At 36.3% G+C, this 144179-nt stretch overlaps 2 protein-coding genes and 2 long non-coding RNA genes across 9 annotated transcripts in view; 2 read left to right on the top strand and 2 right to left on the bottom strand.

Annotated features, from left to right (window-relative positions):
- Positions 1 to 915, top strand: part of LOC126816033 (uncharacterized) — a 20765-nt gene extending 19850 nt beyond the window's left edge. The window contains exon 3 of the long non-coding RNA XR_007678185.2: positions 1 to 915. This exon is cut by the window's left edge and continues 85 nt beyond it. This is a non-coding gene — a long non-coding RNA (uncharacterized LOC126816033).
- Positions 916 to 23749: 22834 nt separating this feature from the next.
- Positions 23750 to 55001, top strand: LOC126816031 (uncharacterized). Its single transcript, XR_007678184.2, has 4 exons — positions 23750 to 24065; positions 45395 to 45499; positions 52123 to 52183; positions 54146 to 55001. It is a non-coding gene; the product is annotated as an uncharacterized LOC126816031 (long non-coding RNA).
- Positions 55002 to 55942: 941 nt separating this feature from the next.
- LOC126816024 (glucose transporter type 1) lies at positions 55943 to 103056 on the bottom strand. 2 transcript variants are annotated; one of them, XM_050542158.1, is made up of 13 exons: positions 102953 to 103056; positions 91713 to 91801; positions 85562 to 85657; positions 84847 to 85007; positions 83768 to 83892; positions 82425 to 82595; positions 79066 to 79173; positions 75994 to 76082; positions 73939 to 74037; positions 68217 to 68429; positions 64200 to 64275; positions 63015 to 63142; positions 55943 to 61320 (listed from the first exon to the last, which is right to left on the bottom strand). In XM_050542158.1, exons 2-13 carry the CDS (start codon positions 91773 to 91775, stop codon positions 61114 to 61116), a joined length of 1536 nt encoding a protein of 511 aa, XP_050398115.1. In that variant the 5' UTR covers positions 91776 to 91801; positions 102953 to 103056; the 3' UTR covers positions 55943 to 61113. The 2 variants fall into 2 exon arrangements, with proteins under 2 accessions (XP_050398115.1, XP_050398116.1); XM_050542159.2 differs by having other exon boundaries at positions 85562 to 85629; positions 102953 to 102972.
- A 1961-nt stretch (positions 103057 to 105017) lies between these two features.
- Positions 105018 to 133380, bottom strand: LOC126816021 (NADPH oxidase 5). 5 transcript variants are annotated; one of them, XM_050542155.2, is made up of 15 exons: positions 133209 to 133380; positions 123341 to 124056; positions 121633 to 121788; positions 118878 to 119028; positions 117134 to 117344; positions 116463 to 116860; positions 115103 to 115278; positions 112279 to 112470; positions 111321 to 111453; positions 110427 to 110546; positions 109826 to 109890; positions 108835 to 108900; positions 107338 to 107547; positions 106072 to 106341; positions 105018 to 105811 (listed from the first exon to the last, which is right to left on the bottom strand). In XM_050542155.2, exons 3-15 carry the CDS (start codon positions 121693 to 121695, stop codon positions 105680 to 105682), a joined length of 2187 nt encoding a protein of 728 aa, XP_050398112.1. In that variant the 5' UTR covers positions 121696 to 121788; positions 123341 to 124056; positions 133209 to 133380; the 3' UTR covers positions 105018 to 105679. The 5 variants fall into 5 exon arrangements, with proteins under 5 accessions (XP_050398112.1, XP_050398107.1, XP_050398111.1 ...); XM_050542150.2 differs by having other exon boundaries at positions 121633 to 121744; XM_050542154.2 differs by lacking the exon at positions 133209 to 133380 and adding an exon at positions 126918 to 126968 and having other exon boundaries at positions 121633 to 121744.
- Between the last annotated feature and the right edge of the window lie 10799 nt (positions 133381 to 144179).

Below are 144179 nucleotides of genomic sequence, written 5' to 3'. Positions count from 1 at the left end.
GAGGATTACTCATTGTTTTCATAGCAGACAGAGTTAGACAGAAATCTACTAATCCATATTAAATATGGTTATTAAGTTGATTTTATTTCCTAATTTTGTCCAGACCATTGCTACACGAAACGTCAGGAAACGTCTTTCAAAAATACTAAAACCCGATTGTGTCATCATTCTGTACCAAACACCAAACCCAATGGACATAATAAACTGATTGTGCGTAACTTTGGTATGTTATATTTTAACATTCCATGGCACCTTGCTCACAAGTTAGGAAGATCATCTTTATTTACCAAATCTCACCAAATTTTGACGTAGAAAGAAAGTGAGACAAACACAGGGACACAGCACACAATATCACACTGTACTATCAATTTAAGTGAATGAATAAGTTGTTTGAATGTACAGGTTTTTTTGTAACATTTAAAATATTGTATCGTTTTAAATATTCCACAGTTTAATAATATTTGGGGTAGCACAATGTAAAATATCTAGGATAAATATTAATTGCTCTGGAATTGGTTATTAGTAACTTTTTTAAAATCAGTCTTTATTTAGAATCCCCCAATTTCAAACGTACTAGAAGTGTTCGTAAACATATTTATCACGAATAAGAAAAATATGTATTCATTTGAGTATTAATATATTATCCACTGGCACTGTAACCATTTCATTCGGATAAATCTCAGATTTCTTAACAGCTCTTTACGAACTCCATATACGCCTCTGGGCATTAATCACTAAAGGAATTTACACTTTTTTAATTTATATGTCATAACACGAAAGCCAGTTCTTAATATTACATGTTTCATGCATTGTGCCTTGAATCTAGATAGCAGTTGCTATGGCTCACATTTCGTTAAATGTTTCACTTGTTAGCGAAGTAATTTTAAAGAATTAAAGGCAATGATCTCGTCATAACTGTTGTTTAATTTTGTTGTTTATTTACAATTTTTCGGTAGTTGCAAAAGCTCAAGAGCGAGTAGGAACGTTTTTGCTGCCACTATTTTCTTGGTGAAAGTCGCCGAGGTCGTGCCTTTTGAGATGCAGTGGACTCTTAAGGGTCATCCATACTCCATTGAGTCGATTCCGACCATTCATACTTTATTGAGTTCATTCCAAAGACGCCTGAGCTCAACTGTGGTTGTCTTCTTTATGATACTATCGCTAGCATAAAAAAATTCTACTTCCGGCGGACGAACTTGGGCATTCAAACCAGCAATATCCAGTTATCGCCAATTACCGCTTACTACTGTTATGACTATGTACGTGAAGGAAGATTGTATATCCCTTAGAGATAAACAACTCTTTAACGCAGACATAATCAGCTCTGGGAAACTCGGCTAAAAGATAACCATTTTCATCTTAAGAGATCGAAATACGTACATTACACATATTACATGTTCGAGCGACATAATTCTAACACCTAGTAATGCTAATATTTTTACTTCAATGCATGTAATTTCTTACTTGCATATAGTAAATTGATTATTTAGTAAAAATGCTTATTTAAATGAATTGGCCTATTGCTAAAATATAATATTGCAGCTAGAATTTGTATTTAGTTCTTTTAATTTATTGTCATATTTTTTATATTAAAGCATAATTCTACCCCCATTATGGTAACAGATGGTAGTGCTTGAAATTATATGGTGGCTGATAGTGGCCATGTAAACTTTCACCGTTATCATAACCCGATAAGAAGATATAGAAAATAATTCGGGGATAAGGCCTCCAGTAGAAACGCACATCCAGCGGTATAAACACAAAAGTGCAACAGTCACAACTGGAATTCGGTTCCCTAGAATGAAACTCTGATGGGCGTAAGAACAATTTTCAGGAGAAGTTCTGAGTAAATGTACGTTATTGTTAATACGGATTCAAGAAATATGGAATACACAATATTTATCTTGCATCGGCATTGTTAAAATACATTTTTAAAAAGTATCATTTATTACCGTAATGAGAGTAGGAATTTGTCGTTTCTATCACGTCTTGCAGCCTTTTCGAACTAAACAGCTACCTTAAAATCTGCTTATATATATAAAAAAGGGACGACATTACAACACAAGTAATACTGGAAATAAAACCAAACAACACATAGGTAGGCCTATTGGCATTTTACAATTATAAATTTACCATGTAAATATATGAGCACAGGACTGGTTATGCCGTCAATTACGCTCCATACTAAGGCTTCTAATCATGTAGCTTTGCAAGTCCAAGGACTGCAGCTGTCCCATTAAGAAACTTGATAATGGGAGATCCTCCGTTAATGCCCCGTATATGTACACTATATACACAATTTTGAACAAGTAATTTTTTTTTTACCAAATCACATATCAGTCCTTTCAGTGTTTCGAATGATTGCTGCGTATAAAAATGCTGATCTTTCACCGGATTCCATAGATCGGCAAAAAAATACACGGATTACGGAATGACACGATGTTACTAAATCCCACCTTTTTTAATATAAAATTTGTACACTCGCATGTTAATGTGGCCACCATATTATATCGCCGTCGCCATGTTTGTCCGTCTGTCGACACTTTCTTGGACTCACTCTAAAAAGCCAAGTTCTGGACTGATTTTCATAAAATGTCAAGACAAGTTAATATCAAGAAATATCAAGTTTAACGTCCTACCTTTCTGTAAATGAAATGAGGTTTAATGTCCTACTGTTCGACTGGGCTAATGAAGACCACGTGCTACGACCTACTTGTATATCGAATTGCAACTATCAAGGGATCTTTAACGTGCACGCCAATGTGTACAGGGGACCTCGGTTTTCGTCCCATGCTGACGACTAGACAGCTGTGTCAGGCCCTCCGCCCTGCACTGCTGACAAGGAGAAACCATGCCGGAAAATCCCGATGAACTTTCTCGGTAAACACCGGGATCGAACCGGTGACCTCCAGACTAGCGAGCCAGTGTCTTACTCACTTGGCCACCGTGACTTTCTACCTTTCTCTACCGACTGAGCTAATGAAGACGGACATACGCCATACAATGTGCTATAAAATTTCGCCCGGGCAGCGTCGCTAGGGCCTGCTAGAATTCCAACTGTCAAGGGTTCTTTTAAGTACAAGGCTATGGCTCCCGTCCCATCCGAACGACTAAACACTGTCCGAGATGATCTAGTGGATGTTAAACCTCATTCCTGTCTCTCACTCCCTTGTCACCCCTCCGTCCTGCACCACTGGCAAGGAGACACCGCACCCTAAAAGATAAATATACATTACGAGTTCAATTCTTAAACGATTTTCATCAAATTTTCAGGATTGGTTATCACTGAGATGACGATGGGCCTAATTATTGCCTCTGATTAACCTTCATCGGATTTTCACAAAGTGGTCAGTGATAAAGTGCCCGAGCTGAAAAAATCGCGAAAACTATTTACAGTTATGGAACTATATCTATATATACAAGGGCGTGGATTTGTCCCCCCCTTTCCGCCCCCCTAAATCCACGCCCATGTATATATATACTAAACAGCAAAAAAAAAAAAAAAAAAAAACCAAAAAAAAAAAACATCAGTACGATTTCAAAATCAGAGAGGCACTTTAATCAAATCATTCTAGAAAACGACTTACTAAATGGATCAAAGCAATTGTTTGTGAACAGAAAGTTGACACATTAGTGATTAATTCATCACAAATCCAAGACATTACGAGAAGGTTTAGAGTCTGTACACAGTCTTTACATCAGTATATGGTGTGTCCACCGCGAGTATCAATAACAGCAGCGCAGCGTCTGTATATGGAGTGGACCAGACGATTGATAAAGGCCATTCGCAGCTGGAACCACACTCTCAGAAAAGCCTGGCGCAATCCATCGGCTGTGTTTGTTCTCGGTACGACGTTATTAAGTCTCCTCTGAATTTCACCCCAAAATGTTCAATCGGGTGTAAGCCCGGACTAAGGGCTGGCCAGTGCATAAGCCATAACGTTGACACCGTTCTGCTGTAGAAAGTCCCGATGATGTGCGAAATATGGTATGACATGGGGTCTGAGAGCTTGATCGATGTAGCGCACTGCTGTGATGCGGCCTCCTCTCCCTGGACCAAGATTTTGGAACACCACAGGACCCACTCTCTGGTTCAGGCCGATCCCACTCCAAACCATTATGCTTGAACCTCCCCATGAGTCTCGTTCCATGACACATTGGTCAGAATAACGCTAGCCACGTCGACGCCATATTCTGGTCCTGCCATCTGCAGTTGATACGCAATACCGACTCTCATCTATGAACAGAACAGTTCTCCATTGCCTGTGTCGCCAGTTCTGGTGTAGTTGGGCAAACTGTAGACATTCACGTCGATGGCGAGGGATTAGGAACTGTCCACGGTGAGGTCTACGGCAATGGATGTTCTCTCTGGTGAGACGTCGGCGCACTGTATCGGTACTGATGGGTCTTCCGTGTGTTCCCACTGTCTGACGTGCTGTCTCATATGCGTGTGTGAAGGGATTCTGCACGTGCTGTCGCACAACTTGGCGGTCTTGTCGCCTTGTGGTAACCCTTGGTCTACCAGTTCTGGGGCGATCATCCGTGGTGTTGGTGGCCGGAAAGCGTTGCTGAAGCCTGAAGATGGTCCGAACATTGATCTGGAAGTGATTGGCAAGGACTTGGGTAGTGTGGCCAGCGTCGAGTCTTCCAAGCGCCTGGTTCCTCTGATCTGTCGTGAGTCGTGGCATGCTGTTGACGTTGTAGTGTGAATGATTCAACCAGCTATGGGGTGCATTTTATAGGGCTGGTCGAGGTGACGGCAAGTGCAGCATGAGTTACATGAAAATCACGGAGAACACATTACCATCACAGAAGTCAGGTTTCGTTTTTGAGAACATTTCCTAGGTTCAATTCTGTGTTTCGGAAGGAGCCTATTTGCTGAGGTAAAGTTGGAGATGTGATCACAAATATACAATAAAAACATTTGGCAAGTTTTATGCAATGCGTCTATACAGATTAACATACCAACCTGACGTTTCTTTTGCTGCTTAGTATAGAACAACCCTAGGTGATCCTCATTATTAAGTATCAAGAAAATGTACCTACTTGCTGTATTTCCCAAGATATATCCATTTGAATGTCCGTTAAAACAGACTGATTTTGTGTCCGGGTGGCCGACATATTTGTTTTGGGTTTTCAGTGTAAACGTTTTGTATATAGAAAACGGCGCATTTTTAACAAATTTTACCGGTAAACAAGTTAACCTGAGTAGACACTGTGGATGTGTTTAGTTTTGTATTAAAGGGAGATAACAACAATTCTGTCTCCTTTGATTTCAATGCATTGCATTTCTTGACCTATAACAGTTTTTGAACAAATGAAATGGGGTTTAACGCCCTACTGTTCTGCTCCGACTGATCTGTGCTATGAGGTAAATTTTGTCCACACAGCGGACATAAAGCCTACTCTTATTTAGAATTTCAACTGTCAAGGGCTCTTTTACGTGCAAGCCAATATGTACACTGGACCACAGTTTATCGTACCACCCGAACGACTATACGTTGTCCCTTGCCAGTTTCTCCGCCCTGCATCACCGACAAGGGGAAAAAAGACTGAAATTCTCGATGAACTTTCTTGGTCATCACCGGGATCGAACATCTTTATATCTACAACATCTCACGGACAACTGATAGAATTATTGATGGGAGTTGACAGTTTCGATTAGTTTTTTCTTTCTTTGGCTAAGCATTCTATAAGAAGTGACGACTTCCCTAAACCATGTCTCTCCACGTTCTGTCCCTTCCGCCATAAAATCAGATAGAGCCTGGTAGAAAATGTAAATTCAAACACTATTCTTCGATTCTAGATCAAAAAGTCAACAAAAATTGTATGCGAAGGGGGTGAAAAGAGAGAAAAGGGGGGATTGCTATAAATAAAGAAACTGCATTTCTAATCTTAATCCATACGTAAAGCGAATTCTTTTGGGCTTAATGCTACTTTCCTTATTGAATGGCTATTTCCTTATTGAATGGCTATTGTTTTAGACTTCGGCGATCATATTTGGGCATATAATTATGATTCGAGAATCAGTGGAGTCTATTCTTTATGTTAACAGATATCATCTGATCTAAACCCTTTGAAGAGGGTTGATCGACTCATTTTCTCCATATAGGCGCCTCTTTACCTGTTGACACTGTCACATAAAATCGTTTTTATTCACCAAATCTTGAGCTGACAATTCGCCATCAATTATATACCAACAAAAATATCAGGGAAGAAAGAACAATAACTAGAAAGGATTTATCTATATGGTGTGATCAACAAAGGAAAACCATTGGTTGGTTTAAGCTAACATGCACATTTGTATCCGTATACTGACCAAAGTATCCACTGGCACTACTTTCCTCTTATGAATGAACAAACAAGTTCCAAACATACCATACAAACAAGTACTGTGGGTTAAAAAAGATATGCCATAACTTGACATAGGCAAAAGATTTCAGGTTGAGGACCACCCAACCCCCCCCCCCCCATCCCAAGAAATTTTGGAAAATTTGACGATTGCAAACGCGTTTTCCTGCTATTCCAGCCCGTGAATATAGCAACTTCAAAGTGGTCTATTATAGCCTAATTTAGGCATCTTCAATAGAATGCTTGGTTTCCCTTTTACTCTATACATCTCAATCATCGCGTATACCAAGTCTCGCGTTTTCGAGCAGAAATGTCTACCCGTGATAATCGAGTTGCAAAGTTCAAGGTTCGTTCTATGTCAAGGTTGCCGTGGAGGTCGCCATGTTTAATTTGAGTGGGTTTGTGTCACAACCCCGTTCACATGTCTGCGTTAAAGGGAGATAACATAGCTATAAGTTCGGAAATTGCAGACCAGTCTAACAACGTCTATATGTTGTAAAACTCGCGATCGTTGGTTCAGGAACATGAATTCCAATCAACCAATCAATCACCGGGAAAGTGTTTTCAAAATTTAATTGTCGGAAACGCGTTTTCCTGCTATTTCAGCACATGAATACAGTAACTTCAATGTGGCCCAATATAGCCTACTGTAGGTGGCTGACCCGAATCCCAAGCACTCAGTCAATCGTCGCGGGGTATGGGAGCCTCGCTTCCATGGAGAAAATTTTAAAAATGTAATCTCCGCAAATGCGTTTTTCTGCTATTCTAGCCCGTGAGTTCAGCAACTCTTAAAGTTGTCCAATGGTTTTGTAACCGAAATCCCACTCAAGACCGACCCGAATTCCAGCCACCCAATCAGACTGTTGCAGCTGCATTCACAATAATCGATGCCCAAAAATGTCGCACAAAGTAGAGTGACTCCAGACAAAATGTTTAAATCCATAGTCAATTCAGCACAAATTCGTGGTATTTAGTTAAAATAGAAGTAAAAATGGTGTTTTGTTAGATTTTGGGCACTTTGTTTTGCCACCCCCCCTGCTCCCCTGGCTCGTACGCCTATGTAACTTGATCTTATGGTATGCGCATTGGTTCGTTCGTTCCTAAAGTTTTACGTCCACTTCCACCATAGGTGATATCGTACACTTGCACATAAGTTTATCCGATTTTGACGCCATTTTGTTTGTTGACTATTTAGGCTCGAATGACGTCATATGTTGATTTTGGGTTAGGATAAGGGTTAGGGTAAGGGCTAGGACCTGTAGATTTTGTCATAGTCTCAAGATGTAGACAGGGCTAGCCCTAACCCTAACCCTGTCTTGTTATTCGAGTCTAAATAGCCAACAAACAAAATGGCGTCAAAATCGGTTAAACTTACTCTCGTTATTACGCCTATAAGCTAAACTACGGTAAAATAAAAAGTTATTGACCGATTCGGCTGAAATTTGGTGTGAGGTCATGGCTAGTCCCCGTGAACTGGTAGAGGTACGTTACTGAAATAGTACCGAAATGTTGTATCCATAGCAGTGAAATGAAATGGGGTTTAACGTCCTACTGTTCTGCTCCTAACCTGGGCTAATGAAGACGGGCATACGCCATACAGTGTGCTATGAGGGAAATTTTGCCCGGACAGCGGCAACTGCCAAGGGATCTTTTACGTGCACGCCAATGTGTACACGGGACCTCGGTTTTTCGTCCCAACCGAACGACTATAGACAGCTTTCCTTTTCAGACCCTCCGTCCTGCATCACTGACAAGGGAGAACCACGCCGGAAAATCTGGATGAACTTTCTCGGCCAAATGCAGGGATCGAACACCCGACCTCCAGGCTAGCGAGCTAGCGTCTTACCCACTTAGCCACGTGTTCCCCTGTATCCATAGCGTTTTTATCAATCAATGTGTATCCTAGAACACGAAGGTGTATATTTGCTGTGATTTTAACCATGATAAAGACTGAAATTTAATCATTTTTTAATGGGTTTTTATCGGAATTTTCATATTTTTCCTGTGTGTGTGTCTGTCTGCATGCTGCTTGATCTACGCGCTAAATTTAGGGAGGTGGGACCTTGCAAATCTGTAGATGATTTTATTCTATGGTAAAGGGGTATAAATGAAATGAAATGATACATTATTAGTGAAACCAAAAATTGCTGTCAGTTGAAGTCGAAGATGTGTAATAAGATTCGACATTGAAATTTTTTAATAGCTCATGCAGCGACATCGGACGACTTTACTGTAAATACTACCTCCGGGAAATTAGTAGGCTAGGCACTTGACTAGCACTGATGGTGATCTTGGTAGATATCTGCCGTTATGCTGTATTAGAACTAAACACAGCTCAGCTATGCATACGTACGCGACGTGAAAATCTGCCAAAACTCTAAAACTACATTGACGCAGCGTATCACGTTTACGATACGGATACGTGATACGGATGGGAAAATTCCGCTTGCCAAAAGTCTCTATTACTTTTTACTTTACCGTATCACGGTAACAATGGTAATTTTAATATGTTTTAAACCCCGTTACTTTGACGTTAGATCTGTTTTGGTACAGCAATGAGGAGTTAAGGTAAATTTTTACTCGACCAAAAAATGCAGACTGTCAAGGCTTTAATACATAGATGATATATATATATGACGTACAACGAACAGGATTATCTCCGAAAATTTGAGTACAAAACAAGTCAGTTTTATGGTCTTCCAAAAATCCATAAATCCAAGATGATCAAGGATTCTATTAAACACCAAAATGCCGAATTCATCAGTGTTTTCCAGCCAGGTGATCTCACATTCAGACCAATAATTGCCGGTCCGTGCTGCCCTACTAATACCAAGGCGGCACCACAATTAAGTAATTTAACAATGGGATTCCTTGAGGAAAAACTATACTCAATTGTAGAAATTGAACATGGGGTGGATTACAGATTATATTTAGAAAATCAGTTGAAACGATTCCTAGACGATATATTCTGTATTTGGAATGAACGAATTGGCAACATTGCAGATTTGCAAAAAATAATGAATGATTTAGATCTAAATATCAAATTCACAATTGAAACGAACGATCTGCAAATCGCATTCTTGGACGTTCTAGTGAAACGAAGGGGAGAACTCCTTATAACGGATATGTATTCTAAAGAAACAGATACGAAAAACTATCTTTCATATAAATCATGTCACCCACGCCATACCAAAAATAATATACCTTTTTCTTTAGCTAGACAAATATGCACCATTGTGATAGATGAAGACCTCCGGGTTGTCAGATTAGGTGAGCTAAAAAGAAATTTAATCACAAAGATAGCCACCTAATCTGAAACGTCTCCTAACCAAAGCAAAATTCAATTCAACTATCACAAGGACCGGCTTTTATGTATCTAAATGCCCAGATCTTCGATGTAAATGTTGCGACCATATTACGCCAAATAGCAAATATAATTTTCCTAAGTTTACATTTAGTGTCAACGACAATATGAATTGTGACACAAAAAATCTCATATATGTCTTGACTTGCAATGGGTGTCTAAATTTTTACATAGGGGAGACGTCCACGCATCTACGGGATAGAGTACGCAACCATCGACGGGATTGTAATATTGAAAATATTTTTAAATGTGCACAACACCTACAAGTAAAATTCCAAATTTTCCCTTTTTATAAAATGAAAGTCGATGACACCACAAAAAGGAAATTAATGGAAAACCATTTTATTAAAAAATATGTTCCTCGACTTAATAGTCAATAAGTAACAATTGGCCATTAGCTTCATTAATTTTCTTAAATCTATCCCATGATTATCTTCCACTCATTGTTCATAAATTGATACTATACTGTCCATCTTTATACAATGACATTATTTATGAATAGTCCCAAGACGGACGAAAAGTACTTTAAAATGTTAAAATGTCATTAAACCAGTGTTGAAATCAGTTTGTGTCGGCATACCTTTTTTTTTTTTATCTTTTCATCATTTACCGTGAAACAAAGTAGTGCAGCTTTGCGGTTGTGCTAATAATTTTGGATATATATATATATATATATATATATATATATATATCATAAATGCCTGAAGAGCAACATATATATATATATTTTAAAATATATTTGAATGATCCATAAATATTTGGTGCATGCAAACAACGTACTTGTACATAACAAGATGTTAAATAATAGGTTTTACTTTTTATGATCAATACATAATATTAGGATAGGTGGATGTTGATAATCAATCATCATCAATTTAAAATAAACATCGATTAAGTATTAAACTACACATAATGAATAATGCTTCAAATTGGGATAGTAAAACACGCGTATGGAGTGCCTGGCAAGGAACAGCGTCTAGTCTTTCGGATATAAGGGAAAACTGGGGTCCAGCGTACACATTGGCATGCACGTAAAAGAACATTTGGACACAGGGGTGGGGCCAAGATTGTCCTTATTTTAACATGACGGTAGGTTAATTATTTTCTTACCATCAAATATAATTTATATCCGTCTCGCTGTTCAACATCTTTCTATCATTATGGAATAGACTCAAAGCCATTAAAAACGCAATGCCAAATTCAAAATTTATTTACTGCAACAACTTTTAACAAATGTACATAACAATTGACAAAATCGTAATAACAAGCATCTGTGGATAATTTCATGAAAGAATTCACTACAAATGCGCAAAACCGAAACGTCAGAGAACCATGAAACAAAGCAGGGGTCAGCTGAAGTCAATATCGGGTATGTTCACCCTGAGCTATTTACACATGTCTGAAGTCACCTTGGAATGGACTGGCACAGATGTCTCACTACACGCTGTTGGATTGTTTGCTAATGATTTTGGAGTGCCTGTGCCAACTCTTGAGTTCGAACCCGTCGTCCAAGTTCATCCCAAAGGTGTTCAATCGGGTTCATGTCGGGAGACAAAACGGACCAATCCATAACATGGACATGATGATTTTTTAGAAAATATCTTGTCAACCTGGCAGTGTGGGGTCGGGCGTTGTCATGCTGGAAAACTATCTGTCGACGGACGCCATGTTGAGCCAGCAATGGAAGCAACACCGGACGAAGGATGGCGTCAACATAATGTTGAGCGTTGAGATTGCCTTGGACCACCAACAACTGGGACCGGAAGTTGACGTTGATAGCGACCCAAACCATGACGCCACCTCCCCCGAATAAACGATCCCTTTCCAGCACGCAGTTACGAGCAAAACGTTCATGTCGACCTCGGTAGATACGGTGACGTCCATCAGGTAAACTGAGGTTGAATCGGGATTTATCCGAGAAGATGACATTTCGCCATGGTGTGTTGTGCAGATACCTCTGATTTGCGGCCAATTGCTGTATGGCAAGTCGATGACGATGCAAAAGGATTTGACCTTGGTAAGGTCGACGCCAGCGTAACCCAAGAGCAGCCAGACGCCTTCGGACTGTCTGAGGGCTGATCTGACGTTGCCGTGTCCCAACAGTTCCCCTGGCAGTAGCAGTAGCTGACTGGAACCTGTTGCGCAGATGCTGTAGTCGGATGTGGCGAGCTTGAGCAGCGGTTGTTACAGGTGGCGCTCCAGGTCGGGGTCGATCGGCAACTCTTCCAGTGGCGTGAAAGCGTTGTTTGAGGCGAGAAATGGTCGATGGGTGGACATTAAAGTGTCTAGCGACGGCTACCTGTGAAACCCCCTGATCCAGCATGCCAATAGCTCTGTTCCTATTTTCTTGTGTAAGGCGTGGCATTTTTCCGAAGTGATGAATGTTCAAATTGTGATCTGTATTTAGAGGGCCAGAGTGCAGGGAATGCACGTGCAAAACTTGTGACATGGGACTGCTTAAAATCGTGAAAGCAGACAAGTGTTTCCACGAACAAAGTTCATTACCGAGAACTGAAATTGGGTCCAAAACTCTACAAAAAGAGACCCATCACAAGTTTCACCTATGTGCCATAAGATAGGAAAGCCCAAGAAAACGTTTACTAGAAATATTTCACGAATTAGCCATTAATCCTTCTCCTGAGAGGATTTCAAAAAAGATTACTGACATAGTCCATTGATAGACACAAAAAAACAGATGAGCTATTTTCAATCTTTACATCGATATGATAGTCGAGTTGGTACTTCCAGTATTGAGAGTTGAGCTGAACTCAATACACTTAGATTGTTGCATTTTATAAACGTTTGACCTCCTTCGTGTCAAATATACCGAAAGGTACGAGAGGGAAATGGTTTATCCGCACGTTATTCTGATTTCTTAATGTTTTGAATTTTGCTGCATTAAGAAATGGTGCTACTGATTGCAGACACTACAGTGGAATGAATATATGACATTGGGTTTTCGTACAATGCCTGCACCATTGACATGTGGAAACAGCGTTGGTAATCCCGAAGAACTTTCTCGACCAACATGGCAATGGAACCCGGGACCTTCTGGGTAGTGAGCACGTCTCTTATTAAATAAAACAAAACAACATGGCGAATTGAAATAAAATTCGAAAAGAACTCCGACCAGTAGAGTTGTAAAAGGAAATTGTGGGCGGACCTACGCTGACGACAATATTCGTTCACGTTAAATGTGTGTGTATAAAAAAGGTCCATGTGCCAGGGTATGCGCATTCTTTCTCGAACACCCACTCACACTTCTCATACGTAGCAGACTTGTATCGGACTGTTTTGTGTGGTCATGTAAATTTTGCCTTTGGTCTTATGAAACTAAAATTGAGCAACTACGACTTTAATATAAAATGTGTGGGCTATTCCCTCACACAGCAACAAGTAAAAAAACTGTTTAATCTTGTAATATGGCATATGAAATTGGAAGGTAGTGTAATTAATAGGTACAACAATAAGATCAAAAGTTATGATTTATTGTTACAGACCTAACAATGGTTAAAGTCATAAAGTCATGATAGGGCCGACATTATCGGTAAAAAGACAAATTGGGTGTTTCTAATTAAACTCGCTCTGTGTACTATTGAAATTAAGCCGCATGTCGTCCTATCAATTAACTTTCTTGTTTCCTCGATTAAATGTAGAATATTTGATTCACGTAGAAAAGATGAATTGATCACCTGGGAGAGTTTCCTGTCCAGTAGAACAATACTTTTCTTCTCGCCAAAGTTCAGCCGACATTCTACTTACCAACTGAAGAATATTATATAGAAATTACTTGCTAATCTATAGCAATATTATATAGCAGTGAATACAGAGAATATAGAAGCCTAAATTGAAGGAAATGATAGCAGGCAATGTGACCATCCGCATCACTGGTTTGAAATATACTTTAAATATGCATTATGAAAGATTTGGATAAAGAGCTGACCCCTTTCTTAATATAGTAGATCAGAAATAGATAATGACAAATGAATATATTAAACATCTCAGTCAAATTACTTTATTCTGAGCGAAGTTATGAGTGTTTAAAGTTTAGACTAAATGTAATCTCGGTTGTCAAGTACCATGCTTCGATAATAAAAAAGAATCTCGATTATCCATTTTAACTTTAAATTATTAAATGGCCCTGGTGTTCTAATCCATTTAATATCTCGGCCATCCGGTGGCCTAGACGGGTGATTATGGGCTTGTCATGTGTATAAGTATCTGAATACTAATTTATATAACACTTGAAGCCAGAAAAAGACCTACAATAGCCAGGTTTAACTCTTTCATAATGCATCTTTTGGTAAAATCGAATTAATTGTTAATATGACCCCAGATAGACGATGCAATATTATTATAATAAATACAGTGTATCCAGCATCTTTCTTAAATCTAATTAGAATAAACAATTGAACACATACATTACATTCAAAATCTGAAGTAGTTTCTGATCAGCTATTCCTCAGTCACTGCGCACAGAAAGCACGACAAGACGATATTAATAATCAACGTTTAATACAGCATCAGCAAATATTGTTTCTCGTTTTATAGACTTATCATATTGTACTTAATAAGTACAAACACAACACAAAGTCTCCTATATGGAGGATATGCCTTTAATTCAGCCACAGGATAAGCACATCCTGCTTTAGTTTGTTTTAGTAATTCACTATAATAAAGAATGCATGAAGAGTATCCTTTCTCCATATTCATTAAAGTCAACAAATGTATAGACTTAGTTTTACATGCAAGTGTTAAAGAAATGAGCATAACTAATTTATATGTCAACAATTTCAAACTTTAATTCTTAATTGGCGATAGCTGTTTATTAATATTGGAGCACAAGAGACACATCCCAAGTCTGGCAATATCTGGGTTTAGATGGACCGAGATTGAACACGCCCTCATAAAACAAGTCACTAATGGATGTGTGCCTATTGTAAAACCATCTAGTTGTATTTAAATCACTGTAACTGGCACCCCTATCAAAAAGTTCTGATAAAAAAAACCTAACACTTGTTCCAAAACTGGTTGAATGCAATTAATTTCCCTTTTAACAGTACTAAACCCATTTTTCGATATATGAACTATTGATTTTTGATCCGTGGCCGCCAAGCACCCAGTCTTGATAAATTCGGTTGTTCTTGGAGAAAGGTGTCGGTTTTGTAGGCTTCTCCTGGTAAGCGGCATGCCATGAGTTGAAGCTTGTGATTTAATGGGTGAATTTTCTGTGTTCCCACAATTGACAATAGACGTTTCGTTTTCGGTAAAATTAAGGGAGTGTCCACTATCATAGTCATTACAGCTGGGATCCAACTCTGTGTTGTCCATATGGGCGCTATTAGTATACATTCTCCTTGATCTTGCGAAGTTTCATTACCAGTCTTGATATTAAATTGAAAGGAGGAAATACATAAAAATATAAATTTGACCAGACAAGAGAAAATGTATTCACAGACTCAGACTCAAGATCAGGTTTTCAGGCCACAAATCTATCAATTTTCTTATTTAACCTGGGGGCAAACATATCCAGGTCTGAACATTGCCAGACATCAGTTATCTATCTGAATACAAATGGGTCCAACATCCATTCAATATTATCATTATAATTCCTGAAGTCAAAATATCCATGATTGTAAATACCAGAAATATGAGTTGCTGAAATCATATTATTATTATCAATGCACCAAGATCAAATCTTGATGGCCAAAACACTACAATCTTTAGATTTGGTGCCACCCATTGAATTTACATGCGACAAAGCACATTGTGTTATCAATCCTAACCTGGACATGCTTTCCAGCAAGAATTCCTTGGAAGGATTTGAGTCCATGGAAATTGGCAAGTAATTCAAGAAAGTTTATGTGATTTCGCTGCTCATCTAAATTCCAACGGCCTTCAGTATGGTTTTCATTTATTACAGCACCCAAGCCACCTAGACTGGCACCTGTTGTTAAAACGGCCTCAGGATTTTGTCTATCAAATTTTCTATCTTGAAAATCAATGTTAGTAGACCACCATCTCAATTCAATTTTCATTTCTTCTGTAATATTCATTCTGCAGTCAAAATTTCCGTTATTCTGTTTCAAAGCAATCATCTTAGAATTTTCTAATGTACTATAATGCAAAGGGCCGTAATGAACAGCTGAACAGGTTGAAACTAAAATCCATATAAATTTAGCAATGTCTAATTTTGGCTTTCGACTTATTCATAATTTTATTACACTCACTTTTGATTCAAGTCTTTTTATCTTTGTCCAAATAAACAATCATCTCCTTTGAATCTATATTGAACCCAAGAAAACATATAACTTGTGTAGGAATAAGCAATGATTTGCATATTAATCACTAAACCAAGATTTTGTAAGATTAAAATGGTGTCTTTAACATTCTTCTCACATTCATTGTAATTGTCACTTAATAAAAGAGAGTCGTCAATATAATTTGAGATTACGTGACCTAATTGTCTCAAATGGGAATATACTGGTTTTGATAATTTAGTAAATAATCTCGGAGCCGAGGTGGATTCCATTTGCCAAGCAAGTATACTGAAAAGTATTAACCTTCCATTCTGTGATCTTCAGCTAATAGATACTGAATAATACTAGGCATGTCTAATATCCACAGGGGACATGTAGGCATTTGGTTTAATGAATTTAAGTGTGGACTCAAAAGTGTCCATTTTAAAATGATGATATTGTATATAACTTTTATTAAATTCTTTTAAATTGATGATCATTCTGTTTTCTCCCCCTTTTTTGGTCTAATAAATATGGGGGATATAAACTCACCAGGTTCTGCGTTATCCTTCCCATTCTCAATGACCTTCATAGCTTGTAATTTAGAAATTTCTAAATCAATGATGTCAATTTTGGAATGATTATAAAAATGACAAGCTGTATGAGTTTGAATAGGAATGTCGGTAAAATCAATATGACAATTCCTTACAATACCAAGTATGACTTCATCAGATGTTAAATTTTCCCAGTTATTTCCAAAAAACTTCAGTCTACCTGTTTGGAAATTCGGTGTTACAATTCCAACATTACATGTTCTCCTTTCAAGTTTTTGAAGCATTATTAATATTATTATAGTTGGTATAATTAGTTCTGGCGTGTCTAGTTGCAGGGGCGTGCTGGCAGGGAGTTTAGGAGGACGGTGTCCTCCCAGGCCCGCATTAAACAATAAGTCCACCCGTATAAGCGGGCCCCCCTGAGAGCTCTAATTTTCACGCGGAATCCCCTCAAAAAATTGAGAGTACGCACGAGAAAAATCATACATACACAACGATTAGTAAAATATATTCTGCTGACGTGCAAATGTCTGTCACCTTAAGGTGAAATGGTCTTTGATACATGTATTCATGCCTCGATATGTATAAGATGCAATTTATTATTTGGATAGAAATACATTGTATTAGCATTATATTAAGCAGACCTGTCATGAATGTCTTGTGTAGTACAGTAGTATGTCTTATAGTCAAAATAGCAGCATAAATTTGGAAAATATGATACCTAGATTTCTCCAAGAATTGCTTGCAAAACGCGTTTCCCGTTGTCAAATTTCAAAAATTTTCAGAGGGGAGAACCCCCCCCCAGACCCCCCTCCATTCTTCTTTAAAACAGCCTCCGCCATTTTATTTTGTAATTTAATATGATGTTAAAACGCGTTGCGAGGCATGCAAAATACTCCACAGCGTAGAGTAAAAATAACTACTAGAAAAACGAAATACTTCCACAAGTATTGTAAGCAGTCAGAAAATTCTACAAAAACACAAAAGACTGATTCGGAGAGAGAACCACGTCCTTCTCCCACAAAAGAGGTTTGCGAATTGACTGAATTCAGGCTCGCGCGCATCTCATATATAGATGAGACCGGTAATCGTTAATGACGTAATAAAATGTTTATTATGCCATAAACGCTGAAAATACATAAAATGTTGACAAAGTAAATGTATACATATGTACTTCGATTAATAAATATGCAAATGTTCAATTTTACAGTGCTGGAATGTTCAGCTATGGAATACAGATTTACTATGAATAAAGTCGAGTAAAACCCGACCGGGAGACTAGACACAACTTCAACGGTCGAGAGGATGCATTGAAAACACCAAGCGATGTCGTCAACATAGTAATCAAATAGACAAATAATTGTCTTTGGACATTTATTTATACATTTTTATATATTTATGTATATATTCCCATTTGTTCCTCAAATACAGTAACTGGTGTAATAAAACACAACCAGTTTTTATTTCAGAAAGACACATTTTATAAAAGTATAAGCGCCAATTTCTCAAACATTAAAGAATCATACATATTATTCCAATGGTACTATAAATAAAAACAATATGATTGCAAGAATATCTTAATGACCTTTTGCACAGAACGTTTCATCCCAAATGGACACGGAAAGTTAATTTCGGGGTTATGGAAGGTTTAATTAATGATAACATCTGACTTTAAGACATTTCCATAGGAAAATCTTTTCTGGCGCAGAATCTTATAATTTAGCTAATTATCAATTTCTTATTAATTCTAAACTCTTCTGTAAAAACGACAGAAGCGTGCGGCCAATGTCTTTTTCAATCAAAATTACAAAGTTTTTAAAGGCCATCCTTAAAAAGAAGGCAAATACATATTAGTAGCCGCTATTAGTATTTTCGGTTTCTTAAAAACTTCCATTTAGTCATCGTACGCAGAACACCCTTACGCTTTCTAAACACTTGATAACACGTCGTATATTAGGAATTTAGAAAATGAAATGAAATTGGGTTAAACGTCCTACTATTCTGCACATGCAACGCGCTAATGAAGTTTCTCATATAGTGTCTGAATTACAAACAATATAATGAAATGCTATTGCAATTGCGCATCAAACATAACTCCAACATTGTGCATTCATCATTACTGACTCTTTTTTTCATTTCAGTTGAAAAAAAAAAATCTGAATTGTTCACCTATCTTTATTATGCTTGTCATGGAAAGCTCTTTAATTGTTTCGTAGTTTTAATGAGTTAGATATTTAAAGTAAAGAAAAAAAAAAAAGTCGCATTTGTATTCTTTAAGTGAGTCAATAAAAATGTTTACCTTGATGTGATATATGTTGCATGTATGTTGTATATGTTATAAACTACGCTATTAGATTCATTACATTCCTATCATCTGTTTTAATCTTTATTTCAGTGGCAAGTCTTTTTAATTTGATATGCTCTAGTTAGACAGATCTGTCTATCCATTGCAGAGATAGACATTCTTTTTATAATTGATTGACGAGTCTTCGGATAGTTCCGCCAAGGCCCGTGTAAAATGCTTTGCTCTTCCAGTTCCGAAAATTTCGATGATTCTAGGATTTTAATTGCTACAATTAAGTGTATTTATGCATGGTGAAACTTATTCATTACGGCAGTCAATCTAAAAATAAAATACTCATAATTCGGTTAGTTCTGCCAACACCCGTTCAAAATGATTTGCTCTATCAAACCCAAAAATTTCGATGATTCTAGGATTATTTTTGCTAAAGTAAGTGTATTTATTTTCCGCATCTGAATGCATTGTAAATCTTATTCAATAAGGTGTCCATCTCGGAATAACATGCTCTTGCTCTACCATATAGACTTATCTGAAAAAAATATATGCAGCTTACGAACAGGCGACTGGTGCATAAAACGCACGGATACGCATTTAAAAGATTCTAAAATGTAATGAAACACAGAAAGACAAAATAGTGTTCTGCAAAGATATGCCAGATACGACATAGACTAAGGGCGCCTATGACGTTTAAATACAAATGTACGGGGCCTGACTGAAAAGTTCTAAGCTTGAAAAGGATAGATCAATTGGGTTAAAACTAGCAAGTACAATCATTGCACGAATCATAGACAGAAGAACTGCAACTGTAGTGTTATTATTATCTTTGTACCAGACCATCTTGTGGGCCTACCCATTGAAATGGACAAAACTAGCTATAGGGCAGTCATCTAGTACCTGCAACTGAAAGGACTAACCCCAACATAGAGACATGCCGACAGCGTCTCCACATAGAGACAAATCGGTTTACACTGGCCAATCGGTTATACTATCGGGATTTAAGCGTGCTTGATTACCAGATAAAACAACTTAAACACACGGATCGTTAAAAATATTTTTATACATTTACGAAAATACTTACAATCTGATTAACGTATGATGAATAACAATACACTTTATAGATCTTATAAATAATGGAAATTAGATATACATGCCATGTAATATACCAAAATTTACAAAATATGATTCTTCATATTATGGTTAATAAATTGAAATAAATACTATAACATGCTAATTATTAGGAATGATTATATATGTATACGATTACTTATCGTTGCATTTGCAAACTGAAATAATCCGTAAATTCATGGTCATTCCACCGTTTATCCCGTAAAATAACAGAATTGGGTTCATTATAGAATGAAATAAAACATTGTATCCCTAAATTTCACAGAAATTCCTGGTCATTCCACCGTTCATTAAATAACAGAATTAATTCCATTATAGAAGGGAATAAAACATTTTATCGCTAAATTTCACGGAAATGTCCTGTTTAATACTGAATATTCCATAGAAATAAATAAAACACGTAATTTGAAGAAATAATTCACACTTTTAACACAATTTCTCAAAAAAAAAAAAAACATCGATTAACAGAAAAAAAAGTGTTAAACTACGGAATTCGGTCACATTAAAAATGGATATTTTTTACAGTGTAGAAAAGTAAATGGAAACCATCGACTTCGTATGTACAGATCTTTCACAGATAGGCTTAGAAATTTTCAGCCTGCCCTCGTATAGTAGACGAGAAGTGTTAGCAGCATTGTTTTTTTTAACACAATTAACTTTGGAAACGATGATTTAATGAAGCACCCCCGCACCACAACGCTTATTGACACCAGAAACATTATTAAGTTATATAGAAAAACTCCTTATAACACCTATATTATTCACATTACATTATTAATTCGCAATATAGAGTCGTATATCATACATATAGATATAAGATTATAAATTAAATATAGTGCACCGCGACACGTTTCTTTGTACAGGGGATCAACTTCACAACGTAATATGGGGATGGACTGCGATAGCAGGACATTAATCGTAGGCCTACCTAAAATGAATTTCTCGAATTCTGTGGGCGTTTTGAATTGTTTTATGGGATAACAATCTGTTTGCGTACTAAATTTTACGTCTATAGATAATGTCAGTGTTGAGAAGATAACTGATTTTGTATCGATAGTGAGTACGGTAACGATAATGTAATTTTATCAATCATCGTCATGGGCAACAACTCTGGGGCTACATTTTTAAAAAAACACTTAAATCGACAGTGGCCATCTTGACACCAATACTAACTATTCCTGAAAATTTGATTTAAAAAGATCAGTTTTAACTAAACTCTATAGACAGAGTAAAGTAACAGGTTCATCAACAATCACTCAAATCACGGGCAATAAATCTGCAAGTGCTTTTGTGAAAACACCCAAAGTAACTATATATCTCGACCATGATCACTAACTGTTGGTGATGTACCTTACCAATCGCCAGGAACAATAACTGTTGAACTGGTTTTGCCAAAAATGCTCAATATCGATTATAGGGCCATGTTAATCCCAATACTAACTATTAAAGAAAATGTCATAAAAATGGGCGAACAATTAAACTTACTTTCTCTCTGACACCAGATCAGCGTGGAGTTTCTTTATTCCTTTTTTTCCTATTCTCTTATAGATGCCATACTTTTTATATCAAAATAGAAACAGTTAATTTCTTGGTTGAAACAATATTATTGCTTTAGGTTATTACAATAGATTGTTATCGTCTTAAAACAAATGTACAAAATAAGAATACACCACATTTAACTTTATAGTTAACAATTATTCCACGTTGTTAGTTTGGGGCTATCTGAAAGTGGTTAAGTCAACTTTTAATAGAACCAAGCCATTTGGAGAATTAAAATAAGGGCACAGTTAACTGGGTATTGGTTTATCTTGAAATGTAAACTAATGCCACAATTCATCAAAAGGTTTATAATGAGAGTTTATGCAGTAATAGAATATATATTGTAAATTGAATTTCTTTTAAAATTAACATGTAATTATAAGTTTAGATCATTTATAAAGGCACCCCTAACACTACCCGAACAAGATATAGTGATATGTTAAAACCTGATGATCCTTGTGAATGAAATGAAATGAAATGGGGTTTAACGCCCTACTCTTATATCGAATTTCAACTCTCAGGTGTTCTTTTACGTACATGCCAATGTGTATATGGGACCTCGGTTTTTCGTCCCATCTGAATGACTAGACAGCGTCTTATCGCGGCTCCCGCATTGTGAATGAATGGATACAGAATTAGTTTTGTATAGTTGGAATTAACGTCCATCAAAAGCAATACATTCGGGAGGTCGGTGTTGAGAACGGCTAACGTCACCCGATTATCAACCGATGAAAAAAAAATGAAATGGGGTTTAACGCCCTACCGTTTTGCTACGCCATACAGTGTGCTTTGGGATAATTTTTTCTATTACAGCAGCACTTATACGGCCTATATCCTCTTATATCGAATCCCAACTGCCAGGGGTCTTTTTACCTGCACGCCTATTGCGTACAAGGAACCTTGGATTTTCGTCACATCCGAACGACTATGCGTTGTCCCTTGCCAAGCCATCTGTCCTGCACCACTGACAAGGGAGAACCACGCCGAAAAATTCCGATGAACTGTCTTAGTCAACACAGCACCAAACACGGGGATCTCCAGGTTAGCGAGACAACGTCTTACTCACTGAGCCACCGTGGCTCCAATCATCTGATGGATATTATATCATATTAATCGCGGATCAAGACCACCATCAGACCAAAAAGTCGTAAAACAACACAGATTCAATAACATGAACAGTTCCATAATAATCGTTGATTCACTGTAGAATTTAACAGTGTATCGATAGAACATTTTAGACCTGACAAGAGGGCCAACAGGCTGTACAGGAACGTAACGAAGTTTCGCGAGTTATGCTAATATTTCCGTATGAGCGTCACCATATTAAGGAACTAAATAACTTATCGCATAGAATACAATTCAATTTTTCACGTAACAGAATATATATGGAATGTCTGTCGCAATATCAATAATGTAAGTAAGGTGTACTCTGGTACAAAAATTTGAGACAAATAAGTGGATATTCTAAAAAAAAGGATATATCAAAATAATCATTACCCCCATTCCCTTCCTCACAATGATGAACTAATATTAATTAGCAGTAGTTATTGTTTCTGGTTTTGGGGTCTATGGTGTATCTGCTACTGGAATGTGTTGTGTTTTAGGTTTCTACAAATATATGTCTTTGCGTTAAAAATACTCTGAAAGAGTTCAATGGTTATATGGAAAAGTATAATAGAAATTGTGAACCCTATAAACCAGAAGTGGTATCAGATAGTAAAAGTATCCCTGTCCCGCCCTGCGCTGAATCGTGTTTTAAAATACCGACAATTTCAAATTCTTACATGAATTCACACAGCTAACAATTAATGTTAACTGTACTTTTGTACTGCACACCAGCACAAAACATCAAATCAAGATGAAGGCACCGGTAATTCACTGACAAACAACAAATTAGTATTTCTAAGAGACAGACACTTGAATATTTAGTTTTTTTCTAAGTTCAGTTGTTTGTTCAATTATATGTTTATAGATACGAAAACAACAAAGTTAAATATTGATATCATGCGAAACCGTGGCAATTGATTATATTATTAGCCAAATGTATTGGTTTTATTTGTTGGGAGCTGTCAGCCTAGTTGATCATTATATTAACTGATAGTCTAAATACCGATACGAATAGCAAAGCAATAAGTTAGATAAAGTGGGTGGTGACACAGAACCAATAGAAATCCTCGTTATAATAAAGACATCCAGAAGACACCAACAGTAACTATCGTCACATGGTCACTATATATGCTGATAACTTTTGACGTCACTAAATTATAAATGGCCACGATTAATTATTGATGAGGGTAAGACGCGATATAAATTGTTCAGTTTTTGATGCACAAATCCAGTAGTAGCACCGCTAGACTTAGTAACTCCAGTAACCATTGTGCCACCGAAAACAACACAAGGTCCAGATCACTAGTACCGACGAACATTTAGTAACGGTTACTGACGTATACAAACTTTATTTCTTCAAAGACCATTTTCACACTTTCGTTTTAAGTGTTTTCGGAATCTGATTGTAACTTAACAGATAAAAATGAAAGTAGTAATGATCAAAATAGTCATGGTAGTTGTGTTATTTGCTCTAAATATCAAAGGTAAGTAATTATCCCTTTTTTAACTAGACTGTTTTGATATTGAAATATTTAATCTCGGGGGTTTTTTATCATGTAATTTCACAAAGTAATAATTATGTATTTGATATGTAATATAATTGACATATAATGTGCTATAGCTATTTTAATACTGACAATTTGCGCTAGTAATCACATACTGACATTTGATCCCAACCCTGGAGCTACCCTTTTTATTTTCTGATTTTCATAAGCATCTATTACAGTTAATAAACAACATGATATAGGTTTGTTCGCGGGCATATTTCTTAACCCGAAACTATGACTTTTTTGTTCACAATAATGTCAAACAAAAGAATGGTGGTCTAATGTTTAGACTTTTGGGCGAGAAAATTCCCCGGGTTTATTCTGTGTGGTTTCCCTTGGTGGGTGGTACTGGGTCGAAAGTTTGGCAAGAAACCGCGTCTAGTCGGGTGGCAAGAAAACCCCATATCGTGTGTACACATTGTCGTGCACGTAAAATAAGAGTAGCCCAATGTAGGACGTTATATCCCATTTCATTTGTCAATAGACATTCTCATATATTAATCTTCTTTTTAAGTTTTGAAACTATCATAACTCGTATTATACTATAATAAATTATTTACGAACGCGAGACACAGCAATACCTCCTACTTACACTGCCAAGTATATTTCTAGAATAGCTGGCCCATTAAGTATATGTTACAGCAGGTAGCAATTTTGGCACCATCTAGGGCAGGGCAAACTGTTTATGTACCATGCATTAATTTGTTCACACACGAATTCAAATCGCGCCATACAATTCTTGTACCCGCGTCTACTTCTTGTACGGGACCGCTGTTGCTCCAGTGGGTAATACGTTGGCTCGCTAACCTGGGGGTGCCTGTTTGATCCCGGTGTTGACTGAGTAGGTTAATCGGGCCTGGCAAGGATCGCACAGTCGCTCGGATGGGACCGCTGTCCGGGCAAAATTCCCTTATAGCACATTGCATGGCGTATGTCTGTCTTCATTTGCGCAGTCGGAGCAGAAATGTATGTCGTTAAACTCCATTTCCTTTCATTTCTACTTTTTGTAAAAAATATATTTATAAGTATTAAACGCGTATTGAACAGTTACGGGACGATTGCAAAGCAAAAGTCCACCTTTCATTAAGAATATTAAATACTAGAAACAGATTAATATCAAAGAGGATAACATTCGCTTTAAAAGATGTGCACGAAATAATATCATCTCTAAAATATAATCACAGGGGTGCAATGCGACACTTCTAATAATCCAATGCGCCACGTTTGGTGCATGCGCCGGGTGTTGACCATCTCTGATCTAGTGTTTTTACTTCCAAAGTCTAATACACCTAAAACTGATATACATCATTCAAATGACCATCTATTAATTTTTTTCGGGAATGTATTCATCATTTTTAATGCATTTCTCAGTAGCAGATAAAGTGTGAATTCTATATAAGTGTAACCACCTTTAATGAGCTTCAGGACATTTGTTGATACGGTATAGTTTCTCCCAATGATTTTACATGCACCTTGCCACCTATACTTTCAACCAAAAAAACGATACAGAAAATTCTCAGCAGATGATCCAGGTCTGTACAATAGTTTACTGGGAGTCAGAAATATCTCGGCAAAATGTGACAATATGTTATCTCAAACACCGTCGTCAGTGCGGCAGTTCCTGTGACACATATTAAAACACGAATTCCATGTCAACATTGCACATAAATTTCAAACAGATAGAAATTAAGACTAATTTAGCATTAATAAAGTAGATCGTCTAATAATTTGCACCAATAAAGGTTTATACACTTGTAATGAAGACGGGCATACGTCACACCGTCTGCATATTCTTATTTCGAATTCCAACTGTCAAGGGTTCTTTTACCTGCACGTCAATGTGTACAAGGGATTTCGGTTTTTCGTCCCACTGTACCACTGACAAACAGGAACCACACCGGAATATACCGATGAACTTTCTCGACCAACACTGGGTTCGAACCTGTGACCGACATGGACCAATAAGATCGTTTTTTTTATCAATAGCGTTTAAAGTATTGCAACAAGTGACCAACAAGGAGAGAAATGTTATAGATATGCATATTCTATATATAATATCCAAAATTTAAAAGATCTCATCAAAAATATATAAAATATATATAATCACTGACAAGAACGTTATTTTGTCAGTAGCGCCCAAAGTATTGCCAATATGTGACCGACAAGGAAACAATATATTATAAATATGCCTACAGATATACTTACCCACAATTTTGTCAATTGGTGGTGGTGATGATGATGTGTGTGTGTGTAGGGGGGGGGGGGGGTAGAGCTGTATTATTAGAACACATGACCCACAAACGGAAACCTGGTGTGCGGGGAGAACCTCGGGTATGTCAACCTGTCTCACTTGCCAATGTGTCTAGTTGTTTTGGTGATATCTTTTATATAAATTGAGTGTGCCCGTACAAAAATATTCTTTGTTAGTGTGAATTAGAAGAAGAACGGAAGGCCATTCTCCGGCTGACTGTTACCAAAGTACGCTCGTATATTATTTATTATGTATAACATCGTTTACTAAGAACAACTTTTTACAAATGATATTCAAATTTAATATAAGTACACAATAATGACATTGGTATCTTACCTTCTACTTATCGGTATGATATTTTTATGCAAGTTAAACTAAGTTTTTATTTAATACGTATACTGAATTAAAGTACGCAAAAACATATTTTTCTAGAGATCCCAACTTTACGAATATTGCGCATTACGGTTTCGCTCTCTTTCTCATTATGCTATGACCGCACATTTGTTTTGTTTCTCTTGCAATACAGTTACAAAGTAAATTGTAAGGCTTGGGAGAACTGATTGATTTAGCCGTGTTCAGCTAATCAACAAAATGTTCATAAACACATCACGGACTTTGCTCTGCTGAAAGTTTCATTACCTGTTCCGGAAAAAGTGTATAAGCATGTACTACCTAGTGCATGCCACCCAGCACAGCTGCTATGGGGGTATAATGGGGCAGAATATATTGAGATAAAAATCACCCAGCGAGACCTGGCGTATTAAAGGATGGAAATTTTACCCTAGAGACACATACTGACAGGCGCCTTTTGACGAATTTTCTAAAGTGGTATATGAGCAGTTGCTTTGTTATAAGACTACCCAGATAGCACATGAAATAAATATCAAACAGAACCAAAGTTAACACGATACAACACCGATCCCTAGTGAATATAAAGCAGTTATTTACGCGAACCTACCTCGGATCCCAAATTAAACTGAACACGTTTGATCGTTCATTTAATAAATTCGTTGTAGCTACACTATCGTTTTAAAATCAATTTAGAAAGGAATGTTACCATTTTTATTTCCTTCTACAGCTGAAAGGTAAGCGCCATTCCATGTGAGATAATTTAAACTTTTTATCAAAACGCTAACCACGAATTGCGCCAATTCAGACACACTTTATTCCCCTAGATTGGACTTTTTTTCCGACTAAAGAAGATATCGAAAGTGCCGATACCTCGTTAACGGTGAGCGTATTTGAGAGCTATTTCGCTATGTGGAACCGTTAGATTATTAAGCATCAACATAGGTAAATGTATAATCATGGGCGTAGTTATGATACGTTTGTTCTGTAAACGTGCATGTCTTCTAGTGTATGATTTAATACCGTGTAGTAGACTTTTGTAGAAATATACATGTAGTTGACATAGGTATAATCCGATGAAGAACAGTCTGTCCAGAGATTAGTTAAATCGACGCCATAACTTCATAAGACGGGTATTATTATTACTCATTTGAATAATATGTTTAAGTCTATCATCAATAAACTTCCATGATATGTCAATAAATTGGTAGCTCATCGAAATGACCTTTCCATTCATCTAGTGGCAGAAATACAGTTGCAATAAGAGCGACCACCACTTAAGGCATTTTTATGTTGGGTCCATTGCAGATAAAATAGCAGTTAGCAATATTTTTAATTAATACGAGCGTCAGTGCTGCCATTGAAAAGACATGCCCTGCCTCTTCCCTTTCAGAATATTTTCATGTGCTATTTTTGAGTTGGTATTATATCATCTTATGGTGTGTACGTCAGTTCCTGCTAAATTCCTGTACTCCCCAAGGGCTGATGATGGCCTGATGGATATGAATAATATAAGATTCAGAAATAAGAAAGTACATTACTAAATATAGATAGAATCTTGGATCTATTTCAAACAGACGACCTGACATTAAATCCTCGTTCACCCCCACCCCCCGCCCCCATCATTGCATTTTTTAAAAATCTACGCCACACCAAAAACCTTTCTCCGCTTAAACGACGTATCGCTGATGATTCATTCAGCTATCGTCATCGTTAAGTTCGTTTATTGTTATGTAAAAGAGAACGATATGTGAGACAGTTATTCATATTAAGCGTTGTATTTTTTTATTGCGGATATATCTGTATTAAGCGGGTGTATGTATATTATAATGTGATTTGTTAGTGGGTGTACAAGTGTTTAATTATTCTCATGTATTGTTGAGTTGCGCGTGTGTTACTAAGTGTCGATCGAGTAAATCCAAGTCCCGCAGGACGTTTCCGTATGCTTTATTAAACGGAGCTGTCAGACATAAACATCACCCAAGTCATACGACTTCTCAATTAGGTGAATTTATGCCAATTACTTCATAGCTACAAGCGATTGCTGTAACTAATAGCTGTAAATGTTCTGACTGCTCTTTCGTAGTTCTAATGAATATCGTGTAGCTACCACAAACAATTAACAAGAATTGGTCATAAAACGACTGAGATGACAAAAAAAAGAAGAGAACTTTCGGGGAACTAATAAACTCTAAGAACCTGATGAAATCAAACGCGAGTATCTGATGTGACGCCCAGTCGGTACAGAACAGCAGGGCGTTAAACTCCATTTAATTTCATTTCATCTGATGTACCAGACGTGCTTAATTATTTAAATAAACGAAAAACAAAAAAATAATTCCAACATAAATGCTATCCACAGATCGTACGTATTATAAAAGCACAACACTTCTAATATGATGACTTTGGTCTAGTTTTTTTTAAGAGAGAGAGAGAGAGAGAGAGAGAGAGAGAATGGGGTTTAATGTCCACCCAACACATGCACACTAGGTCGTTTTGGGACTAACATACGGTTCCATTTTAATTCAATTATAGACTTGCACGTAGAATCTTTAGCTGTGGGAGGAAACATACGGGTTACCCTACTCCCTGTCACGCCACTTGACTGAATGATAAACCTTATCGCCCCCCCCCACCACCACCACCACCGATCTCTTTTGGAATATGGAGTTCTATATTGCCCAAATCAACTGTTACATTTTGTATAGAATACACTATGAGGTGTGCTAATATTGTAGATCGATTGGGGGAGGTTCGGGAATTTCAGGAGTCCATGGTGGCGAAGTAGGTAGACGCTGGCTCGCTAGCCTGGAGGTCGCGTGTTCGATCCTTGGCCGAGAAAGTTCATCGGCAGATCCCTTGGCAGTTGGAATTCGATATAAGCGTAGGTGTGCCACTGCCCGAGCAAAATTTCTCTCATAGCACACTGCATGTAGTATGTCTGTCTTCATTAGCCCAGTCGGAGCAGAACAGTAGCGCGTTAAAATGCATTTCATTTCATTTCATTCCTCCCACTGCTAAAGACCTCTACGCACATGCGAATTATTGAAATAAAATTGAACCATGTGTTAGTCCCGATATGACCCTAGTTTGTGTCGAGTGGACGTTGATACCCCCCACCATCTCTCTCTCTCTTTCTCTCTCTCTCTCTCTCTCTCTCTCTCTCTTTCGCGCGCTTTTGCTCTTGAATTCCCAGACTCAGAAATGAATATAAAGCAAATGTTATGTGAGGTAGCTTTTGCCATCGCAGAACGCATTAAAATAGTATAATAAAATGGGTATTTCCTATAACAGAATGAATTATTTTTAGTGAATGAAAACTGAATTTAGAGCTTTCTGCACGTATTCGGAATTAAGCGAAAATAAACACCGAAGATCAATAGGCAGTGAAAAGAGGGGGCCGCATCTCCATTTACGTTCTCGCTTTGGGTTTAATTGTGGAAAAAAGACCAAATTAGTAAACTGATCCATTGCGTGGCTTATTACGGACATGAAGGACTATTGAGATATGTCGTTACCGTGTTTGATATTAACACAGTGGAACTGAGATATTGGAGTGCTGTATCTACGATGTTAGAATTCATTAGTAGGCTATTAATCGATAATTAGCGTGTATATTACTCTTAATCGATATCATAATCGTGATCGGCTATTATTACTGCAACATGGCTTTAATATTTCGAGCATTGTGCGAAAAAGTTGTTGTTATTTTCTAAGATTGTATTTTGATAAATTGACATTCATCTTAAAGTCATTGTTGTTTTATTAGCATAAAGAAATAACACCAATGTTAAAGGGCAGCTGCAATTCATTTCACCAGATCATTATGTCTCAATGTTTCGCTGACCTTCTAATGTTAAAGGGCAGTTGCAGGTAGTGTCAGAGATTAATATGTTTCAATGTTTCCCTGACCTTCTAATGGGTCAATTTTAACATATGTATTTGGGAAAGGGTTCTGTGGCAAGTGTATTCTGTTCGGCGGATTTCAAAAGACAGTGCTTGAAAATCTGCTATTTTGAACTTTAAAATGTTCTATATACTAAAATTATTCTCGATACATGCTGAGTAGAATCGGAACATTTTAAAGGAGGCTAGTCGCTAACTCAATATCATCCACAGTCTTCGACATTGCAAACACGACTTATTGGTCGATTAAAATCAACAGTGATGTTGTGATCTTACGGGGAAAAGATGGGCTTCTGATAACCAATATTTAAGACAAAATGAAAATTTTAAAATGGGCACACGAATCGCGTGCCAGAATGCTTTCAAGTGCCATTTGTAATGAAGTGACTCGATAAATGAGGCTAAACATATCCCACGGGAGAATTACCGGTGTAGTCTGAAATAACCAGACGCCACATAGACTGCCATTCAATTTCGCCGAACATAAATGATTAGAAATTACAGATCAGTTTATATACATTCATATTACATTATTAAATGCGTTGTGATCCATTTGTGTCCATTTCTAGTAGCCAAAGAATACAGATTTAGCTGCTATAAAATAAAGTGTTGCCAAGTCGTTTGGGTGGGGCGAAAAACCCAGTGTTTTCACGGACATGCAGAAAAAATACTCCGGGAAAATTTACCTGCACTGCACCACAGGAAAAAAAACGAATCTCGGTCAAAGTTTGAAGTATTGAGATGATGAGACTTTACGCCCCATTCGGTTCCTTCTTTTTTGTTGGGTGTCACGGTGTCTATTTCTGGCGTGTTTCCCCCTTTTCAGTGATGCAGGACGGAGGGCCTGACAAGAACAACTGTCTAGTCGTTGGAATGGGATGAAAAACTGAGGTCTCGTGTACACGTTGGCGTGCACGTAAAAGATTCCTTGATATTTGAAATTCGATATAAGAGTAGGCCGTAGTGCCGCTGTCCGGGCAAAATTTCCCTCATAGCACACTGTATGGCGTAAGCCCAGTTAGCCCAGTTCGGAGCAGAACAGCAGGACGTTAAACCCCATTTCATTTCATTTCATTTCATTTTCTTTTGTGTGCATTTTATGGAAATATTCTAAAAAACCGACCCACTCGCTTACTTACCACTAATCGCGCTGTCTAAAGTTTTAATTTTTATTTTATAGCAAAAAGGTCGAATTGTAAAACTAATTTTACTTCTGAGAAATATGAAAAGCCGAAAAACTATCAATAACTAACCAAGCATTTAAATCTTGAAGAACTTTACGGAGCGATACCTCTGGTGATACCGAGAATGCAAAAGTTGTAACTATGTAAGAATATCAAACTCCGTTGCTTCGGGGAAGTCTACAATTAATTCTTTCCGCATGTCGCCCTAGAGAACTACAAACTGTATACTGGCTTATGGGCATCTTCTTTTGATAATTTTAGATATTTTACTATTTAATAGTAATATTATACCACAGGCGTAGATGTGAGCCTTCACTCTAGCCCAACCAAGTGACGTCAAAGTCAAAACAGAACGACGTTAAGGGTCCCTAGCTAGAAAGAGGTCTAGAATGTACTATTAACGTTACTTTAACTGGATGTTTTAGAATGAAACATATATTTTTATGGTGGGGTTCTATATATGTATATCTGTATTAAAAAAGAAAATCCATTATTATTGCCTGTTTCTTGTATGATTTAAGCAACTCTTAACCCCGCGATATGCTCTGTTTATTCTCGAGACAGGGCTTGAAGTTTCCCATTAAAAATGGCCACCCTTCTATTCGGTTAATTTCTTTTCCACCTTGTTAACAGACAACTTTAACCATCGCATAGAAAAGCTGCACTTTGTTGGGCCTAGTTTAATACATTTAACAGCCATGTTTTAGATGCCCAACATTTACCCCGTTTATTAAGTTACAGTAGACCTTCATTGTGAAATTAAATTAAATTGGGTTTAACGTTCAACTTTTCTGCACTGAGCTTATTTCGAATTACAACTGTCAAGGGTTCTTTTACGTGATCGCCAACGTGCACATGGGACCTCGATTTTCGTACGATCCGGACAATTATACATTGTTCCTTACACCATTGACAAGGAGAAACTATACGTCGGATAACTTCGTCCAGAATATAGTAATTTGTGTGAAATTTTCAATATAATTCCTTTTCATAGTGTATCTTTAAAATGTATTGTACAAGTTGTTCGCAATAAATGGTGTCATAGGTTGTGACAATAAATAAAGGTTAATATATAAATAAGTGTAGCCTTGTAAAGATGGCGCCCTAGATTCAATTTATGACGTACTATTACACATAAAAAAACTACCTTGATATCTTTTATTAGCTTTATAAATCCTTACAAATGATGCCTGTTTATCCTAAGTACGTTATTTGACTACGTACAAAATACAGCATTTATCATTCTATGTTTTTCTAATTATATTTTTTATAAAATGAAAAGGGTATTTACATGTAAATGATTATAATGACATTTTAATTTACGCCAATTACCTATGATACTAATTTATTAACTCCACGTTGATATCAATTCTCCTTGAACTTGGAAGTTGAAAAACGAGGACAGAAATGTTGTCATGTATTGTATTTGCATTATTGCATGAGACTTTGTATTCATGTTAACCTCCACGACCGCCTTTCCACTTCTACCTAGCTTTAACTCACAAATTTCGGGGAATTATATTGCCGGGGTACTGGCAAACAGTATAGGCCGCATTCAGTGCAGATGTGGGTCTGGTGGGGGATAAAGTGTCGAAGCCTTCGAAATTTTGTAGGCACAATTTTAAAATTAGAGATGCTTAAAGATGCGTCCCCGCGTACAAACTGGGTGATTTGATGATGTATTTGGACTAAAAACATATTCAAACTAATTAATCTATCAAAATTTTGCTTCAAATCCTTCTCAAAACACTGTTTTCGCGAGGGAATACCCTTACTATAAATTTTTTTAAAAGAAGTCATGTTTGTGTCACGTGACTTAGTTGACGCACTACCAAGCAACGGGTGTGAAGCCAGAGGAGAATTCATTGCATACACAAAACGATATTGTCTCTAATCACAATCCATAAATCATAAATATCGAAGCCTAATTAAATTATCGGATTATCCACTGCCCGCGTCTTTTTCCATGGTTTTTATCTCAGAAAGTGTTGTACGTTTAACTCTTCATCAAGTTTATCAACATATACATCAAGCGCTCAATCTTCGCGTTCTACCTTTGACTGACGCGAGCAGACATTCCTAATCGTCGGGCTGCCGATTAGGAAAACCCTTACATTTTTGTCCTGTATGCGTCCCATGGTTGTTTTTAAGGGAATTCAGTATTTTTCTAGTTAGATTGGATATTTCTACTTTCCATATACCAAAATTGCCATACGTTCATTGGAAATAACCACCCGATAAATACTTTTCTGGGAAAGTATCTTTAAAAGTGGACCCATTGTCTACGTGTCGGACAGGCAGTGTTTCGTATAATAAACGCTAAATCCCATTTTCCTATGTTAGTTTTAAAATTTTCATTTTACATATTACATATCAGAACCCCAACTTTTCACGGTAAGATAACAGCATCAATGTTGATTTAAATTGACCAATAAGTCGTGTTTGCAATGTCGAAGACAGTGGATGATATTGAGTTAACGATTTGTCTCCTTTAATCACGCGATGCATTGAGGGACATACGTAAATTAAAAAATATAAGACGTAGTAGGCTATTCATCACACACATGGTGTCCCAGTTTCTTCAGTTTTCTACTCAATAAAACTATCAAACGAGAATCGTAGACGACTTTTATACCTCGCATTTGTCTATAATTAATGTCGAGGCAAAAGACTGATTATTTGAAACAGAAATTAGCCGCCATTGTAAAATTACCCCATCCATGTTCAAGTTTAATGGATAAATAAAGTTGATCGTTAAATACAGCTGGAAGCTGGAGTATAATAAATATCAATTTCAATGACAATACTCGTTTTTCAAAGATTGAAAAATTAAGTTAATTGTAATTGTATAAATCAGCAATAAATGGAAGTAAGATAATTTGATCGCAAATAGACATAAGCGCATTAATAGCACCCGAACAGTTTAGTTTTCTGATACATTAATACTTCCTCTATCTTTTGTTTAAATCTTTCGATGCGGAGGAAATGTCTAAAGTTTTCATTTTAATCTACCCCTGTCATATCCCTATGGGACGGCGCAATGTTATTTTACACACAATTGTACAGGTATACTACGAAACCAACATTCTTATAATATTGTTTAAGTGTAAAATATCTTTAATAGTAAGTACAAGGGAACCGCACCAGTAATAACAACAAAGTAGACACGTATAAATCTAGATAAGCAACAGCAACCCTTGTCTATCCAATTTGGTTGAAATACATCAGGCAACTTAAGAAAAGAAGGCGCCTCTTCTCTCTCTCTCCCCCCCCCCCCCACACACAAATTCGCCTTCCATCGGATGTCGAACAAATAAAACAAAAACAAAATATTCATAACACACACACCACACACAGGGCATTGTGCTGTGTGTTTGTGTTATAAACGTACTGTCGAATCAAGTGAATGGTGCCGTGCCACGCCCCGTCTGGTGGTGCCAATAACCTTAATTTGATCAAATGTAAATAAACATCATCCAGTCAATATATCTAGCAAATTTGGCTGGAATCCATCATGCAGTTTAGTATAAATGAACGGAAATGTCTTATTAATTATCCCATTTAAAGTGTTCTTACCCTTTATTCCTAGAAATAAATCTGGATAAGCGACGGCAACACTTATCTACCAAATTTGGTTGAAATCCATCATCTGCTTAGGAGAATTTGACTGTCTTTGGGGACCCTATGCTCCCTACATCGGGTGCTGATCAACTTCTTTTGAACAGATCTGAATAAAGTCCTACCAAGCGACATACTACAAAATATTCAAGAGAAAAAGTGGGAACCGAGTATTTAGCGATTGAATTTTGGGCCTAGCCTCGATCATCATTACTAACGTCGGTACGATAAAAAAACACATAGTGTCGATTATCCATTTTTTGATTTAATCAGAAGCAGCAGACCGGGTTCTATTCCAGTAAATATCGCAGGCTAGCGATGCCATCGGGGGTTGATTATAGTCTGGATAAGTTAATTAATGTATAATTTAGATCACATTTCAAGCCTAGAAAGACCTGCAATTGGCAGATTTAGCTCTTGTATAATGTATGTTTAATATACGAGGCTGTTGGCCCGCTCGTCTAAAATTGATAAGGTAATAAAATGTAGCCACGAGATAGATATCAAGCACTGACAAAGATTGTAATGCTGATTGTCTAATTAACGTGTACGCTGTGTGTTGAATTTAATTGATATAATTATTCATCTAGAAAAATGGGGTTATCTATAGAAGCAGACTGTATTGAACAAAAACAATATATATCATTAATAATAAGTAAATTTATTGTGGGGTGACATTTCCGATTATAATTAAATTTATTTTATTGGTATCCTATGCAATAACATGTTCAGAAATGTTAAAATCTGGAAACGAAACGGAAAGCTAACATTAATTCTCTACCTACTGGATTAAAACCTAAAAAAAAAAAAATTCAAATATTATTGCCACAGCTTTCCGTTTTGTAAGCTTTATTTAAAATTATATCTGATCAATAATAATTAAATGGTAACTACATATGTGGGTTGTTCTGCTTTTATCCAATAAGATATAAAAAAGTGGAAAAATGACAATTTTGTGAGACATCGCGCCATTTATGGAAGCCATTTTTAAGGTCTTCATCAATAACACTGAATTATACACATTTTTATTGTCACTATGCCTTCTGCATCACTGGCCGTTGACGTGTAACTGTACAAATAAATAATGATTTATAACAATCTAACTTCTAGGCAATGTCATGTTCGCTTACAACTTAACATGTCTATATATCAAATAAAACGTCCACACATTCGACTCTTTCGGGTAACCATAGTAGTAGTATGTCATAAAATGGTGTTAGTTATTAAGCTCAAAATATGACTCTAGAATTTGAGTAGATTCAATATATCGTTTAGTTAGACAATTGATCGATCCAATATATTCTGTTTAATTAATTCAGTACCTATGACAATGAGAAGGGTTGCGTCTCTTTAAATTTCCACATAAAACTTTAATATATAAACCACTTAACTAAAAACTGCACTTTATTGGATCGAAATGTGTGGTTTAATGCTCTAAAATATAATAAACAAACCAGAAATAGAAAAATATTAAATATGTACGAGTTCCTATTTTCTCGGTTGACATACATCGTCCAATTGTGGATTTTTTGATTTGATATGATATTTGGCTTTGTTTTGGTGATATGACCATAACAATTATGTTTTAAGATAAGTTCGATGTGCTAAACTGTCTGCAAATCCTTACGTTTAATAATACGTTTCGTTCTAAATCTGTACTTAACCATATGACCGTAATTAATAATGAGTGTACCTTTAGCACAGTGGAGAGTCTTACTGTCAATTTTAGTACATATTATGCAGTTCGTTGATTTTGTATGATTGGCAAAAGGCCAGGCCTGATTGCTAAATGCAAAACTTTGTTAATGCAAGGTTCCCCACAACCACGCTACGATTGAAATCGTGGTTTTAATCGTGGAGTAATCGTGGTGATCCTATCGGGTCTTATCATATATTGAGGTCAGTCGTAGCAATTGTGTTGATCTTATCGAAACGTATCCGAACGTATCTGCACGTATCGTAACGCATCGCACGACAGTCCAAACCTAACACAAGGACAATAGGCTATATATAGCCTCGTATCACTAATTTTAAATGGTAGGATGCATTCGGGGTGGAGAATACCACAGATATGATTTCTGCTTCTTCAGACCAGTCTTTCGGAGAACACAACGACTGTGAGCCATTCTAGATACAGTGATGGTATCTGAATATGCCACTGTTTCGTAACCTGGTTTGGGGGCGGGGGTATTGTTCATAGTGATTCAAAGATATATCACAGCGATGTGTCGATATAATTATGACATTGTCATATATTTAAAGGCTATTTCTCCGTACTATATGGTAATGTGGTGCGATACTATTGTGATGTTATTTTGATATAGTAAGTGCAGGTGGACTGCACCACACATAAACCAACATACAAGGCAACATACATTACAAACAATAAACGTACACTTTGGATCAACTGAATGGATCTGGGGGCTAGCTGTAAGCGTCCACTGCACTGTACAGTCCCGTGCCTGTAGTTATACAGATCAAACTCAAAATGAAAAAATGAACTAACAAGAAGGGACAATTTCCCAAACGTTGTATATACTACCGTGGGTTTATTAGATTATTACGTTGATGTATAATGTTAAATTACCATGGTAATATGTTGATGATTATTACGGTAATATGTTGATGTATAATGTTAGATTACCATGGTAATATGTTGATGTATTTTAGATTATCACGGTAATATGCAGATGTGTATTTTTAATTTAGTATTTTGATGTGTAATGTTAGATTATCGTGGTTATATGCAGATCAGTAATATTAGTTTATTATCGTAATATGCTGATTCATCGTTTCGCAACCTTCCGTCCCTTACTTACCCCTTTTGCCAGAAATATTCTCAAAGCGGTAGAGGTTACAGTTTTTAACGGACGTATTTCAAATTTGGTGTGAAGCATTGGAGTCATTAGTGGACAAACTCAAATCGATATGAAGCATTAGGATTGCCAGTGTTTTACGCCCTTCTCAGGGACACCTTTGGCGTATCTTGCATGTGGCAGTCGCTTGTACCTGTTAAAATCGCCTGTTACAGGGCAGTCATCCGATACTACCTAATAGAACCGTCATCAGGTTTGGTTAGGTAGGTATTTAATCTTAATATTTTATTGGCAGCTGTAATTTGATTCAGATTTTAATCGATTGTTATTGTGTTGCGTAAATGTTGAAGAATATCTATTGTGGTAAACATAAAAGAAGACTGAAACGACTCCCCTGGGGAACTACTTTATCCACAAGAAGTTGTTATTCAAAAAATAAAATCAACTATTTGATCGTTTAAATCGTTCTGTGGGTGTCTCCCATTGTAATTAGCACTTGGAAATTGTTTTTGTTCTAAAAATACACTTACTATATATTATAGTATTTAGTGTCACGCGCTCTCAACACGCGATGTTTTTAATTACGTTTTGAATTTTCACACCAACTTCGTTACGGGTCCAAGGGATCACGTGGCTAAGTTGGTAAGACGCTGGCTCGCTAGCCTGGAGGTCGGGTGTTCGATTCCTGCATTGGCGTGGTTTCCCCCTTGTCAGTGATGCAGGGCGGAGGGCCTGACAAGGACAGCTGTCTAGGCGTTCCGATGGGACGAAAAACCGAGGTCCCGTGTACACATTGACGTGCACGTAAAAGACCCCTTGGCAGTTTGAATTCGATATAAGAGTAGGCCGTAGTGCCACTGCCCGGGCAAAATTTCCCTCATAGCACACTGTATGACGTATGCCCGTCTTCATTAGCCCATTTTAGGAGCAAAACAGTAGGACGTTAAACCCCATTTCATTTCATTTTCGTTACGGGTCCAAGTAATTACCGACAAGAGTGTTCTTTTATCAAAAGTGATCAAAGTATTGCATGACATGTCAACGACACAACCGTGTTGGTAAAGGGCACATTTCTTATACTTATAGCAGAGAATGGCACTGAACGTGAACTATGCACTTGGTTCGTAGTGGGAATCCGGAGAAGAATATCTGTGGGATTATATTGGTACTACTGTTATTTAAAAACAATCTTTGACTGGCGGCTTGTACAGATGGCCCATCTATGATTAACCCAATCGGAGTAGAACAGTAGGACATTAATTTTCATGTCATTTCATTGTACAGATGGTAGATATACGCTCCTCAGCGAAAGGACTTAAATTACCCTGCTACAAGCCCATTGCAGCACATTAAAATTGTAACTAACTTACTCTTTCTAGAACACCCGATATCATTTCCTATTTATTTGAGGAATTTGTGTAGCAATAGATGGCAGTCATTGTTACAAATGGTTATCCCCCATTTTGTACTTAAGCATACAAATTAAAAATGTTCATTCTAAATACACCTGAATCTGGTTTAAACAGTATTTATTTCGAGAATATTATACAATGTAAAAAGCATAAATAATAGGATACAAAAACAAGCCGAGTAGGCTTATGTTAATTTGCTTCCTTCTGGTTTGGGTGTATAATATATGTACAATGTCGAATTATATATGATACATACAAAAACTAATTACATTATTTTAGTTATGGTACAAGTAAGCAGATAAATGATTTTGTATAAATACATAAGTAAATAAATAGATAAATAAATAAATAAATAAATAAATAAATAAATAAATAAATAAAAATAAATAAAAATAAATAGAATAAATAAATAAATATAAAAAATAAATAAGAAATAAATAAATAAGTTCCTCACCCCAATGTTGTATTTTACGGAGTAAAACGTTTTGTATCTTTAATATATTTGTAAACAGTTTTAAAGATATCGCTGTTGACGTCTGGAGATAGTTCGGCATCAATGGTATTATTTCGTTGAAGTGTGTAGTTTGGATAGTAGAATAAAAAATGTTCAGTGGTTTCAAGGTCGAGATCACAGTCACATCGAGGATTGTCATATATATGCATAAGGAACTTATGGTATCTTAAATCACTTTTATTATTACGCAGTTTACAATGGATAATTTGGAATTGCCGTTCACCATAGAAAAACAGTTTGTTAACTTTGGGAAATAAGGTTGGATACAGCTTAGTTTTAAAATCGGAGACAGGCGAGGCCTTTTTTATTTCATTATCTAAACTATTCCACGCTTTTATAGTAGACGGCAAAAATGAGTTTTTATGAATATTAGTTTTACATTTAATTTGTGTAATGTGGTCGGAGTTACGTAGGTTGTAAGGGTTGTTGGAAGAGGTAATTGGCGGAATAAGACAACAAAGATAATTGGGAGCTATGTTATTTACCATTTTGTAAAACATTGTTAATTTATGAGCTTGGCGTCGCACTGATAAAGATGAGAATCCGGATTCTGTATAAAGTGTATTATGGGAGGTTCCACGAGGCAGGCCAGTTATCGTTCGTAACGCGTCTAAGTGTAGCTTTTCTATTTTTTGTGAATTTACTTCAGTAGTATTATTCCAAACTATATCAGCGTAGTCAAAGATAGAAAGAATAAAAGAATTAAGTATACAAAATACTCAATGATTTACGCGATAGTCTAACTTTCAAACTTCTCGGACAGTCGACCATGATTGAGGTTTTACTAATTCAAAAATTCACGTGATTGTCCCATTTACAATGTTTGTTAAAAATAACACCTAAATGTTTATGGATATTTGCATCATATAAAGGGATATCATTAAAAGAAGCGACAAGCAAAATTGGGTTGTTTTTTCTACTAAATGTAAGACTGGTAGTTTTGTCGGGGTTGAATTCGACCTTCCACTTTTCTGACCAATCATGAATTTTCTTTAGATCATTATTCAAAGTATTAAGTGTGTCGGGGGGATTATCTATAACCAAAAATAACGAAGTATCATCTGCGAATAATCTTAATCGGGAGATAATTTCATTTGTAATATCGTTAATGAAAATTAGAAAAAGGAGGGATCCCAGTACGGACCCCTGGGGTACGCCGGAATATATATTTTTAAAAACTGAGGAATCATTATTAATAATAACTGATTGCTTTCTATTTGATAAATAATTTTTGATGAGATCTAAAACACCGTTTCTAATTCCAATTGAGTTTAGTTTGTGTATCAACCCACGGTGCCATACCCTATCAAATGCGCTTTTTATATCAAAAAATATAGCTTTTACCTCACGTCCTTGGTCTAAACAGGAAGAAACATGGTTATACATATCGGTGAGTTGGTAAACAGCACAATCATTTTGTCGAAACCCAGACTGGTACATATATATAATTTTATTAGTGTGGACGAAGTTATAAATATGCTTATATATTATTTTTTCAAAAACTTTACCCAAGGCACTTAATAGTGATATTGGTCTGTAGTTAGAACATACATGTCTATCGCCCTTTTTAAAAATTGGTATAACGTGTGCCAATTTCCAATAATCGGGGAAGATGGATTTCGATATAAGCAGATTGAATAATCTTAACAGTGGGAAAGCAAGAGACTTTGACACATTTTTTAAAATAACATTATTAATTTTGTCTGGTCCTGAGGCCCTTTTACCCTTTAAACAGTGAAGAATGTCAACGACATCCTGATATTCAATAGAAAGCGGTTCAATGTCAGTATCGAGTAATGTTAGTTCAGGAAGTCGGTAGTCCATTTCATTAGGTAATAGTGATTTGTCTACTAAATAGTTATTAAAAAGCTCGGCCTTATGGTTATCCCCCATTTTGTACTTAAGTATACAAATTAAAAATGTTCATTCTAAATACACCTGAATCTCTAGGCATTCGGTAGAAAGTTAAAGAAACAAAGAGTCATTGTATGCTAAAACAAAATTATTCAAGATCGTCTGGTATTCCATTATTCGGAACCCTAACATAACCTTTACACATATTGATTATTATTGACGCGACTATATTTTCTTTAGAAAATTAAGGATAGAGTTTTAATGATTAAACACTGTCTTCCCTAAGGAACAAAAACAGTTATGTGTCTTTCAAGTTAATTTATATTAAAATCCCTTTGGTGATGACATAAATACATCTATAACAAAGAGCAGAATAATGATGATCCCAATATACAGCGGTGATAAATGGTATAATTTACACATAATGTTATCTCTGAAACGATCTATTTACCGTAGGTTTGTGAATTTGATTTAACAACTGTGCAAAAAAGCAATATCACATAGCCCACACTAGTCCGAGAATTATTTCCAAATAATCATATAATCATCATATTAACAACAGCATATTAGTTCAAAGATCCGCAGGTCGACTGGGTATTTCAATATGATTCGAAAGGTCCCTAGAAGTTCGGTTAATAATACGGCTTAAAATAGTACATAGTTGTATTGCTATGCGCAGATATAGTGCTTTGGTAATGAATACTGATGCAATGAATAAGATAGCGCTGTGATAGTAAATGTCTAGACAGAGCCGTGACAATGAATGTCTGAATACAGCTGTGATAATGAATGGGTAGATAAAGTTGTGATAATAAATGTGTAGATGGGGTTGTGATCATAAATGATTAGAATTCAGGGTTTTCGATAACCGGATTCGCATCGCATTTTGCGAATCAAATCTAGCCCGTTGCTAATCAGTTTGCTACAAAGAAGCTCACTTGATTCACACAAATGCTAATCATAGATTTTGCTTTTGTTATTTCTCACATGGACAATTTTATTTCCCCTTTTTAATTGTAAAACGTTGTTGACAGGTTTTTTTTAACGCCTTTTCGACATTTCTTCGCTAGTTTAGTCACGGTCATTTAGTATCTATTACCTATTACTGCTAATATTACGCGGGGTTACATCCCCTGAGGATTTTTTAAATGACAGGCGGATTTTGATAAAATATAATTCGTAGATTTTCTTTACACAATTTGATAGATATTATCGAATATATAACAACGGTAGGCACTGTACTAAATGACACATTTACAGAATTTATAAGGGAGATTTCAGGCAAGGAATTTTCGATCGGCAATAGCGATTTACCGATGTATCATCGATACATTGCAATTATCGATGTTTGCTCCCGATGCATTGATGCTTAAAATATTAATTGAATGAGATCAGCACTAACGAGTGAATGGCTGTTACGCCGACAAATGACATGATTGACATTGTAAATATTGAATGTTCAAAATACGAATCAACCATGAAATGTCATCGAAATTATTCCGATAGGCCTACGTTTCTTACCGGCGTCTCTCGCACTGCTTTGAAGAAAGAGTAGTTGTAACATATGAGAGAGTATAGACAGCAGTGAGCAGACCTTGAAATATTTATAACAGTAATTTTGAAATAGTGTGACTGAATTAAAGCTTTGCATAATTACACTTTTTCCGAAATTTTAATCTGTCATGAGAAAATTTCTTACACTGTTAATCAAAACTGGACATTGCTAATCAATTTTCCTGAATTTATCTAACTTGAATAGAAATTCTGTGATAATGAATGGCTGGCTAGATGAAGTGATAATAAATGGTGGATAATGATGTCAAAAAAAATACGGCGTGATAGCGGATAGCGATGTCATCCTAAGCGTCTGACAGAAGTGTGGTAAAAAGGGGGGTGTTTAATATGAAATGGAATGAAATGGGGTTTAACGTCCTACTGTACTGCTTCGAACTGGGCTAATGAAGACGGACATACGCCATACAGTGTGCTATGAGGGAAATTATGCCCGGACAGCAGCGCTACAGCCTACTCTTATATCGAATTCCAGCTGCCAAGGGATTTTTTACATGTACGCCAATGTGTACACGGAACCTCGGTATTTCGTCTCATCCGAACGACTAGACAGCTCTCCTTGTCAGGCCCTCCAATGCAAGGATCGAACACCCGACCCCCAGGATAGTAAGCCAGCGTCTTACCCACTTAGCAACCGTGGCCCCGATCTTGAATGGCCGGGGGGGGGGGAGTCTTGTGTTATATTTTGAATCAGAAGAAATAGGGTTTTACATCCACTCGACATAAACCAGGTCATTTCGGGACTAACGTATGGTTTAATTTTTATTTCAATAATTCACTTGCGCGTAGGGTCTTTAGCAGTGGGAAGAAACCGGGGACCTGGAGAAAACCCACTAGGTTTGACAGGCGACCCTACTCCTTGTCACGTACAACCGGGGAATCGAAACCACGCCAGTTGACTCAATGACAGACCTTATTATTCAACGCGCACGCGCTAACCATTCTGTCATCCAACCACCACCCCTCTATTGAATCTTCTATTACAACACAATTGGTATATACAATATACCGCTACGTGTTTGTAAAATGTTGAAACACTACATCCCATTCTGTTCTGTTAGATTATCGTTCGTTTCAGTTTGAACAAAATTTGTCATAAACATGCCAAATCATGTAAAATTCATTTTCAGGGATGGGCGACAATCGCCAAATGTTCAGGTCTCGTTTAAAGGGCAATAAAGATATTATCTTTATAGGTTTAACTAAGTACAATTCTAACATTTATTGTGGACCCACGGCAGATTGTGAAATTAACAGACCCTCAAAGTAGCTATCATCGAAATGTAGACAAAATGAAACGGGGTTTAACGTCCCGCTGTTCTGCTCCGACCGGTCTAATGAAGACGGACATACACCATACAGCGTGCCATGAGCGAAATTTTGTCCAGACTGTGGCGCTATGGCCTACTCTTATATGAATTCCAACTGCCAAGGGATCATTTACGTGCATGTCAATGTGTACACGTGGCCGGGGTTTTTCTTCCCATCCGAACGACTAGACAACTTTTCTTGACAGACCCTCTGTCCTGCATCACTGGCAACGGGAATTATGAATTAATACGATCACATTGTGATTCAATTTCGCAATTTCGTTGATGCAAAGCATTAATAATTGTGATATGTCTATATTATCGTCTCGCTCTTTCAAAGCTCATCCAATCCCACCATCCGATGATAAAGGATAAAGCACACGACCGTGACACTTTTCTCATAACAAGCGTTGTTTTACAATTACTTTCGTGTAGCTAAGCCCCTGGGTTACCTTAATTTATCTCTGATTGTTTTTCCTAGTTTCAGAATCAACCACACAGGATTTAATAGCAGAAGAACGACCCAGTTTATTTCTTTCATATTTATGTTTGCAAAGTGAACATTTTAAAGATTTTTGCTTAAATGGTAAGTATAACAATATTTGTCATTGTTATCTTTATCCATCCATCCGTTATCCGTGCATTCCTTATCCATTCCTTATCCATCCATTCCTTACACTATAACGGTAAACATCATGATAATATAGCCAAGCTCAAATTGAATTGAGTTAGTCACCAGTTTAATGAACTATTCCCAGATAATGGCCAGCATAGTATGGCAAACATCAGCTATATCAAGGTAACGATTAGAAATGTCAAGCACCAATGAATTTCATGATTTGTTGGAGCTTACTATATTTTATTATCAATATCAAACCACTACAAAACTTTATTTAGCTACGTAAACTTCTTAAATAAAAGTGAAGTGGTATCAGGTGTTCTAGAAAGGGTAATGTGACAATAATGTGTTTTTTACGTAAAAAGTCAGTATCGACTGTTAGTATTAATATTTAAAGATATGGTTATATATTTAGGAATGGAATGTGGTTCACTGACTATCAGCATACTTTTGGCACTTTGGAACAAATTTGTGATAGTTTTTATTCCTGAAATCACGAGTGCAATGCTAGGTTGTAGAATTTCCCCCGGACATTGGCGTTTCCGTCTACACTTACTTTTATTAAATTTCTAACAATCAGGGCTAGTATTACGTGTAATCTGGTGGACCCGTCCGTACAAGCAGATACATTTCATGGTCAACCATGTAGGCACCTCTCCTAAAAATCCCAAAGGTTATCCTCCGTCCTTGCCGGGCTACTAAGCAGAGGAAACTCTTGTAAAGAGTACAGTACTATGGCCACTCAACTATCAACATCTTATGCATTTAGTATCTCAACTGTCTAGGAAATATATTTTGAAAAATAAATAATACTGAAATTGTCGTGTTAGTTATTATTAAAATTTTCTGTAGTGGATTTATGGTTAAAAGTGATAGGCAAATGTGGTGCAAATTATTTTAAAATATTTCTCATATTTTTAACTGTCTGACATGAAAGTCGACTTGAAATTTTAATGAAGTTGTATTTAGTTGTTAAGGCCAAGTAGTCACCAGGGTCCAATTAAACTGACATAACTGTTCAAGTATTTCGAAAAACACGTATTTCATTCTTATAGTGATTGCACTAATTGAAAACCATTCATGTTAAATAAGTAAAGGAATTATTGGTAAGGTATTACAAGTTTCTACATACACAATGGTGGAATCAAGATTTAGCCTGAGTCGGTGTAAGTCGTTTCCTTACCAATTCTTCCAGTTACACCAGCAAAGACCAAAACGAAACCAGAATGTATAATCAGTATTGGTGTCGTGTTTATAAAATTATGTAGACTACGACTTGAATAGACTTCTGATGATACTTTGTGAAAGAACGATCGACTGAATTGGAAATCGTCTTAGTTTCTCATCAACAACCCCATTATATTGATCAAAGATTTAATGTAATACATGTATGAGTTTTATTCTGTTTACATATGATATTATAGAAAGATGTATTACATAGCATCTTCATTGACAGCTGTCATTGTACCGTTATCTAAATCCATACTACTGCACATAAACTAGAATAAAGGTTAAACTCAATATGGGAATACGTTTACACGTGTATTGTATTAGGTAGCTGTATTCTTTGTATTTTAATCTTACATTCTACTTGTACATGTAATTGTCATGTAAAGACAAAATGGTTTCTTCTCAACTATACATTTATTCATTAAGTTAGACTATCAAAGTCAAAAGTTGGAATATGGGTGTAAGATGAGAGAAGTATGCTAAATTATGTGATATTCGGGGTGTTTACAGGGTTTGTCGTTTCTTTCATTTTCAATTGTTTTTACGCCCATTTAGGAATTTTGATGATCACGAGCGAGTCAGTTACGTATGACAGCCGATAAGTACCGTGTCGCTCCTTCTTGCCCTCGCGGCAACGAGGTGCGAAGCCAAGAAGCCGCGACAAATAGTCCTAATCTGGCTCCTTCTTGTCTTCGCATCGCTACGATTAACAGCGCAAAGTCAAGAAGGCAAGAAATAACCAGTGCGAAGCCCAAAAGTCGAGTTACTTCTTAGCTTCGCCTTGTTCATTTCTTGCCTGCTTTGCATCGCACTGTTAACTCATGGCGAGGCGAAGCTGCGAAGGAGCGAGATGTCTTGCCGTCTTGCATTCGTTTCACTATAAGTCTATAACCGGACAATTTGATTAAAACACTGATCCTATTTCGTTTCATTTTACATAGTTCAAATTTATCTTTACTTGTCTTTACTAGACTAGGATCTGGAAGAGTTGTTATATAACCCACGTTATGTATGATTGAGGGATTAGCCAATGAAGCGGTCTGTTACGGCAAGTTTATTAGCGTGAGGTGCACGGAACTGTGGGCAACCCACTAAAAACATCGCAGATTGGTTAATCAAATGTCTGACGTAATAGGATCAAAAGCCGCTCGTATGACCTCTGACGCGACCTTCCAATACAACCGATTAGATCTTCATGTAGTGTAGGCCATCTAAAGTATAAAAAACCGAAACGAAATATAGATCCGAGTAGTTCAAATTTATCTTTACTTGTCTTTACTAGACTAGGATCTGGAAGAGTTGTTATATAACCCACGTTATGTATGATGTGAGGGATTAGCCAATGAAGCGATCTGTTACGGCAAGTTTATTAGCGTGAGGTGCACGGAACTGTGGGCAACCCACTAAAAACATCGCTGATTGGTTAATCAAATGTCTGACGTAAGAGGATCAAAAGCCGCTCGTATGACCTCTGACGCGACCTTCCAATACAACCGATTAGATCTTCATGTAGTGTAGGCCATCTAAAGTATAAAAAAACAGAAACGAAATATAGATCCGAGACGTGACCAAGACCAGTCTGAGTTGTCAGTATCCGTAAGGTGAAGTGGAGTATCACTTCTCGGCCTCTTTTTTCGTCTTTCTAACTTTTCCCCTTTGGTTGCTAATCTACCCCCCCCCCCTCGCCCCAAACACACACACACACATACACACCTCTACCCGTCACCACCACCCCCCCTTTTCGATCCACGCCCAGCTCTCTCTTCCACCAATTCTGTATTGTAATAGCAGTGGTGGGTGTCACACGCGAGACAGACTATAATTACCCTTTCTGCAGCACATTAAAAAACTTTTTAAAAAAAACAAAAAAACCTTATAATCGACATAGCATATATAGTTCACATTACATTCAGAGTGTGTAACATTATATCAAAGAACTTTTATCATACAAAACAGAATTATTTGCTGTAACATTAACCTCAATTGCTATATCGGATGTTTCACGATATTGCGAAAAAGAAAGCAAGTAGGTAATATAAAGAAATTTTCTGTAACATGGACTAGTTTTCTAAAATTCTTTTTTAAGAAAAATATTTCTGAAGATTATTGGTGAGAGTAAAACAAACTGCATTTAATGCAACTTGTTTCATTTATAAACAGGAAAAGGGGAGACGGGAATACTTAGAACCAAATATTTTCTGTGCGTTATTAATAATACTGTACTGGTGGAATTGGTAAACAGTTAAACAGCAGGGTACAAAAACGGTCTTACAGAATAAGACATTGTTGTTCCATACATAATTAAGATAAATGTTGATAATGATATCCTGTTAGCGAAACTGTAAATATGTAACCAAAAGAAATCCAAGAAATTGAGCGTTGAAATTGAACACATTAAAAACAGGGAATACAACGTAATGTTTCAAACAACAATTCCTGATCAAATGTCAGCTGCCTGATTTTTAATCTAAAATAAGATCGAATCTGTTCAATAATTAAAAGCACAATTTAGGTAAGACTAATTGATTTTGCAATTTAATGCCAATTTAATCATGCTTTGCATCATATTGACAAAAAAAACAATTAGTCGTTACAATGGTTCGATGATCCAGAAACGCAAACTTTCGCCTTGAGCTAAAACAACAAGGACAGAAAATTGAAGGCTCGCATTCATATTGAATTACATTGTTTATAGAGGTATTACCCATTGTTTACTGCTAAATAGATATTTTCATTAAATGTTTTCTTATACTTATTATTTCTTTCATTAAAATTGATTGGCCATATAGACTTTACAGCTGTTACTTATTATAAGGAAACATACGCATCACTGCAGTGCCGGTGCCAGACTGTTCTGCGTACTAGGCAATTACACGCACCACCCTCATCCCATCATGAACCATGAGTAAGACGTTGGCTCGCTAACCCGGAAGTCCCGTGTTCGATCCCTGTATTGACTGAGAAAGTACATAGGGATTTCCCGACGTGCCCCTCCCACCTTGTTAAGATGTAGGGTGGAGGGAAAGGCACGTAACAACGTATAGTCGTTCGAAAGGGCCCCACATTGGCATGCCCGTAAAAGAACGCTTGGCAGTTGGAATTCGATATAAGAGAAGGTCCTTGTGCCGCTGTGCAGGCAAAATTTCCCTCATAGAATCACTGTATGGCGTATGCCCGTCTTCATTAGCCCAGAACAGTATAGGACTCTAAACCCCATTTCATTTTCTACCCTCTCAAAAATGCCGGTTTGTAGAAGGAATGAAAAGCACAAAACTTAGAAATGTTAAATTAATTTTAAAATGCAAGAATAAGTAACATATCAATCTTTGATTATTTTTCTCCAATGTATTAAATATAAAACTACGACCATCAAAATGTATAAAATGTAAAATATAAAACTGCGATCATCATGCAGAATATAAAACAGCGACCATCAATTGTTAGTATTGTGCCCTTCTGAGGTGCGGCAACCTAGTTTGCATAAGCAATCATTATTTTAACTTTGTTTAAAGTAAATTTTGTCTCAGCATAAACTTAGCTAACTAGCTAGTAGTTATGCTACAGAAAGGTTATTTATGGTATAGCTTACTTGCTCACAAATCACGATATCGTGAATAAGGCAGGGTAATTTCAAGCTTTCTGAAACATCTGTTTTGTTTACTGGCCACTGCCTATACGTTAAGTGGTCATTTTGCTTAGTTCATATAAGGCACACTTATATTTACAGCTTGCTGGACATTCAATCATTATTCCCCCAGACTAGCGTTTAACACTTATGTTGTAGCACTGCTAGCTGATATACCTAATATGGAGCTTCATAAACAATGGCTATCCCGGTGACTGACTCATATCGTGGCAGAGTTCAGAAACTAGATTTACATAATAAAATCTTACATTGCAGACTTTCATTCTATTACTTATTAACTGTCCAGTCTGGTGGGTTTCCCCCGGGTCTTCCGGTTTCCTCCCACTGCTAAAGACCCCTACGCGCAAGCGAATCTTTGAAATAAAATCAAACCATATGTTAGTCCCGAAATGACCTAGTTTGTGTCGAGTGGACGTTAACCCCCCTCTCTCTCTCTCCCTCTCTCTCTCTCTCTCTCTATCTCTCTCTCTCTCTCTCTATTACTTGTTAAAGGACAATATTGGTGTCAGTCATTATCACATATTATCACATATAACTCGTGTTTTCCTTTTGCGTTCGTCACTTCCGATTGTTGAAACCTTTATTACGCATCTATCGTATTGTATTTGGAACGCGTTTAACCAGTTCTATCACATGTGATAATGACTGGCACCAATATTGTCCTTTAACTGACTGAATCGTCCATCATCTACCATAATATTTTCAGCGGTGTCTTTTTGATCGTGAACACACAGGCATTTATCCAATCATTTCGCTCATGACAGTTTAGCGTCGTGATCGTTAATAGTTAAATCTATTAAACCAATATCCCAAAACTTACGAGTTCTGTTTTCTTTATTGCTCTAAAATCATTTTTATAAGACCGTGTATTGTGTGTCGTCACCGTCGGTTGATCGGTGCATCAACAATTGGCTTGTGAACGCGATAGAAGCTACAGTTTTTGACGTATTCTTGTCATGTGGGGACAAACTCTACCGATATTCAGAGTTCCGCGACATTTCGTTCCGGAATAATCACACCTTTTCCGAAAACCTTAGGAAAGCGATAGAGGCTACGGTTTTTGACGGATGTCACGAGGAGAAGAACTCTATCGATATGAATCAGTGGAATCAGAAATAATGAACCCTGTTCATTTTCAGCAATCTAAGACTTTCTATTCCAGATATATATTGTGTACAGAAAAGCATGTCACACAATAGAGATTAGATTTGCTCAACATCCAAGTTTTCCTTTTGGATAAGCTGCGTGGGCGTATCTGTTAAATCTCATATTGTATTTTAATTATCGCCTTGTCGAATTCGTTTAGCGTGTATTAATTTTGTGTTTCACGTTTTACACACAAATGATGCTAATTTTAAGCATTTTCAGAATTCGGGCACACAAAGACCGGGCCTCGAGTTCACAAAGCATTCCCAGTCTTCAGTTAAGAATTTACTCAAAATTGTTCGCCTTTATTTTTACGAAAATATAGTCTTTTATAAATTTTTTGTTGTTTTAATATATCAAATAGGCCAATAAGAAACTATCTGAAAAGTCTTGTGTTTCTGGATCAAAGATATTTCTCATAAACAGTAATTGAAAGTTGAGTAAATTCTTAACTTAAGTCTGAGAATGCTTTGTGAACTCGGCGCGGGTCTATACTATGTACTCAAATTTTTGCAGTTGGTTTGATTTTCATATATACAATTTAAATAGATTATTCTTTTAATTTCAGATATGGAGTCTAAGTCTAACGGTCCTGTTCAAAATCTTTTGAGGAATTTAAAAGCTCAAAGGTAGGTAACAATGAGATTTCGTAAAATAACTCCATGCCTGACATGTACAAGCCGTTAAAGTTTTATTTAGATAAATACCCCGGTGAAAGCGTAATCGATTGCTAACAGTTAAAGTTTATTAGCGTAACGAATGTAAATAACACAATATACAAGCAGAGCTTATAGTGGAACAAAACATACCGCTATGTCATTTAAGAAAATTGACAACCACAACTCCCACACGAGTAGGAAACATTCAATTAATTTGATCGGTGTGATATATTGGTCCAGTGAAAGCCCGATGCAGCGAATTCGTCTCTCTAAATAAGAAATATGTAAATCAACGACGCAAATGAAAAGCCTTCAGTATTTTGCCTATTGTGTTCTACCATAAGAATGAAGGGTGAACTTTTTTCGTATTAATCAGTTGCTAATTGACATAGTGTCTGGAGATTGAAGTTTCCCCAAGAGATTTCTCCGGATCACCACTGGTCAATGACTACAGCCATCTCGAATTTATATATTGGCTTATCAACTCAATCGTTTGCTGAATAAACGACGCTTTGAATATGTAACTTATCAAAGTAACTGTAAATAAATTAATGTTTGTTGTAGTTATGACCTAGTTCAATTAGTATTGTTCTCTTATTTTTGAAGATCAAATAAGATTAACGACATGGTTTATTGTGACTACGCGTGTTAATTATAGGTTTTGCCGGTTTCTTTTATTTGTATCACTACACCCCCAAAAGTACCCAGTGTCCTACAGCTCTGATTGGGAGGCATAGGGAAAATAAACTTATATAAAATATCATGATCATCAAATTTATAGGTCTTCATTTAACGATACTTAAAGATACATTATGCAAATGTAAGATTTAGATAAAGTGCTGACCGTTCTTGCTATAATACTTCAACAATAGATAAGGCAAAATGAATATTGAAAATTCATTCAAATTACTTTAGCCTGAGCGAAGATATTAGCCTTTGAACGTTTGAAGCATAACCTCGTTTCACCATTTTTAGATTAAATCATTAAATGACTGAACCATTCTAATCTACTTGAAATCGGACCTATTTGATGGCATCGAAGCGTGATTATGGTCTTGTCATGTTAATAAATGTTCAATTAATAATTTATACCACATTTACGGCATAAAGACAGGCCTGCAATTGGTAGATTTAGCTCTTGCATAATGTATGTTTAAATGTTCCCAACAGCTTTAATGAAGCCTGAACTGGGTCGATCAGTTAAAAAAAAAGCATTATATTAGTTGTAATTGAATCATATTTTTTTTATGTATTGGCTTAATCTAAGCTAGCTTGACATGGGGTGCATCTAAGTGATCATATGAGTTCCACTTGGCGGGATGAAAGAAATAATAACCGCGCTATGTGGGTAAAATATGAGATCTTGGGATGCAGTGTTATTTTCGGAATAATGAAATAATCAAGCTATATAAGTACTTCCTTGCACCTACGTGTTACATGGTTTAAACCCAAACGAATTCTTTACATTTTAAATATTTGCATCTTCACTGCCCAGGCATGACCCCCACAAGAGAAGAGGGTTAATTAAGTCAGCAAATAAAGCGCGGAAATAAAATAGCTGCTTTTTCCTGTCTTTAACTCAAATATATTTAGGTGCTTGATAGTGCATACTGAACTAGGACACAAGCGATTTGAGAATCCCGATCGTGAACCAGGTGTGGAAACTCACCAGTTGGGTTTATTTACAAAAGTATCATAGCAATTCGGATTGTGTTTTAAGAATCCTTTGCCTACCACTAAGCGACTTTATTGACAGAAAATATTTAGGGCGGCTCTCGCAGGCGTAAATGACACGGTTTCTGTCCGAAATGAAAACAATATGGAGGTTTGGTAATCCATGGAATGTACCACGACCATTTTGGCAGGTCGCCGTATAACTGTAAAGTTTTCTGTTCTATGTATAATTTTGAAATAATTTTAATGTCATTTCAGACAGCAGAAATCAAGACAGTTGGGTAATGATGACTTAGTCAAGTTAGAAACGCCGACGAAACGAAGAACAGAAAAAGAATCTGGATTTTATAGTAACTGGTGAGAAGATGACCAAACGACCAATGTATTTCCATCTACATTACATTGAATCAAACCGTTTATCATCAACTTATTTGTCATATTATTCATTTTATGTCCATCAGACTTGACATATACAGTTCATTATTTCGAACTCTGTTAACTCGAAAACCTGAGACATGCCGAATTAATTTAAAATCGCACAGATGTGAATGGATGGTACTATTTTAAATGTGATGAATACGGATATAAAGGAATTTGTAACTTCTTTATGATTTCCAGCAAATCCTCCCTTTCATCATGTTAAAACGCTCTTTAATTTGTTTAGATGAAAATATGAGAATACCCTTGTATATTGCCTTATTAGGTTTAATGTTTTGTATAATTGCTGATTATAGCGTATTAAGAATATCCACATAGCATTCCATTAAGCTAAATCGTTTATGAGCGGTATAAAATGCCTCCTTTGAAATAGAACTACACAATTTTATTGATAAGTGAACAATAATATTGGTCGTTAAAATATAACTTATCCCACTTCGTCTCTCAAAAGCTAGGTTTTTTTTAAATTGTATTGCCATCACATTCTTTTAGACTTTAAATGTTTTATTAAATTATATTGTTACTTTTCTATTAAGTCCTACTTAGATATCAAAATTATTTCTTTAGGACTTTCTTTTTTCACGGTTTTTAGTTGAAATTTGGTTGTCATACATTACAGTATCCAGATGGAAAAAAAGGTTAATAAATTGAAAAAAAATATTACATATTGAAACTAGATAAAATGTCCTGTTTTGTTATTATATCAATACTGTTACCAATCACAGGATGACTTAAAGTTCGGAGTTGGGTGGAGGGGTGGGGTGGTATGTATATATAACGTTACAAGAATAAATTCTTTTACCAGATTTAACGAAGGTATATGGGAATGGTAAAGATGTGTGCATGACGGTTGTAAGGATTGAGGCAAACAATGAAATGAAATGAAGCTTAAATTCCTATTATTCTGCACAAACCGGGTTTATGTGCAATGCAGTTTATCATTAGAAAAATTTGCCCTGACAGCGGCGCTACGGCCTACTCTAATTTCGGTTTCCAACTGTCTAGACAATGTTTCTTAAGGTATACCCTCCATTCTGCACCACTGGCAAGGGGAATAGACGCTGGAAAATACCAATGAACCTTCTAGGACAGAACCGTGATCGAACCCCAGAACTCATGGTCAGTGAGCCAGAACTATGTCCACTGATACACCGTGGCTCCCGTTAAAGAACGAAAATTACCTGAAACATGAAGTCTTGGGCTAGCTTGTTTAAAACAAATAAATCCACGTGCGTTTTTGTATTGAATTGTGCTGATATATATGCCCATAAATATTATATTTGGTATCAATATAGCTATCTGCATCTCAGGGACCCATGCACCAAATTGCACCAATCTGTTTATGGGCGCTATGTTGTTGTCAGCAGCAGACGATAGATATTGACCTTAAATGAATTACCTGGGCGTGTCAAAAAGATCATATTATCTTGTCTCAAAGGGTTTACTGATCACCTACACATAACATTAAAAATAAAACAGTACCCGCCAACCATACCCATTATAGAATTATAGCAATTAAAGTTCCTTGGTTCGCCATCAGTGGATAAGAAAAGAAATACATTACGTATTAAAACCGGAAACCGTGGGTTGTAAAATTAAAGGAAGAAACAAAACAGCTTCACATTATCTTTTTATATCAAAATAATTTTATCATATTTTCCTGACAACAACAAATTAGCGAAATTGTTCATATTACAACAGACACTGTAAAGTCAGAAATGGTTCAATACAAGTTTATTTACGGCTGCTTAACAATGCAGCTTCTTCGTACAATTATCTTGCTTGTTCATGTCTGGTCAAACATGCATTATGCAAGAGCTAAATCTGCCTATTGCAGCTCTTTCTTTAGGCCTGAAATGTTATCTAAATTATTAATTAGACATTAATTAACTTATCTAGACCATAATCAACTCTCGATGCCATCGATAGCCTGCGATATTCACTGGATTAGGATCCGATTTGCTGCTCAACTTTCATTCATGATCAAATCATGAAATCGATCATCGAACCGACTATAGTAATGATGATTGATGCTAGGCCGAAAATCCAATCGCTAAATTCTCGGTTCAAAGTGGATCAATTTCACTGAAAGTTTTAGAAATTCCCTTTACATTATCTAGTTTTTAACTATTATAGTGAGAACTTCCAGCTCTTTATCTAATCTCCCATAATGTATTTAAGCTACATGGATTGATACTAGTTGCGCTGGTCAAATTGCACAGCAAATACGCTTAGATATGAATAAGCAATTTGTCTGACGCTTGGTCTGGAGGACATCGTTTCCTTGTTCGAACTTTATTTTACAAGATGACTGACCGGTGTCATTTCTGCATTAAAGCTTTTTTGAAATCGTGTATACAAGATTGCAATGTAATTACACTTCTCTCTTGGTCCACAAAACAGGTAATACGTCATACGCACGATCACAAATTACACCGCCTAAATTTAGAAAGAGTATGTAGCACACAAGATTATAAACTTTATAATTGTAACAAGTCTACCGTAGAATTAATTATTAATTGACGTATTTTGATAATTGTTGAAAACTATATCAGAACTAATTATTAAAAAACAGAAGTCAAAGATATTTTTTTTTACAAATAATCAACTGAGATCAATATCAATCACATAGTATTGTAATTAAGACAAACAAGCATATAGTTTTTTTCTCAACTTAAAATTCTATTTATATATATATAGCACGGACAACATTCGTAAAAAACACAAAAAAAAAATCAATTGATAATCGATCATGCAATATCTCCATTGTGTCATCGCCATTATTGTTTCATATAAAGTGACTGTTTCACAATTTCTGACGCAAAAGTTATCACACTAGCCCTTATTTAGTTATTTTTCTTGCAACCAAGTTAATTTGGCAAATTAATTATTCGTGCAACATTTAACCAATTATATTCTTAAAGCGCCATATTTTGTCGGCTTCATTGTCCAGGACTATTATATTCAACTTACCAATCGCCAGTTAAAATATTGGTTGATGAATACAAGTGTTAAATTAATGGCGTTTGGTTTATCCGTGGAGTTGGAAGATGTTATTCTATGCAGAAATATGACAAATAAAGGGAAAGCATCACACGCACCACAAAGATTACGCAATAGATGAAGCCAAGTGGTAAGGAATTTCCAGGAACAATTTCCGATTCTTGTCATGCATTCCGGGAGTATAAAAAAAACTTCTGCTGTGTTTCAGATTCTTCTGATTTGTAAACAGGCCCAAGACCCAAGACTCAACCACAATAAAGCTATCATTTATTATAATTACAGAAAAAAAGATTATATTTGAAAAAATTAAAAAGTAAAATAACACTTGTATAACTTATTTTATCGGCATTTAGCAATTTAACATATTAACACAAGGTACAAGCACTTTAATAATCAAAATGTACGTAATCATATCATTTGATTCTACATAGGATAAACAATAAACTGAAGGTGAATCTATTAGACCATATAACCTATGATGTAATAAATACCTTTCAATACGCACAAACATTTTTTTCTCATGCTAATTATTTTATATAGCGATCTGAAATACTCCACGAGACCAGTGGCATATATCTCAGAAATACATGCGTGGGATATGTGGGTCTAATGAGAGAGAGAGAAATGGGGTTTAACGTCCACTCGACTAACATATGGTTTAATTTTATTTACATAATTCGCTTGCGCGTAGGGTCTTTAGCAGTGGGAGGAAATCGGAGGACCCGGAGAAAACCCTCGAGGTTGGACAGGCGACCCTACTCCTTGCCACGTACAACCGGGGATTCGAAACCACGCCAGTCGACTCAATGACAGACTTTATGATATAGCGCGCGCACGCTAACCATTCAGCCCCGTGGGTCTAATGTAATACTACGGTCCTTACGACCATATTGTATCTTTAACTAATTATTTGGTTCACACTTTCTATAGTCAAATCACACGTACATAATGAATTAAAAACAGTGATATTTTGGTAAAATGCTTACCATTGTCAAAATATCCCATCAATGTGTTTGGTAGACCAAATAAGGTAATGCTCTGTGTGTATATTTGACGATGGAAGAAGCCTAACTGTGTGTGTGAATATTTGACGATGGAAGCTTAACCGTTTGCGTATATTTGACGATGGAAGCGTGAACAAAAGTCAACAAAAAATCAACAACAATGTAGGTATATTGGTAAACCATATGGTCAAGGGATATAACAAGTGAAGAGCACCGAGGAAGAACTATCTAAGTTACTTTTTCAACGAACACCAGTTAATGACGCCATCTGGTAGCAAATTGTATAAGCTTCCTGTGGAACAATCAATTTCAGGTAAAAAACGATCAGAGTCACATCGAACCAAGGCCCTTCTGAAATGGCCTCCCGGACAAATACAAGTCCATCGTATTTTTTTTACCTTAATTTGGCTGAAAAGTGGAAGTCAGTTGTTGTACTGGTAATTATGATTTGTATTAAACATCATTTTGAAGTTGTAATTAAACCCACTCGTTGTTCTGTTCGCGCCAGGCTTTCTCGTCCAAAAGTCTGTTTGCCTTTCATGCGAAAAGACAAAGATAGGTTGCCAGGCAACGAAACATACGCCCACATACGTCCGGGCAGTCAACAAGAGTTGTCGCATATTTTTACTTTTTTCGGTAATGAAGCATTTATAATACATTAAAATCTGATTAAGAGTAACAACTCATTAAGTAATTATCAGAAAACCATTAGAATTTGTTTGGTTTTTATAAAGTTCTGCCCCATGCTAACGTTTAGCATACGAAACTTTTAACATCATGGATTTATTTAGCTGTTCATCAATATACTTAATTGTTCGTCTCAAGACCTTAAACTCTGTATATCAATCTGAAGTCAATCGGATGATAACTTTAGCCTCTAGAGCGTCACAAGATTTTTCAAAATGATCAAGGGCTATAATTTTGGCACTAATTATCCGAAATCGTTGAAAACCAATATGATTCTCCATGTCATAGCCTCAAACACTGTGTATAAATTTAAAGTCAATCGGATATTAAATTTAGCCTCTAGAGCGTCCACAAGATTTTTCAAAATGATCAAGGACCATAACTCTGGCAGTAATTATCGGAAATCGCTGAAAATCAATAGGATTCTTCGTCTCATGACCTTAAACACTGTGTATTAATTTAAAGTCAATCGGATATTAACTTTAGCCTCTAGAGCGGCAACAAGATTTTTCAAAGTGATCAAGGGCCATAACTCTGGCAGTAATTATCGGAACGCTGTAAATCAATAGGCTTCTTCGTCTCATGACCTTAAACGCCGTGTATAAATTTAAAAGTCAATCGGATATTAACTTTGACCTCTAGAGCGTCCCCAAGATTTTTTGAAGTGATCAAGGGCCCTAACTCTGGCAGTAATTATCGAAAATCGCTGAAAATTACTAGGCTTCTTCGTCTCATGACCTTAAACACTGTGTATAAATTTAAAGTCAATCGGATATTAACTTTAGCCTATAGAGCGTCTACAAGCAATTGTGGACGGACGGACGGACGGGGGCGACAACAATATACGACCACATTTTAATGTGGGCGTATAAAAATGTGACTTAGATCGTTTTTCCCCTGGACTCTTAAAGTGTAAACCATTTTTAAAAAAACCAACAGGAACTGGTCATACAAATAAATGACCATAGCTATTATTTCCTTTAAAATAAAATGTACTGAGAACAGACTTTGGAACATTAGATTATATAGTTAAAACGTTATATTTAGTCTGTTGTTATGTCGTATTCATTGTGATTGCTCATCGCGGTTTTATCCACCGATTTCGTCTGCAAAACAATGCGATAAATTTGATTTAATAACGCACAATAGACTACATATACTATAGTTCCATAGTAGACCCGACCCTGGGGTCTCCTAAGAATTAAGTTGATTTGATTCAATGTTACTGTCTATAAACCCAGTGATACATAACACATAATAGGTCTATATTACTACAATATACGATGTTTAAATAAGGAATTATGATATTCTTAAACAAGAATAATAATCTAATAAAAGATATAATGATATCTATAAATCATTCATTTTAATACACATGTAAGAATGGTACCAGGGTGTCAAAGGTCCTGAAAGTATGGAAATGGTTTGAGGGTGTGACTTGTCTCGAAGAGTGGACAAAAGTGGGGGTTTCAGATGGTCTGACAGGTATAAGTAGGAGTTCCCTGTTTACGTAGTTCACATCTCTCCCGGAACATCAATGGTGTCTTTAACCTTCGACGACTTCCCAGGTGAAGCAGTTAGTAAGTTTTTACGCGAATTACTGCAGGAACATTTAACGGGAAAATGGCATTTTTTTTTTAGTTTATTGCAAAAAGTAAGAGGTCCGGAAAAGTAGGGCCATTTGACACCCTGTGTTAGTGTAATGTACATATAAATTTCATACCTTGGAGTGATCATTTCTCCAAAAATATATTTAAACAAATATTGGATGAGAAACGAATAACTGTCACAAACCGTTAATCTTTATATTCGTCGGTCTACACGTAATATTATAATTTGTATTTAATGTACATTTACTTGTGTGGAAATACAGCTTCGTGATATTCGAGTCTCTGCACATTTCTTTGTCGCCATGTTTACATTTCAATTTTGATTAAATAACAAACTGTAATATCGTCAAAACGTTGAATTGTTTGGTGTATATCAATATTACCTATATACTTGCATACTTGTTTAACTGAATAACCATGGAAGACCATTTGTACTCGTTGAACCACAGCGACAATTGCAAATTCTGTAATCACAAAGTTGCTCTTAAGGGTTTTCGTTTCTCTTGTACGACACCAAATAATTCTCTCTTCGAGCATTCTTGTCTTCTCGGATATTTCCGCCGCCTCGTAAAGTCGACGATATTTCTTCGAATGTTTTATTTTTGGTCTCGGGTAGGTAGAGATAAATAAAGATGAAGAAGACTAACAAGAATCCAGTAAACGGGATGAATGAAAAGTTCCCCAGACCCGTCTAAAAATACATAGAAAAAAAATATGTATAATACAGTAAATCAAATCACTTGAGAGCATCGGAGTTAACGTCCACTGGGGCCTTTCGGCATTATCAATAGTACATTTTTATTTCCATACTTCACTTGTGTGTACAGATTCTTTTGAGCAGTGTAAAGAAATCGGAGAGCCCGTTGAAAATGCACAGTGTTTAACAGGGTGTCTTACTTCTTGTCACGCGCAAGCATGGATTCGATTCTTCTCGTGCACAGACCTTCTGATCTAATACGTACATTAACCGAAAACTCAATTCCCCCATAACACATTAACAAACATAAGAAAACTATAACTTAAAACATAAATAGCGTTCTAAAGTGCGTTCTAAATAAGTAAGACAGCTTTTGTATCTTAATGTCTTTTTTTATATCTAAAGTCACTTGATAAGATTTATTTGCCTTTTTTCGTCTTTCTCAATATATTTATTTAAAAAGTAAGACGTCAACTAGTAAGAAAGCATATATTTCTAGAGGAACACTTCCATTTAGATATATGATGTACAATATCCAATTACAGCAATCTATATTTCAGTTCTATATTAGTAGCCTATTATAGAACGTAGTTACTTGGTTAAGAAAAAATATTTTGCTCATACTATAACAGAGCATCTCTGAATTGCGTCATGGTAATAAAAACTGCGTGTTTTATTCCAAACTAATGCGTTAAGGGATACTTAGATTTAGATACATGATCGGGTTCCATGGTCACTGGGTGAGGAAGACATTCGGTCGCTAATCTTAAGGTCCCCGCTTCGCTCCGGGTGTTGGTCGAGAATATTCCTCGGGATTTTCTGGCGTGTTTTCCCTTGTCAGAGATGCATGACGGACGAACTGGTTCAGATGGAGTGAAACACCGAGGTCCCGTGTGCACTTTGGCGTGTACGTAAAAGAACCCATGAGAGTTCGCCAAAATCGACCAACGACAGCAAACTATTTCTTATTGAACAATCTTAGGCATAGATTTTGTTACTCTTATTAAAGCGCTTTACATTATGAATCTTTCTATGGCTATAGATAAGGGGTGTTGGATGGTCGAAATGGTCTAAAGCGTGCATTTAAGATCATAAGGTCTGTTATTAAGTCAAGAGGCATGGTTTCGATCCCAAGCTTGTGCGTGATATGTTTAGGGTCACCTACGCATCCTTGGGGAGGTTTCTCTGGACCCCCCGGTTTCCTTCTACTGTTAAAGCCCCCCTACGCGCAAACGAATTATTGTAATAATAAAATTGTACCATATTGTTATTCACGAAGAACCCCACTGCTCTATCTCTCTCGCGGCTTTAGATAATAATACCCCAGGACAATAACCCAATATGAATGTCAATGGAATATTCATTTTACTAGCAGTTATTTATCAGTAACAAAGAATTTTCAACTGAACGTAATTTAATTTTTCAGTTACATCGGATATATTAAGCATGGATTGCATGAGCAAATTTAGACAATCTGCGAAGCCATCGCTGGGAAATAAACGTTATAACTTCAATTTACGAGTCGTACAATTTATAGTGATTGCAAAGAGTTTAACAACGCTCCTTGGCCTCACCATATTCTATGGTCATGGTTTGATTTCCGATAACTAAGTATTGGTTAATTTTTATTTGATAATGATGAACTGTAATGAAATACATTTTCTTCTAACTAGGTTAGAATTTATTACCTTCATGTGGGGAAAAGCATAACCAACACCAAAATTGGCGACCCAGTTGACTAAAACAGAGACTGAGATAGCAGCTGATCTTGGGCCTTGTGAAAATAGTTCAGCTACAATCAGCCACGGTATTGAACCTACAAAATACAAACAAAGAATTATATATGAGATACAAAATTCTGAATGATAGTAATGTCCATCACAGATGATACTACAGCTGAAACAACAATCTAATATAAAGAAATGTTGTTTAAAGTCTTACTTTTTTTGACCAACCTGGTTATGAGCTTGTACTGTGTGGGAAATTTGACCCCCAAAGCCGCACAATGGCCTACTCTAATTTCAATTTTCAATTACCAAGGCATCTATGTCGTGCTGCTGCAGTGACCTTAAACGCATCTACACAACTGACAAGGGGAAACAGGCTGTAAAATCCTGAGTAATTTTCTCGGTCAGTGACCCAGTGTGATGGAACAAGCTCTAATTACACATTTGCTTCGGGAGAGTAACTGGATGCCTAAGAAAGCAAAGAAATGGATTAAGACTAGTAATTATTTCCATTTCCTGATGGACGGATGTAGTGGGAATTATAAATAGACAATTTTTCCGTTAGTTTTTTGCTCCCATTTTCCTGCATTTACAATTGCATAGCAGTTTGGGGTAATACTGGTGATATTGTGGAGGAATAGGGAGTGTAAAGTGTCTTTGTGTAGAACAGTCATTGCGTAGGAGGTGATATTTTGACCCCAGTCAATATCAAATCCTCCTAGCAAAATATCTAAACGGTCAACCCCGTACAAAACTATAACGATGGGAGTGCCAAATGCGGCCCCCTATGCGCCTAAAAAGATACAGTCTGTGATGTTACAGTCATTTGACATTGAAGTCGATGGTCAAATAAATGGCTAGTCTGAGTCAAAAGATTTCCGACTTTCGCTACTCTAAAAAGAGTAACCTCCCTTTCAAAATTACAACCCGGGGCATAAATGGAACGATGGCGATAGCATATACAGTCGGATAGTAAAAGGGTGAGATTCATTTTAAATATTTGCCACCATACATCAGGAATTGGGTTTTGCGATTCAATATCGCAAAAGCTGGTACTAACGCAGTATTAGTTTATATGATTGAACTTTCTCTTCATGCAGTGCACAATAAATGGCATTATACAAAAGAGTAATAAACATAATCTACCTGGTCCTAAAGCAAAGAATAGGACGTAAACAAGAGATGCTACAATTGTTACTATATTAAACCATGGTACCAAGTGCTGAAAAACAAAATGTCATAAAAACCGGTCAATTTTATCTATATCACTATATAATGACATATGACATGACATACACTTATATTAAAAGAGCAACATTTAACATAATCGAGCTTGTTCTTTTTTTTAAATATAAATTGGCTAGACCACTTTCATTCAGTTCAAAGAAAGTAATGCATTGATCTGATCTGTTATTGGATTAGTGATGTGGAGCTACGGTGGCTAAGTGAGTAAGACGCTTTCTCGCTAGCCTGGAGGTCGCGGGTTAGATCGCGGCGTGGTTTCATCTTGTCAGTGGTGCAGGGCGGAGGGCCTGACAAGGACAGTTGTCTAGTGGTTCGGATGGTACGAAAAAACAGAGGTCCCGTGTACACATTGGCGTGCACGTTAAAGATCCCTTGGCAGTTGGAATTCGATATAACAGTAAGACATAGCGCCGCTGTCCGGGCAAAATTATCCTCATAGCACACTGTATTGCAGATGCCCGTCTTCATTAGCCTAGTGGGGGGTTGGATGGCCGAATGGTTAGCACGTGCGTGCGCTGTATCACAAGGCCTGTTATTGGGTCAACTGGCGTGGTTTCGAATCCCCGGTTGTACGTTTTTGGGGTTTTTTTTATAAACAATATTTTTATTCAGGATGTTTGAATGGGATTGGGGAACAGGCTTAGACTATGTAAAACCCCTCTCCCTAGATAATATACATACATAGTATTAAAAAGGAACAAAATGGGTGTACATACACAGTTAAAATGACAAACACATACATATATGAGTGTAAATACATATATAATGAGACGGATGGGAATGTACACTATATACTGTAGGCTACATTGTTAAGTAGATTTAAAATTAATATTGTAAATTAAACAACCAGTAAGCAAGATTAAAATCTGTTTGACATATCGATAAAATTGTGGACCTGGTTAAAAATATTATTGTTTATATCGATACAGTGGGTTGAGGACCCGAACAGGAGACAGTTAATGTTTTTGAGATCGTATTGTAGTTTGTCTATGGTTTCCTTTCGTGCATTTGAATATACAGAGCATTGCAAGAGGTAGTGATCAGGGTCTTCAAAAATGTGACCACAGAGGCATGCGGGGCTGTCAGCAACATGTCTGAGGTATTTGTGGCCCTGTAGGTCAGAACATCGGAGTCTAAGTTTACTATGAATTATCTGGAGTTTCCGCTGACCGTTATAATAAAAAGATGGAATTTTTATATCTGATTTGGAGAGATGATCGGAGAATATTTTAAGAGTTCTTGAGTTTCTTACAGGGGGGCTGAGTTTATTCCACTCTCTTATGCTGGATGGGATAAATGATTTAGAAAATATTTCTGTACGACATCGAATTTCTTTTATTTTATCTGCGTTTCGAAATGAATATGTATTTGTTGGTTCCAGATTTATGAGATTCTTAAGGTAAGGAGGTGTAAGGTTATTTATAATTTTGTAGAGTAATTTTACTTTGTGTCGACTTGAGTGGAAGAACGTGACAAGAGGTTGTACGTGACAAGGGGTAGGGTTGCCTGTCCAACCCCGTGGGTTTTCTCCTGGTCCTCCGGTTTCCTCCCACTGCTAGTCCCGAAATGACCTAGTCTGGGTCGAGTGGACGTTAAACCCCATTTCTCTCTTTCTCTCTCTCATTACCCCAGTTGGAGCAGAATAGTACGACGTTAAACCCCATTTCATTTCATTTCGATTAGTGATGGAGAAAATGAATTGGGGGTTAACGATCTAATTTTGTGTACAAAGACGTGGACATACGCAATGCAGTATGTTACCAGGGAAATTATGCCCAACAGAAGCATTTCTACAGACTCTTCGTCGAATCCCAACTGTCAATGGTTCTTTTACGTGCACGGCATTTAATACACGGTTGAACGCCGGTTTTGAGTCCCATCCGAACGACAAGTGGTTATACCTTGTCGTGACCCCACAGTTCTAAAAAAATGACAAGGAGAAAAACAATTGCTTCGAAATATTAAACAGAAGCAGAAGTCAGTTTGTGTACTAATATTGGGTTAATAATATTGGGTTAATTTGTGGCTTACTGGTAAATGTAAAATTTTCAGCGAAGACTGACTCAATCTCACTTAATAAAATCGACAATTTTACGTTTGAAGTAAACCAAAGGGATCCATTCATTTTAAATATGATTTCGAACAAGTTTGATCAGCTCTATCTGCGTCATTGGCAAAAATTTAAGCACTGCGATATTTTACAGTGTAAATGGGGATAACAAGTAAAGTTTACTAGCGCTATTATTATTGTTTTATTGTTTGTGCCTATATTACTACGCCTAAACATATTGAGTCATAATAAACCTTAAGCAATAGAACTATATCGTACCTCACGGGTGAAAAACACACTTACAATATAGCCATGGTAGCCTCAAGATTATTTTACCCTAATAAATATCTTGTTTTACTAGTATAATAATAATTCCACAGCAACTTGATTTGAGATAGAATGTTTACGATGTGGAGACAGAATTGTATACAGAAATCGGAGATTTGAAAACCATAGTTCAGCCATCAATATGACCGTCATTTCTTTCCGAGTTAAAATCATTTAAAACAACATATTGCTGAAATAGCGTTGACGGTCACATCGTCTACATATTATCTCAACCGTTATCAACAACAAGGTAAGTTCAAATGTTTACCATTAGATAGAGTAAGCCATTCGACATTTGAAAATATTCTACATATCCAAAACATGTAATGATCTGATGAGAGGATCTTAAACTACCGTGTAAAATTCTAGGTTCGTCTAGTTCTTTTGAAATAACAACAAAGGTACCGGCTACTAAAGGGTGGCGCCATACGATCACACATCTGCTTATCCAAAAGCAAAACTTGGATGTTGACCAAATTTAATAAAGATCTATGGTCCTCCGAAAAATCTAATCGCTATTATGTTCACAAGCGTTTTTGGACAAATAACAAATGTTTGCAACTGATGACTTTAGATTGCTGAATGCTTTTATAGAAAAGAGGGGTAAGTCTGCAACGGAAGATCACAGAACATCGATAGGATTCGTCCCCTCACCACTCCAACTCTTAAAATCAAATTATAAAAAAGAAAACTGTAGCCTATCGCGTCAACAGTGTCTTCGAGGAGCGGTGAAAATCGATAGATTTCGTCGTCTCATCACCCTAACTCTTCAAACCAAATTTTAAAAAAATCTTCAAAAACTTTATCCTCTAATGCCCTTTACAAGAAATCATGATTTCAGGACAGAAACTCCAAAACGTACGATAAGAAAAAGCTGATAACCGGTTGTGTTTGTATGTGTGTGTGTGTGTTGTTTTTTTTTTGGGGGGGGGGGGGGAATTAGCATGTTGTTATACATCAACGTGCTAATGAGGTAATCTTGAGATGTTGGTAGCAAAAGAATTCACTAGCTTCCGATGCAATGGTTGATGTTCTTCATATTTGAAACGAAATGTACACTGAAATTGGAAGAAGGCACTAAACTTTAGTACTTTGATTCTATTTGCTTTGTTCCAATCTGATTAACATACAGATCTATATTTCGTTTCGTTTTTTTTATACTTTCGATGGCCTACACTATATGAAGATCTGACCAGTTGTACTGGAAGGTCGAGTCAGGGGTCGTACGAGCAGCTTTTGACCCTATGACGTCAGATATTGACGTTTTTAGAGGTTTAGCCACAGTTCCGTACAGAGCACGCCAAGTAGTTACCGTAACAGATGGTTTCATTGGCTAATCCCTCACGCTATCCAGAACGCATGTTATATAACAACTCTTCCAGATCCTAGTCACAGTGTAGTACAGACAAATAAAACGAAATTTTGAACTATAAAAAACGAAACGAAATAGGATCTGTGTTTTAATCAGATTGCTTTCATCGGACAGGTGTTGTGTCACAACAATTTAGATTAGTACTAAACCAAGCCAAATATTGACGTACCTTTAAAGTTAATGTGAGCGTTATTAAAATGGAGAAAACAAACATTCCACCCAGACCTGCAAGATGTAACGTACGTCTACCAACTTTATCCATTAACGGTATGGTCACTATGGTCATTACCACCATAACAGCACCAACTCCACTAGTGGCATGCACAGCAGTGTCACTGTCCAAACCAGCGTCTTTAAAAAATGATGAGGAATAGTAAAAAATCTGAAATTATACAATATATTAACATTATACTCTAGGCCAGTGATTCTCAAACAGTGTGCCGCGAGATCTTCCTAAGTGTGCCGCGAAATTTGGAACGGTACACTAAGAAAATGCGAAAAACCAGTGATCCCAATGAGTATTCACCGGTGTCGACTGATAAGTTCATAGCTGTGTTTTCTTTATTTAATTAAGAGTCATTATATGTGTCTATTACTAGTCTCTGTCTACGGTTGTATGCCGTTTGACTTACCATGTTTTATCTTGAAAAAATTCAAATATTTTTCATATATATTTAGCCAGGTGTGCCAGTAGTTTTTCGTGTGTTCCAAGATGTGCCGTTGGCAAAAAAGGTTGACAACCACTGCTCTAGTCCCAGGCCAATAAAACATTTTTAACTGATTAATAATTAAGCAAATTTCTAACTCGGTCACTGTCCAAAATAAAATAGATTCAAGATGTTACAATACAAAAGAGTGATACATTTATTTTTAACCGAATATTTCGACCCAACAGCAATCGATTGAAATATGAGTAAAACACGAATTATAAAGGCGTTCTAACCGTTCACTTCCAGATAACATCTATCTGCATATCCATAAATCAAGTCTTATGTGTTCTTATATTTTATTTTTTTATCAAATGTTTACATTGGGAGCCTCTCGGCCAGAATATCCTGGGTTCGAATCCCGGCATGGGTCGGGAAAAGCTTTGGGATTCTGTCAGGGTGGCGTCAGGGTGGTCGGGGATTTTGGGATGGAAAACGTTTGAGAACCACAGATCGGTGCAATATGCTAATAATATACAATGTTACTCTATATCTAAATATCATTCAATGATGAAACAAGATGCAATTAGGAAATGAAACACCCCACAAAGATATCTCAAAAGCATTTAGTATTCATGTAATGTATCTAGTCCACTTCTGTAGGGGTCACTGTGGCTCGCTGGCTACATGTCTAGCGCAGGTTTACTAACCAAGAGAATCCCGGGTTGGATTAAGTTCGAGACGAAAAACCCGAGGTTCTGGTATACTAACAGCTGGAATTCAACACACTACCTGGTTTATATAATATTCGGCTTCACACATTTCATTTCCACTTACCTAGGCGAGTTATATAAAACAGACTATAATTATTCACACACGCGAGGTAAGTAAGTAAATATATTGCATGGAGATATAACGTGTCCATGACTTACATGTGTATACAATAGCGTCCGCTTGCAGAATGAAGTAATATCGCAGATACTTCCATTATATAAAACCTGACTTAATTACATATATTCAAGTCAATTAGAATTTCGAGTGCTTTGAATTTAATATTAATGTCGGAGTGATCTGCAAAGTCTATACAATTATCTATTTTATCAAGCTTCGGTGAACAGAATGCCGATAATTTATTTTAAATCAGTGTGTAACAGCCCGAATTAAATTACAACGACCGGAAAACTAAAAATAGTTGCCTGTTATGTAAACGCCTGTTATATAAAAATGATAACATAATCGATTTATTTTGTATATCAAATTTACCTCGACATCTGGCATCTACACCACCAATAGTTGACGATGTAATCTTTGGTAGTAATTTGGGTTTAACATATTGGTATACATATCTTTATTTAAATAATTCACTTGGGGTCTTAAGCTATGAGTCTAAAAAGGAGATTCACGAGGTTACGCAGGTGGTCCTACTATGGGAAATGTAACGAAATAAAATGGGGTTTAACGTCCTACTGTTCTGCTACGATCGAACCTTACTATGAACAGGCAGGAATAACAGTGGGTTTATCGTGGAATTAGGAATTACCGCGGAATTACTATTCACACTATCAATACAGAAAGGCCCTTCAGCAGACGCCCTATCACTTTCAACATGTACCCACGCCAATCAACGATGTAGTGACACACTGACAGTTTACCTATAATATGGTTAGGGTTACTAGGCAACATATTATATATACGTTACATTTATTTTAATGTCATGCCCAATGCTTATAAATTGGTGGGTTCGTTTTCAAGAATTTAATCAAAGGGATCCTTTTAATTTTCCCATTTTTTAAAAGATGTACTTATTATTTTGTTGTCAAGTAATCGTGTATTGTTTGGCTGATAGCTACTTTTCAAACGAGAATAAGACCGAAGGTCAAAAAAAATAATTATCACTTCTAAATGTGGGCAAATAAGGGTAAAAAAATATCATTTATATTTTAATTAGAAGATTAGAACAAAAAATAAAAATCATATTATTTCCTGACTTTGGAGATCAAAGTAAAATAGAATTACAAACTTGTATACTCATTGTTCACGTTTATTCTGATTAATAAAACTGATGTTTCATAATATCGCACATTCAACTAGCATTTCCATTTTTGGGGACTAACGTATGGTATGTTATTATTTCAGCGGGTTGAAACCGGAAAACGGAGATAAAACCTATATAAAATAGAATCATAAGCTCGACAACTGAACCCATGATGGAACTAACGTAAAAGACGATTCACGTCTTTCGCATCGGTTGGAATTAAAAATTTATAATAAAAGATGCGTTTTAGAACTGATTTTATGAAGGCGAGAGAAACAGATTCCAGGCGATAAAAATAAAACTTTGTGCGATGTAACGAACTAAGGTTATTGTGGTTTAAAAAGATGGAAGTTTTGTACTGTCTAGCGGTTTTATTCACGCTACCGATATTTCATATTATTAGTGGCGGTGGGAATAGGGCTTTATGCTTTAGAATATTTATATATTGGATATGGTTTTGAATCACTATTTTTCATTTTCAATTTAAATAAGTTCTCGGTGCGCTCAGTATTTGGGTACGAAGACACTGACTGTTACATGTACTAAACATACCCCTGAAGATGATATTCTATACCTATCTGTATATACGCAAGTTTGTTTATTTATCAGCTGAAATGGGTTAACATAATATGTACATTGAAGTATATATTTTCTTCTTTTAAAATGTAATTGAATTTTCCTATGTCAACGCGATTCAATTTCACATTGTATTCCAGGATTATACATTTGACTAAAGGAGCTACACCGTTAATATTTGGGACCTAGAAATTTACACAAATGGGTCGCAACGCACATAATAATGTAATATTAAAGATACATTATGGGAGATATTTATAGAGAGTTGGCCATTCTTGCTATAACAGTTCAAAAGTAGATGATGAAAGAAGAATATATTGAAAAATTCAGTCAAATTACTTTATTCTGAACATAGTTATCATCGTTGTAATATTTGCCTAGAAATGGTAGCGAAATGTGTCTGCACCTTCGCCGAACGTTTGATTGATAGGCGTTAACTCCACCTACATATCTCGATTATCAAGTAAAGTTTTCAATGGCATACGGAAACGCTTTACAGCGGCCTCGCTAAGTACACTCTATCATTTAGCCTCGATCTAACTGACGTATTTTCATCAGGTTACCCCTTATCTGATTTAATCAATTAGTGAAATCCTATTTAAATCCGAGCTGTAGCCGAGCCATCCGTGGGTCTACAGAGTTGATTTTGGTCTTGTTGTTTAAATAAAGATCTAATTTATAATTTCTATAACATCTGAAGCCTAAATTAAGACTTGCAATAATCAGATTTAGCTCTTGGATAATGCATGTTTAATGTATATAAACTAATTTACATTCAATAATGTCTGTTTTGCTGTAATTTCTAATTAGTTATGGCAATCTCTAGCGTCTGGCTATTCCAGTCTACACCGATAGTATTTATTGCGCATGCCCTCCAGATAAGAATATGGCATCACCGTTTGACATAATATGTGGAATATGTCTAGCCTCGTTCCTCGAGTCCCTTGTTACAAATGGCGCTGAAACGCAGAATGGTACACAATTCGTGTACCAATGGTAAAATGTTTATTCTGTCTCAAATATTGGATATCAGAAGTCCTTTTTTTCCCGGTAAGATCAAAAAATCAATGCTGATTGAAACTGACAAATAATTCGTGTTTTCAATGTTGAAGACTTTGGATGATATTGGGTTAGAGACTTAGCTACTTTAATGTTTTAAAGCTAAAAGATATCAATTGGTACTTTGAATGTACATTAACTCGTGGTCATGGCTACAACGTCAATATCATCATACATGATCGTTGCTAATGACATCTTTAGTCTTTAAAATTAAATAAAAGAATTGCCTGAGTTTGTGTACAATATTCGCCTGCATAAACTCTATCAATATTATGCTTATTCATGGTACTAGACTAACAATCTTTGTCGGATTTCTTTTATAACTCCACAAGAGACTAAACAGTAAATAACAAATTTCTCAAGCGTGAAAACAAACATTGCCTATATTTCTTTGATAAAGAAACTGTCATACTGATATAAGTTTTAGAACCTATAAGTAGAAGAGGCTATGACATATCACGCGACTGTCTTTATAATATGACCCAATTTATATGCTATAATAAATAAGTTGACATGATACTAAGTAAACCGTACTGTAAACATTAAGGGGGTTTGGTTATGCGACTATTTCTAAAGGGATTGTTTACTATAAAGCAAGGGTTTTTCTTATAACGTTTTGATACTTTTAAAGGGGATAACCTCATTTTCTTTTCGACTATCGTCTAAGAGTAACTTCAAATGTGCATCCATTGAGTTTGTGTCGGTATTTGTCCGGCATCGACAGTCAAGTGTCATATGTGTGTCAGCCAACTCAACTGTCCACGAGGTAACAGGGCAGTGAAAACGAAATGTAGTGAATGACAATGGGAATTTTTTTTATCAACTTTGAGTTCTTATCTATATGATATTCTGAGGGGAATCATATATCACATGGGATTTTAACATTATTGACCAACTTTGTTGCAATTTTCTATTAGAAAACTAACAAACACAATATTCTCATTCAATTGGTCTCTACGTGTAGTTGTGGGTGTATACGATGTTTTTTTCATTTAATAATTTTGATTTGTAAGTAGTGTTCCGCGGATCCCAGTCAGTTGCTTCCTTGGTATACTTTACTAGTATTTCTCCTTTTGGTAGAGCTAGCTAACTTTATATGAGTGTATCTTTGTATATATATTATTATATAATTTTAGTTAAAGTAGTAATTGACCAATGTCCAAATTCATGTCTCACTAATCTTGCAAGTCTTTTAACAGTTTGGGTTTCTACTTATTGTAACGATATATATTACGTAATTATACTTAACACGCGTTCTTGCTATGTTCATATCTTTTTCTGTATTTAAACATGTGTCCTATGTACAATTTGCCGTCTTCATTAGACCACATTTCATTTCATTTCCTATGTACAGTTTAACATATCTGATCAAATATTATTATATAATTATTTTAATCCTAAGCTTGTATATTATGATGTTCTATATTCTTCTGTAACTTTAGTCTGGCGACCGACTCGCCCTACCGATACATATCTCGTTATTGCGTTATTGTGACCGTAAGGTTGGGTTGGGGGGGGGGGGGGCTAATATGTTCAGACCATTTGGATCTCTGAGTGAATAATCACACACTTACAGCAACGATTCCCGAAAACTGCTGCGATAGGTGCATCACTACACTTAGTATCAAAGCCATTCTAAGATTTCTTGAAGTTAATAGACCCCATATATTCACCTGAAAATGAGATGCATGTGTTGATATCAAAACGAATTTGAATGCCAAAATACTAATCAAAATCAAATTGTATGTTATTCAAAGATTTGAGATTTTAATTCATAATGAATATCATAATAACTAGTTAAATGTAACGATTATTAAAATTACAAACTTAAATGACATACATTACAAACTGAAAAGTAATGACGTTAATAATTAAATATCATAAAATACTTGGTTTTAAAATAATATAAAATAAACGTTTTATATGAATAAAATTAAACGTAATGATTTAAACTATACTATTCAAAAAAAGTAGGGGATATTTGATTTTGGGGGCATAATACTAAAATATGCAAATGACTACGAAAAAAGTCACTATAGAACCTAACAGAAGAAACATTTCCAGTTACATGTGACGCCCAAACGCACCAATAGCTACCGCATGGAATGCATGTGATGCTTGGGGTCATCATGGGGGTCCAACCCAAGATTTGCACGACTCTGACTTTGAATGTTACAGTCATTGTGGCATTGAATTCCAGGGTGGAAACATCAGTTTAATTGTTTTAGTGACCAGAAAACAAATTTTGATATGCGTCGGCATACCCAAAATGAAAGGTTACGTGCCCTTGGTATGCTACAGATCGGCACAACACAGGCGGTTGGGGCGCGGACGATGAATGTTTCTCAGTCTGTCATAAGCAGGCTATGGTCCAGACACCGTGATACACAATCTGTACAGGACAGACCACGCTCAGGTCGACCAAGGGCGACAACTCAAGCCCAGGATCGATTTATCCGTACCTTGGCCTTGAGAAATCGTGTCATCACAGCAAATCAGATCAGCGCTCGTCTTCAAACAGACACTGGTGTGAGAGTGAGTGGCCAGACGATTCGGAATCGACTGCATAGGGGTCACCTTCGCGCCTGACGTCCTCGCGTGATCCCTTGTTTGAGAGATCATCACATTCAGGCAAGACGTCGTTGGTGTAGGGATCGTCAACACTGGGATAATCGACGCTGGAGCAATGTGATGTTTTCAGATGAGAAAAGGTTCACTGTTGATTTTTTGGACAGACGTAGGAGGGTGTGGCGTCGTCGAAACGAGCGCTTCCAAGACGTTAACGTCATCAGACATGATCGATTTGGGGGTGGTTCTGTTATGGTGTGGGGAGGCATCACTGTTGCTGGAAGAACGGCTTTACATGTTGTTGCAGGGCGTGTTACAGGCCAGTACTACCGGGACAACATCTTGGCAGTCCATGTTGTGCCGTTCGCACGACGTCATGGCCGCCGTTTCATCTTCCAGGATGACAATGCAAGATGTCACAGGGCCAGGATCGTTACAGGTTACCTCCAACAACAGAACATCACCACATTACCTTGGCCAGCACTGAGTCCCGACCTCTCCCCCATCGAGCATGTCTGGGACATGCTTGGACAGAGGTTACGTCAACGTCAACAACGTCCTGCCAATGTCCAAGAACTTGCTGCTGCGTTGCAACAGGAATGGGACAATCTGGACCAAAATGACCTTAGACGTCTCATTAGGAGTATGCCACGTCGGATCAATGCTTGTTTGGCAAACAGAGGAGGATTTACCCGTTACTGACTTGGTTGTGATGCTGTGGTAACTTTGCTGTTTGACCCCGGGTATCATTTTACCCTTATAATGGTCAGTCTGTGCCTTACTTAGTCTAACGATCATTTGGAATAAATCGATGAATGTGAACTTCATTTCATTTTGTCATTTGTTTCTTCGTCAGTTTCATTAGGTGACTTTAATAACACTTAAAAATCAAATATCCCCTACTTTTTTTGAATAGTATATCATACAATTACTATAGTTTTATAATAATATAATAGTCATTTGATTTATGTTCGACAACTGTCATTATATAGAAATATCGATGACCAAGGTATGCTTCAATATGGCATCTTTACCAATATACATAAAAATAAACGTCTTACTTTTGCTTCAGATTTTTGAGCTTCATCTTCAGCTTTCATTTCTAAAATGTCCTCTTCTGCATCACTGTACCCACGTAACGCAATCAATGCTTAAATAACAAAATGTGTATAGATATTTGAAATGACTAGATTTGAAATAACATGCTTTTATGTCCTATTTCATTTAACCAGAAAATATTCAACAACGAAGTTAGTATAGGTATTGATTTAAGGAAACTATATACCCAGGGGCGGATTGGGGCCGGGAACCGGCCCGGGTTCCCGTGTCGGAGTGGCCACTTTTACTGACCGCCCGAACGGTGCTCTCCCCCGGGAAAATTTTGAAAAATGAACCCCAAATATGCGATTTGATGGCATATCTGATTATAACCTCTGTCTATCTATCTATCTATCTATCTATGTTCTATATATATATATGTGACTGTCGTTTGTCTGTCTGTCTGTCTGTCTGTCTGTTCGGGGTTGGCGGCTACACTAGGTCTGCCCCGAGTCTGAAATTTGAGGTATAGGGGTAGCTCGGACCGGGGAGTAACATAGGCCAGGTGGCGTTAGTCTACCACTTCCGGTTTCGGAGTTATGACCCCCGAGCGAAGCCGGTCTGTTCGGGGTTTGCGGCTACACTAGGTATGTCCCGAGTCTGAAGTTTGGGGTATAGGGGTAGCTCGGACCGGGGAGTAACATAGGCCAGGTGGCGTTAGTCTACCTCTTCCGGTTTCGGGGTTATGACCCCCGAGCGAAGCCGGGTATCCTGCTAGTATCTCATAAATCGATTAATTTAGGCCAAAACCACTACCTGCAAGTAATTTACAACCATCAACCTGTGAAATTATCATATCGTCATAATATTAACGTATTATCATTGTATCGTCAAGAGTCAAGAGAATTTAACTGGTTAAAAAATGGGACTAGTTGAGAAAATTTTGACCATTTGATTAACCAGTTAGGAATATTGAATAAGTAGGAATATATTCATTGAAAAATGTCCCATTTTGGTTGCCGGGAGCACTAGTTCATTCCTCTTGTGATAGAAGGCCATTAGACACATTGGTACAGAGTGACGAAAGTGAAATTCATTTGACACACTACATATTGATTAATGAACATAGCATTTGTTCAGATAATGAATATTCGAGTATAAGGCCACACAAATTTAATTATGAGATTTGCGTTACCCTCGACATTTTTGTCAGGAGCGGCGGGCGGGAATAAAAATAAAAAAAAAATTGATCTTGGACGCAAAATATAGCTACCACGACAGTGTCGGGTGAATCCGATGAAATTTTCGGATAAAATTCAGAATCCCCATTGCAGGATTCCGAATTCCGGCCCACACCCAGCACACCCGGCCCAGAAAGTCTATTATACCAGCCCATTCCAGACTCCAGTGATGGCGTGGCGGCCCGTTAAAGCCACCGGCGACATACAATACCCCCCCCCCCCACCATATAATGTTCAGCACAAAAGGTTTTTTCAGACGAATTGGACAAAATTATTTTTTTCATTTCCGACCGGCCCAATCTGCCCTGTATATACCAAAATCACAACTCTCACTCAATTAGATTCAAAGTTATCGTACTCCAAAGTCTCGACCAATCAAATTGCTTATTAATCTGCTTAACCTTAAAGATGTGCCTTATCGAACTTGGTCAAGCTATTGATATTTATGTAACGAAACTATACACCAAGTTTCACGATTCTCACTTAAACATACATTATGCAAGAGCTAAATCTGCCTATATTGCAGGTCTTTCTTTATGCCCGAAATGTTATCTAAATTATTAATTAGACATCAATTAACTTATCCAGACCATAATCAATTCTCGATTTCATTGCTAGCTAGCCTGCGATATTTACTGGATTAGGATCCGATTTGCTGATCAACTTTCATTCATGATTTAATCATGAAATGGATAATCAAGACATGTTTTTTTTTATCGTACCGACTTAGTAATAATGATCGAGGCTAGGCCAAAAATTCTATCGTTAAATTCTCGGTTCAGAGTCGATCAATTTGACTGAAATTTTCAGCAAATTCCCTTTACATTATCTAATTTTTAACTATTATAGTAAGGGTTGCCAGCTCTTTATCCAATCTCCCATAAAGTATCTTTAATAGGCGTTCACATATATAATAAACACCTATACCAATTTTGAACATTCTAGCTCAATTAGTTATTGTTTCGATGCATACCCATTTGGGGGGCTTTCGCCTTCGCATTATACAAAACCATGGACTACAAGAATACAGCATTGTTATTTTAAGTCATATGCACATTAATGTTAACTGTTATACATGTTTTAGTTTTAACTGTCACACATGTTTTAGTTTAAACTGTTTGTGTGTCTACATTTGTAGAATTCTTTTACGACTACAGACTGCTGTATCGGACCTGTATATCATGCTATCATCTGTAGACATGACTGAGCTATAGTGTGACATTTGTATCTGTGTCAGTGACAGGAGTTTTTAGAACAATGACACTCGGGGGAAACATACAAATTAAATCATACATAATAGATGACACGACAAGTCATTCTTACAGTTTTAAAGGGCAACATGACAGAGTCGAAGAATAATAACAATTTTTATTATTCAAATTTGAAATAAATACGACCTGTTTTTTAAATGATAAATTAAAGACACGCAAAAACGAAAAAAAACATCCAATGGGTGAATTCGAACAATAGCAAGTGGGCTATGTAGATCATGTGGGTACAGCCTAATTCAGAAAACTGAACCTAGCAAAATTAGGTTTGATATCCACTTTATGTCAATGTTTGTTAGAAAAGTCAAGTACATGTATATGGAGCAGGCCTAAGTGACATAAAGATGGCGGCACAAAATCAATAGAAAGTAATACAAATGTTAAACAGTAATAACCCCCAGGATTGTTCATATTCTACAGACGGCGCCAAGTTGATATAAAAAAACTAGCTTGGGTCATGTTTATGTAAAACAGTTGTTTCGGTTAAAATGCATTAATCTATTGTTATTTTGTTTCCTCCGCAAATTAAATGTTTAAAAAAATATAATTCTCCCTAATATGGATTAATAGGTTAGAGCAGCCTTACCTTTTCTAGCGTTTGCTTCATCTTGTTTAGAGATTAGAAGATGTCGAGGACTTTCAGGACAAAAAGGTAGAATTATAAGCTGTAAAACGCATGGCACAACAGCTAGACCTATAAGAACATCGAATCAAATAATTACATATAAAGATATTGTTTAGCTGATCCAAGAGAACATAAAATACACGGTCCATGGACAGGTAACTCTCATCGTATTGACTTAAATATTAAATTCATGCTATTTCTTTACACTTTACTTTTCGGAACATTCCGACGACCCTAAGCTTTATAACAGAAACGTATGTTTTCTTATATGCCCGTTTAGCCCCTAACCCTTCCACAAAATATATCTCCACGCACACGAGAAAAGGGGAAAATTATCTTAGTTTTTATACAAATATTCTGTCATGCAGATTACTAGACCTTTCAGACCTCAACCTCGCGTTACCTTCAACCGGCCATAAAAATCCCCGCGCGAATCATCCGGCGTCGGAATAAATAGAATTACAAAAAAAAAATGGACTGATCATAAAGCCGGATAAGAAGTTTCGTGATTGAGTCGTAAATATATGTTCACTGGAAAAAAAACGCCGTACGAAATGGTTGGGTGGGAAGCTAAATGTTAAGTTTTTTGAGGGGACGGTGGGAGAGGCGTGTAATACATGGTTATTGAGTATTTGTATGATTAGATGCGAGATGTGAGGAAAAACTTTCATGCCTGCCACAAATCCACCAAGCGTGCTCATGCCTACCCCCAGATTACTAGCATAATTATATTTATCAACAAATGTAATTATCATACAGTTTAATAAATATAATATACATGTACCAGTAAACGATTAAGAAATAAACGATATGATAAATTTCATTACTATCTAATAGATTTAAGTCGCAGATGCTACTGCATATCATTGTAGACAAATAAATTTGTTTAATTTTAAAATCAACATTTAAACCATAGATTATTAACATAATGTCCACCAGCAGCCAGATTAGTACAGACGTATAATGGTATCAGGTGTATGTATACTGATATCAGATGTATACTTACACTGTAATGGTATCAGGTGTATGTTTACTGGTATCATATGTATACGTATACCGTAATGGTATCAGGTGTATGTATCCTGGTATCATATGTATACTTATACTTTAATGGTATCAGATATATACTTATACATGTACTTTAATGGTACCAGATATATACTTACACTTTAATGGTATCAAATGTATGCTTATTATATTACAAGGGTATATCACAAAGCATTCTCAGACTTAAGTTAAGAATTTACTCAACTTTCAATCACTGTTTAAGAGAAATACCTTTGACCCAGAAACACAAAACTTTTAACACAGTTTCTTATTAGTGTATTTAATGCATTTAAACAACAACAGTTTTATAAAGGGCTATATGTTGGTTCTAGTAATGTGAACAATTTTGAGTAAATTCTTAACTTAAGCCTGGGAATGATTTGTGAACTCGGGGCCAGATGTATACTGGTGTGAGACTGGTATCACATGCTGTTTCGCACACATCAAACCATTCAGAACTTAAACAAGTATGAACGTACTATGGACCAGACAACGACAATATCACATCTATATTAGAGTTGGTATTTCACATCATATCATAAATCAAACATGTTCAAATGCTCAATTGTACAAGGAACAAGCATGCTAAGTTTCATGTCGACCGTACTTGAATTGGTGGTGCCCTAGACTTTTTTCAAAGAACAACAACAAAACGAGTAGCGCTTGGGGTAAACACCCTGATGCGAAAATGATCTTACATCCTGTTCATAAAAAAAATGGGGGGGGGGGGTGTCGATATATGAAAATTTGTAATTTGGACTGTAGGTGCTGACTGGATCATAACCTGACTACATTCACGATGCCGATCAAAGATTTTCCCAGATCTAAGATGCATTAGCCAGATCGAATATACCCCACCCCACCATTGACCTGGGCCGGCGTTAATCAGGTTCAAGCATCGATTGCTCTCTGTTTAAGTCTAAAGTATCACTAATAAATCATGTGATTATACAATGTGATAGTAGATGATGATTTAAAGTTATTTTATCGGCGTGGCTGATATAGATAGCTAAAAGTTTCATTCTAATAAACCGAAATGTGAAGTTTATCATTATATGTAGACACACACACAGATAGTCTTTATCTTTAACATTAATAAGTGTAATCATTAATACCCCACCCCCCATCGATAAGAAGGTAATGTAGCTCTTGTGCTAACTGACGATTATTGACATTTAAACAGGAATTTCGAAAGAGTTCCTCGCTATATATAGTCTAGTCATTTCGAAAATTAAATCTAGAATACTCTGACCTAAAGAGCATTGTGGAATTTCAATGAAGGGGACGATAACTTCATGCACTGATACTTATACGAGCTTAACGAAATGCAGAAAGGTTGCCAGGCGACGAAACATCCGCCCAAAGCGGGTAATCAGTTCTTACAGACACCAAAAACTGATCAATAGTAACAGTCCATAAAATAATTATAACCAAAATTTGATTGGCTTTTAGTTCTTCCTAGTGCTAACATTTTTTACAGAAACTATGCACTGGTAATCAGATGACGCCAAAAGCGGCTTATCCGTTCGTTCAGTTCACCAAGGTTGTCGCATATTTATTCAATAACATGAAAAGAAGATCACCATAACGTGTGGTGATAAGGATAAAACATTTGAACGGCCAGAGAGGACATAAAACAAGCCAACAGTGGGGCTGATGTCCCCCGCCGAAATCCCAGAATAAATAGATGACACAATTAACTAATTGCACATTTATCTTTTTCAAAAGCATCGAGCACCAATCAGATTGAAGTCTCTACTTTACCTAAGCAGAAAGTGCTCAGCATCGAATTTTGTTAAGGTTTTGATGTAATGAAACTATACACCACTATCAGTCAATTAGAATCAATGTTGTCGAGCTCAACAGTCTCGACCAATCAAATCACTTATTACTCTGCTTACCCTGAAACGAAAATGCCCATTATCGAACTACTATATAGTTTCATCACATCAATACCATGACTAAGTATATACCAAGTTTCATCACTCTCACCAAAGTTATCGTGTTCCAAAGCATCAACCAATCAAATTTCTTATCTCTGCTTACCCTAAGCAGAAAATGCTCATCTTCGACCTCCATCAAGGTATTTACCTAATATACACCTACGCCAAGTTTGAACATTCTAGCTCAATTAGAAGGGGGGGGGGGGTTATGTCCTTAAACGTGTGACGGACAGTCAGACAGACCTATTTTAATAGTCCCTTAAGGCAGGGGACAATAAATATGACACTAGGCTTTAAACGTTGAATTTGGTAGTGCCGTTGATCACTTACCAAGTAAATAGTTCCACAGTTCACTGGTTCCCATCACTTCAGGAAATCCTAGAATTTGAGATACAAGTATTCCACTGACGACACCTAATTGATGAAGTACACCTAAGGCGCCTCGGATATTTTGAGAAGCAATTTCAGATAGATATATTGGTGTTAACCCTGTGATTAAACCTGTAAATAATTCACGTATTAATAATTTAGTATTCAATTATTTCTATGGTCGGTTTATAATACTCAAGATAGGCTAGAGTATTGGACTTGGATCACTCCTGTTTTGTGTACATGGCTGACAGAATCTGGCATATTATTTTATTTTTTAATACTTTCCAGGGTGTCTGAAGAAGTTAGAGAGTACCAGGAAAGACCCACGCGGTTAGGCAAGTGACCATACCTCTTGTCACGGACGACACCTCTTTGGATTTACATAGCACGCGTTGGACCTTGCCCCCCCCCTCCCGCACCCCCCCCCCCCCACACCTCCAGACCCCAATGGATTAATGGATTAGGAGAACATCTCTACACCTGCCCGTCTATGAGTCCGTTATACCTTTATGGTCAACTTTATATACGAAGATACTAAAAAAAACATTTCGGTACAATTTTGTTGACGTTTACTTTTTTCCCCATCCGTGGTGACTGTCCAAATTTAATGGCTACCATGCTAATCATCATAAACAAAATCTGTCAAATTTGGTTATAAACCACCAAAAGTGACGAGGAAAGCTGAACGACGGGCAGGTACATGAGAAAAAAAATTGGTTTAAAAATATACGGAGATTAATTTATAAAGTTATATCCTATAAAATAATCTATTTTTGTATATGTATTTATTAACACCATTTTCCGTTAAAAATACACGTCCTAGAGCTTTATTAAGCCACGTATTATTCATTTTAAAGTGTATAAGAAAGTGTATTGTTATTGTGTCTAAACTGTACCTACATCATAATATTTACAATTTACAACAATCAACTATTCTTTTTTAAAAACATATTATACTCTTAGTAAAAATATAATGGCTAAAAATTAACTAACAAACAAAGAACACTATAAATATATAATATGTAAATCTATAGCAACTCTTTAGTAAATAATAATGATAATAAAAAGTATTGTTTTCTTCGGTGAATAATAAAACAATATTAAAAGATGAAATTAAATTATATGAATGATTATGTTTTAAAACCAATGTATCACACTAAAGATACGACGTTTTATTTCTTATTTTGTCTGGGGGGTTTTTTTATTCTAGATTATCTCTTTTGTCAAGTGGATGAAGGGGGGGGGGGCGTTGTCACTGCACTTATTAATCCCGCTAAACAGATGTAACATTAAAGACTTACCACAGCATATCCCACCTAACAATCTACCAACAATCAACATTTCGTATGAAACTGACATTCTGCAGAAAAACATCAGTGCTGCTGAAGCTATACCACATATCGTATTCAGCAATGATCCATTTTTCCTAACAAAACAGTGAACGAGTCTAATTAAAATGTATTTCCACATTTCGTGGATGAAGGGGATGGGGGTGGTACCATATGCCTAGCTTGTTCCTCAATCCAATTTCTAATATTGTTTATATTACTTTATTTTTTTTTAGCTTACTCCACTTCAGAGAGGGATGCCTATTGGCCTATATCTCAAGACATTAGATTGGCTTATCATCAAGGTCAATGGTATTATTGTGTTATCGTCACAGACCCGGACTACATTAAACATGACATTGCCAGACAAACAATATATAGGCCCAACAGCTTTTTGTAGGGTATATGGCTTTCTAATTTTCAATAATAGTGAGTTGAACACAACCTTATAATATCTGAACTGTAAAGCGTTTACAGTGTGACACCAATCTGATTAAAATACAGATCTATAAATTATTTCGTTTCGTTTTGTTTTTATACTTTCGATGGCCTTCACTACATGCAGATCTGACCAGTTTTACTGTGAGGTCGTGTCAGTGGTCATACGAGCGGATTTTGACCCTATGACGTCAGACATTGATTAATCAATCAGCGTTGACGTTTCTAGGGGTATACCCACACTTCCGTGCAGAGCACGCCAAGAACTCGCCATTATAACAGACCGTTTCATTGGCTAATTCCTCACATCAACTACTGAACTAGAACGCCTGTTATATAAACAACTCTTCCAGATCCTAGTGTTGTGAAGACAAGTAAAACGAAATTTTAAACTATAAAAAACGAAATGAAATAGGATCTGTGTGCTAATCAGATTTGGGTGACATGGGCAAAAAATCGTTACGCGATTCAATTTGAGATAAGATGCTTAGAATGAACTAGCCCAGCAAATAAAAAAAAACACACTTCGAGAACTGTGAAGCGTCTACAACAATTATAAAACCTGTAGTGCCATACTTTGAGAAGTGAAATTAAGTCTAATTTAAAGCAGTTACCTTCCAAATTTATCAGCCCATGTTCCTGCTAGAAGACCACCCGCTGTTCCACCGATAGCAAAACTGGCTACAATTATAGCAAATAGGTTGGTCTGGGTATCTACACTCATTGGGGTACCATCTCTTTTAATGTTGGTCTCATTCAAAAATTCTTTGATTTTCTAAAACAAAAAGGTTTTTCTTAAATAAAATTAGTTGCAATTAAGCAGGTTGTGGTTAAACAGGTTGTGGTAGTAAGTTATTCAGTTTACAATGATATCCCCATTTTTTTACATAAAAGAAATAGACACAGAATATTTAATTAATCTTTAAAGTTAGGTCTCCTTCTGGGTAACTGGCACGTCTCTCATAGTTGGTTATCATTAACTTAGTATTATTCTACATGCTAGAAATACCAGTCGCAAAGTTGCTCAGTAATAACAGTAATTGTATTCCGTAGAATTATGTCCTTTATGTTTATCATATTATTGCTTCACCTTTTTTCATTGTCTTTCGGACCAACCCCCGGCCCAATTGAGTTTTTCAACAACCCAGTTATTTAAAATAAGTTTGCAGTTCGTATTAATTTATTTATATATTACATTTCTTACTTTTAATTGACTATTGTATTGTATATAATGGATCTCGGACATTTTTACTGTAGCAAAAAAGTCGTCGATAATATCCGTGCACCGAGTGAAACCGCGACACCGTAAAGGTGATGAACTCTACTTACAGCTTCCGGTGCATTGATGACTCCCGTATTGTAGCCAAACAGAAAAGATCCCATCACAGCTCCCAATACTGAAATAACCAACCGCAAGGTTATTTTCTAAAATACAAAAAAAAAAAAGATACAACAGTATTAAGGGTGTAATGGAACAGTATCAAAACTAGCCGCATGAATACTATACATTCTTTGAACGGCATTAAGAATTGGAACATAATCAAATAACACACTATTTATGGATATCCATAAATAGTGTGTTATATGAATACTATACGTAATAACTACTAAAGCCTCGGTGAAAATTGAAGAAAACAAGTACAGTAAACGAAAGATAAAACAAAACAAAAATTTCAATCTTTGGTGTTCCCTGTTATTAAATTAGTCTTATCTTCATGGTTACGCCAAGATGTTTATGTCTTGTTTGTTCTGCCCTGCCTCGAGTTCTGTCAATTCTAGTTTATTTTTGTTTGATGTTCTTAGTTTATTCAAAAAAAGGTCTGGTAAAATATGAAATGCAGAATAAAAAAGAAGAAAGAACAGGAACGACCATCTGAGAAAACCAGAATAAAAAAACAAAAACAAATAGAAAATATAAGGAGCAAGGGGGGTAATAATAACGAAATAAATCGACCGATAAGGAGGTAAACGGCAGTCCAATTGTACCCTTCGGTCAATTTATGACCTCCATCATAAAGTCCCTAAACCTAGCGATACATAGGTACACCACGCACACGGAAGCTTTAAATCCAAAGACACTCAAGATAACTTCACAAAAAGAAAAACAAACAAGCCAACAGTGTCCCCCGCCGAGATCCCAAAATAAATAGATGACAGATATTAATTAATTAGACATTTATCTTTTTCAAAAGTACTGAGTAATCAAACTGATAAGCATAAAATATTCACGATCAAACTCCGTCGGGTTTTGAAGTATCTGGTACTGAAACTATACACTAAGTTTCATCACTCTCCATCAGTTAGAATCAAAGTTATCTTGTCCCAAAGCATCGACCAATGAAATTGCTTAGCTCTGCTTAGCTTTAGCGGGAAATATTAATCACTGAACTCAGTCAAGACATTTGTCTAATGAACATCTATACCTCAATTCAAAGCAGAGCTGTTATCTTCCAAAGGCTTGGCCAATCAAACTGCTTATCGCTACTTAGCCTAAGCAGAAAATTTTCATCATCGAACTTAGTCAATGCAGTGATATAACAGGGGAGGATCCAGGAATTTTTGCAGGAGGGTGTTTGCCAGGTTCTCGTTAAGGTAATTTGACAGTTGACAATGCATGATGCAACCATCGTCTCCAAATTACGTAGGCATACATACACGCTGTGCTTTTTAACGAGAGAAATCCAACACCCCGTTTGACCTCAATTTTTATTATGCATTAATAGGATCACATTGTGATTCAGTTTCATTGATGCAAAACATTAATTGTGATATCACATGTCTATATCATTATCTCGCGCTTTGAAAGCCCATCCCACCCCGCCATCTGACGATAAAGGATAAAGCACACGACTGTGGCACTGTTCTCATAAAAGTGCTGTTTTACAAAACAATTTTGTATAGCTAAGCGGGGAAGGGGGTGGGCACCAAACAAGGTATTGATGTGATGAAACTATACACCAAGTTTCATCACTCTCACTTAATTAGAACTAAAGTCTAATAGCATCAACCAATCAAATTGCGTCTCTCTGCTTACCCTAAGCAGAAACGCTCATCTTCGAACTCCATCAAGGCATTAACCGAATAAGTTTGAACATTTTACCTCAATTTAAAGGAGAGTTATTGTGTTCCAAAGCCTCGACCAATCAGATTGCTTATCGCCCTGCTTACCCTGAGCAGAAAATCCTCATTGTCGAACTTAGTCAAGGTATTTATGTAATGAAACTATACACCAAGTTTCACCACTCTCACTTAATAAGAACTAAAGTTATCGTGTCCCAAGCATCAACCATAAGCCGAAAACGCCCCATCAATGCATTCTACTAATAAACACCTAAGCCAAGTTTGAACATTCTAGCTCAATTAGAAGGATAGTTATCATGTCCTAAAAAGAGTGACGGACGGATAGACAGACGGATCCCTTTTTATAGTCCCCTGCTTTCTTTGAAAGGCGGGGGACAACTATATCAAGATGTTTGGGATAACGGAGACTAAAACATGCGCATCATGCCACATTCTGGAAAGTGGATCTTAATGTGCAATATGGAGGGCATAAATTTACCGAGTGGTAAAAACGGGTTGCCGTTTACCTCCTTATAGGTCGATTTATTTCGTTATTATTATCCCCTTCTAGGAAGTAATAATATTGGAACGGGTGAAACCCCGGCTTGTTTCAGATCCCATTATTATATTATCTTTATATACTATTCAAAAAAAGTAGGGGATATTTGATTTTGGGGGCATAATACTAAAATATGCAAATGACTACGAAAAAAGTCACTATAGAACCTTACAGAAGAAACATTTCCAGTTACATGTGACGCCCAAACGCACCAATAGCTACCGCATGGAATGCAGGTGATGCTTGGGATCATCATGGGGGTCCAACCCAAGATTTGCACGACTCTGACTTTGAATGTTACAGTCATTGTGGCATTGAATTCCAGGGTGGAAACATCAGTTTAATTGTTTTAGTGACCAGAAAACAAATTTTGATATGCGTCGGCTTACCCAAAATGAAAGGTTACGTGCCCTTGGCATGCTACAGATCGGCACAACACAGGCGGTTGTGGCGCGGACGATGAATGTTTCTCAGTCTGTCATAAGCAGGCTATGGTCCAGATACCGTGATACACAATCTGTACAGGACAGACCACGCTCAGGTCGACCAAGGGCGACAACTTAAGCCCAGGATCGATTTATCCGTACCTTGGCCTTGAGAAATCGTGTCATCACAGCAAATCAGATCAGCGCTCGTCTTCAAACAGACACTGGTGTGAGAGTGAGTGGCCAGACGATTCGGAATCGACTGCATAGGGGTCACCTTCGCGCCCGACGTCCTCGCGTGATCCCTTGTTTGAGAGATCATCACATTCAGGCAAGACGTCGTTGGTGTAGGGATCGTCAACACTGGGATAATCGACGCTGGAGCAATGTGATGTTTTCAGATGAGTCAAGGTTCACTGTTGATTTTTTGGACAGACGTAGGAGGGTGTGGCGTCGTCGAAACGAGCGCTTCCAAGACGTTAACGTCATCAGACATGGTCGATTTGGGGGTGGTTCTGTTATGGTGTGGGGAGGCATCACTGTTGCTGGAAGAACGGCTTTACATGTTGTTGCAGGGCGTGTTACAGGCCAGTACTACCGGGACAACATCTTGGCAGTCCATGTTGTGCCGTTCGCACGACGTCATGGCCGCCGTTTCATCTTCCAGGATGACAACGCAAGATGTCACAGGGCCAGGATCGTTACAGGTTACCTCCAACAACAGAACATCACCACATTACCTTGGCCAGCACTGAGTCCCGACCTCTCCCCCATCGAGCATGTCTGGGACATGCTTGGACAGAGGTTACGTCAACGTCAACAACGTCCTGCCAATGTCCAAGAACTTGCTGCTGCGTTGCAACAGGAATGGGACAATCTGGACCAAAATGACCTTAGACGTCTCATTAGGAGTATGCCACGTCGGATCAATGCTTGTTTGGCAAACAGGGGAGGATTTACCCGTTACTGACTTGGTTGTGATGCTGTGGTAACTTTGCTGTTTGACCCCGGGTATCATTTTACCCTTATAATGGTCAGTCTGTGCCTTACTTAGTCTAACGATCATTTGGAATAAATCGATGAATGTGAACTTCATTTCATTTTGTCATTTGTTTCTTCGTCAGTTTCATTAGGTGACTTTAATAACACTTAAAAATCAAATATCCCCTACTTTTTTTGAATAGTATTTAAAGTGACATTAGTTAAGATTAGACAAAGAGCTGACAGTTCTAGCTCTAATAGTTAAAAAATAGATGATGAAAAGATTTGATCTTTGTAGTAATAGTTTTCTTTACCCGATGCTGATGTCCACTTTTATAAGAAATAGTGATTGTCTCCATTTTCGAGTTCACAAGAGTATCGGTCGTGTCCATTCTAACTTAGAATAAATGTAACAAAATATAATGTTGATGATCGTCTGAGCCCGTGTGTACTTAAATTAATCGTTTTATTGAAACATCTCGCTTTTATACCCACCCGCATTTATCGATTTAACTTTATGTTTCCGTATATCAATATAAACTAAAACAAAATAAATTGACCATATGCATTTCTATATACTTGCATTGGTCGAATTACTAATAGTTAAATTGTTTTTTTTTTGTTTTAATTTTCCTACTATAAACTGTATCTTTCTGTATATTTCTGTATATGAATAAAAACAAAATAAATTGACACTTGCAGATTTGTTTTTCCACAGGTCCAATCAGCGATAGTTGAATTGTTTTTTCTTATAATTTTCATACTAAAAAAATGTAGAGTGTAGATTTTTATCCGCCGTGTCTGTCACTAAATTCAATATTTTGATTGAAGTCTAATATAACAAAAACTATAGACTAGGAACCCAGTTTGCCGTCATTGCGACGATCTTAGAATTGTGACTTCGAAGAACGTCGCCCCAATAAGAACAACAAAAAGCTAAGTAGCGCTTGGGGACCTTCCCTTGATCCACAAATTTATAGGAATTTTTCGTTGTCTTCATAACAGTTCGCCAAATCTTTAGATATTTAACCTATCATTTATATGTGAATACACATTACAGTGCAGAATGGAGATGCGCCGAAAGTAATTGATGACTCTTAACGAAATAGAACAGTTACTAATTGTAACCACCAGTCAAATTCAGTCAAGGTACTGGCGACTGGGGTAATTTGTTGCATGTAAATTAAAACCTAAAGCTCGGAAAATATAAAACTATCGATATCAAGATGAAAAGTTCGTCTGTATAAACTAGTGAAATAGAATGTTAAATTCCATTTCATTCATTCATTTATAAACTAATGTTAGGAAATAAAACGACAAAATAAACCATTTTTTGACAACACCTGTTACAATTTACGAGTTAAATATGTGAACAAATATTGCTTATCGATAATTATCCATTGTACGTGTAATTATATTTATGATATAGGGGAAACAGAACAATTGTTTCGGAATGTTTCCTAAAATACCGAAGCGCAATGAAAACGCACCACTAATTTGACTGGAAGAGCTAGCTCTACAAAATATAGCTCAAAGGTGACTCTTGGCATTTTTGTTGTCTGGACATTTTACCGACACAAGAAAATCAACAATAACACACGGTGACAATAATACCTTACTTCACTGTGAATCGTGGCCAAAAAGGCTAAAATCAAAAGTCAGTAACGTGTGCATTCATATCTATAGCAGTCACACAAACCTGTAACGTCGCCGCATGGACGAGATAAGCGTCTAAATGCCTGCTTGTGAGACCCTTCTCAACTCCCTGAAATGTTGCTTCCGGATATTTTGCAGTTGAGTGCCATGCTGAAAGGTACACTGGTATTTATTATCTAAAGAATTAGAAGAAAGTGCTATTTAACGTCGACCTATCTGTATCGACCTGCCTATGTGAATTGGTGCAACGTAAGGCTGTTTTGGAGAGAGAGAGAGAGAGAGAGAGAGAGAGAGAGAGAGATGGGGTTTAACATCCACTCGACACAAACTAGGTCATTTCAGGACTAACACATGGTTTAATTTTATTTCAATAATTCGCTTGCGCGTAGGGGTCTTTAGCAGTGGGAGGAAACCGGAGGACCGGGAGAAAACCCACGAGGTTGGACAGGCGCGACCCTACTCCTTGTCACCTACAACCGGGGATTCGAAACCACGCCAGTTGACTCAATGGCAGGCCTTATGATATAGCGCGCACGTGCTAACCAATCGTCCATCCCCCCCACCCCCATATAGCCGTGACGAACAGTGCCAGCCAGCACTGATGAAACCCTCACGCGAACCTCTCACAGCAGTAGTATGAATCTTTAGTTGACACCATCTGATAGGTCAGTCTCTCACAGGGTGGTGTGCAAACCTTTGGGCGAGGCCTGTGGTAGCCTACTCATGCCCTCTTAAATTAACGCAATTACATAAATTGGTAAACTAAAAGATTATTGGAATAAATTATTTGTTTATTTACCATTTCAGTTCGGATAGTTAAATCCATTTCTTTCTTCTCGACTTCCCCTGGTGGTAACCCCATTTTGCTGGAGGATATTTACTCAAACTCTGAAAAGAAATGAATATTATATATATACGTACATGACTCTAGTCAAATTGTTCATTTGATTAATGACGTTACTGATGACGCTCAAATAATATTAAGTCAGTGTATCTATGAAGAAACAAATAAACAAGGGTCGCCAAGCAACACTTCCACCAATAAGATTCCTTTACCATACCAACATTCTACAACCAATAAAGAGCTGCGGTGGCTTAGTGAGTAAGACGTTGGCTTGCTAACCTGGAGGTCCCGTGTTCGATCCCTGAGCTGACCGAGAAAGTTCATCGGGATTTTCCGACGTGGTTCCATCTCGTCAGTGCTGCAGGACAGAAGGCCTGGCTAGGGACTGATGCCTAATTAAATTCTCGAATTATCCCCTGTCTACACGCTTTCCCGTGGATTTTATCTCAGATACTGTTGTACGTTTACATCTCACACTTTTTGCTAGTCCGCTCATCGTCAAGTTTACAACATATACACCAAACGCTCCCTGAGAGATCAGTGAGTCTTCGTGTGCAACCGTTTATGTCATTCGAGCAGACAGCCCTTAATCGTCAGGCTGCAAATTAGTGACACCCTCTCATTTTTGTCCTGTGCTTGGTCCATGTGTGTTTTTCAAGGAATCCTGTATTTTTCTAGAACGATTGGTTGCCTCTACTTTCCATATATACCAAAATTGACATATTTTTGAGGGAAATAACCACCCGATAAATACTTTTGTGAGAAAGTATCTTTAAGCGACACAATTGTAGACTTTTCGGTAATAAGTTTTATGAAAAAAGGTTATCATAATGTTAACAGTTTTATATAACAGAGTGGCTCAAATCTACGGAGCCCGGTAAGGGACGCCAAAAAAAAAAAAATATAATAATAATAACCGGCCGGATAAATAACGGGCGAGCGCCGGATAATAACTGGCGCGCGCCGGATAAATAACTGGAGCGCGCCGGATAATTTCCAATAAGAAATAGAATGAAATGGGGTTTAAAGTCCTACTGTTCTGCTCCTACTGGACTAATCAAAACGGGCATACGCCATATATAGTGCGTACTATGAGGAAAAGTTTGCCCGGGCAGCGGTACTACAGCTTACGCTTATATCGAATTCCAAAGGCCAGGGGATCATTTTCGTGCATGCCAATGTGGACACCAGACTTCGGTATTTCGTCCCATCCCAACTACTGTACGTTGACCGTAGGTTCGCTATCCAGGAGATCCCTTGTTCCATCACTGTTTTGGCAGGGGAAGTTCATCGGCATTTTCCAGCGTGGTTCCTCCTGCACCATTGATTGACAAGGAGGAACCACGCCGGAAAATCCCGAGGAACTTTCTCGGCCAACGCAGGGATGGAACACGGGACCACCTAGATAGCGGCGCGCGCCCGTTATTATCCGGCGCGCGCCGGTTATTATTATTTTTTTTTTTTTTTTTTTTTTGCGTCCCTTACCGGGCTCCGTACAAATCCCATTTCGTACACAAGAAAAATTGTTGACTATTTTTGTGGGGAAGTAGTTTTAAAGAAGCAATATTACAATCAACTACCTTCAACCTTTAAAGGAGTTAAAACATGCTTATTGAATCTTACAAACCTATACATTTCTAGAGTACACTGTTTGAAAACTCTTAATTCATAAATTGGAAGGCTACCAAAATAAAGTTTGTTTACTGTGGTAATATGGCAGCCTGTTGCAGTTATTTCATAATCTATACTTCTCACGAGAAGGCGAGAAGTTGAGAAGTCGAGGATAAAGGAGCGAGAAGTTAAGAAGATTGCAAAAAGGTGGGAACAGGTTTCCATAGTTTATAGCAAGCATCCATATAGAGAAAAAAAACAATGGATATTAGAAGAGAAGAATGCACGCACCAGAGCTAAATTAATTTGCATATTCAACAATTACTATGAACAAAGGCTGATTTATGATGACATATTTTTCTGGTATGTGTAGATTTATTGCCACTGTAAATAAATAAATCAGTTTCTAGATGAATTAATTTGAATAATAAAAGGCTGTTATATTCTACTACCTTAAAGTTTGTACTTAATACAACGATGAGGATAATAGTTCTAGTGAACGGTTATCAGGTGATGGTCATGAAGTGCGGTTTGAAATGAACAAACGCAGTACTGTCGACCCAAACTAGAAAGACGATTTCAACAAATTATTAAACAATAGATTGCAAATGTAAACAAATCGAAAAGGGTAAGCATGCTCTTCTTTATTTCAATGTATTCTGGTTATGTTGAATTTCCGCCGTTTTCAAAACGACATCCAATGGTTATTTATAAATATAATAGTTGACATTGACCCACTTTTAAACAACTTCAGAACAAAACAGCCAATCGTTTCTTTCTTAAGCAATGAATTTCGGTGAATACAGAAGTTCAGTGCCGACCTTAAATCTAATAACTCAATGTTCAAAGGGGCATTAGCTTTGGAATTTTAGGCCAGCCTCGATCTTCGTTAATAAATACAAAATCTCGATTATCCATTTTTACGTCTGATTTGGCTAGCGATGGTATCGAGAGTTGGTTATGGTCTGGATGAGTTAATTAATGTGTAATTAATAATTTAGATAACATTTCAGGCCCAAAGAAAGACCTGTAATAGACAGATTTAACTCTTGCATAATGTATGTGTAATGTAAAATAATTCCAGAATTTGAGTTGATCCTTTAATTTTTTTACAGAATTTTGGTGACTTCAAATGAATCAAAATTCTGTTTTCCAGAATTATTGTAGGTTAAACTTAGAGATACTTGATTGAAGGTTGTATATTGTATATTGTGTGAGTCGGTTTTCGAAGCTAATTTTACAAGAAACCAACAAATATACGCCTTTTTAACAATGTTTGTTCAAACAATAACCATTGACACATTATACATTGTGATAAGTAACAACTTCTAATATAGTGTAGTAAAATTTCTACACTATATCGAAATATTGATCGGGATTTTTTTTTTTTTTTTTTGTTTTTTGTTTCACATGCATCATTTTTTGGAACTCCATACACAGTTGACGGTACCTTTTCTGTAAAATGTGATGGTAAATTCTTAATCTATATAACATTCTCTTACAAACCCCATAAAATCAAGACTCTAAACTGACTAGAAGGAATAAAATCAGATCACAAAAATCGAGTTTTAATTATAACAGTAGTTTCAAAACTTTGCAGTTTTACATAAGACTGTATGTACTATAACATATTTTTTCATGATATTCTGAGGGGACCACTTTACATGTACGGGTACAGTTGACATGGAATGACCCATTATTGAATTATTGCCCTTTATTGACATAGCTATCATAGTAACTATTCTTTTCCCGTCCTAGACTTCTAAGCCACACAATCGACATAAATTCGATCCGTTTGAATTAAGAAATAAATAGACAATAATTTCACAATTTGTAAAGGTTTAAAACCACACATAACCATAATGAACAGTTAAACATGAACAGTAATTAACTTCATGGGTTGCTTGAAAATAACATTTTTTCTTCAAATGTGAAAATACTTTAAATGTCGGAATGCTAATAGCTTTTAAGAAACCAGTATTACAAACTACACACTTGTTTCATGTCTGCACGTGTCCTTGATATTCAACAGAATGGTGTCCTGTCCTGTGTATGTTATCGAAACAGGTTTTTTAAACAGTTTGATAGAGTAAGGGTTTCATTGTGTAAAAATATATGGCTTGTGCCATACATTATCTCTTACATCGGTTACCTTTATATTTCACGATGCTCAGCGTAAATCCACGAGGTTGAGAAGGCGCCCCTATCTCCAAGCCACATACGCTCACACCAGGAAACGAATCCACGACCGCAAGCTCGAAGCGCGAGACTCTAGTCACCCTATCCTCCCAATTTTGAAGCAAATCAATTGATAACTTTATACTTTCCCTCTATTGTAGCAGGATCAAATGTGGATAGAACTGGTGGATTGTATCCTTGTCATAATAATAAAGTAAGGCAGTAAACCTATTCATTTTTTTAGCGATTTTATTACTTTATTCACATCCTTTTTACCGAATGTTATCTTCTTTCACATTAATCTGTTTTAGATAAGAATCTTAACGAATCAAACCTTTGTTCATTAAAGTAGACGAAGCTACAAGTGTTGTATGGCACATCTGAACAAATTGACGCACATGTTAAGGTTGGCCACCCCTGAGCTATTGTGATTATGGTGGACACAGGATGTAAACTGGTCATTGTTTATTAATAGCCCGATGATCCCAGGTTTGATTTTCCTCATATGATTTTTTAGCAGGTTTCCCCTTGACATGGGTGGAGATCGGAGGTCTTGTCAAGGAACAGTTTCCAGTCCACTTTTGCCTTTGTCAGTTGGAATTCGGAAAATTTTCATCATAGCGCACTGAATGGCATAGCCCAGTAGGACGTAAACTGTCTACCATAACATGTATAATTCTTTCCCGGGTTTCGGAAGTCTTCAGTCGCGTGATTACCATCTGAATATGGAATGGCCAGTTAAACTGCTGTTTACTCACATGACTGAATCCGGTGAATAAGAATTAACACATGCTAAGATGACTTTCCTCTTTGGCTTATGGTATTCTATTAAATCTATTGTTCAAGCGTTGAAGATTCCATTGCCTGGTTGATAACAAGAAAATAAAGTCTAGGTGTAACGTTGCATTCTGAGAAGCTCACTACCTTAATATTAATGGGTAGACCTACTCTTAATGTAATGTGATTCCCTTTATCCACACAATATGAAATTGTGATAAACATTGAACTAAAAGGATTGAAGTGCATAAATACATGTTAGTCGTATAAATAAATAGATACTAACTAATTTCTATTTTAAAGATCACTTATAAGTACATACTTACATACCTACATACATACACGCATACATACATCATTACATCGGTGCTTAGAATTAAAAATATGTAAGATAAATTAAACACTAATGCTAGAATACAATCAAAAAGATGTGTCATTATGAATATGTATATTATATTGTGTGGAGATAACTGAATCTCAATAAATTTGATCCACATATTTAAACATAGGTCGGATATATAATGATAATCTATTTTGCAATGTCAAGGTAGTTGTTTACCATTTATTTACCATGTACATGGCCTATATACTTAGAGATATAACCATAATATATAAAGATTAAAATACTACCAATGAGTTTAAAGTGTCGTACTATTGGTAATTAGGGACGATCCGAGACATCAGTCTATCGATTAAAAGAACTAATTCACAGAATATCAAGACAAATCTAAAGTTGCTGGCCAGGCAAACTTGTCACACAGAGGAGTCAAATGTGGAGACAAACAGTCCACCAGAAATGTTAGAAAGCATGCTTTATAAATGTGGAAGATCTCAAAGGTAATATATGGGAATTAAATGAGCGAAGAAGGGAATTTCGTATTGATAAATATATGTGCAAAATCTGAATACCTAGATTCACCAAAAACGAACTCAAAAACAAGAAGAATTGGTCCGGTATTGAATAAAACACGTTTTTGTACTAGATTAGAACTAAACCCATAAGTTTAGTAAAGCCTTGATCAAGGGGCATGACAAACCCGGGGCTTTAACACAGTACATGTACTCGATTCCATAGTCCGGTGATGGTTTATCGTTATTTGTAGTGTTCTGGTTTTTATTCGAGTGATATTCCAGTTAGTTTATCAAGCTTTCACCAAATATCGTCCCCCTGAACAGCCGCAACCTTTGATTGGAGGGATTGGAGAGTTTGTGGCGACGCAGCAGAGTATCATGCCGTTGATAATTAGACGATTTGATAGTACTAGAATTTCACCCCTTCAAAGTAATTGGCTGGAATGAAATTCAAGAAAATCCATCGTATATGCCAACATGTGTTTAGCGTTTACATGTATATATTTTGGGGTAAACGCGTGCTTGTGGCACTTCATTATCAGACGGGTGCTGATTTCTTTCAAACTAATTGCACTCACGGTGTCGACAAAATGGAGTCTCCCGCCCTACCCCCATCTACATATATAAGAAATTGAAAATTCAAGTGCCCCGTAAAAATATTATTGTTGTTATATATTATTATGTTGTTATTTCTAAGTGCTTAATAAATTAATGAGAGAGAGAGAGAAATAAGGTTTAACGTCCACTCAACACAAACTAGGTCATTTCGGGACTAACACATGGTTCAATTTTATTTCAATCATTCGCTTGCGCGTAGGGGTCTTTAGCAGTGGGAAGAAACCGGAGGACCCGGAGACAACCCATGAGGTTGGACAGGAATAAATTAAACATACATTATGCAAGAGCAAAATCTGATTATTGCAAGTCTTAATTTAGGCTTTAGATGTTATAAAAATTATGAATTAGATCTTTATTTAAACAAGCCCAAAATCAACTCTGTAGACCCACGGATGGCTCGGCTACAGCTCGGATTTAAATAGGATTTCACTTATTGATTAATTCAAATATGGCGCACCCTGATGAGAATACGTCAGTTAGATCGAGGCTAAATGATAGAGTGTACTTAGCGAGGCCGGTGTAGAGCGTTTCCGCATGCCATTGAAAACTTTACTTGATAATCGAGATATGTAGGTGGAGTTAACGCCTGTCAATCAAACGATCGGCCAAGGTGAAAGCACATTTCACTACCATTTCTAGTCAAATATTACAACGATGATAACTATGTTCAGAATAAAGTAATTTGACTGAAATTTTCAATATATTCTTCTTTCATCATCTACTTTTGAACTGTTATAGCAAGAATGGCCAACTCTCTATAAAAATCTCCCATAATGTATCTTTAATGTATAAGTAACAGATAATAAAGTGTTTTGTGTGTGTTTTAAAACAAAAAAGGATATTTCAATTTGATTTATACACAGATCCTATTTCGTTTCGTTTTTATAGTTCAAAATTCGTTTTACTTGTCTTTACTACGCTGGGATCTGGAAGAGTTGTTATCATTGACGTGTTCTGGGTGAAGTGAGGGATTAGCCAATGAAACGGTCTGTTGCGGTGAGTTCTTGCCCTTCTGATGCACCGAACTGTGGGTAAACCACTAGAAATGTCAACGCTGATTAGTTAATCAATGCCTAACGTCATAGGGTCAAAAGCCGCTCGTTTGACCCTTGACGTGAACTTACACTATAAATTGTCAGATCTTCATGTAGTGTAGGCCATCGAAAGTATAAAAAACGCAACGCAATGAAATATAGATCTGTATGTTAAACATACATTATGCAAGAGCTAAATCTGCCTATTTTAAGTCTTTATTTAGGCTTCAGATCTTATAGAAATTATTAATTAGACCTTTATTTACACGATAAGCTTAAAAGCAACTCCGTAGACCCACGGATGGCTTGGATACAGTTTGGATTTAAACAGCCTCGTCCATTTAAAATTAAATCAATAAATGGCGGACCAAGCTGACGTTTACCGTTACTCGCTCAGGCGATACGTTTCAAGTCAGTAGCTTGAAGCGTATATATGGTATTAGTGTCAGTGGCCTGTGGCACGAAGTAACAGTATATTGTCGCATACATAATATATTATGTCAACGCTTGGGCGATATAATATATTATGTCAACGCTTGGAACTAGGATGGAGGTGACTAGGCATGAACTTGCAACGATAGATTTAATTGGCGCTTTGATAACCAATGAATGCTTTGGAGACATATTTTGGCGGTATTTTCCATCATGGAATCGGTAAGTTTCGATTGTTTTTTTCTTTTCTGTTTTTTCTCTCTTTTCTGTGTCCTAACCCTAACCCTAACCCTAACCCTAATCCGAAAGAAAAGTGCCCTTTTTTGAAATTCTGACATCACAGGTGCCCTTTTTCTGATAAGGATGCCCTCTTTTATTTACAGGGACACTTTCTATTGTTAAGGGGGTGGACCGGTCCCCATGGTCCAACCCCTGGATCCGCTCTGATGACGCGTACATTCCACTGAGTCTACAGGTCTAATATGCTAACACGCTTGGAGCGTCAACACAATATATTATGTCGCCCAAGCGTTGACATAATATATTATGTATGCGACAATATACTGTTACTTCGTGCCACAAGCCACTGACACTAATACCATATATACGCTTCAAGCTACTGACTTGAAACGTGCAGGGTGACTCGCTGATGTCACAACCGGAAACTGGTAATGAAAAGCCTGCCAAGCGAGGCTACTAAAACCATTGAGCATGTTACTTGATAATCGAGAATATGTGGGTGGAGCTATTGTTTGTCAATCAAACGATCGCCAATTCTCATAGACGGCGAAGAAGACAAAATTGATGCCCATTTCTAGTCCAAACTTCTAACAGTGACAATTCCGTTCAGAACAAAGTAATTTGACTGAAATTTTCAACATTTTCTTTTTTTTATCATCTATTTTTGAATTATTATAGAAAGAAACAGATGATACAGTTTTATGTAGGACTTTAACCTTGTTCCAGGGCATTGACTCATGGACATTAATAGCATCGAGGCCATAGTGTCTGCTGTAGGTTGGCATGGTGAGAATTGTGGTACCGGTATATATTCAAGAACGTAGATTCAGCCGAGCTTGTCTATATATATATATAAATGTAAGACATTACCTCCATAGTAAGGGTCGTTTCCACCTTGCAAATTAACCAGCATGAGTCGTGAATGTTTTCTTAGGCCATCGCATGTGGGCTCCCTGGCGAATTGGGGCCCCCTCGAATTAGGTCCCCGGGCAAAGCCGGGTATCCTGCTAGTAATATTGGTTACTAATCTATGGCATTGGTGACATGGAGCGGTCCATTATGTGTCCTAGATTTTTGGCTTTGATTGTACTGTAATGCCTGGCTCTCACGTAGTCTAAGAATGCTACGACTTTTAATTGATTCCAAGGTACTTAATGGGTCACTGAAGATGACGAAATATGATCGTTCTCAACTGAATATCCATACTAGGACATCCTTGGTCACATACATTTCTGATGTGTATGAACAGAGCACATAATTTTGGGCAATCTATTTGATGCCCGTAACAAGTTCCCGGGGATGTAAATCCCAAGGACGTAAAGATGGCTCATAAAAATCATTATGCGACCCTTCCATATAGATGTGTGTATAATTTGACCAATTTTCATTTGTATGTGGACTTAATACATGTTTTTGGCTGTCTTTGGGTTATTCCCTTTGTCCACTCTTGACGCAAGGGTGATGTCGACTAGGAGAACGGATAAGGGGTCCAAGGGTCGCTATTGACATGTTTGGGTTACATAACGTGAACTTATTAAGACTACGGTCACTGATCATTTTCGAACTGTCTGCCAATTTTGTCTTTTTTATCATTCGCTTTGACACGTTTTAAGCTGGAAAATTGTTGAAAGAAAGAACACCTTGCTTCCTATGGAAGATGCTCCCATGTTTTGCGGGTTTATAAATATGTGGAGATTATTGCGAGAGATGGTTACTTTAAATACATTTATTTGGAAGAGCCTTGTTCTAATTTTAAAGAGAGTATTATTCACGTGTTTGTATTAAACCATAATAAAAGAAAATAGCGAGACATTTATTTTCATAACTTTTTAATAATTGTTTGGATTAAATTGTTGCGGATACAAATCTTGTATTTACAATTACACATATTTAAGTTTTAAAATGTTTCTATAGATCTTGATTGTGGGTATTTAGTATTTTCATTAAAGTTCATTTTGGTCTTTCTTTATGAGGTTATCATTTTGAGATATTTTGAGTAAAAATTGCGTCACATGATTAGCTGACAGGTCAATGCGTATATATTTTCTGTGTTCTTGATATTGTCACCGAGGTTTGAAATATACAATCTCTTGAATAATATCTGAAAATATCTAACTACGGTAAAATATAAAAATTAAATTCATGAAGGTTGATAGTTTAGTTCAAATGAATGGGATATATGAATTACATGTTCACCATGATCAGTTTGGCGAAAAGGAATTCTGCCATTTTTTAGTTCCCCAAAGGTTGCATGTTTAAACAAAATACATTTAATAATCATAGAATACTGTTGAGATGACAGGATGTTGTGTTTCACGACTTAATGTGTGACAGATGTTCCGAAACCGTATGTTTACATAAAATGAAACAAGTAATATTCATATCATTTTTAATTACATAGACGTATCGGATAAGAACATAACATAGCTTATGGGTTGTTTTTTTTTTTTGCAGATCTATCATTTGAAGCTCTAATCAGACATGTACTGATATACATGATTGTACTAAAGAAAAAATAAATTCAATGTACACAGTTATCATTAGAATCTGGTGTACATCCGGCTTCTCACTTCTAGAATAATGAAATTGTGGCTTTAGTCAAATATCTAAATAGTTTAGATGTTTTTTTGTCATTCAGATCATTCGTTGGATGTAAGGTTAGATAGCGTCAACATGGGCCCCAAATTTTAGTACAACTAAAAATACCTAACGTCTTTTTATTCAAAGCCCAGAATAAAATTCCATACATTTAACCCACACTAAGCACTTGGGTCGTTGGAACTTTCGTAAAAGATTCAAAGGGGCAAATTTGTCTAAAACTGACACATAATAACAATCATTTAAAGAGCCGGTTCCTATCCCGTAGGTCGATGTTTCGTTCTGTTTACGTGCGGAACGACGTTTCGGGCACAATGATTAAGGCCACTGGGGTTAAATAGATGCTGAGTGCTGGTAATGGAAGCTTTCTGCTTAGGATTGGTGTTAACAACAACCTCTGTGGGCGAATCATCGCTGGTCGAAATGTCGGGCATTCCATTTGACGAGGAGGGCGAAAAGAGGCTCGAGGGCATAATTGTATGCCAACTCACATAGCCACTACTTTCGACTAAATGAAATAATGAACTGAACTACTACATTCAGTTTTGTTCACGAACACATAGGCCTAGGCCTACACAGATAATTGTGTGTTATTAATACAAAAGTGCGCTAAGATGCAATAAATCGTAACTCTATGACATAACAGTCTAATATTGTCATATAAACGTGAAATATTTGACTAAACCGCCTGGAACACATTGCATCATGACGACTATGCGAACATCCAGTCGGTTTGTGATTCGATAAACATTAGGTTTGTGATTAGTGCGTGGAACAACCTAAAGATTTCTAAGCCTACTTTTTCAATTAAAATGACGATAATGTGTTTAATGCAGATATAAATTAAGGTCTTACCGGCTATCTGTGATATGCTGTCCTGGTCTTACTATCCAGGTTGAAACATGTGTGACCGGTACACAAAACTACTGAATGGATAAATACGAGCTGTTGATAAACGAGTGCATTGTGACTATAGTCCGTTTCAAAAAAGTACCCGGTCAGAGAATTGCGGTGAAACACGAATCTTTGATTGTATTATGTTTCAAAGTTTATATATTTGTATGTTCAAATTTATGGTTTATTTTTTAGGGAAATGTTAGTATAAATTATAAAGTTGTGAATATATTGTTATATTTAGAACCTGAATATTTAACACTTTTCAACGAATACATGTATGTCATTGCCATTGGGTTCGCTCCCGGTATTGACCAAGAATGTTCCTCGGGATTTTCGGGCGTATTTTTGCCTTCTCAGTCGTGCAGGACGGACACTGTCTAGTCGTTGAAATGGCGAAAAGGCACCCTTAAAAGTGGCTCCAGGCAAAGCTTTTTAATCCATAATCAATTCAGTACAAATCCGTATGGTATCCAATTAAAAGAAAGGTAAAATTAATGTTTTATAAGATTTTTGGCACTTTATTTTACCAACAAGGTGAAATATAAATTTTTGATTTCAGTAATTTCACTTTATCCGTTTGCCCGAAAAGTCTGGAATTAATACATAAACACTGTATTGTATCCAGTATATTCAAAACTATCATCCAACGGCCCGTCCCTTTGCTGTTTTTCACGATTGGTAAATTAATGAATCCATTCATTTTTTGTTTTCTTTTAGACTTTCCTTTAATAATCTATGGAATACGGTGAAATTTTAAAGATACCCTCCTGCGTACAAATTGGTTGATTTTTAAAAACCTAGTGAAACTAATTAATCTATGAACAATTTGCTTCAAACCCCTCTCAAAACATTGTATTCGCGAGGAAAATCTATTAAAAGAAGTGATGTTTGCGTCACCTGACTTGGCTGTCGCGGTACATAGTGTGGGTACGAAGCCGGGGATAATTCATTGCATATAAAAGACGATGTCATTAATCGCTGCCCATTTACCATAAATGTCGAAGCCTAAGTAAATTCGGGGATCACGCGGCTAAGTGTGTAAGACGCTGACTCACTAGCCTGGAGGTCGGGTGTTCGATCCCTGCATTGGCCGAGAAATTTCATCCAGATTTTCCGGCGTGGTCCCCCCTTGTCAGTGATGCAGGACGGTGGGCTGACAAGGCAGCTGTCTAATCCTTCGGATGAGACGAAAAACCGAGGTCCCGTGTATACATTGGAATGCACGTAAAAGATCCCTTGGCAGTTGGAATTCGATATAAGAGTAGGTGATAGTGCCGCTGCCCGGGCAAAATTTCCCTCATAGAACACTGTATGACGTATGCCCGTCTTCATTAGCCCAGCATAGGAGCAGAACAGTAGGACGTTAAACCCGATTTCATTTCATTTCCTTCCTAAGTAAATCATCGAATTGTCCCCTGCTCACGCCCTTTCCGTGTTTTGTATCTCGGAGACTGTTGCACGTTTAGGTCTCTCTCTTTTTCCACGTCCACTCATCACCTAGTTTATCAACATATACATCAAGCACTCCCTAACGCCAAGAGCTCTGACAAACTACGCGTGCAACCTATGACGTCACTCGAGCCGACACCATCTCGTTTTTGTCATGTGCGTGCTTCATGGGTGTTTTTTCTAGAAAGATTGGGTGTCTCTACTTTCCATATATATAAAAGAAATTGCCATACTGTTATTTGAATAACCACCCGATAAATACTTTTGTGGGAAAGTATCTTTAAGCAACACAACAGTAGACTTTTCAGTAACAAGTTTTATGAAAATAAGTTATAATGTTCACAGTTTTATACAACAGAGTGGCTCAAATCCCATTTCGTCCACAAGAAAAATTGTTGACTATAAATCTACTGCTACTAAACACCATACGCTACTGCGAATTTTTTAAATTAAATTTTATTACCATGTTAGTCCATTGGCATTTTGTATGTCGAGGGTATGTCATGAATTAGTAACTTGTATTCTCTAAATGCTGAATAGTCATACACTAAACAAAAACAACATAATATCGTATTAAAATAATTTTTATTATGAAAAAAATATGATTAAAAAAGCAACTAAACGGTTTTTTTTAAAAGTCGTCGATATAATTTCAAATAGAAGATCGAGGGATATACACCGTCTGTTTATTTAAGAAACTTTATATACAACAAAAATCATGGCTATCCACATTATTTACATAACTTATATACATAATATAACTATTTACAGTACATATCATAAAAATATCACCTATCAAAATTATCTTTAAATATTTCAAATACGTACATGTATATGAGAAGAAAAAAAAATTGCAAATGAAATGTGTTAATATTTAAAAATGTTCACTGTATAACGAAACAAGTATTGACAGGGCCATGTATTGTCTTCTTAAAGGCATATATAAAAGATACAAAAATGAACATAAAAAACATAGTATTTAAAGACAATCACTATCATTATGTATTATGCATCAGTAATCTCAGTCAAACTATCTTAGCTTCTCGTATATAAATAAAGTAAAGAATGACATGAGCATTCGTTTTAAAAGCTCGGTAAAAGATAATTGTTTACTTATTTTAAAAAAATAACTTATTTACATATTTAACATTTCATAACAACAAAACAAATCTAAACAATAACTGGTTTGGACATAACAATATATAAATCACAGTATTTAGATGCATAACATTCATTTTAGAAATTTTCTTTTCGAAATCCAAATTTGAACTTTTCACAATATTCTTTAATAGTTTTACCAACAACTGGAGCACCACAAAAGTAAACTTTGACCTTTCCATGTTTTTTACTGGCTATAGATTTAAATAGCTGAAAAACAAATTATATAGAAAGGTTGTTTGAAAGGTCGTTACAATGGAAATGACGATCAGGTGTGATTGAGACTGGCACGAAGTAAATCTTACTCCATTATTACCAACACTGACATACATGGAAACAACGTTGTTTTATTAAGGAATTGATGATATTCATATAATTATAACAAACAATGTGTAACTAGTATCATAATCAGAAAATGGTGACACATGCACGAATTTCATGATGACCAAGCTAATGCACAATTGACATACCTCATTAAAATCTGGTCGTCCTGGTTTGGTTCTGGTTCGTAAACCGGTTAATAAATCTCGTTGTTCTTTCTCGTGAATTAAATCTAGCGCCACTTGAAGACCTATGCCCTTCATGTCAGCTTTCTGAACAGCGGCTGTCATGTACATGTGTAAATCTAGAATTGTATCAAGACGGCCGCCTTGCTTAACTTGTTCCAGTTCCAACTGTGTCAAGAGACTGGTAAACCACTCAAAGGATTTCTGATCTCGATTGATCCAGACAAAGTCAACCTGCAAATGATAAGATGGAATAATATAATACATGTAGCCTGCTATTACCAAGAAGAAACCTCAAAGATTATAATGATGAAGACATTCGGTGATAGCATAAAGAATTTGATTAAATCAAATAGGACACAAGTTTCGAAAAGTTGAATTTCAAATCAATTATGTAGCCTACAATAATTCATGCCGTAAACAAAATCTATGTTTTTTTTAATAGAACTTAAGCCCACGAGGCCTTTGTTTAATAATTCTAATGTGAGGATCGGACATATATTATGTTAAATTCGCTGCAAATAGATTATCATTTTTGACCAATACAATGTTATCAGGGACGTCGCACCTTCTTTTGATAGTAAACAAATTCATTTTGTGGGTTATCTCCCCTAACACAAGGCCCAAATACTTTGTATTTAACGTTTTATACAACATAAGGTCACCGGAAAAGCTTCATAAATTTTTCAAATTAAATGCAAGTAATTATGTCCTTTAAGTGTATATATCCAAAGCCGCCCCGACTTTCAGACTGCAAGTTACTTCGGGCATAGAATATACCCCAAAGATCAAAGAGATTTACCCTTATAGGTTTATAAATAAGTATAACACGAACCCGAATGTCAATATTACCTGCAACAGGTAAATTTCAACTTTAGTAATTTTCGCCGTTCTTCGTGGGTAGTCGTAACTTTCCGTCAATAAACAATCTGTGACGTCATTTTAGTACTTCTGCTCATTATTCAGTTTATATTTCTATGAGCATGTTTATTGACGGAAGGTTACGACTACTCACGGAGAACAGCGGTAATTTGAAATTTACCTGTTGCAGGTAATACTGACATTCGGGTTCGGGTTATACTTATAGAAAGGATATATTGACACAATTACTTGTATTTGAAAAATTTATGAAGCTTTTACGGTGACCTTTAAAGTCCCGTTAATATTATTATTATTACGACTTTCATTTTAGATTTGAAATGGGGTTTTAATTTAGTTGAAATTGCTCACCTTTTTAAGTTTCATCATACTGCCTGCAGCTGGTTCTGTAAATAAATGTTTACATGATGGACAGGTTCTTTCCATGGAGTTAAATCTGTAGATAATACTCTGTAGAATGGATGCAAACGGGGTTATTCCTATACCGGCACCAATTAATACAGCATGTTCTGTCTGGAATATTTCTCTCGTACTTGTGCCATATGGGCCATCAAGATAAACCTAATAAAGATAAATATAAAAGAATCTGTATTTTACGTTAAAATATGGCACAGAGCGAGAGCGAGAAATGGGATTTAACGTTCACTCGTCACAAACTAGGTCATTTCGAGACTAACAGATGGTGCAATTATCATTTCAATAATTTATCAGTGGGAGGCAATCGGAGGACCCAGAGAATATCCACGAGGTGATATGACGCACACTGGGGTCCAAAGACATTGATTCTCAAAGCGAACATACGTCAGATATGTTTCATAAAGTAAGTTGCATTACCACTGTATTAAAATGGTTGCAGCAAATCCAGCACCAGGACCAAATAACACTTGGTGAATAAACGAAAACGCATGCGGTAACTGTGTGTGATAAGATTTATTGGACCCGAACTGGAAAACAAGGGTACAATTTATCTCGAAGAGTGGGCCAAACATAGCGAGATCACTTTTCTGTGATATCACCCAAAGAATGAACGATAGCGAGAACTTGTATTAGCTGTTTCACACGAAAGGCAAAGGGCAAGTTTCTTAAACGATACAATTTTTCAACAAAAAAAATGCATTCAGTATTTAGTTCATTTGATTTATAGTTTTAAAGGAAAACTCATTATCAAACGAATCGTATGCCGGCTGCAGTAATTATGTCATTTGCATCTTCTACCGCAGTCTAGACGTCAAAATCAATAATAACTACTTAATTATAAGAAACTACCACCCCCAAGGACCTATTATGGCTGGTTTTTGAATTAGACATTATCAATACCCATCAAATATCACAACTTACAGAATAGCCAAGATTAGTCGTCCGTATTAAACGTCGTCTATTCTGGGTGATAAAAACCCTAGACAAATTGATTTTGTTATCCAGTTAGCTTATTCCTTAATTCAGCGGCACATCTTATTAGATTCAATACATATTTTCAATAAAATAAATGACCAATCACAAATTGTTATTTTATATACATCCGGGAAATTGTTAGTGGGCTTACGATGTCGCACCGTGAAAAATGGAGAAACGGGTTGATGGTTAATTTAAAACAATGATCGACACTTTACCAGGTCTTGACATGAACTGATGCACTAAGGTTGCTGGATTAACTAAACTTATCCCTTGTTATGAGATTATGAAGGCTATATGCACCAGCAAATTCTGCTTACTCTTTCTAGAACACCCGTTACTACTTAAATACTCGTAGTCTAAAGTGACTCAGTGAGAATCATTTCCAGTATCTTAATTCATCTTTGACCAGAAGCAGTAATTATGAATTATTGTAAAATTAAAAAGAATAAATACCTCAATGTGAACTTTCTTGCTCGTGTCTTTCTTTCTTCGTACAGTACTTCTTCTATTGTGTTTTGTCTGTGAAAAGCGAGAACAAACATTTAATGTGATTTAAAAGTCTTCTCGATATTTCACCCGATTAGATTTTATTACATACTTCGAGAAGGTATTTGTTGAGTAATAAAACCTTCTAGTAGTTTATCGAGGGCTGTCCGTCCTTACCGCACGGTACAAATATTATCACCACTAGAAGCAACAAATTCCAGAACAAGCCAGAACTCATACCAAAATGGCCGCTTTATACAAATGAGTATTTAGGGGAATACTAACCAGAACCCTAACCCTTTTAAGAGAAGTAAAAACTAAATTAGACCCAAGTTCAGTCTTTTAAAAAGGGTAAGGGTTAGGGTTCGGGTTAGTTATCCCCAAAATTCGCATTTATATAAAGCGGCCATTTTGGACTTCGGAAGCACCCGAACCTCGATAAACTACTAGAAGGTTTTATTTGTACCGTGCGGTAAGGACGGCCAGCCCTCGATAAACTACTAGAAGGTTTTATTACTCAACAAATACCTTCTCGAAGTATGTAATAAAATCTAATCGGTTGGATATTTTACTTGGGTCATTTCTGAGACTAAAACAAGATATTTCTATGGCTATTTTGTGTGCAGCGGTGAAGAAACATTTTGCTCTGCTCTTCTTTAAACTCCAGTTGTCAAGGGAAATCTTACGTGCACAACTAATTTGTTTATGTGACGTCCGTTTTCCACTATCCGATAGACTAGACACATATTCTCTGTCATATAAGAAGTCCAGACCCACACACGGCCCACAACCGGTGACGTTTCTGCATATTTTAAATTTGAATGAGACTTAAGACTCATTTCGATCGATCAAGTATGTCAGAGACATAACATCAAAGGTCATGCCTTTTATCTATTAACATGGCAAACTTTTATAACTCATATATTCATACATTCATATATAAAATATCATTACTTACCGATCGCCTGTTAACTGAACCTTCTTTTATTCCCTTCTCTATTTTATCGAGACCGTCGTGGAAAGCTTAAAATATATAATATTATGCTAGTTACAAATAAGCGTCTATATAATATGTTGAAAAGGAAAGGGCTAATACCCCGAATATCTTTGGACAGTTGGAATTCGAAGAGTATGAGAACTTTCTGTGCTGCCTGACCAAATTGTACTCTTACATTGCAGGGAAACCATAATGATTAAATATACAAGGTAGTCCCCCACCAATGGTTATGCTGCGGGTCATGTCGTGATTACGGTAATTACGAATTTTGGACTTGAAAATATTGATTAAATCATATTACCAGTCATATTTGCTTCTTGCAAAGTCGAGTATAACGTTAAACTTTGGAGTATAAGTATAGCTAGTAACCTGATACCTGGCGATACTTTCCCGTCCAAAACTCGTAGTTATCGTAAACACGACATCAAACGCAGCGTTAGTATAGCAATACATTCTTCCATTCCAATTTGGTATATGCAAACCACTCCAGTTCCATGCAACGTTTTCAAGCACTCGCTTATCCGACACCTACTACAAACATCGCCCGTGAATATATTCATACCTTTGTTAATTGTACCCTTAATAGATCGTCTATTCGAGACATCTGTTCCATATTTTTCCATATATTCATATAAAGATTTCGTCCAGTGACCAGCAGATCTAATATGTAACCACAAAAAACCTAAACGAAAAAGAAATAAGACTATGTTTACCGAACTTCAAAGGGTGGTTGCAATTATTTTGAGGTTTTCTTAAAATAATTATTATGTATAAAGCAATCTGATTAAAATACATATCTATATTTCGTTTCGTTTTTTTATCCTTTCGATGGCCTTCACTACATGAAGATCTGACCGGTTATAGTAGAATGTGTCAGGGGTCATACGAGCGGAGTTTGACCCTACGACGTCGGACAGTTGATGTTTCTAGTGGGATACCCACAGTTCCATGCACCGCATGCCAAGAACTCGCCTTAACAGACCGTTTCATTGGATAATCCCTCACATTAACTAGAACGCGGGTTATATAACAACCCTTCCAGATGGCCAGATCTATTTCTTAAGACCAACTTCAAGTTTAGTCAAAAGTCATGGTACACAAGGCTAGCGCAAATTCCAACCCTAACCCTGGGCCTAGCACTAACCTACAATTTCGCCAACAAAATCACATGCCCTAACCTTATTTACATCTCAGCGACCTTGACGAAATATTGAGTTAGCCTTAAAAATAGATCTAGCCCTTCCAGATCCTAGTGTAGTTAAGGCTAGTAAAACGAAATTTAGAACTATAAATAATCAGATTGTGTATAACGAAAATGTCATGTAATTCTTCAGAATTCCTACGATATATATGTATAAAATACATACCCAACACTTACATTAGACAATATAAACCAATTTTGCAAGGACAAAAGTCTGGCATTTCCAGACTGTATCTTTTGATATTCTTTACTTACCATCCATTTCTGGAGCACTACTTATGGTAAATGGGTGCCATTCGGATTTAGCTAGAACTGGTATCTGTATAAACAGATAATCGCCAGGTTTAAAATCAAAATTAGCTGGACGAGATATTACTAGATGAGTGACCTGAAAACATACATAAAATAAGGTGAATTTTAGTTATATTTTATTTTGTGTTATTCATCAGTTTTAAAGGTGTTGAGAAAAGATGTCCTTTCGATATCCTGGGGTCAATTCAGTGGAGTTGGAGTTGGTCGTTTTTTTAGTCTATGTAGTGTTTCCTAAGTTGTCCAACTTTTCAGAATTCTTGTACATATACTTATTAATACAATTTTTTGAATCTTTCTATACTGGTGTATACGTCTATGACCTGCTTATGAGGCGAAACTCCGATAGAAGACTGTGTTAACTCTTTATTTTATACCAAAGGATTTTCAATCAATAATATCCTCTCGAGTAACATCGACTGCTGTTGAATTGTTTTATGAAGCCCCCAAGGAGTTGTCAAGGTGACAATCTGTGTCCGACATCTGAGGGCTGTGATGTAGACGTTTGTTATGACAAGACGATCAGAGTCGAATTATTACTGATTAGCTTTCTTTTGTCAAGTTAATTAGTTTGTGATGTTGTAATTAATACCAATCCATTCAAACAGAAGGGCGTTTTAATTTTAATCAGAAATCAACACAAGACTATTGGCATTGAATTTCGACGACGAATTAACGACTTCGTTATGTTTTATGTACCAACTCAAAAGCTTATGGTCTGGAAAAATATATTTTTTTAGGAACAATTTAACAGCATGGAAGGATGTAGCAAGTTTTTCGGCATAACAACATTGGTTTAGTATACAACATATATGCATAGTTATAATATTATATAATATAGAATTTTAACTATACAAGACCGTAAAAGTATACAATATACACAAATATATAAAATGTATCTTACCCCTGACGGTAACAGATTGACTTCTTTGATGAAAGTTCTTCCGTGGGTTGCTAATTTCATTGGCTTGGATCGTAAAATACTCTCAAAAAAGAAGATAATGCCAGGAACTATAAACCATTTCCAGAAATCGCCGGCATGGATGATTGTCAGTATCCAGAATGGTATGTATAACATATGAGTATAATAAAATATCTGTAAATAGAGTTTAAAAGCAACATGAATACAAGAGTTATGTCCCTTTATCACACTGTCACCTCGGTGAAGGTAGACGTTGGTATTTAGATATTTCTTTCACCCAAGATCGAATTTATCGTGCCACATCTCACTCATATTCCGATTCATTTTATAGATTTTCCCCTTAAGTGTTTCGTTATCCAGTCCATGTTTTTATGTGAATGTCTAATCGTATACAGTCTACAATGTTATATTGTCATGATATGTGTCTGCACTCGACACAGACACTTGCCCTCAAGAGAGAACGGGTTCATTTCGAGGGTAAACGGCACAATCCCTTCACGGCAGGCAAATTTTCGCCCGAGGCTTGTATCTTTAACTGCTTTGGACTTTAATTCACGACAGCCGCTGTTGTACTTTTTTGTTACTTCAAACTTTTGAACCACATATCGAGTCCTATTTGTGCTTAACCCCGATCAATTTGATTAAAACACAGATCCTATTTCGTTTCGTTTTTATAGTTCAAAATTTCGTTTTACTTGTCTTTACTACACACGGTGTGCACTAGGATCTGGGAGAGTTGTTATCATTGACGTGTCCTGGATGATGTGATGGGTTAGCCAATGAAACGGTCTGTTACGGCGAGTTCTTGGCCTTTTGATGCACGGAACGGTGGGTAAAACACTAGAAACGTCAACTCTGATTGATTAATCAATGTCCGACGTCATATGGTCAAAAGCCCCTCGTACGACCCCTAACGTGACCTTCTACTACAAACGGTCAGATCTTCATGTAGTGTAGGCCATCGAAAGTATATAAAAAAAACGAAACGAAATAATTTAAATCAGAGTGAACCTCGATTAGAAATTATATTTTGACATTTTTAAATGTATGTACAAAAGTAAAGGGATTTTCTATGTGTATAAAATGATTGTACCACAATACCAAAAGTGTCCACCATCATGAGACAATGTTAGGCATTGAAATAAAATTCCAACTTGAATCATGATGTGAGGTCATCCTTTTCTTCAATTTGAACTACTTTCGAATGAATGTACATGTATATTAAAGGAGCATCAGATAAGGTTAGATAAATAGCTGAGAGTTATCGCTATAATAGTCAAAAAATAGATAACGAAAACAAAATATGCTGAAACTTTCAGTCAAATTGCTTCACTCTGAGCCGAGATATTAGCCATTGAATTTTAGGCTAGTCTCACTCGTCAGTACTGATGTTGTTATAACAAAGTCTCGATTATTCAATTATACGTTAAATTATCCATGACAAAATGTGTTCAAATCCAATAAATATCACAGGCTAACGATGGTATCAAGAGTTGATTATGGTCTGGATAAGTTAATTAATTTCCAATTAATAATGTAGATAACATTTTAGGCCCAAAGAAAGACCTGCAATAGGCAGGTTTAGCTCTTGCATAATTTAAACGCCAGTTAAAACGTTTGATCAAAAGCGTCACTGAGTAATATTAAATTTTATAACTTTAAAAATAGTAACACCGACCACAGTTCACGCGGTGATCTTATTTACATACATTCTTATTTGGTTATAAAATTAACAGACCATTTCGGCTTCCCAGAGATCTAATCAAATGAATCAATAACTATGTCGGCCAACGGAAATATTTTCACTGTGGTAACTTAATTTTTTTAACCACAGGTATGACATATCATGATCAGCCGTTCAATATTTACATACAAAAACACGAAAAACGACGGGGTAAATATTCGGCCATAGAACCACCCGTGCCAATAACAAGGATGCACTTTAGCTGGGAAATCTAAATTTCTTCGTAGGATATCAACAAATCACCACCATCACCCGGAACAAGGAGCGATCACGCAAATCGTGTAGTCGAGATAAAACAGTGACGTTTGTGTTTTATGTTGTCACCTACCGTTATCAAGAAGTTCAATTATAGTTGTTAATCATTTCAAGTGTTTAGATATAATCAAATATGAAATACAAAACAAATCCATGAGACACTAATAGTATGCTACAACATCCGGCTAATAATCGTGTTATTATTCTTTTGATGTTCTTCATGACTCTACAGATGACGGATCATTGATAACTCTTTTTTCACATATATTTTTTTTATTCTTTAGATAATCACCACACAATAGTAAAGATGACGAATCATTGATAATTATTTATTAATAGGTACCTTTATTTTTCTTCTACGCATTTAACGTAGTCGTAGAGTCGATATTTAGAAGGACAGTGTAGTATCATTTACCCTTGGACAACAAAACATCCCACGCTATTTAAGTTAACAATTGGTCCAATTACTTGCAAGGTGGGTGATCGAGGAATAATATCAGGTGAGACATGAATAATTATTACAGAGCACTGATTACAATACATCAATTAATAAACTAAATAAAACGATGTAAAACTGCACTGATATAAACATCGACATGCATTATTAGACACATTTAAAATCCGAGGATATGACTCGACTCCACTCTCGATGAACTATGAACGATAAATTAAATGCATCGGGGTCTTAATGATATCTTGCTTCTAAAATTATGGACTAATATCAGTTGCTGTCTTGTTTTAGTTTATTTTCCATTGAGGGATTGGTTATTTTTTTTTATTCTATGCAAAATTGTACTGAATATTTACCTCAAAATGCCCACTTCTTCTGACAAAGGACATGGAACATATAACCATTACTACTAAAATAACCACTAATACAACACCAGTTAAAGGTGCAGTACCGGCAACCCAGCCCAATCCAGCTTTAGTTGTAAATATCACATCAACAGCCGTTAACCCAGCGTCACTCTGCCCCACAATCACTGTATAAGAAATTTTTAATTAATAATTATTAAGCCATGAGAGGAAGGGATTAACAATAAGAGTCATGGTAGGAAGGGATTAACAATAAGAGTCTTATATAAGAGTCACGAAAGGCGATAATTAACAATAAGAGTCATAAGAATCACGAGATTCGATAATTAACAATAAGTCATGGGAGAAAGTAATTAACAATAAGGGTCACGAGAGGAAATTATTAACAATAAGAGTCATGCCAGGAAGTAATTTTAATTAGAGTCACGAGAGGATGTAGTTCCGAGAGGAAATGATAATTCCAAATAAAAATTTAATCTTTTAGGTTTTGTTCTATAACTAAAACCTGCCTTCATTGCCAAGTCGGAGGAGAACAGTGGGAAATTAAACCACATTTTATTTCATTTCATTTCTATTACTAAAAAATAACGAAATAACACATCAGATTAACCCAATTCAACATGTTATTTTGAGGTAAATCAAAGTTCAAAGTTCATAGGACGATAAATATTTGAGATAAAAATTCTGTAGCATAAGGTGTGATAGCAGTGGGACGAAAATTTGTAACGATTGTTCTGCACTTGAATGAAAAAACGAGACGCCGAAGAGGTGTATTGAATATAAACCACTGGATACAGTTAAGCATGATGAAAGCTTATCGTCCCAGTTGAATTATTTAATACAGAGTACAAAAGGGGAATATAAAACTGCAAATTAGACAAACGGGTGGTCTCTATGGAGTCTAAAATATATTTACACGTTAATGGTTTAAGCGGCATTTAGTAACTGAATGATAATAAAACATGACACAATTGTATGAAATACAAGTTACTTAAACTTAAAGATACATTATGGGAGATTAGATAAAGAGCTGGCAGTTCTCACTATAATAGTTAAAAACTAGATAATGTAAAGGGAATTTGATGAAAATTTCAGTCAAATTGATCCACTATGAACCAAGATTTTAGCGTCTATTTTAAATATAAATATGAATATAAATCACTTTAAATACAATCGTATTACATTAATGATAATATTATGTGCTTTTAGACCAACTTTCGTTTATTTTAAGGTTCAAAAGATTAAAGCCATATGATCTTTAAGTAACTTGTGTTTCATATAACTGCATCGTGTGTTATATGTACACTTTGTTTGCGTCTATAGTAAACAGTAAAAACAAAGGTTTACGTACCTGCATTCCCAATGTGACCGAATGTATGTATAGCACTGTGAACAGCTATCATTATTCCAACAGTTTTATGGAAGAGAATATGTTGGTCCAAGGGAAGAATACAGTACGCCCACTGCCAGCTCCGTAACCACGTGATACACTTTCTGAGCATTAGCACTAATATAAACATACAGTTAAAATTGAGACACATTCCGCTACCACGGGCAATGATGATAGCAGTGTTTGAATTTCTGTAGTTATAAGCACCGTAGGCATATAGTCCAATATTTGCCAAGAAATATATAATGTAAAAAATGATTTTCTTTAAATTGTTTCTTATGTATTTTCCTTGCAAATATCTAGGCAGTTCACGTTTTTCCTTGGCTGCTGTGTCACCTGGTTTCAACCATTGTGCTGCACTGTAGAATGGATAGAAAACAGGTCATAAGGTAAAATGTAAAATTGGTCGGCTTTTATGAGAACTTAATTACAAGTGAACCAAAGCAACAGGAAACACTATTTAAAGGGAGTTGTGCCTTAATATGGTGATGTGTAAACGAGATCGCCTTCTAAATGTACGCCATTCTTACGAATTATATACAGTTCAAGAAAATTTTCCTATTACCTGATGGTAATTTTCCATGCCATTTTTTTTTACAGGAACACGCTTCGAAAAATAACTTTTCTATTACCTGATAGTTAAATTTTCTAGAACTTCTGGATGCTGGGTGAGAACAGCTTCAAGTTTCTCAAAAGTAATCTGGCCGGTTCCATCAGTATCCGCAGAATCAAATAATACTTCAGTCAGACGATCGATGTCAAAGTCACTCATTTTAATCGAACTCTCCTGGACACATGACTCCAGGACTGTTTTAAGTTCATCAATATCAATATGACCATTACCTGAAAAGTTACGAAATTCAAAACTAAGTTTTCAAGTTTGCATTAAATGATGATGGTGCCAGAGCAATATAAACCACTGTAATGAATCCTTTTTTTAATTTTGGGTTTTAAACATCAACATGAAGTTAAACAAGCCAACAGTGAGGCTGATGTCCCCCGCCGAAATAGGAAAATAATTAGAGAGTTATTGTGTTCCAAAGTCTCAGCAAATCAAATTGCTTATCGCTCTGCTTAATCTGAGCAGAAAATGCTCATTATCGATCTTAGTCAAGGTATTACTGTAATGAAACTATACACCAAGTTTCATCACTCTCACTTAATTAGAACTAAAGTTATAGTGTCCCAAAGCATCAACCAATCAAATTGTTTATCTCTGCTTACCCTAAGCGGAACGGACAGACAAACAGACAGACGGACGAACCCATTTTAATAGTTCCCTGCTTTCTTCGAAAGGCGGGGGACAATAAGCATGAACATTTACTCAATTCGAAGATCAACCAATCAAATGGTTTATCTCTGCTTACCATAAGGGGAACGGACAGACAGACAAACAGACAGACGGACGAACCAATTTTAATAGTTCCCTGCTGTCTTCGAAAGGCGGGGGACAATCAAAGTAGGAGAGTTATTGTTTTCCAAAGTCTCGACCAATCAAATTGCGTATCGCTCTGCTTACCCTGAGCAGAAAATGCTCATTATCAAACTTAGTCAAGGTATTACTGTAATGAAACTATACACCAAGTTTCATCAATCTCACTTAATTAGAACTAAAGTTATCGTGTCCCAAAGCATCAACCAATCAAATTGCTTATCTCTGCTTACCCTAAGCTGAAAATGCTCATCTTCGAACTCCATCAAGGCATTGACCTAATCAACACATACACCAAGTTTGAACATTCTAGCTCAATTAGGAAGAGAGTTATCGTGCCCCAAAGTATCAACCAATCAAATTGCTTATCTCTGCTTACCCTAAGCGGAAAATGCTCATCTTCGAACTCCATCAAGGCATTGACCTAATAAACACATACACCAAGTTTGAACATTCTAGCTCAATTAAAAGTTATCGTGTCCCAAAGCATCAACCAATCAAATTGCTTATCTCTGCTTACCCTAAGCGGAAAATGCTCATCTTCGAACTCCATCAAGGCATTGACCTAATCAACACATACACCAAGTTTGAACATTCTAGCCCAATTAGGAAGAGAGTTATCGTGTCCCAAAGCATCAACCAATCAAATTGCTTATCTCTGCTTACCCTAAGCGGAAAATGCTCATCTTCGAACTCCATCAAGGCATTGACCTAATAAACACATACACCAAGTTTGAACATTCTAGCTCAATTAGGAAGAGAGTTATTGTGTCCCAAAAAGTGTGACGGACAGACAGACGGACAGACAGAAGGACAGACAGACGGACAGACAGACAGACAGACAGACAGACGGACGAACCCATTTTAATAGTCCCCTGCTTTCTTCGAAAGGCGGGGGACAAAAAACGATATTTTATGGATTGTAAACAAATATATGTACTTACCATCTATATCATATATATTAAATAGGAATCTAATCTTATCTGTGGTAGAACCACGCGTCAACATTCGTAATCCGTCCATTAGTTCAAACAAATTGATATTACCATCCCCGTCTTTGTCAAAGAATTCGAAGAACCTTTCGGCAAAAAAAGACTGAAAAAGTAAAATTTAACCGTTAAGTTATAGTGGTTTCCGTCAATAAAAATGTCAAGCTTGCATAATTGGTGTCTTCATATAGCATTATGATGCCCTTTATATATAGTGTGAGCATCCACACAGAAAATTGGTTACATTGCACAGTATAACAAGATTGAGACTGGAAAAGAAAAACCTGACGAATAGGTTTAAGGCTTCTAATTTCATTATTTGTCTAACATGTCAGCATGTTTTCAGAAACACGGTAGGTATTTGTTTAGACAATTCGTTTGAAGGGGTCGAAATCACCTTTCATTTGCATTAACTATAGCACGTACGTCAGTATGGAGGCTCAACCCCCCGACTTATTCTAAACATTTTAAAGAGCGTTCATTCATTGCCCACTGGTTTTATTGACAGAGAGTCATTATCTAAAGTCTAAGTCAGACAAAACACCTTTAAATTCATGTCTGTTGTTGAGAAGAATTTATTTCTATTGTATCAGATAAATTGTTCGAGCTTCCGGCGATTAATAGGATACTGTATCTAATACTAAGTTATATAGATCAGCCTGTAGAAATAAATAAGCCATAGTTATGAAGTTATGAAGAAGAAACATTTGTTGGTTCGACAGTTTAGAACTGTTTATTTTTTTATTTACATTATAAGATTCTTGCTATTGGTCTATATAGTTTATAGCTTTGTATCTTTAGGGCATAATCCAGGTTTAAGGATAATTTCAAAGATAAGCATGGTCTTTATAATATAAAATCTACTTACGTTAAGAAGACATTATTCGCATATGTACACTACATGAATGTTTTTTTTCTAATTATGTGATTTTACGTAAGATTTGTTTTATTATAACGGGGCATAAATTAAAAGTAATAAATCATTAACCTAATAGTTTATGAGATTGATCACTTATGACCAAAGATATTGATCGGTTTCAATCAATTATGTTTTGTTCAAAAATGTATATTAAAAATATATGAGCTATAAATAAGATTGAAATATTGTGTCTTGTTTTAGTAATTGAGGCACACACTAGAAACGAGAAAAAAATACCTAAAATAATATGATACACCCAGTGACGGACTGGGTGGGTGGGGGCTGTACAATGAAAGAGTGAAATTTTTAATTCAATTTTTGTGAAATTTGCAATAAGCTATGTTACATTTACACAAAAGGTATATATCATCTGCTTTTACAAATTTAAAATGTCTTTATTTCTCAAATTCCTCAGTGTCAGGTCTTTGGGGCATACACTCAAGGGGTTGGTCCGGGGCATCACCAAACCCCTGCACCCAACTGTTCACAATATAAAAACCTAGATATTATGCACGGATATATTAACCCAGACATTATACATATCAAAGAAATATATAATATCCATGTCAATCCAGATAATATATATAACGATATAAATAAAAGACGAAGCACTAACATTTTGATTTTATCTTAGGAAAATTTACTTAACGTATTTTAAAGGAACTAAATCGCTAATATTTCGGACCTAGAAATTGACACAACTGGGCCACAACACATATAATAATGTAATATGAACGTATATAAACTGATTTACATTCAGCCGTTTCCGTTTTTACTTTAATTTCAAAACAGTTATGTTCGGCGAAATATGGCAAAAGTCTCAATCGAATAGAAATCTCTCGCGTCTGGTAATTCGAGTCTGCACTGATAGTATTCATTGCGCATGCTCTCCATATAAGAATATGAAGTCACCGCTTGACATGACTTGTTTAATATGTCTACCCTCATTCTTCGAGTCCCTTGTTACGAATGACGCTGAAACGCATTATGGTACACGATTCGTGTACCAATGGTAAACTATTTATTTTGTCTTGGATATTGGAAACCCATCTTTTCGCGGTAAGATCACAACATCAATGTTGATTGAAATTGACAAATAATTTGTGTTTTCGATGTTGAAGATTTTGGATGATATTGAGTTAGAGACTTAATTACTTTAAATTTAGTTGGCCATTATCGCTTTGGAGATTTTGTTTGGTTGTGAAAATGATTTTGGGTGTGACGCGATCTGTAGAGTTGCATGGTGCAAATTAGATTGTGTGCTATATAGAAGTAGAAAGTTTCAAGTGGTTTTGAAGCCGTTAAGTGAAAGTTTGCGCAAAATGGCTTACAAAATGGCCTGCAGCTGGAATGTTCGTTAATTAGGACAATCTAATGACATTTTAAATAATATGATCTTATTCCAAATTAATTATATTTATTTTCGTGGTGAGTTTAAAAGGGTCACCTTTAATGTTTCGAGAAATTTGCCCTATTAAAGACAGACTGCCCAGAGTTTACTTAGGTCGTCTTTCAAACTTGAAGCCTGATTTTAATTGAAAATGTGAAATTGCTTATCACTCAAAAATATGGCTAGTCCGCCAACCACAAGATTTGATGATATGGCGGCATATGGTGTTGAGCAGGAGTTCGTGTATTACCATACGAAATTCACTCAACAATATGTCTGTCTGGTAACTTAGATATATCGGGTAGTTTATATATTATAGAACCTTAGATCATACATGAATATTTCTTACCACTTCTACCCAATCCTAAAATCACAACTCAATATTGTAACTGATCACTTACTTCTTTAACTTTTAGAGCGGCTTTGAATTTCTTGTAGCTTATTTCTGTGTCATTTCCGGCCATGTTGCGAAATTGTTCTTGAACCCATTGTAACCAACGGACATCTGACTGACTATAAACCAATATAAACCAATTACAATAAATACAGTAAACCCCCTGTAAAGATAGACTGAGGCAATTAAATAAATAGTTAAATTATAGCTAAGTGTATGCGTGACGATTTCAATCTCTCACTAGGATCATGGGGGTAACCATCGGTGTTGGGCTTTCATGTACAACATAACTCAAAATTATGAAGTATAACATGGGATTAGATTAGTTTTTCAGACCCGTATTTTCCATTATTATTATTATTGTTCGATTTATATAGCGCTTCATTACACATGAGTATTTCTAAGCGCATTCACAACAAAACAGTTCAAAAACATTTTTGAAATAAGTATGTTTTTAAGTTAGTCTTAAAGCTCTGGATGAAAGAGGACTCTCGAAGAGTTTTTGAAAGATCATTCCACATTTTAGCTGCTCTGACGGAGAAAGCATATTCACCAGAACGCTTATTATATTTGGGGATCCTCAATATGCTACGATCACTTGAAGAACGAAGGTTGGATCGCCGGGGAGTATAGAAATCAAAGAGTTCTTATAAATAACTGGGTGCGGTGTCAGAATAAATTGATTTAAACACATTCACAAGAGCTTTAAATTGAACCCTCGCTCTAACTGGAAGCCAATGAAGTTTCTGTAACTTAGCTGATATATGATCAAATTTTCGTGTTTTAGTTATAAGACGTGCAGCATTGTTTTGCGCTATTTGTAGTCTGTTTAAAGCTGTTTATAACAATAAGACATGATTAAAAGACTTTTATCGGGAATAGGTTCACGCTTTATGAATTGATCAAATCAAACCCTGATCATAGCCATATTCGTCTTATTGATGATAACTTATGTCCTATTCTTATCTACTCATCTAGACTTTTTCAAGAACAAAGAAAACGTTAAATCCGGATATTGTAACGATGGTGACAGTTCGATTCTCAAACATTTCCTGATGGGTTCGGCCAGTTTATTTTATCAGCTAGCAAATTATTTTAATGGGTATTATTATTTCATAGTAAAGATAGTATCTTCAAAAATTGCATTGTCATTTTTATGTAAATAAGAAATGGTGAAAACAAGATTCAATCTTATATTAATTGTATGGTTAAAAGGGATCTGGGAAAAGTACAGTAAGCCTACCACGGCTACTTTACGGTAAAGGCATCAACATTGTTTCCTCAGGCTTAATCAACCGTAAGAAAATTTAGTAAAAATATGAGCTCTTGCAGGCGGCTTATTTGATTTTTATTCGGGTAATCATAAAGTTAAAGGGTCATCAAGTAAATGTATGTTTAAACATTACATTATGTTTCATTGCTTAAGACCGGGGTAGATGTAACAGACCATCAGTAATTATAGCTATAGTTACGTGTTTCGTGAATTGGACACCTTTATTGCTGCGTTTACAACAAAATCCTTTTTGGGGGAGTTCACTTCCTCACAGGCAGCTCTAGAAAACATTATGTTAAGAATTTCGTGGATGATGCTGACTTTCCCTACGTTTACAAAAAGTTTTAGGCGAGTTCACTTAGAAGTAGCGTTGGAAATCTGTTGGGGTTTCTTCCGCATGTAAAACATAATGTAAGATGTAAGAAATAAAATTTACACTTACTGTGAATCTTGGTTAGCCGTACTACATCTAATTGCATCTCCATTCAATTTACGTTCATTTCCGTTTGGCTGATTTTTTTCTTTCGTTTTGGGAGACGACATTTCTGTTATTTCATCCATCTTCATAATTTCTTTTGGCTGAAGCTTCTTTTTGGTATCTTCTGGTTCCTCTATATTCATTTCCAGAACTATTTCCGGTACACTTTCAAGAGTTGGTGAATGAGGCTCCAGACTATTACAGCTTGCATCTGAATCAACCCAAGTTATTTTTCTTTTAACGCTTTCCTTTTTGGGAGTTTGTAAACTAAGTGGAGCTTCCGAAGAACTGTCGACTGAGTTTGAGTTCGGATTAAGGTTATTGCTTATCACCGAATCCATCAAATTGGATATTTGGTTGGATTCAGGGTCATTGCTCGAGAGACCACTGTGATCTGAGTTTATGACATTGTCGATTGAAGAGTCTGTTTTACTAATTTGAGTTTGCTCCCCCTCGCTTATCACAGAATCCCTCAAATTGGATTTTTGGCATGATTCAGGGTCATTTTGCGAGAGACCATTCTGATCTGAGTTTCTAACATTGTCCGTTTTACTATTTTGAGTTTGCTCCCCTTCGCTCGTATTTATCTTTAACGGTATATCCTGATTCTCAGTGGTACTATTACACTCGTTCTCCATGCCGTCTGGTAGTTTCATGGTACTGTCTGCTTTCTTCTAATACTGAAAAACAAAATTGCTGAGAATAAAACGATGAATATGAAAAAACGAAAACTGGATGAGTGTGATAAGAAAGGATTCACAAAATAGCGTAATAACTTTCATGTACTAGATAAACGACAACTGTTGGATATTTCCGATGAGCAAATCCGTTCTATTCACTGCAAGTATCAAGAAAAAAGATACTCTTTCGTCTACGTGCATATAATGCCGTATCAAAGAAACTCTTTGTGGAATTCTAATTATGCGTCTAGTTATCTTAATACTCTGAGTTCCAAATAAATAAATGAGTTTATGCACCAAATGTTTATGGTATGATATTACGATAAGAAATATGTTAAACTCTTTTACAAGTGAACATCAGTGCATACATGTTTACAAACTTAAAGTGAATGGTTCGTATAAACAAATTCTACATCATCGTAACTAGAATAACTTTAGGTTTTTCGCTTTAAAAAGGCGTGTTTCCATCATGTAAAATAATCAAACCTTACAGATAAACCAGAACTCGAGAAATAGTGTATAAAGGCTTGCGGACTGTCTTTCATAAAGAATCAGCCAGCTCCATATGTTCTCAGCCCAGCTTTGACACCATTTAAAATAGTTAACAATCGAAACAACTCGTTTTATTTTAAACGACACATTTGAAAGTTCTGCTAAGTGTGTAGCATTCTAATAAAATCTGGTGGACTGTCACATCATGTTATGCTTCAAATAATATCATTTTCATTTGGGCACGTCTACATAGGGTCCCAGTGATTTATGTACCGAAATTCTTTGTTCGTTACCGTTGCTTTTGTAAACGTATAAAAGATTTGATTTCAGTATTTTATCTCTGTTGTCCTTTACAAGGGTCAATGACACGAGGTATCGGATAACTTTTGCTTGCTTGGCAGTCGGTAAAACTAAAATCTGCTATTACTGCGTGGTATAATTTTGTTGAATTGCCCGACTGTTCTGTTTTCCCGAGTATGGAAATAGGGTCTGATACACGATCATATAGATAAGTATATTTATAAAGATGTGCAATAAACAAAATACACAAAACAATTACTTCACTAGGATACCGTGTCCAGGTTAATTAAACATTGGAGTCGAGTAATCTCAACTCAGATTATGCCTTTAAATACAGTCAATTATCCAATAACTCATAACAAATTAATTATGATCGTGAATTTTTAGGACAATGGCTAATTTTAAAAGACTTAATCTATGCTAAAGTGTATTGAAATTGATTATGTAACATTTATTTAAAAATACCCTAACCAGAATTTTAACGCTAGATAATCTCACGGCTTGGATTAAAACGGATTAAATCATAAGATTTCACCTGGCTGTTAATTATACTCAGCAGAAAAGGGCCATGTTGCTGATATTCCATTTGATGATTCGACTTTCACAAAACTTTCCCTCAAAAGATGACTTATTTTCTTCCCAAAATTGTTCAGCGGTAAATTTAACATTTTGTTTAAAGCCATTATATCGCCAACTAGAGAGTTAGCAATCATTTTTTCACAGGTTTGTTTTGTCCAAAAGCGGAACAAAAACAAGTGTCTGAAAGATTGTCTTAACTGTTGACGTCAGTGTAAGGGTTAATTTGAGGGTAACTTCTTAACCTCTGTTTTTGTTGTTGCTTTGTTGTTTATACAAAAAAAAGGTTATATCTAATGAGACATGCAAAATTAAACGAATGTCATAATCGCCTTAACTATCAATGGTCATCCTTGGCTTAGTAGTTATTTTATCACCACTGACCAATGTAAGATCGCTTTCCCACCACTTCTTTAGCCCGACAGCTTTAATCGAGCGAAAGTATGTTCCGGGCATTGTTTCGCTGTATGTCGTGCTATTTAATATCAAATTATGCGTGAATGGGGAATATCATTACTGTTCATGCTCTTTCGAGCAAGGGAATTTTAAGAATTATTGTTTCTAAGCGTTTTTCATCTTGATAGGTTATGGTTTCAACGATGCATAACAAAATATACTTCTATAAATTGTATATTAGTCACATTATGGTGAAAAAGTTATCTATTCTATATCCCCATCCTTTCCATTAAATAATATTTTTCTTATATAAAAAATATAAGACAACCTTGAGCAACGTCTATAAGATTGCATTTTTAATGTATGTCGTTTAATGGTCGAAAAATGTGCTAAAAAAAAAAACTACGAATAATAATACATCTTGGGTGTTTTAATTCATACAGACATCTTACAATTTTAAAGTTTAATTTAAGATATAAATGGTTGACTACAGGACTGAGTTCATCGCAATATTTAGCCAATTAACAAATTTTACTAGATAGCGACTAGTGCTCTTACACTTCTTTATACTCAAACTGATATTACACATTTCTTGTTGTCACATAACAGAATGAACGCCACATAAGCATGAACTAGTACGGGAGTTTAAAAAAATAGCAAATTAAAAGTTACTTCAGCAGAATCATTGACTAGGAAATGATTATAAAATTAAATCCGCTATGTACTTTAAAATAATACAATAAATGTCTTATTTTTGGTAAAAAAAAAAATTAACTTAATGATTAATGAATTTCAAAAATATGAGTTTAGAAACAAATGATTTATAAAGAAATAACATGCGATTTATGAACAAAACAGAAAAAAACTTAATTTGAGTATATAACGAAAATTTGTAGTTGTTTATAAATTACTTTTTATATTCTAATAAATTACTGCTGTAAAGTGTAACTAGTTCTAAAATAACATCTTGATAATTTCTTCGCATCGCCATCGATATTCGTTCAGATGTGTGTGAAATGGAATTTGTTATTGATGGGTGCTAAAACAAAACATATTAGAATTATTAAGAATTGTCAAAAGTAAAGAAAATGTCTTACTTTGCAGATCATCTTCAATTCAGTTTCATATTTCTATTTCAAACACAAGTAGTGTCCACAATGGAGGAATTATTGATTTTGTTTCGGATGTAAAATATATATTTCTATATATACATGTCATTATAATTAGAAAAGATATACATCCAAAATGCCATTGGTTTGTTTGTTTTACGTCACTATAAATGTGCGCGAACAGATTTTACTTCCGGTATATAGATAATTGTTTGGTCTCAAGGATATGATTACACGTCATTATTCAAACACGGTATGATATCGTTCTACAAGCGATAAACAAGATAAAGATATGAATAGCCTCATCCCCTTTTACACATTTAATATATCCTGCTCCCTATAATAAAATTATTTGGAAACTACTGATGTCTCATGAGTCAGGTAGTCCTTAATAATTTCTTTTTATGTCTTTCGGTTGCGTTATCGATACTATTAATTGTTACTAAATTTATCACGGAACAATATTAGTTTAAAATAAGATATGATTTCACCTACACGATGTACTTAAATGCGCCATAATCAAGTTACAATATTTTGCTCGCAATAACAATAGAGCGATTAAGTAAGTAAATGTATTGCCTAAAAACGCCGACGAAGTGAAGCATTTAGTTACAGTGCTGTCAAAATTGTTGCACAGTTTCACATTTCAAGAATATTTTATATAAGCCGTTTTCTGTGTGCTCAGTTTTGCGTAAATAGTGATGTCGGTGCGGTTTTATATCGAATTGATAGAAAGACGAAGTCTCCAGACAAACAGTGTCATAAGAAATTGTTCAATTTCCACCCAGACAAACGGTGTCACCACAAATCGTTCAATTTCCATCCTCAAAATGCACACTTTTGACTTGGTTACGCGAATCACAGTGAATAGGACTTTGGCTAATTGACCAGTTGATCCGGGGATCGATCCCGGTGTTGTCAAAAATGTTCCCCAGGATTTTCCATTGGACCGAGAGCCTGACAAGGAACATTGCCTAGTTCGAATGGGCCGAGAAAAAAGATCTCTCCGTGTACATTTTGTCGTTTAAGTACATGTACTCACGTTTACCTTGTATGGAACGCATGTTACCACTCTTTGATTAGGTTTTGCATAATTCTTCAATTGAATTTTCTATTTCGACAGCTACAGCAAGTGATTTGCCTTGTCTTGTAATAACGTACTCAAATATTCATGGTATGTTAACATTCTTTCCATGAATTTAAAAAAAAAGTTCGCTAATTTGAATTTTGGTTTTCAATAAGCTTGGTAAAATATCTGAAACGGGTTTTTTGTTTCTATTAGGGAAATATGTGCCATATGCATACTCACACAAGATACGCCCACATTTTGCAATAGATGGATAGACAACAAGCTAAACAAAAAGCGAGTTTTCGTATAATCAGGGGCCATAATTCGGGAAGTTACAAGCCGATATGCGCGAATATTGACAGGAACCAAGATCTTTGGGCTATAAGGATATATTTCAAGTTTCATCAAAATCGGATCAACATTGTGACTTCTAGAGGGTCTACAACCTTGAAATTTACACTATTTGCGTACGAGGGGTGGCCACTTTGTCCGACAGTTTTGGTCCGATTTTCACGAAATTCGAACTCAACCATCATCATTGGTGCAACGGTGATACATTCAAACGTTTTCTTAAATCGGATAAAAAATTGTGACCTCTAGAGGGACCACAAGTTAAAAACGCGATTTTTCGTAAAATCAGTTAAAAACATGTATTTTAAGTTTCTTCAAAATCGGATCAAAATTGTGCCCTCTAGAGGGTCCACAACCCTGATAGTGATATACCATAGATTTAAACTATTTGTACGAAAGCCCAGAAGGCTCATTCCAAATTCCAAATGCGAAATTCCAAATTCCAAATGCGAAATTCCAAATTCCAAATTCATGTCTTACCGATAAAATAGCAAATTAGCAGCCCCCCTCAATTAAACAAATTAGAATTTATATAAATTCTAATTTTACACAACTAATTACTTCTAGTTTACCTATCTGGGCCGGATAAATACCCGTTCCAAATTACTAGATTCCAAATTCCAAATTCCAGATTCCAAATTCCAGATTCCAAATTCCAGATTCCAGATTCCAAATTCCAAATGCTTAATTCCAAATTCCGAATTCCAAATCTGATCCGACCAATCGGATCAGGTTTTTGCTTTTGACCAATCAGTTAGAGTATAATAACAATATTCCAGTTCGGGTTTGCTTCGGCAGATGTGAAAAGTTTGGAAATGAAATGGGGTTTAACGTCCTACTGTTCTGCTCCTATACTGGGCTAATGAAGACGGAAACACGCCATACAGTGTGCTATGAGGGAAATTTTGCCCGGGCAGCGGCACTATCGCCTACTTTTATATCGAATTCCAACTGCCAAGGGATCTTTTACGTGCATTCCAATGTATACGCGGGACCTCGGTTTTTCGTCTCACCCGAAGGACTAGACAGCTGTCCTTGCCAGGCTCTCCGTCCTGCATCACTGACAAGGGGGAACCACGTCGGAAAATCTGGATGAACTTTCTCGGCCAATGCAGGGATCGAACACCCGACCTCCAGACTAGCGTCTTACCCACTTAGCCACGTGATCCCCTAAAAAGTTTGGGGCAAAGTTCCTCTGCAGTGAGCTACTCTGCTACTCGGTATTCCAGGACTGACATTTTTTTTTTACTACAGCAGCAAATTTGGAATCTGGAATCTGGAATCTGGAATTTGGAATCTGGAATTTGGAATCTGGAATCTGGAATTTGGAATCTGGAATTTGGAATCTGGAATTTGGAATCTGGAATCTGGAATTTGGAATTTGGAATCTGGAATTTGGAATGAGCCTTCTGGGATCTGGAATCTGGAATCTGGGATTTGGAATGAGCCTTCTGGGCTTTCGTACTATTTGCGAACGATGGCGGACAGTCCGCCAGGTTTGGTCCGATTTTACGCAATTCGAATTCAACCATCATTAGGATGTAACGGTGATATATTCAACCAGTTTTATTTTAAATCAGATAGAAATTGTGACCTCTAGAGGGACCCACAAGCTAAAAACGCGAGTTTCCGTACAATCAAGGGCCATAATTCAGGAAGTTACGGTCCGATATGCGCGAATATCGACAGGAAATTAGATGCTTGTGTTATAAACATGTATTTCAAGTTTCATCAAAATCAGATTAAAATTGGAACCTCTAGAGTGTCCATAATCAGGGGCCATAATCCATGAAGTTATGGTATGATATATGCCAATATCGAAATGAACCGAGATCGTTGAGAGATAGATCTATATTTTAAGTTTCGTTAAAATCGAATAAAAATTGTGATCTGTAGAGTGTCCACAAACAAATTGTGGACGGACGTCCGGGCGGACATGGGCCACGACAATAATATACGTCCACATGAAAATGTGGGCGTATTAAAACTAGGATGTTTTAAAACTATGATGTGTTAAAATAAGTGTTTTCTTTGTTGTTTTTTTTTTTTTTAGATTATTTCATATAAATTCACTTATGTATTACGATTACAGGTTGACGGCGTTTCTCCCTATTTCGCAGAAGGCAGGTAAAGATAATGTATAACGTCATTTATCAACGTATCTGTACTTTATCTGATAAATAGTTCATTCATTAACGTAAACTGATGTTTCGTAATTCTTGAGATAACAGTCAGAAATCGAATTGATAAATTGGTGAAGATGATGTATATAATGTTTAGTTTACGCTTCCTAGAACACTTCAGTAGGTGATCCTGCGGATGGATATTGTCTCGACACTCCCTCCACCCTCCTACCCCCCCCCCCCCAGCCTTTGCTGCTGAGTAATATCGACTTGACCGAGCGATCTAAAGCGTGTAATTTATATCGTAAGATACGCTATCCCTGCAAATGTTGTATTTTCCTAAGATACACCATTCCCGCAAGTGTCGTTTTTTTCCAACCCATACATAGTAAAAATTGTCCATTTCTTATGTGGCCGAATTTCATATTTTACTCTTTTTTCTGTTAATGGATAGGTCATTTTTTTTTGGGGGGGGGGGATCTGTTAAAAGTGTGAATTATTTCTTCATATTACGTGTCTCATGTGTTTCTCTAGAATGTTCAGTATTAAACAAGAAATTTCCGTGAAATTTAGGGATAAATTGTTTTATTCCATTCTATAATAGACTTAATACTGTTATTTTACGGGATAAAATGCAGAATGATCAGGAATTTACGGATTATTTCTGTTTGCACATGCCCAGTTCACTGGGAGAATCTTCCATTTTGAATTGAATTTCAAAAATGAAATGAATAGGCATCACTGATAGATAGTGGAGACAGCGAATCGTTAAATGCCTCTTATTCAAACTGCAATATTTTTAAGCGTCCAGCGAGAAAGACAACTGTGCCTTTTATCACCATAGTTGATTAAAATGATTTAATATCCTAATTTATATGTTTTTTTGTACATCGCTATATACTCTTCAAGAAAAGTAGGGGATATTGAAATGCAAATAACTATGCAGGTTGTGATATGATAAATAGTCATGGAAACTTGACATGCTTTGAGAGTATGTTCACAGATGAAGAACTTATCGCCCCAACAGAACCACTGAGCTGCACATGCGACACGCAATAGCGCCATACACGTGGGAGGGGTTCAATGTCAAATTTGACACTTCAAGGAAGGGTTGATGAAAACTGCCGCCTGCTGGTTTATCTATCCATATTTGCTTTCCTATCGGTTCTTGCATACGATTTACTGTTTAGCGTATCTTTGCTTTAGTGTGTTACGTTTAATTTGATCGGGAGACGTGTTCGTCAACGTCAACCGACAACACTGCCGTGGCACTGCAAGAGGAGTGGGTCAGATTGCCCCAAATCGTAATTGGACGGTTGATGAGGAGCATGTCACGACGAATTGCTGAATGTCTGGGGACTGGTGGAGCAATTACTCATTATTAAGACACAAAAATCAAAAACGTCCATTTTCACTTTTGACAGTGTATCTCTTTGCGAGTGAAATGGGGCCGTCAGATAAGCCTCCCATATGAACTGTTTATGTTCATGTTTAGGCAATTGGCCTGTTATTAACATACACTGGTTGCCTCTAATAAAAACAGCAGTGCATTTCCGCAGTTTTGTATTATTTCTGAATATCACCTACATTTTTTGAAGAGTATAAATCAAACCACAGTATGTAATGGATGCCTATTAATATTTATGATGATAGTTTATCATAAAACGTGTTTATGTTTTATTTATATCATTGTCTATGTTTTTACACTCCCTTTTTGTTGTTCCCGGTTTGGTGTACTAATTTGTAATTTTGCTTAGTTGTTGAACGAACATTACTCTCATGCCATTCATAGTGACACCTTTTTCATTGCGATCTGGGTGGCTAGGAGAGTTGTTGTTTCATGTAACTGTGTATACTATACTGGAACATTAAAGTGGTTTATTCTCAATAGATATCTTTAATATTACTTTCATTTAGACATAAATTGCCCACACCATTAACATGTTTATAATTGCGGAAGAAATAAAATTGCAGAAAAAAATCAATTTAAAATCACAGAAAACTTGTTTCATTTAACCATATTAATACCCTATCGTGAAATATGTGGTTTCGTGTCCTACTCTTCTGTGATGATCGGGCTAATGAAAACAGACGCCTTATCTATGAGAGTATGAAGCAATGTAATATGAAATTAAATGGGGTTTACCGTCTTATTTTTCTGCACCAATAGAGATAGTGAAGATGGGCATACGAGGGACACCGTTTTTTCCGACTGTCCCCAGAAACACGACAGAAAAAAACGAGGAACTTCCCGACCAACACCAGGGCCTCTTTGTTGGTGAGTCCGCGCCTCACTATCAAAATCCCCGTGGCTCCAGAAGCAGTTATGTCCCCTACCGCCCATACAAATCTTTAAGAAGCTGCTGCGGCGAATACATTTATTATTATAATCCAATTATTCTGTTTCTTGTCAGACCCTCCGTCATTCACCACTGGTAAATCGAAACAACGCCTCGTTCGTATACGGAACTTCCTGGTTAATGAACAGTCCCTGCTCCCAATAATTCAGTAAACATAAATTAACGTAATCCCATGAAATGCTAACCCAGCTATATACATCAGTGTTCCAAATTTTAATCAAATATTTAAAAAGATTATATAAATAAAAAATTCGGAGATAAAGTCTATAATAGCCCCCTCCGGTTTAACTAGTAATTAGCCGCAGTCCGGAATGAGAGAATCGGAATTTATCATTTATTACATTCAAAACTTACTTAACAAAAAATCTGTACTTACTAATAGTAATTATTTTCCAGATACGGATGTACCGACTTTCTGTATTTGTGAATCACTAATGCGTCTTTTAAAATATAAACAAATCACACGTCACTGAAGTTCAATGTAAGTTATTTTCCGTTTTCGAAGAAATTTATTCCTATCTTCACATTCTGGCCTTGAGGCTTGGCCACCAAACAGTCACTGACTAACTGTTCACCGTGTTGAATTAGTGGTGCATGTTTAGCGATCCTTTTTAGAGCACGGATAAGCTCACAACAATGGTTCCACGCTTCACTTGACATAGCTTAGATCCTACACGTTAACCATTGAAGCTCACAACAATTAGAAAACAATGGTTACATAATGACTACCTGTATCAACACGACTTTGTGCACGTTTTATGGTCACAAATTTGAAGGCCGGGGTGTTAATAAGAAATGCAACGAAGCCAATCAAATAAACCGGTACCAGACATAAAATGTTATCTCCATCACGATATTTTTGTTATCGCAATTCTTTAACCCTCCCATACGGCCATAGGCATATATTTAGTGTACAGTGTATTAGTGTATATAAAGGTTATAGTAATTTTGTGACTAGAAAAATAACAAATCACAAAAATAAAGCAACTCGCACCCACTCTCTCACATTTCAATAATTAACCCTAGAATTATACTGATAAATTATTAGTTCAATTTGTAACAAACCATTCTTCTTCCTATTATTAAACACAGTTTCTACATGACAGTACAATAAGAATTTACCGTTTATATTGTCCTAATTGTTTGATTCATTATTTGGTCTAAGTGGTGGTTTAACGCCTGCTTCCACAGTCGTGATATCGCAGACAAGATTTCTGATAACACTCGATGAAAGCTTACGAATGGCCGGTAGATTCATTCACCTGATTTGATATTTTGTTGTTTATACCTTTTGCAATTTTGTTTGTGTCTTGTCCACAGGTTTGTCTTTTCGGTTTTGTTTTGCATGTAGTGCGTTCACTCTGGACTTACTAAAAGTAAAGCAATGTGATCTTAAAAGTATAATTTTACATACAAAACCCTTACTTATAAGTTAACTGGAAATAGAGCTAAGTCTGGGTATTTTTTTTTATTTTAGGAAGAAAACGGGCGTGTGAATCTTCGGAAAAATGATGCCTTTTCAACAAAGTAATTTGTTGGCTCATGTCATTTGATCATGCCAAAACTGTGTTATACGATATGAAGAACAGATTTATTGATATTAAATTGTCAGAATAATATGTTAAAATGATATAAAAATATTTGCTGTGTTTTTATATTTTATAACATTAAAGACCAGTCGGAACGAAATTCCTATTTGACGTGTGTGTGTGTGTGTGTGTGTGTGTGTGTGGGGGGTTTCTATATTGGTTTTCAAAGAAACAGATTGTTATTTTTTGTCGCAAAAATGAAGTAATTCTATGCTTTTTGACATTGAATTACACATTGGCGGGCTTGTAATGTGCATGTCTGGATATATTCTATTTAGCGTCATTGTTACTGTCTACATAAATTTGAGTAAGGTATGAAGTTGAAAAAAAAACAAATATATGTATACATATGCAAATCACAATGTCCAAACGTAATGAAACTCTACACGCGACCCGGGCAACAGAAATAACACATGACTGCATTTTAAACAATTTTTTTTATAAATTTGAGAACTTCTTAATTGCGAATTGGCTGCGAAAAGAAACCATATTCCCCATAAAATGTTTAGTATATTCATGATGACTGTGCAAAATATACAGAAGCATTTTCTTTATACAACGAACACTAGATTATCATATGCGCTTGTATAATTTGCATTTTCTCGCCCCACCAACAGTTAATGGCGTTTTGATCATTGGTCGCTCGTTTGCGGGATTTAACGTGACCTTCATTCAACAAGAAGAGCGAGTTGTATTTGAGAGAGACAACAGAAGGTGGAGAAGGGATGATGAAAAAGGGAAATCCGTCACCCCATCTCCGTAGATAATGACGCAATCGTTAGATTTGGAGATAAGTGTCCAAATGTATTTTGATCAACGAAAAGTGGGTATAAAATAGGACCGGCAAGGATCCGCATTTTTTGTCTGAGATATTACCCTTAGTGGAAAGGGACGTTAAATCACAACAAACTAATGAAATACACACTTCCTTATACTGAAAACGGGAGACCCACGCAGCAATTGTCGCTATGGTACACGGATACATAAATTTACGATAAAATCAAATCAAATAGCTCCCTTCTTTTAGCTCACAGTGACCTTTTTTTAGTCACTTCAATTCAGATGTTCCACTTTTATCAAATTCCTTAGTTATTTTGTTCGAAAAAATAGAGTAGGCCAAGGGGTTATTGCTGCAACATTCAAATAAAACAATTAAACACATTTGTCGAACTGGAGTCTTGGCTAGTAATTAACATGTTAGGTCTAATTACCCTCTATTTCAATTAAGGTTCCTCACAATTACTTGTTAATCCCTTGTGATCTACAATATTGTGAAAGCCAGAATCCAAAAATGGTTCAATCGCATTAAAGATGCATTATGTAAGAGGCACATTTGACTAATACTGGTCTTTATTTTGGCTGTTATAATGTTATAAACTACTATTAGACATATAGCCTCATTACAAGCATATCATCAATTCTCTAAAACATCGGACGGTAGAGATTTAAGTGGATTGAAAACCGATCGTCATTTAATAATAGATGTATATACAAGACTTAGTCTCAATAGTCAAGTACCGTTGCTACGATAATAAACAGTACATGCTACTTTTGTCAAAACTTCAAATACTAATAACTCCGCTCAGAATAATATAATTTCAATGGTAGCAATTAAAAAATTAAAAACCGAGACTACGCTATTCTTATCAAAACACCAAACGAGGATAACTTAGCTCAGAATACGGTATATCATTTGACTGAAATGTTCAATATATTCATTTTTAATTTTTTTTTATTTTTGAACTATTATAATACAAACGATCAACAATTTATCTAATTGTTACATAATGCACGTTAATGTATTTACAAAGATAATTTATGATGAATTAAATAAGTGTTGAGATTCGGCACTAGAAATGAAATGAAATGAAATGGAGTTTAACGTCCTACTGTTATGCTCCTAACCTGGGCTAATGAAGACGGGCATACGCCATACAGTGTGCTATGAGAGAAATTTTTCACGGGCAGCGGCACTATCGCCTACTATTATATCGAATTCCAACTGCCAAGGGATCTTTTACGTGCACGCCAATGTGTACACGGGACCTCGGCTTTTGGTCCCATCCGAACGACTAGACAGCTTTCCTTGTCAGGCCCTCCATCCTGACAAGGGAGAACCACGCCGGAAAATCTGGATGAACTCTCTCGGCCAATGCAGGGATCGAACACCCGACCTCCTGGCTAGCGAGCCAGCGTCTTAACCTCTTAGCCACCGTGATCCCAACTGCAGACGATAATAGGACACAGTAAGTCAACACCTATGAATTCCGCTGAAGTCTTTCAATCCGATCGAATCCACCCAGCATATTATCTCCGTTGATATTTTGATCTTGTTTTGTTAATTAAATGTTAAGTAATCACTGAAAATATTTAAGCGTGGAACCACATATAATCTTCAACACGTCATGCTAAACCGCACAATGTTAGATATTTCGTTTAACAATATTTCATTGTATCAATGGCATTTAGTAATTGAACTGGAGTATACATGTCACAATTCTATGGAATACAATTACTGCTTATTACTGAGCGACGTTTCTACTAGGCTTCTCCAGTCATTATCAAGCAATGATAAAATATGAAAATATGACAAGACAATAATACTTGTACACAACAATACTTAGATAATGCTGACCAACCAGAGATACCCCTTAATTACTATACTGGCATCCCTGCATCGCATCAAGAAAGTAAGATTATTACATACATGTACATATTTTCCTTCTGTTCTTCGTATCTGATCAATGAGTTTGACTGCCACATCTCCATATTGATGTCTGATAAATTGTTTCAATGGCATTTAGTAATTGGAGTATACATGTCACAATTCTATGGAATACAATTACCCCGCTTGTATCATGCATGTATCTAATTATCCCATGGAATCCTTAATTGTATGTCTCCATCATTTTTTGTTTTACAGTTCTCTACTACCTTATGATTGTTATAACTGTCTGCGGTCTAAACCGTTTTACCTATCTATATTGATTGTTTGTAAATGTGTTAGATTATACGATTAATGGCATAATTAACACCCAAACAAGTCAGTCTAAATGGATCATTTTTTACAAAACGTCATTGGGAGGTCACCATTTGATCACAAGGAACTACTTTATTTATGCATAACAACAGGACGTTAAATCCCCATTTGATTTCATTTCCTACTTTATTAAAAGTATCTTGATTATATTAGATAAACCTTAATGTCAATATCCTTATCCATATTAAAACTTTTTAACCATTTAGTATCAAGATTATTGACATGGTATGGTGATTCAATGAGTAAGCCACTGGCTCACTTAACAGGAAGTCTCAGGCTCGATTCTTTTGTTGGCCGAGAAAACTCGTCGGGGAGGTAGTTTACACTAATTCAGGTGGAAACTAGTTGCTACTTCTAGTAGTGTAACCTGCCTGTTGCACTCGTGTAATGTTACACTTAAATAGTTTACATCCGTGGGTGTAGATTAAGCATTACCCCTCAAGGATGTTTTGTAAATTACACTTCCATTTTATTTATTACACCAACACGGGTGTAATTTCTTTTGTTGGATATTTATTTCAAGCCAACGACTTCTAAGTTCAGAAAACTTGAAATTGGCTATCGGTCTCTATGATAATTAATATAGGGCGTTTAGTCCGACCCAGATTACATATAGACCGTCGGCTATTTCGCTTCATTTTACAATGACATTAAATTGACAAATATCCATCAGACTGATTCAAATTCAACTGCTGTTGGGCAGTTAGACAATCTGTATCAATTTACAAGGAATATAAATCACGAGGAAAAATCAATACATATCCTTATAACTTAGCTAAATAATGTGGTTTATTCATTTATGCACCTCACCTGAATTAAGAATAATTAATATAGTACTTGGTAATATTTTTTTGTACATTTACACGTCTTTAAGTGTATACAAGCTAAAACAGTCTATACTTGAGGAATTATTAAAAATTATTAAGATTATTATATATGATAATATTCTGGAAGACTTATATTCGTTATGCGTAAAGTTGTGTTACTAATGCAGTTAGCGCCATATTTTACAGACACATGAATTGGAGCACACAAACACTTTTGTGACGCAAGATACGGTGTAAAATTAATAGCTTATTCAGAGGATTGTTACCCTAATAGCCGTTATACCTGTTGGTGTAAATGCAATAAAACGCTTGTAGAGGTGTAGCTCATCCCAAACACCCTTTAGCGACTACAATTACACCTCTCCATGTGTTCATTACTCATGAATATCGATTATATTTTTGCAACCCAATAAACGCTGTAAAAATCACACTGTTCTAGGTTTTATTCCCCAATAATAGTTACACCCTTGGTGATAATGCAGTACAACACTGGTAGTGGTGTAGCTTATCCAAAACACCCCACAATCAGGTGTTCAGTAGTGATGAATATCGGTTACACATGTTAGGTTTAGCTTTTTAGTTGGTTACCCTTGCAAAAGTATAACATTTTAAAGGACAATATTGGTGTCAGTCATTATAAAATATGTGATAGAGCTCGTTAAATACATCCCAAATATAATTTTAACACAGAGTTCATTGCTACGATAGATGAGTAACAAGCACGTGAAGAAACGGGAAGTGACGTCAAACATTTTATACACAATTTTTTACATTTAATTACATCCATTGTTATAAGTCACGAGAATGGTTAAATAAGAAACCATTAGGAAAATACAGAGACGCGATTGTAAAGGGCGTATATGGGTCTATTTTTTGTTAACCTTGAAATAGACGAAAATGGTTCTGAAACCACATAATTTTATTAATGTAAGGATAATGTATGTAAAGTGATGTATATTCAAAGGTTGAAAAAAAAATTGTAATAATTTCTAATCAATTATGATTGGTGAAATACATGAACATTCAAATTGAACGACAGTCGTTTACGCTTGCGCAGTCCATTCTACACGTTTTTTTATCATTATTTTGTCGTTTGTGAATCAGCCTTTATTAATTACTCCCACATTGTCTTGTAGGATATTATTATTATATCTGTACATTACAAAGTGACATCCGAAACCACAGAATACACGACTCGTGTACGGATTATAAAATGTTCATTGTGTCTTAAATATTGGATATCAGTATCCTATAGTTCGACGGCAAGATTACGACATCTTATTGAATTTGACCAATATTGAATTTTAATTTGTGTTTTTAATTTCGAATATTATGAAAAATAGTGAGTTGGAGATTTAGCTCATTTAATACAACACAACTAACACTAAACACATTTTGGTCCCAACATTATTCAAATCGATCAGTTCTAACTCAATAAAGGGTAATTAGAGTTCACATTTTGTTGTATATTGATTTCACACCCACATCTTAGATAAATAAACTATTAATAATTGTGTCATGAGTTTTGTACAAGCTAACCCTTTCTTCGCTTGGTTTTGTTTTCACTCATATGGACTTTTAAAATTACATAGTAAAAACTTCTTCTTTTTTTTGTACATTTGAGAGACGGTACATATTTTTTTTTACTTCTGATATTTGGCGCGCTATGTTTACTGTAATGTTGAAGAGGTGTGTAATTTGGTGGTAATGAACAAAAATGCACTGGGGGTCAATTTGTACAATTAAGAGTCCAGATGCACCCTTGTAAACATTAGAAATCTTGCAGACTATACAATGTTGTGAAAAACAGGATTATCTGTCTAATAATGGTTCAATTCCGTTCAGTATTTACAAACATAATATGTGGAATTAAAATTTCATCGATCTATGCTGCTCGGTATGCAATAAGCCTGCCGCCATTTTGTTTGTCCACGAAAATCAAATAATAGGCGTTTTATAAATTAAATCCGATTGAATCAGAGCCGGGACATTATCTAGCGTTGTTATTTTAATTCTTATCTTAAACATGCATTATGCAAGAGCTAAATCTGCCTATTGCAGGTCTTACTTTAAGCCTGAAATGTTATCTAAAGTATTAATTAGACATCAATTAACTTATCCAGACCATAATCAACTCTCGATGTCATCGCTAACCTGCGACATTGACTGGATTAGGATCCAATTTGCTGCTCAACTTTCATTCATGATTTAATCATGAAATGGATAATCGAGACTTTAGCAATGATGATCGGGACTAGGCCGAAAATTCAATCGCTAAATTCTCGGTTCAGGGTGAATCAATCTTAGTACATATATAAGCGTGGATTAACAAGTGGGGGATTGGATATCTTAGTTACAAATGTCAATGGCGCAACGTTACTCTAATATGATATTAAGTTGGAAGCCGGCATACTAAAAATAAAATGACTTAACTAAGAGCTTCGAAACAGCCGTTGAAAATTGTATTAGCCCACTTTCCTTGAACGCGTTTTCGTGGACACTATTTTGTATTTCAATGCGCACTGAAAATAGCCGAAAAATTTGAGGAATCTCAGATACCGGTAACTCTTTTTCAACGCTCGTTTTCTAGCTCGTCCAAAAGCTCACATGGAAACGATCCCATTATATTTGCATTATACCAACGTTTTCGGCGGCGGAAATGCGCACAGGGAAAACGGGCCTAAGGTTCTAACTCCGCCATTAAACACCGCTGCAGATATAAAAGAATGTGCTTGTTGATGTCCGGTCTATGTTATTGTACTATCGAGAGCCACGATAGCTCAGGGATTAAGGCTCTGTCTCCTTTTTTCCGCGTGGGTTCCCCTTGTAAGTGGTGCATGACGGAGTGCGTGAGGTAGAGCGTCTAGGCGTTCCCACAATCGAGGTCCCGTGTACACTTTGGTGTGAACGCGAAATTACCCCCGACAGATGGAAACCGATGAATTGTACGTATTTTGTTTTTATATAAAACTAGGAAACATCACGACCCAAATTTTCATCATCAAATGTCAGTGCTTGTGTGGAGACTTAACCTCTCCCCCAAATTCTTAAACCTAGCCCTAACCGCATGCGTATTCATTATCCAGCAGTTTACTAATTTGATTTTTATATATTATAAGATTGGGCTCAGGAGGTGTACTCAGATAAGAAATTTCTATGTTGACTGGCATTTCAATCGGTTCAAATTAGGGTTGGGCCAAGATGCAACATTTTCGAAAAATGAAAATCGCCCGGGTGTTTCTATGGCGAAATTGACCGAATAACACGAATCCGGAAAAATTTTGCCCGAAAAAGTGCTCTTTAGATTTGTGCAGGGCCATTTTTCAAAATGGCGGCAAAAATGGCGTCAAAATCGATATTCTTTGCATATACTGTACATAATCACTTCTAATATCCACTGTAGGGTGTCTTTTATAGGGTTTTTGGGGTCAGAGAATTCATATCTGCAATAATAATTCATCTCAGAAAATCCAATATGGCGGAAATCCAATATGGCGGAAATCCAATATGGCGTCCAAAATGGCGCCAAAATCAACAATTCTCACCTTAGCGGTGCGAAAACACCCCCGTTATCCACTGTATGGCGTCTTTTCTGCGATTTTCGGGGTCAGCAAATTCAAGTTTCAGTACGAAACCACTTCGGAAAAATCCAATATGGCGGAAATCCAAGATGGCGGCCAAAATAGTGCCCGAAACTCCTATATTCCGAACGCGCAGAGCGTAATCGCATGCCATCGTCGATGTATGGTGTCCTTAATAGGGTTTTTTGGAGTCGGCGAATCCGAATCAGCAATTATTGGACATGTATGATGATATAATATTCCAGAAATTCAGAATGACGGGAGGAATTCCACGGAACACAAGCAAAATCACCCGTCGAGATAAATGAAATCTCCAGTAATCTAAAAAGAAGTATTTTCTAGGAAGTACTGAGAAGAGCATTCTGTTTGAATCATTATATATCTCGAACCTGATTCATTTTTATTACGATTTTCGATCAATCCAATAATATATCATTTATAATTAAATACTAATTATTATATCATATTATTATGATTCATATCCAGTACAGTTCAGTCAGTTAACATCATATTTTTTCGTTACAACGCAGATGTTCAGAGTAGGCCAGATCATATGTCTTTTTCTCTAACCTAACATTACTGATAATCTGGGGACCCTGAATCGTCACCCGAATTACCATGAGAATGTTCATATCTGTACGTGCAATGGTCCATTATTGCTTTCGCTATCACGTCTGCAAATGAATTAAAACTCCATTCAAACAAGCTTCCCACATAGTGCCATCTTAAGCAGTTCATCGACAGCATCGCTAATATCACTGTCTGGTTTTATAACACCGAGTATTGCTCTTTTTAGTTCCGATATTGTAAACTTTGGAATCTAAGCTTGCCATCGACTCTGACTCCTCTCTTCTGTCTGATATCAGGTGCAATAGTGTGCCTGAGATAACAAACTTCAGACAAGAGATGTCGTTCTGTTAGGTCGTCCAAAACAATTACAGAGTCCGGAGTAACTGGACCACCGTGTTTTTTGCATTCAGCAAGAATTTGTTGAGTTTTCTGTATTTTCTTCTTTTTCTCATCTTCCTTACGCTTGGGTACACACCGTTGACAAACCTTGGATGCGAGTCGAGGTTTGAACAATTGAGCAATCAGATTCGAACAGCCGGCGGTATGACAACGATTCGGACACATTCAATGAAGTCAGTGGTAGCGACCAATCATTTCTTAGTGGACTCAAGTTTCGTGGAGAAGAGCGATGATGAGAGGAGGGCAATTTGGAAGAAGTCGAGGAAAGGACCTGATGTACAAGAGGCGAAGCTGGCCACTGTGAACGCCACTCGGTGTTATAAAACCGGACAGTGATGTTAGCGATGCTGTCGATGAACTGCTTAAGATGGCACTATGTGGGAAGCTTGTTTGAATACAGTTTTAATTCATTTGCAGACGTGATAGCGAAAGCAATAATGGACCACTGCACGTACAGATATGAACATTCTCATGGTAATTCGGGTGACGATTCAGGGTCCCCAGATTATCAGTAATGTAAGGTTAGCGAAAAAGACATATGATCTGGCCTACTCTAAACATCAGCATTATAACGAAAAAATATGATGTTAACTAACTGAACTGTACTGGATATGAATCATAATAATATGATATAATAATTAGTACTTAATTATAAATGATATATTATTGGATTGATCGAAAATCGTAATAAAAATGAATCAGGTTCGAGATATATAATGATTCATACAGAATGCTCTTCTCAGTACTTCCTAGAAAATACTTCTTTTTAGATTACTGGAGATTTCATTTATCTCGACGGGTGATTTTGCATGTGTTCCGTGGCATTCCTGCCGTCATTCTGAATTTCTGGTATATTGGATCATCGGACATGTCCAATAATTGCAGATTCGGACTCGCCGACTCCAAAAACCCTATTAGCGACACGATACATCGACCACGGCATGCGATTACGCTCTGCGCGTTCGAAATATAGGAGTTTCGGGCACTATTTTGTCCGCCATCTTGGATTTGCGCCATATGGGATTTTTCCGAAGTGGTTTCATAACGAAACTTAAATTTGCTGACCCCGAAAATCGCAGAAAAGACGCCATACAGTTCATAACGGGGGTGTTTTTGCACCGCTAAGATGGGAAATTTGGACGCCATATTGGATTTTCTGAGATGAATTATTATTGCAGATATGAATTCTCTGACCCCCAAAACCCTATAAAAGACACCCAACAGTGGATATTAGAAGTGATTATGTACAGTATATGCAAAGAATATCGATTTTGACGCCATTTTGGCCGCCATTTTGAAAAATGGCCCTGCACCAATCTAAAGAGCACTTTTTCGGGCAAA

Source organism: Patella vulgata, chromosome 3 (assembly GCF_932274485.2).
Source record: "Patella vulgata chromosome 3, xgPatVulg1.2, whole genome shotgun sequence".
NCBI lineage: Eukaryota > Metazoa > Mollusca > Gastropoda > Patellidae > Patella > Patella vulgata.
This window is presented reverse-complemented; position numbering and strand designations above follow the sequence as displayed.

What these genes read in the sequence shown, in the direction of transcription:
- LOC126816024 (XM_050542158.1), bottom strand. Translation starts at nt 91,775, where the DNA reads ATGGGGTTACCACCAGGGGAAGTCGAGAAGAAAGAAATGGATTTAACT. An exon ending in TGGGCTGATAAATTTGGAAG is followed by an intron (nt 83,893 to 84,846) that starts GTAACTGCTTTA and finishes CTGTTTTGTTAG; the next exon opens with GAAAAATGGATCATTGCTGA. An exon ending in AGTTTTCGGGAATCGTTGCT is followed by an intron (nt 68,430 to 73,938) that starts GTAAGTGTGTGA and finishes GTATAATTTCAG; the next exon opens with ATTTTTTACTATTCCTCATC.
- LOC126816021 (XM_050542150.2), bottom strand. Translation starts at nt 124,032, where the DNA reads ATGAAACTACCAGACGGCATGGAGAACGAGTGTAATAGTACCACTGAG. An exon ending in GAAGAAGTGGGCATTTTGAG is followed by an intron (nt 112,471 to 115,102) that starts GTAAATATTCAG and finishes CTCTATTTACAG; the next exon opens with ATATTTTATTATACTCATAT. An exon ending in GTTCAGTTAACAGGCGATCG is followed by an intron (nt 108,901 to 109,825) that starts GTAAGTAATGAT and finishes CGCTTTTCACAG; the next exon opens with ACAAAACACAATAGAAGAAG.